This window comes from Siniperca chuatsi, linkage group LG7 (genome assembly GCF_020085105.1).
Source record: "Siniperca chuatsi isolate FFG_IHB_CAS linkage group LG7, ASM2008510v1, whole genome shotgun sequence".
Taxonomy (NCBI): domain Eukaryota; kingdom Metazoa; phylum Chordata; class Actinopteri; order Centrarchiformes; family Sinipercidae; genus Siniperca; species Siniperca chuatsi.
Window position 1 is genome coordinate 1,821,138 of NC_058048.1, and position 132,637 is coordinate 1,953,774.

Here is a 132,637-nt window from a genome sequence, read left to right on the forward strand (position 1 = left end):
CTAAATAATTAATTAACTTCAGGAACTGCTATAAAAAAACAGGGCATATATTGTCATAAAGAATCTAGGGCATGTGTTATCAATTAAAGTGAAATTTATTGAACTCAGGTATCAGCATCAGCTCTGATCTGCCTGTGTTGGTGTATCTTCCTCCTCGTGATAGGGAGGAGGTGGGGTGGCCATCATCTTGCTGGAGTTGGACACTGACTGAACTGATATGACAAAAAAACCCAACAGGGTGTATATTGTCATAAAGAATCTTTAGAGGGCATGGCATATGTTATCAATTAACAGTCTTTCAGACTGCTAGCTAGCAAGTATACGTTAGTTGAGTGCGGCACTCAACTTGGTCACGGCCAGCAGAGCTGGCCACTCTCCAGGCTGGAGTCTCCAGCTCTGCTAGCTAGGTTAACTAACAAAAAACATGGAAGAATAAACACCATTAATCTAATGCTAGCTGAAGTGATTCAAGTGTCTTCCCCATCGTTAAGGCTAACGTTAGACTAAAAAACAGCATTCAGACAGCTATTTACTGTTATACAACGGAATCGTCATATCTGCTCCACTTACCACTGTCTTGTTTTCTTTTTTCTTCATCCTCTTTTTTGTCTTTGTTTTTTTCACTTCCAGACAGATAACTCCTCTTCATTTTCCGTCATTGACTTTCAATTTAAACTTTGTGTATCATGCAAGTTTGATGGGACGGGAATGACATGGGGCCTCTTCAGGGAGGTTTCCTACTAAGATGTCATTGCAAAAAGTCCATTGTTTGTTTAAGGTAGAGGGGGTTGCGGTCACTGCAGTTACCACATTTTGAGACATTGCTATGGAGACATTGCGGCTTTGGTTATAGTAGTCAAGGCCACAGATGACTACGAGGAGTTGAGCAGCATACTCAGATAGGACCTGATCTTTCTGATGTTATTTATATAGTGCAAACAAACACGACTGAGCCACAGATGCAACATGTTCAGTAAAAATTAGTTGGTCATCAAGACTTTATTGGAGAGAGCAGGGCGGAGCTGAGACAATCTACCAGTGTCATTGCACGTATTTGATTGGCCATCTCAGCATCTTGCCGGATGATGTCTTGTGGCAGACTGGCAAAGGTTGAGCCAGGTTAAACTTTTTTTTGCCGAAGCCCTCTGCGTTGGGGCCCCCACTGTGCTAAAAGACTAGCCTCATTCAAATGAAAGAGAAGGCTGCATGTTTTCATGCAGTACATATTTTTGTATACTGTCCAGCCTGCTCTACATGTTCTCACATACAGTATATGTATAATATATATAAATGGGTGACAAATGAAAGAAAAAACCAACATGAAGTCTTAGTCTTAGTATGGAGTCAGGCCACCACGAGCCTCCAGGACAGCTTCAGTGCTCCGTGCCAAGTCTGTGGAGCACCAATTCTCCACAATATATTCCCTCATTTATATATACAACCTTTATTAATCAGGTAATCTCATTGAGATCAAGATCTCTTTTGCAAGAGATACCTGAGTACAGCAGATACAAAGAAAAACAAACATAGCCAGACATAACAAAAGGACATAAAGCATCAGTCACAGACGTCACAAAATAGATTTTAAGATGAAACTTTATATTATCATCATTTGGTCTTATGGAGATGGTGGTGGAGAGCGTTGTCTTACACGTTGGTCCAAAATCATCCATAGATGTGAAACTGGTTGAGATCTGGTGACTGTAAAGGCCGGAGCATTTTATTCACGTCATTTTCATACTCCCCAAACCATTCAGTTAGCCCTGGTGCACGAAAGCATCTGCATTTGATATGGTTTTCCTTTCATTTGTCCCCCGTCTTGTATATGGTATCAAGCTGACCGTATTGTTGAACCTTCTGTCTTTATTGCTGCGCAGAGCCTTGTAGCTCGTATTAAGGAGAACGTGGAGAAGCTGACGGAGGAACGAGACCAGCGCAGCAGCAGCGAGAATCGAGAGAAGGAGCAGAACAAACGTCTGCAGAGACAGATCCGCGACATCAAAGAGGAGATGGGTGAACTGGCCAAAAAGGAAGCCGAGGCTGGACGCAAAAAACACGAGCTGGTAAGGATGAAACAGACAGTAATGAGACAACTTACTAACAATTATCAATGAGCCTGCATAGCATCCATCAACAATAAATCAGTGTTCAAAAACACTGAACTGGTCAACCTTTGATCCCGGTCAGCTGACTCTTGTCTCATTAACAGGAAATGGACATTGAGAGCTTAGAGGCTGCTAATCAGAGCCTGCAGGCAGACCTCAAGCTGGCCTTCAAAAGAATCGGTGACCTCCAGGCAGCCATCGAGGACGAGATGGAGAGTGACGACAATGAAGACCTTATCAACAGGTACAAATTAACTTCTTGTTTTGGAGCTTCTTGAAGTTCCAGAAGGTGGAGGACTTAATATTAAACAGAGTATAAACAAAGATTAAGTTTGATAGCCAGAAATATTTGCATTGCCCAAGGAATAAGTCACTAGGCAGACACCATTTACATATGTAGAGTCCAATCTTCATTGTATTAAAGGGCACAAAAAAATAGCATAACTCATCATTTACTAGCTTTTTCAAGAGCGTTCAGCAGAATCTCACTGTCTTAGCAGATGGAGTTTGCTCAGTTGTCATGAAAATTGTTCAACTGTTAACTGACTGAAAATCAGGAAGATTTCCCTCTCTGTACATATTTGGAAAACATTCATATCATGGTTTGACAAAGCAATCTTGATTCAAGGTTCACTTACTACCTTTTTCTTGTGAAAACATTATGAAAATGTTGAACTGCTCATTTAAGTTGAGTTTTCAGCTGTCATGTAGCACACTGCCATGTGACCAATGACAATTTCAACAGTTCAGAGCCTTCCAGATATTGAATTTTCTGGTCATTTATTGTTGTTATTACATCTTTAATGCCCTTCCTCCTCAGCATCATGACTCACCTTATATAGACAGCAGTTATCCCAGCTAATGTCTGCTTCAACTCCACAGAGATAATAAGTAGAGGGGGTTACAGTGAGGGAGTGAGTTAGTTGCACTGAAATGATCATAGGGTTTATAATAAAGCATTCCAGAGGTAGTTCTTTTTTGACTCAGTCAGACTATATTATTCACACCCAGTAAAAAGTCCTGTACTCTAGCTGGGGCTCCTTGTAAGAAAATGTATACACTCTCTGAGATGCCTGCTGAGCCGTACAAATCTTTCAGTACAGTCCCACAAAGACCGGGTGAGAGATCTTCTCCCTACAGCAGCAGTAAACAGCTGTGTGAGTCCTTAGAATACGCTCTGTAATGCTTTGAGGTGGAATGCTGAGTCAGTGCCCCTAAAAACATGATGTGTATGGTACAGTTAGTTTGCCAAAGGGAAAAACAAATCCAGAATTATTGAGATATTTTTAAGCATTCACATTTTATGTATTATTTTTGTCTTGATTCTTATTTCATGTTTTTCTTTCCTATTGTCTTCTGTTGTTTTCTTTTTTGTTTGTCCCTCCACCCATCATCATCACGACCAGTTTGCAAGACATGGTGACAAAATATCAGAAAAGACAGAACAAAACGTGAGGAACTTGAACTTGTTTGTTTGTTTTTGTTGTGTTGTTTTGTTTTGTTTTGAACCACTGGAAATGATGCAGCATTCTACAGTCTTTGAACATTTAGTCGAGAATTTGATAGCGGAGAGAGAGAGAGAAACTCAAGTTTTTCTCTCTTAGTTTCGGTCCAGTTAGTCCATCACTTATGGCTGTCACACTGTGGAAAAGAGCTGATATTTAAAGGAAAAATCCCCCTGACAGAAAAATAGAAACGATATTTGGAATGCACCTGGCATTCTGGGCCAAGTTTGTTGATTGGTGATTTTTTTCTGATTCCTGTGATAATTTTCATCTATTTTAAGACATCAGCTTTTGGTGTCAGGCCCTCAGAATTAAAGAGCGGTGGCTCAGTTACAGATCCACACATGTTCAACAATTGCCTCATGGAAGAGGCAGAGATACAGTAAATCCAAGGGGGGATTTTACTTTGATGTGTGAAGGCTCGGGGATAATGCATCATCGACAGTGCAGAGAGATTCCCTCATAACATTTTACTCTACTCTTTATTGCATGCCCTCACATGCTGAGATGCATGAATAGCACTGACAATATGTTACTTGAGCCTCAGTATGAAAAAAGCCTCCCTCCTCAGATTCCCTGTATGGTTAAACACTTTGCAAAGCTTTGAAAGGCACAAGTGTCGTGATCTCTCTGGTCATACCCCTCGAGGCCGAGATCTTCCTCACAGTTCTCCTTTACCCGCTGAGGGGTATATCCAGCTGTGTTTACCGCCTTGCCTTGGTCTGAGGGCGTCATGTCGGATGCTGCTGTGTTGTGTTTGAACAGCAGTCAGCGATAAGTCAGCCTCTCGCTCCCCGGGCCCTCTTTATATTTCATCAGCCCACTCTAGGGCTGGATGTGACTGTGCTCGGCGGTGACTGCCCTCCTGACAGGAGAAAAAAAGGGTGTGTTTCTCGTCAATCTTTGACTTGCTCTTGTTTAATAATGCAGAACCCTCAAATGTCTTGCTCATAAGGCAAGTAGCACACATACAGTATTAACCTCTGGCTACCAGCCATTGCAGTCCTTTGCCAGTGTTTGGTTTTCCGATTGTTTAAAGGATTAGCTAGTCTGTCCTGGTGTTTGGATAAGACACAACATGCATTTCTATTTTCATTAAATATAGATTATGTAGCTATACATTTGAATAAATTATTTGAATACAGTATAGGTCTATTTCTACTAAGCTGTTCTAAAATACATAAAATCCTGAAAGGCATATATCTAATGCTGGAGCACTTTTCGCTTAAAATATCACAGAAGTTATATTTGGGGCGGGGGGGTTCTGCTACAGTGTTCTCTTTTGAGGACATATCAGTGCCCAAAAGGAAGAAAATTATATTTTATATTATTTGGTTTCATGACAACACCCCCTCTGTCTGTGCGTATTTCAGTCAGAATGCCATTGTTTCTCAAATTCATAGCATATGGCAAATCACTTAATTATAGAAAACACAGGCTTTTTGCTAATGTCTCCTTTTTATACAAACTTGGACACATACTATGGAGCACACAGTGGACACACTGAGCATGAGGCTTTTCATCTAGTTAACTAGCTTATTCACTTCAATTAAGTATTCCAGCAAGTAACACTGCAGCTAATGGAAGAAAATTTTATGGAGATAGAAGTATGGTGTCTGTTAACTTCTAATCAGCTTTAGCCAGCTAATATTGTTAGCATTAGCTTGCCAGCTAAAATGCTTTAGATACTGGTCCAATAGTTTACACTGTGAAGGTACAGCAGTATGCAATACATTATATGATACAGTATACATTATTAACATTATCTGCACTGGCTGGTGTAGTTTTATAAAGAAAGTTAGCTGAATAACTAAAATAGCTAAAAAGGCTGATTGTAGGTTAGTTTTCTATTTATTTTTACATGCCACTCTAATTATTAATAATTAGTTAGTTAATTATTTATAAACAAACATTTATCGATGTAATACGTTTTTAATATATTTTTGACTTGCCTAATAACTTTACTTTTATTGACTTTTGTCAGTTTCGGGGACGTGTGTCTTGTCTTGCACTGTAGCTTGTTGAATGAGCTAACAAAATCCACTAAGGGAAAACTGCAGTTCAGTTTGTAGGCTAGATAGCTAATTACATAGTCAGCTTTATTTGACTTGATTTGATTTATTCATGGCTCTACAAAACACACCAATCCAAAGGATAACATGTTAAAGTGAGCTTATTTCCAACATGGTCCCAAGATGTTAAAAGCTGGGCGCGAACCAGGTACCATAAATTCAAACAATAGAAAACCAAAATGACATGAATACAAACTAATTCAAAAAATAAATATTATATTATAAATATATATTAAAACAAAAGTAAAATTTAATTAATAGTATGTCACCTTACTTCATAAAAATCCCTAACCCAACCTCTAAAGGTCCCTTTTGTTTTTGCCAATTTGATATTTAATAGAAGGCTGTTCTACAAAACAGCACCAGTATAGAAAATGAGCTTCTGTAGCACAATAAACAGCTTAAAAATGTCCCTTTAAATGTCAACATTAGTTAGTTTAGATGCTAAATGTTGTGTGCAATTCATATCGCACTGAAGTCACTGCTCAGTGCAGTGGAAGTTTTGCAGCACAGAATAACAGCGTTACCTTTTCACATTTTCCAAGTGTATGCTTCTTGATGGTCTTGGAGAGGATGCATATGCCTGTCTGCGCTCCAAAGCCAAAGGGACTTCACGGGGTCAACAGTTTCATATATCGGAGGCAAAAACAGTAGCATCTATAAGACCCAGGGACACAGAGGAGCAAAGCTGAGCAGAGCAGAGCAGGAAAATCCATAGAGGCTAATGATGAATGTAATAGTGTGTAACAGAGATGTACAACCAATGGCGGCAGAATGTCACAGACAATTAATGTCTCCTCAGCACTGTGTTTGTTTGCTTCCTCCAGGCTATCGGCAGGGCTTAACTAATGGTATGGTGGTCAAGGACATAAATTGTGGTTGACACCATGTGTGAAGCGCTCAATTACATAGTGCCCAACATTGTGGTTTTGGCTATAGACCTGTGAGGTCTCTCTGTGTGCTTTGAATGTATCATGAAATTGTACACAGATATCAAAGTCTTGGAGAATAATGACAGTCAAAGTTTTTGACCTGGAGGATTATATATAATCTCGTCACGTCCTCTTGAATATTTTTGCATAGAGGTAGTTGTTGGAAACACTCACTGATTCACACTGTATTTAGATAAAATTTAAGAAATGTGTTAAAACTTACATGGTTTAATGGAAACAACTACTGAGATTAATGGGATGAAAGCAATACTAGAGACTGCACAAATTTTCGCCAAGATTGTCTCATTTTTAAACAAAAATGTACACCTTCAGATCTGTTTATTTGATTCTATAATCACATAAAAATTCTACACATAGGGCTTTATGACTGGAGTAGTGCCTGAAGCATGTATCTGTACTCAAACCTGTCTCCTAGAAATTCTGTTCATATACTACTAATTTGCAACAGCAAATACATTCTGAATGAAACATAATGCTGCCCTTATTACATTTTTTATTAACATAATATGGAACCATTTTTAATTAACATATCTGCAAAGTTGCTAAATGTTCATACTGAATATAGCTGCAAAACATTTACTTTCAACATATTTCTTTCTATTATATCTGGGCATAACAACTAAAGCTTGATGAATGTTTTCATGTTTATGTTGAGGCAAAGTGTTTTAGCAGCCTAAACTAAACCACATGCAATGGATGCAAATCCTGGTGTCACAGTCCTGCGCTTTGTACTCCCACCATCCAACTCGACCACCTCCGTATGACTTTTCTGTGGTACAAGAACGTAACACTTTGTGGACTATAAATAATTTTGCCAGTCCACGACATGACAACATAATCCAGGCAGAAATTACCTTCAGAAATTAGTTTCCTCTAAAATGTATTTGGCATAACCATTTCTACTAGAAAGAGTTTCTGTACCACAAGCTGAACAGTCATTTTTTAGTACTGCTGTAAGTTTCAGGAAACTCAGCAGTGTCACTAAGGTTACAAGGTGGAAAAATAACCCCTTAGCTGCACTTTATTTTCCCATTTCCATTTTCTCAAGGCAGGAGTTATTTAAAACGAGTGTTGCCAGTGAAGACAAAGGTTGAAAGACTAATTTAAGAGGGCTGTAGGGAAGAGTTGACTCAGGTTCTGCTAGAGTGTCCTCTCCCCTCATTGAGTGATGTTTACTCAGTCTTTTCTGACAAGTCCACATTGCCAAAGACAATAGCACTTGGCTGCTCTGTCATCATAACAGTAGGCAGCAGCAAATCCCCAAATTGTCTAATAGTCAAGGCATGTTCTGCAAAGCTAATTACAGCTTAAGAGTCTGTTGCCCCCGTCCGTCCTCCCATTCCTCCCTCCTCGCCTTTTGGCGTAAATGCAGTCCCAGCTTTACTGTTCAAGGTTATTGTATTCCAAAAGCAAGAAGGCTGTACATTTGGATCTCACTGGGAAAACCATTATGTGAAATCTCCCCTTTGACATCTAGGGAGCTTTTGTCTCTTGACTGCTAATGATGTTAATTATAGGTGGTACTGGGCTTTTCTGAGCTCTGTGTGCTGGAGAAAATAATGTTTTTCTCTCTCTTCCTTGAAAAGATGGGAAGCTTTCTGAAACAGATGCAGAGATGTTGAGCCACTCCTCTGATGTCTCTGTAGGACTATTAAGCTGTAACAACTTAATTTCACAGCGACACACATGCGCTGGGCTTTGATGGCACTTAATGAGTGTTGCGTTCTTTTCATCCGTGTCAAATTTTATGACAAGCCCTCTATTTTACTTCATGGCTCGCACTGGTTTGTGAACGTGTAATGATAATTGAGAGGAAAAGCAGTGCAGTGCCCAACTGTGTACCAAATCATTCTGTCAAAAACTGAAATTATGAGTGTATGCATAAGACTGTGTGTGTGCGCAGGACTGGTGATGAAAGTAATTACCAGATGAAAAGTAAATCCAGACATTTTCTGCCACTTTGCTGTGCTTTTTTTCAACATAGGTGGTGTTTTCATAGTTTTTGCCATCTTTCATTGTTAGTTGGGGTAACATTTATAGATCTAAAAACAAACAGAAGTGAACATTTTCTCACTCACTTTAAAACTGGTGAAAGTGGTTTTGGTCTAATCTTCATAAGGTATATGCAGGCATATCCTGATAAAGGTAGTTTAGACTGAAATGTATGAAATAATGAAAAGTATGAAATACACCAGCAAATATGTGAGACAGTGTGCAAGAGATTTTCCAATGCAAGAAGGTGAACTTTGCACTCTGAGTAAATTGGTTGTTCTGCTAAAGTTAGAACAACTTATGAACTGAGATAGTGGTACTCCAATAACACAAAAAATCTCAATACTATGGCCTCAGTTTACCATTTTATTCTCTTATGCCGATACATTTCAGCAAACAAGCCATCATCAGAACACCAATAGAGTAGTATCCTCAAACATAGATTGCACTATTACATAAATATTATTACATAAAATCCCATTCAAGTAACATCAGTTGAGTTTATCAGATTTCACACAGCTCCCTCTGGAGCCACAAAAGGCTTTATTCACATATGCAGTAGTACTCCCCAACACCTGTACAGACTTTAATGTGTAAAATTGGTCAAATTAGTTTGAGTATGGAGACTACAAATTTAAAACAGAAAGCCTGCATTACAATTTGTGGGCATAGATTTTGAAAGACCTGGGTATTTACCAGGCAGTGAAGGTCTAATAAAAGATGCTATTAATATGCATTTGAGCGAGTGTAGGATCCAGTGATTTTGGAGTATATACGTCTGCTTCTTTGATTTTGAACATTCTTTTCTAAATCTGTGTCTCACAACTTCCCACAAATTATGGAACTGAGATACTAAATCGTTGTAGCACCCCTTTACAGCAACATGAGTGATCAGTCAAACTGGCAGGTGCTGAACACATCGTCAATTGGGTAATTAGGTGTGTGTCTAGCAGAGTTGGTTCTTTCCCAGATCTCGGTAATAAATTTGGTGGGTAAAATCTTACCATACCTAACAGGAGTGATGGCAAAAACTGTGAAAATAAAAGCCAGCTTGTAAAAAAAAAAAAAAAGAAAGTTCCTATAATACAAGTGCTATCATTGGGTTTTGTTCCTGTCATGGTGCTACCTTTACTCTTGGAAGAGTAAAGGTAGAATTTTTGTTGGATGCCTCAGTACCAGCTAACTGCTGGACCATGATAGCACTGATCTAACAGGGACGACAGTGACAAGCCATGTGGTTTTTGAATCTATATAACCGCTATTGGGCATGTTTATGTGTTTACAGGGGCTCTTTGAGCTGACTGCATGTGCTGTCTTTCATTCATTTCAATTCCATTCAGTTTTATTTATATAGCGCCAATTCATAACAGAAGTTATCTCATTGCACTTTTTCTATAGAGCAGGTCTAGACCGTACTCTTCATTTGTTAACAAAGAGGTTGTGGCAGAAAATGATGTTGCAGCTGAGCCTAGAAAAGGAGGAGGAAGAGGAAAAACCAGCATACACAATCAGAAATGCCCGCGTTTCTGCAGCTGGGGCAACCGAAGGCATGCGTTGCTTTCATACCCCTAAGTGCAGTCCCTCTTTGGTTCCACACTAATACTTATAGCCTGTTCTTCATTCTCTGGTTCCACAGCTACAGAGGATTACAGAAATGTTTCTTCTGGTGTCGACTCTCGTTTCACACTAACATTACTTTTACCTTATTCTATTCTCTCTGAATGGCCATATCTGACTTTCTTTTCTCTATTCGTAACCTCCTTTGCCATCTCGTCTCTCCTCTCCTTCCCCCTAACATGTTTTCCTGTCTATGACTCCTCACCAGTCAGGGGGATTCAGACATAGACTCTGAGGTGGAGGATCGTGTGGACGGGGTGAAGTCCTGGTTGTCCAAAAGCAAAGGTTCCACCAAGAACCTATCAGATGACGGCAGCCTGAAGAGCTCCAGGTCAGTACAAAGGCAGCTGGTATTACTATCACTTCAGCAGCAGTTAGTAAGCAGTCTACCTAGACATTTGACTGCTTTTGGACTTCTGTCTGTCTGGATGAAATGGTTTACATGATCTGACCCAGAAGAAGTAAACCAGAGCAGAATACTTAAATGAAACTGAAATGAGGGGACTGCTATTACTTAAATGTATTTTCAAGCTGCTTTGTTTTTTCATGTGACCCACTCGGTAAAGAGGAGACTTTTCTTTCTTAAAACAAAACACCTCCTTGGTAGATTTATCGACATGCCCAATGGCCAGCTAGCATAGTCTACCTGAGCCACTCTCTGAGATTAATGAATGTGTTTGCCGGCTGACAGCTTCGATTACCCCAGATTTGTCTCCTTACCAGAAGATTTAACTTCACTCCCTGAGCCGAGCCACTCCCAATTTCAAAAACTTTTGGAGTATTTAAATCTCTCGTAGCAGCATGTCCCCATAGACATACACTGACTGATTCATTGAGCTAGCCAGCACCGCCCCTTGTAGTAGTAGCTTTCAAGTTCAAGTGACTTTAATTGCCCATTCGCACAGGTACACTTGTACAAGTACACTGGAAATCTTGCCCAATTCTGTCAGTCATTTAACAAAGAGGTGACCAGCAAAAGGAGGTGAAAAGGGAGACAAGAATATTATTTAAAGGTTTATCAAGTTTAACATGATTACTTAAACTTATATATGGTAAACATTTTAAATCAGAGTTTAGCCAAATGATGTTACTTAAATCTTCTGTAATGCTAACAGGGATACATTGTTTAGGATCAGTGTTAAACATACTGTACCTTAGTTCAACATGATGCTCATTAGAAAAAATATGGATTTTGAATAAAAGTCACATATTACTGTAAAAATTACTAGGTAATTTCCCATCAGAATACAAAGTTTTTGCTAGTAGTAATTGTGTTTCTATGAAAGTACATATAGTCTGTGTTTTTACTGAAACCCAACAGTTAAGGTTAGGGTTAACCTAACTCTCAACTCTCAGATTCAGATTTGATTTACTCTACTGTAGACCACACATCATGGTATGGAGTACAAACATCAGTCAGGCATACGCAATAGAAAAATTACTTCACGATTGCAACAAGTACCACATACTCTTTCTTCTTTCCAAATGTTTTGAATCAATTTTTAGTCCTTGTTAGTCCCTTGTCAGTTGTCCCTAGTTACACTCTCCTTAATCTGTCTTTCTTTTCATTGCTGTACTCTCATTTTGCAAAATTTCAGCTTTTACATTTCTCATCACATTTCTGTTTTTATTTGTCAAGTTTCGTTCATTGGTTTTTTATTCCTTCACTCACCTCCACTTGACCCAATATCTGTCATTTGCTCTGCCACTGTCTTCATTCCTTTGTACTTTCCGCTGTTGTTTCTTTCTTAGATTTGCTGTAAATGTAGATGCAAAGGAAGGGAGAGAATGGAAAGAGGGTAAGGAATGGAAAGAGGTAAATAAAGAGGGCAAAGAGGTAGAGCCCAGCAGGTCAATGTCAGTGATGAGCTCCCTCAGCTACAGAAAACGATCCAACCTTGATTCCATCGGTGGCAAAAGGGATGACTTCTTCAGTGCCCTCAAGGAGAATGCCGAATCAGAAGACGCTCTATCCTTCCATAAGTCTAAACCCAAAACCTCAGATCTTCAGGATGATACCTACTCAGTCAACTCCAGGAGGAAGTCCCAGGCAGGGGATGACATGAATGACAGAGAATCAGTCATCTCTCAGGCCTATTCAGATGCAAACAGCCGAGCCAGGAAAGGCATGGGCAGCCACTGGAATGACTTTGACAAAGAATCAATCATTTCATTAACTGCACAAAGTCGAGCCTCTACACGTCTTGGGTTAAGCCCAGAGAATGATGCCATCAGCTTAGGTCTGTCAAGCCCACTTGGACGCCGCCAAAGCACCTCACGCTTAGATGAGGGCAGAGGTGGACGGTCACTGTATTGCAGCAGTCCCAGTAGCCCTTGCTTTAGCAGATTGTCTGGGGGTCGCAGTCCTGGAAGTGTTAGCCGAGCTGATTCCCACATGTCGCTGGCACGCAGCTGCCATCTGAGCAAATTTGATGTTGTTATTGATGATGGTCAAAGTGTGGCCTTCACAGAGAGGTGGGCTTACAGTCCTCACTTGTCCACCGGCCGCAGTATCTCCATGCCACCACCACAAGCCAGATCATCAACTGCTGATAATGACCCAATTGATAACTTGGATATCAAGCCAGTCAGTCATCGCAACTACCTTGACCCTGACTTAGAGAAAGCCATCAATGAGGTGCTGAGTTTCAAGCCTATCAAATTCAAGCGCAGGAGCTTGGAAGACTCTGAGGGTGAAGAAGAAAAATCCAAGAATGATGAAGACACCAGCAAAGGTATCCATAATCGAGACAGTACTCGCCCTGCCAGCAGTCTTAGACGCTCTGCATCCGCCGTGGACTGCATGAGACCATCCCACAGCTGTAGCAGTCGCCATCACAGTAAGAGCAAAGGCAAGAGCAAGAAAAAGAAGAGAAGCCACAGTTCCGAGTCTGACAGCTCAGGAGATGACCATTGTCACAGGAGCAGCTCCAAGAGGAGGTCCAAGAAGTCAAAGAAAAAGTCCAAGAAGAGGGAGGAATCTTCATCTTCTTCCTCGTCTTCTTCGTCTTCAGATTCCGAGTCAAGCTCCGGGGCCTCCACCATTTCCTACCGAAGCTCCAGCAGTGTGAAGAGGGCCCCGGTTCGAAAGGTGTCCAGTCCAGAAGGGGAAGGAGAAGCTAGGCCACAGAGTGAGAGCCAGCCACATAACAAAAAGGATGATAAGAAGAGGAAGAAGAAGGTGGACAGCCTGATGATGAAGTACCTGTACCGGCCGGACAGTGACTGAGGCAGGCAGTAGGTGGTTGCTTGATGTGGACTTACCTTGAAGAGTGTTTTTGAAGCATGTGACCTAACCAATCAACCTTTTCACTGTTATCAATCAGCACATAAAATGTACTCCATTCAGTCTGACTGGTATTAGACTTTCACAGTTTAGAATTCTAATTTGTGGGTTGCATTGATGATGTGTCATCTTTGGCACGCTAACAATTTTTTATGTTACACTACACATTCTCAGTTTCAAGCCAAACAGTAGTGACCACAACCTCTGTGGCTGTCTTTTCACTAGTTTAATACTGTTAAGGCTTTCATTGAGGACTCTTTGGGAGCAGAAGAGACCTTTGGTGTTGCGAATTTTATCACACCAGGAAGTGTAGTTGGTGAAAAGGTACACTCAACATGGTCAGCATTTAATTACTCCCAAGACGTCACATTGATTTATAGCCCCAGAAAGATAATAATAACAGGAGTCAAATAAGAGAGGCCATAATAAATTTTTCCTTCCAGCCCCATAACTTCAGGCATAATTAGACCATGAGCATTGATTTACACCAATTAGCAAATTCATTTGAGATGCACAGTTGACAGTAAAACCCCCAATTTGCAATATTTAAGCAGTTTGAATGTTAAGTAATGTGAAAAGGCTGGGCTCTATGTAGACTGGCGTTCTTGTGTCAAGAGTTCATTAGGAATATTTGTGATGATGTTTAAAAAAGATTACTTGAATCATGTTTAGATATTGGTAACATTTGTTTCATTTTCAGTAGGTTTCTTGTTTTCTTCACGCCAATTCACTTGACAACTGTGACATTTTGAGAGGATGGAATCACATCTGCACAATGCTTTGTATTTGTTATTTGAATGGCATAGATATATAGTCCCTTAGTAACCATAATACCACGAAACAGTTTTGCATGGTAGCGTTACACTGCATGACATTTTGTGCTCACTAGATGCTAGAGGAAAGACTAACCTCACAACATGGCTAAATGTACAGCTACTCTGTAGTGGTTAAGAGAGCTCAACATATACTGTATCACAAGAACACACAAGCAAATAGACAAAATTCAAGCAAATGAAGAAAACCTTGTCACCACTTTGACAACACATGTCAAATTTAGAAAAAACACAGCAAATATATAAAACACAAGCAAACTGAGAAACATTCACATACAAACATCAGCAAATACAGAAACGCTGCAAGTAGTTCAAAAGTGATGTACAACACTAGTCTGGGAACCAGACAAATCTGCCGAGCTCATGTTTCATTTGCTCTGGCAGATTTCCACTCGTCCTGGATTCGGTCGGACCAATTATCTAATATGGGGTGAGTTTGATACGATGACTGACTGAGTAGATTTGAAGTCACACGTTACACGTTTCGCTTCTCTGATTGCTTGATACAGCGCAAGGCACCAGGCTCACGAAACTCAGTTTAAACTGTCAAACTAGGCAGTGCTGATCAAATATGAATCAAGATTCTGTTACTGCATTGTCTATTTCTATTTATGGGAAAAATATTAAAAATACAAACTCACAGGATGATAGGCAATCTTCTTAGCAACCTTCCAGGTATGAGAAAAGCAATGTCAGGTGAGTGTAAGTAACTAATGAAACCTTGATTTACTCAGGTCGAGAAAGGTATCTTACATTAAATTCAATATTTAAAATCAAAGATGGTGCAGGTTTTCTTCCTCACTCATCAACTGGAGTGCTGCTCAGCTGCAGTGTGCTTAGTGCTGTCACCGGTGGCTGGAAGATGTATTGCAGCAATTCTACAGATTAATACAGTAGTTTAAATCATATACATTATATCGGCCTTTCTCTGTCAGACTAAATCTTTTGTTACTTTACATCTGCCTGTCATTTTTTTCCCACCTGGTTGGTCAAGATTGCCTACCAACCAGTGAGTTTGTATTTTTAATATTTTTCCCATAACAAATTTTATGAACCCCTTTTGTTTTCTAAATGCAACGTGTTATCAAAATGATTATGATGATTTTTACATTTGCTTGTGTTTGTGTTACGTTGCAGTGCATTGAGCTCTCTTAGAAACCATACTATTCTCTGCTTACTGTTTTGATAATAACATCAGCTTCGTGTTGTTTCCTGCTCCAGCCCCCCTGGCCGAAGACGCTACTGCTTCGATATATCTGATGAAGAGGAGGAGGAGGAAGAAAAAGAAGGCGGGGCAACCCAGGGCGCCTACTACTCTCGATATAGATATGGCAGCCATATGAAAAACGATGGCAGCGAGGACAGGCCTTATGAGACCACATCATAGTACTCGCTGTCAGCATCCATCCTCTGAAACACGCCCTCATTCAACTGTGACAGTTTGTCTTGCATGCAAAGTTGACCCCAAAATGTGGTCAGTCTGACACAATAATACACTTAAACACTTACAACCCTACAGGAAAACACAGACATTCAAATACTGTAGATGTTCCTAACACTCAGTTAAGATTCCCATGGCAGATCCTCACAGGATTTGGTCATAGTTTGACAAACCACATGGTCTTTTTGACTCGGCACTCATCAGTCTAACCTCACTGCACACACCGCAGCTCCGTTATTAACAACATGACTCTGCTGGTTACATGCATGCAGTTGCTTGGCTTGAGTAGCCATCCTGTTTAACTCCCACCATGGTTGTAACTGAGCCAAAGAACTTGAGGTTGCGATGATAATAGATTACTTTGTTCTCTCTCTTTGTCTCTTCCTCTCTTCTTTACATATAGTACACCACAATATGTATTGCCATAGTACAATGTATTACCAAAAAGCCTTTGTTCAAGTATGTGTGCACACTGTTTTACTTATTGCCAATTAATGCTGAGTCCTGGGTAAAGTCCCCACCGTTTTTTCTTCTTCTTCTTTGCTTTTCGGGACAAGTGCCATTTGATTTAAGCGGGGTCCTCTACAGCTGGCTTCTCTGAAGCTGTGGCATTTCATGAACTGCAGCGCCATACACTGAAGACTCTCTCAACATCATCTGCTTGCTTTTTGTTTGCCTGAAAAGTTTTCTGCCTTTTCCTGGCAAATTATCTCTTCCTTAAAGAGGAAAAGTATTCCATCACTAACTGCCTGGCCATGAAAGGGAACCGTTTTTCTCCATTTGAATCATTAGGTTTTGATGTTTGAAGATTTGTTTTGCAGAGGCCTGCCATCAAGCAAATACACTTCAATGAGGTTTGAGCTTACCTATGTGAAATGCCTTGTCTTATTTTCATTTCGAGTACTTGCCAGAATTCTTTAGTGATGAAGAGACTGTGGCTTTGTCCTTGTGCTTGTTGTTCACATGCTGTCCGTGTTTTGTTTTAAGTTTGATGTGCTTTCCTTTTCCAAAGGGAATGTACTTAACTTTAGGCACCAGTTGTTGGTTTCTCACAAAGAGCATATGGTATCCTCAACCAGCATGTTAAAGGAAAAAGCTGGTGTCATTCTGTATTTTTCTTACTATCAACAAATCATGTGGAAAGACCAAAACCAACAATGTGTGTTGTCTTGACCTTTGGGAAGAGTATGTGTAACAAAATATTCTCAGCTCAAAGGGCCACTTTTTTTTTTTTTTTTTTTTGGAGCTTTCAACCACATCTCTCAGGGAATGGAGCTGGCTCAGGTGTCATCACAACTCTTAGTCCTAAACCTGTTGGTTCCTACTGAAGACATAAATCTTAAAAAAAAAAAAAAATGCTCACAACTATAGTTTGATTTAAAAAAAAAAAAAAAAAAAGGCTTTCCTAATTTGCAGTCCAGTTTAACAAACTGGGACTATGCTAATGCTATTCAATAATAACAGCTAGCTTGGTCGCTAACCGAACAATAAGATGATTCACAGTTTATTCAAAAAACGTACTTGTATCATCAATTCTTGATTCATAACTGTCTGAAAACCACTCCACTTTTGTGGAGCAGTTTATACTCCAGTAGAGCGGGGTTCTATAAAAGTGGATGGTGCAACACAGCTGATAGGACTAATTTGAACCAACACGTAATTTGTTTGAATTAATCTGAACACAACACACATAGTCTGTCCTAAAATATGTTGTGGAATTAACATTGTTCTGTTCATTCACTGTGCCTCCGCTGCCTGACTTAAGTGACAAGCTAACATTACTATGAGATAGTTGTACAAAGCCAGAAAATAGCCTGACCTATATATGATTTTTCCATTTATGGTGTCAAATCCAAATGCTTCTACACATTACTTCTCAGATGATTTGGTCATGATTATTTGCTCAGCATGGCTAACTAGCTTTCTCCTTTTTGCGCTAGCAAAAAGAACATTAGCCTAGTTACAGATAGGGCAACAGGGCATGCAATAGATCAGTGACAGTGCAAGGCACACCCTGTTGCACTTATACACTGAGAATTCATAATTCAAATAGATCATTACAGATTGAATATTCTTTTTTTTTCCCTTGTCCCACAAACTTAAAAAAGAAAGTGACAGGCCTATCAGCTAATAGGCTATGATAGTTTCTGCTTTGGATTCTCTGGCTCTCTGTCCCCTCAAACGTCGGCACTGTCAGGATGATTTGCTATTAGTCAATGGTGCCACTGATTGCAGTGATTCCTTTGAAATTGATATTCCCTTGGATTCATGTCTTTTCATGGGTTTTGATGGAAAAAAAGGAAAATCTAGAATATCACCAGCCTTTTCCTTTAAAGCTTCATTGGGTACTTTAACTGTAACTTCATTAATTGGACACACTACAGTTGTACCAATATGAATGTGAAAACATGTTCAGTGTCTTTAAGGCCTGTTTATTTATCAGGTTTTCTTTTTTGTAACCCAGTGATGCCTCTAAACAGCAAGAAAATAGGAACCTGCTTTTTAACGGTTGCTTAAGTGTTACATCACACCCTTTGGTCATCTGTCTGGTACTTACTGAGTATTTGTGGATGTTCTTCATTGTGGGAAATGTTGAGTGTGATTCTATTATACAGCACATGCTTTTTGTAGACTGTTGTCTTCATTTTTATTCTCTATGCAGTCAACACAAGTGTGGAAATGTGTTATTTGACCTTATTGACTCTGATCAAAGTGTCTTGCTTCAACAGAAAAAAACTAAAGAGCAGACATAATATTGCTGACTTCACACAGTATTTATATATAAATATGTGTATGATTCATGCTAGCTTTGAAAATAGTTCATGTTTATTTTCATTATTGAACAAATTGACCACTTGTTATAAATTTTGCATTACGGTTTAATATACTGTAAATAAATGATGGTGATGTTTTAGAATGTCTTGAAGACTGGATTTGTCTGAGTTGAAGTGTTTTGCGGCTGTGTGTCTTCAGTTTGCGTCTTTCCATTTACACTTAAATATGGACTTTTGATGTGCTTTTGTTCAAAGATTTCTAGAGGGCATGTAGATAAAATCCCCTTTGGTGTTTTCGTCTGCTTTGAGAAATGTCAACAGCAGCACTGACCTGTAGACATAGTAGAAAAGGTTTCAGTCGTAGTCATCTGGACACTGTTTTCAGAATCAAGACGTTTCGGCTCCCATCCAGAAGTCATGCTCAATACGATGGAACGAATGAGGGACTACACCGTCTTGTTTTGAAGAAATTTGGGCAATTGAGCATGACTTCTGGATGGGAGCTGAAACGTCTTGATTCTGAAAACAGTGTCCAGATGACTACGACTGAAACCTTTTCTACAATGGAACACTCCTGGACGAATGAGGGACTACACCGTATTGTAGACATAGCTTACACAACACAACCCTATCACCAGACAACGGCAGTACTGGATGATTCTGTAAAACCCTGGAATTTGTTCAGTGACAACATTTTTCTTTTCTTTTTTTCCCCATCTAATGCAAATGTTTTTCAAATTCTCACTTCCTACAGTATCTACACATGGTAGCTAAAGATGGTTAAGGCTAGAGAAGACTGTGTTTATGGCAAATAAACTATGGTTAAGGTATGATTAGGCAACTAAAACACTTGGTTATGGTTAGGGGAATACTGTGATTACCGTTGATAAAAAGGCAAACATAATACACAGGTCTGTGATGGAAGTGAACTTCCATCTCCTGCATGAAAGTCTGAAGTGCTTTACTTAATGTAAATCACTTACTGTTATTATGCCTTATAGTAGATTCACATTTCTTTGGCATGTATGCATGTATGGGGCCCATGCTATTTTTTTATCGCCCTCTATGGGTTATGTACTAGGCCTTAGGTGTTGGGTAGAACGCCACCCACAGCTGGCATATAATTCAGACTGATTATGTGTTTGTCAGACCCTGATGAAGACCAAGAGTCGATACGTGTTGGTATGTTTGATTGCCTTTATACTCTAAAAATAAATTTATAATTTTATTTTATCTGAAGACGGAGTGCCTTGGTTTTTTCCTTGGCTGTCTGCACCACTTCATATCAAGCAAGACTTCCTGGATCCTGATACTACTTTCACCTGCCCCACTGAAGAGCACCTGTCAGATCAGCCATCAGAGCCATGGAGTGCTTCCTTCTTCCATTGTAAACTGCTACACACCAATTCACAGTGCCAACCTCCACAGTTTTACTTTCCGCCTCTACATGCAGGACACTTTCCTCTTTCCTGCTTCAGTGAACATTAGCATTGGATGTAAATCATGAGGTGCAGAATCGTCAAATGTGGTTGTAATTCCTAGGATAACGGGCTGCTTTAACATTACCAAAATTATGCAAATTCCACGCAAAACCCCATGTATTCATGTTTTGCTTTGTCTGTTGTAAAAAAACAAACAAAAAACACTTATGTGATCATGGCAGTAATACCAGCGAGACAGAATATAGACATATCTGACTCTTGCCAACATGTGTCATTCACAACAGCAGCATGCCCTATGAAGACCTTCCCATTTACAGCCATCCAAATGCAGCAGGTACATGTTTCTTCCTCTAACTGGAGTGACACACATTTTCAAACAGCGATTAATAATCTCTGTTGAAGGCCATCAGAATCAGAATCAGAAATACTTTATTGATCCCAGAGAGGAAACTCTCTCGTTACAGCTGCTCACTGTCACGTCAATGCACACTTGAGAATAGAGAGAATAAAAGTACTAAGCAAATCAAAATATAATACACTATAATACAGCTGAGATAAATTAAGTACAAAGTGGATATAAGTATAAAAGCTAAAATAAGTGTAAGTACCAAGTGGATTTAGAGGTTGATAAGTATGTATGGTATAATACAATTTAATCATATAAGTAATAAGTAATAGTGCAATAATGAGTACTGTCATGTTCACTGTGAATCCTCAAACATCTAGTGTCAAGCAGTGCTTTCATAACACAAATATCTGCTGTGTGTGTCTGTACAGACTTTCATTAAATACTCAAAGTGTCATCGAAGGACGTCAGAGTGAAACCTAAGATGTAATCTTTCTTTGCTGATCAATAATCAATCTAATATTTTGATATGTGTGAGGAATGTGCTCTGCATTTTGTCCTTCATTCAACTTCTGACTTCAGAGAGTAGAGAATGTCTTTAATCCTCTAATCAGATTTTATGTCCATCAGAAGGACATTTTTACACTTAAAACTGCATCAGAAAGGTCCAGACCAGAAGGTCCTGGTCAAAAGGTAAATTTGTCATTCCTTCTGTCATCTCCTTGGAATATGACTTTCTTCATTTTTTGCTGCAGTTAGAGCTGAGTTCATTTGTCTTAACTGAGCTAATTTATTTCAAAATCAATTCTAAAATATGGCCGCAAGCGGTAGTTCCGGGGTTCAGGCCAACAAAGACCGTTAGAAGTTTAATGATTTTGATCTGGACCTGGGCAAATGTGGCCTACACATGAAAAAAAAAAAAAACAGACTATGAATCAGAAGTTGTTTTCGTCATTCTATTTGTGAAAATGTAAAACCTGATTCATGTTGTGCCACACACATTTTTTGCCCTTGTAGCGCCCCCTACTGGTCGATTTGAATGAAACTTTCAGGGCATGCTTCAGGTACTTCTGTGGACATATCCTGGAAGTTTTGTGATGATTGACCCAAAGGTTGTTGACTTGTCCATTTTTGTACAGAGCCACGCCCCTTTTGAAGTGCATATGATCTTACATAATCTACCTTTAAATTAATTTAGTAATACAAAAATATGGATGTAGCATCTCTGATGTCACCAAAAAACTTTTGGAGACACATTTTAGAAGCCTGGATTTGGGCGCACCTGCGGCTATCTTGCCAGTTAGAGGAGGCAGAAAATCCAAATTTGGTAAAATGGGAAGATGTCAGGGTGCCGCTGTGGAGGGGTGACCAAACAACAACCATGCCAACTGAGTGTCAACTGGCTTATGGCACAAAAAAACGGTATGTAAGAATCAGAATCCAGTTCAGTGCCAAGTAGGTTTACACATGCAAGGAATTTGTTTTGGTATATTGGTGCATAACAATAAACATAGTAAAACATAGTTGGCGACACTGGGTTGTCACACAGGGTGATGTAGGCGGGTGGGGCTGGGTTCTTTATGTAATACGCAACCATCTCCACTGTCTTAAGAGTGTTGAGCTCCAGGTTGTTCTGACTGCAACAGGTCACTAGATGGTCAAACCACCACTGCTCCGCCGGTCGGAGCTCTACCAATCAGAAATTTTCAGCGCAGCAAGCCCCACCCCGAAAGGCCCGGTACGTCTGTAAAGTACTATCTCCCGAGCAGGTACCTCTTGGGGGGTAAGAAATGCCCCCGGTACTTAATTTAGACCCTGGTCCCTGCAAAGGTTCCTAGTCCCTGGGGAAAGTTCCTGTGGTCGGAACGCAGCTTAAGTGTGCTTTGAATAAGGTTGGACCATTAATGCTAGCTATATGCCAATGGGCATAAAATTAAAATGTAATTGTAATTTATTTGTCTATTTATTTATTTAATGTAAGAAGTGGTATATATCAGTGCAATATAAAGCCGATGGCCAGAGGCATATCTACCAGTGAAACAACAGTGACTTACCGTTTTCATGTGGCACCCAGCAGCAACATACGAATAGTCTCAGCTGCATATACCAGTTAAGAATTGACATAAGCCACTGGGGAGTGGTATATGGCAGTAGAAGAGGTGTGACATACAATTTTCTTGAGGCCAGGCCTCTATTAGAAATAAATGAATCTACATGCACTGGCAACTTGCTAATGAATTCAAATAAATATTTAATTATTCTTCACACTTCTGTGTGCTGTTTTCTCTTCATGGGTCAAATACATTTTGCGGCTCCCTGCCTGCAGTGTAGTCCCACTGAAAAGCGAAAGCCAACAGGAAGCAACCTAAGGCAAGGTCAAATCATCTGTGGAGCTGGTAAGTTATAGTGAATTCTCCCTCACTGTGCTGTTCTATAGGGGAGCATCCCCAAACAGCAGGCGGGTGGCTGCTCAGCTTTACCTCTCATATGGCACCTGGCAGCTAAGTAGCTCATGATGTCAAAAAGGTACTGTGCTGCCTCAGCACTTCCAGGATAGGGAAATGGCAATTTCAGGCAATTCTCTCGGGTGTTAATGTCTTATATTTCACTTCTATGAAATGGAATGAAAAAACTCCACTCCCTTAAATAGCCACAGCCTTTCTCTGTTTGAATTAGTTTAAAAATGAAACATAAATGATTCCAATCCATCTTATTCCTCCTTGTCCTCTGGCCTGTTTTCCTAGAAATCCCTCACTGACTTGTGAAAGATTGCAGATTACTGTCTGCAACCTTTGTACCTTCTTAATCAAAACTACTTGAGGCCATTCAGTATTCATGAGCAGAATGATGGAAATTGGCCTTTCAGCCACTATAGCATATCTCTGCTGGCAGGGAGAGAGAGGTGAGAACAGACAGACTGAGATGATTGCAGGAGGGAGCAATAGTGGGAAGGTGAGCATACCTTTTCCCCACAGAGAGACGGTGACAAGAAGATGCTGTAAAAACATGCAATGCCTTCGATGTTTTCTCCTGGCTGCCTCTCAACTGAGCTCATTACCCTTCCAAATGTGTCTGCTGTTTCTCTCTTTCCCCTCGGGCTCCTTGGCTGACAGTCCATCTTGTTTTTTTGGCTGACTCGCAGTCATTGCCTCTGCCCTTGTGTCAAGCAAATGGCTGACAGCCCCTCTGAACTGTCATCTTCTTTGGAGGGCGAGCTGCTCGAAAGTGGTTCTTTTTCAACAACAGTGAAGAGACCATGGTGAAACAGCAAGACCTGGACACCTGAGGTCACTCCTTGCAGTCGGGCCGCACTTGGGGGTGGGGGGTGGTCTGTTTTCAGGGGATCTAAAAACATCTAGTGGTACTCCTGCTGCCTACCAGGAATTGGAAGGTTGTTGTAATTCCTCCTCCTACTGTGATTGAAAATTCTCCTTTCATTGTTTATGTGATGTATGGTGGGTTATTGAGTCTTTTCAACTATCAGTGCACCATTTAGTTCCAGTTGTATGGAAGCCAAAAGTGGCCATGGTTGCTATTCATTTTTATTTAGCTGAGTATTTCAAAATTACGACTAAAATATTGAGATACCAATCTTATTATTGTGATTAGAAGTTAATTATCTCATTATCTCAAGATGACAAGTTTTGACATAGGAAATATAACCATGAAGATTAAATAGTTTTTTTCCCCTTTTTAATTTAAATGTTAAATCTGACATCTTTGCCCTAAGAGAGTACACAACATACAGAACACGTTTAAAAGGTCAGTTCACCCAAATTACACAAAAATGTTCACATAATTTATCACGTCTACCTACTGGTGTCTGACCATACAGATCGTCTTAGTTTTATTTACTGAATTTGATATATCTGTTCTGCATTTTATAATAGACATTTGAAAAGCTGAACACTTACATGTATATTGGACAATAATACCAATGATAATTTATGACTAGTAATAATTTATCATGCAGCATGAACACAATTAGAAGAAAGTTGCTAGATTTGAAGAAAATTGGATAAAAGATATCTTGTTAAAATCAAAACTCAATTCAATTTTATTTATATAGCGCCAATTCATGACAGAAGTTACAGTATCTCATTGCGCTTTTCCTATAGAGCAGGTCTAGACCGTAGTCTTTATAATATTAATTGACTAAAACTACAAACGTATATTCAAATCAAGTACAATTATGGCACTGAATCTTATGTTATAGCAAACTTATCAAGGAGTCAAAGGTCTTTAGTTGCACAGTTGAGAACAGGAATGCTTCCTCTGGCCCTTGAGGTTGGCAGATTTAAGAAAAAAAAAAACATCCAGGAGGACAACAAGTTGTGTGAATTATGGGAATGAAGTTGAGAATGAATCACATTTTCTTCTGTATTGTCATTATAATGATGAGTTAAGAAGATCTATATTAAATGAAATGTCTGTTCAAAATCCAGAAATGTTTTGGTGCACTGACGATGATAGAATGGAATGGTTGTTTAATTTTAATGCTTATAAGTTGGCTACCTTTGTTTCTAAAGGAAAAAACGTCAGGATGGTTTATTTGGATTTTGGATTTTGGATTTTGACTTCACGTCATTTTGACTACATGTCAGGGGAGACCACAGTGAGGCAAAATCAAACCTCTCTCCTTTCATTTTTCATAATGTGTTCATAATGTTGGCTCTTCTTTCATTAATTTGCTAACCCTGTCAACCTCTCCAGGGCCCCTACTGGTCAACATGTCTCCTTAATTTCAAGTATTTATTACCAGTTGGTGATCTGTGAGCTCTTGGATTCATTGTTGCCTCTTGGGCACAGCTGGGCGTCTGTTGTACAGAGGTCCAGATCAGCTGAGACTCAGTAGCGTGCATACAGAGCCATATAATGTATGGTGTTGATCAGAAGGACAGGTGAAGCAGAGCCTGGAGGGCAGTGAAGGCTGACCTCATGTCAAGGCTCATCTCTGGGGTTTTGTAAAAGTGCTTGGAAAAGGCCTGTGAGCTACAGCTCTGCCCTCAGAAGGTCACCAGCAGCTCTCCACATCACACTGCGAAGTTATTTACACATCTAACCACTCAACAGTGTGCATTGTCTACAACTTTGCCTATATATCTTTAGTTGTGCTTAGAAACATTTTAACAGGATGTATAGAACATGGCCTTTTCCTGGTTTTCAAGGTACACTATACTGAAAAAAAATAATTAATAATAATAATTAATTAAATAGCCCTGTACTCATTTTTTAAAAAGGCTCAGTAATTTCCCTTAAACAGCTGGACAATGTGTAGTGTTCCTCGTGTTAGTCAAACAGGAAGAAATAATGCATTGGGTGGGGACAATATGAATCCACATTTGGTGCTCTATGTCTGGCAACAATCAAGCTCTATGGCACATTGGAATACGATATATCAGGCTTTGATACACACACAATGCTTTTATACAGTACATTCATTGTTGATTTGGCTCTTTCCACGAGATTTATTGACAATAAGAAAAATACAGAAGACTTGGCCTTGAATCTTAATGCTGTGTCCCGTAGTGAAGCCCTGTATTAAAATCTAGTTTGACGACCGTAATTAGTTTATATTGTGCTCACATGGTTCATATTCCTATGCCATGCATGGTAATGTATATTTCAAAGGTCGGCAGTACCACACAATAATTAACTGGTGACAAAAATAAAGGCAGAGATATTGTTCGCTGTGATATATTATCTAACTCAATTTTCAAATTTGAATTCTCTGCACGTTGATTTCTTATTCCACCCTGATGTGAACAGTAGTTGTTCCCTACAAGGTAGGAAAATGCATTCACATATCTAAAACACAATGGTTTGCACAATGTGCAGCATATGCAACAGTAAATGGTCTAAAAAAAGGCAGAAATTAAATTCCCCATCTTGGGGACACAAAATAAATCTGAGAAGATGGATAGAATAGTAAAGAAGGCAAAAAAAGACATTTGGCTACACACATTTTATTTTGGTTATTTTCTTTATGACTTTTCTCAAATCTTTGCTTTTTCTTTTTTCGTCTCCACCAACTTCTGAAAAAATACCTGCCTCTTTAGCTGCTAAATGCTCCATGTTCACCGTCTCTAACTTTGTATGCTGTTTGGTGCTGAGCAGGTAGTGTACGGTGGGTTTATCAGAGCTTTTACACTGAAAACAGCTGCCTGCTGCTTCTGGAAACAAGGTTGATGAGAGATTGCTGAGACTGAACCAAAAGTAAACTTGCAATCTAGATCTAATCTAATCAAAAAGCTCTGTGTAGCTGAAGTGAACTGCAGAGTTGGTGGTAATTCATTCTCTGTGGATTTATTCAGTACGAGGAACTCCTTACACATTACTCATGGTCATTTGATCCATTGTTAATATAGAAATATTGATTAGTGCAGCTTTAACATTTTCAGGTGTCTTCATTTTAAGGATTCAAAATCCATTAATATGGTCATTTTCGAAAGTGTGAACTGTTACTCGTGCAGGAAATAGCTTATTTTTATAATCCACAACAGCCAAAAATAAAGAAAAATATCAAGTCTAGTAACTCAATATGAATGCATTTTTGAAAATAATATGTATGTCCTTATGTTTAAATGAACCTTGAGTGTAGAACATGTATGAGTTTAGACTAATACACTTACACTAAATACACTAAAAATGTAAAGTTTAAAGCAATAATACCCTTGTTGGGTTTTTGCACTATAACCTTACATGGTCTGGTATACCCAGTAGCATATAGTGGCTAATGCTAGTAAAGTTTAGATATGCTGTGATTTTAAATCAGAAAAGTAGAAGTAGTAAACTCACCAATCTCAGCAGAAGACATCTTTGTTGTGTCCTGTTTGTAGTCCCAGTCAACTTGCTTTCAGTCAGGCTGTGTAAGGATTAGAAAATCTTCCAATTGCCATTTGTGGCCATGGTGGTTGCCATTAAGCAAAAATCACAGTCTTTTAATAAACTTTGCCCAAACTGCCAAAGTTTTTAAGTCACAAAAGAAAGCTTTCCTGCTTTGACACTGAAAGCGAGAGCAAGACAGGTTTTGTCATATTTTCTTGACCTCAGTTTTGACATGCAAATCATCTGTTTTCTTTTTGGCCCTACCCTTGACACCTTGAGGGCAATGAAACAAGCACAGTAAGTAAACACATTATCAACATGTTATCACCTTACAAATATGATGCGCGTGTTAGCCAAAAGTTGCCTATTCTTACATCCAGCAACATTAGTATTCATTAGCTGCTAAATGCTCCACTGTGTTCACCAGCTAGTTGTTAACTTTGTCTGTCTGCTGTTTGGTGCTGGGGTAGGGGTCTGGGAAATGAAAACAATGAGCCCTAAGATGCTAAAATGCTCCTTAGGGCTGAGGGGAACCACAGAGTTGGTGATAATTCTCTGTGGGTTCATCAGTACAAGCGACTCCTTTCACATTGCACACAGTGATATACTAGCTACGGATATACAGTATGAACTCTGGACTGGTACCATAATGCAATAGGTGGACTGGTTGCCATTACCAGTTCTGCACCTTAGAGAACTGACTAAGCTCCAAACCGGTGCATAACGCTTGTATCCAAAATATTGTTTATGTGCAGCAGAAAAAAAGTTGGCTTTTTTCAGAGCTTTGTGGGATTGTACAAGCTAGACATTGTTCTAGAGAGGTGTTTCAGTTGGCCCACCTTGATGATTATTGCTGGTTGAATATTTGCATTTGCATGTTTAATGTACTTCTAATTCTTGCAATGTGCATAATGGCCCTTTGCTATCCATCTGTAGTCACTTAGAGGCAAGGGAGCAAATGGCTCACTGATTTCTGCTGTTTCACTGCATAATTTTCCCATTCCCACTGATGGCCTTGGTTGGCATCCATTGTAATAGGCCGTCTGATTAGTGATTAAAATGTTTACCGGTACATGGGGAAATAGATCCAGGCAATGGGCCACCATAGTCTAAGCACGCAGCTGGTTTCACATAGACAAATGGCTCAACAGCTGATATCTTTTTAACCATGTACTTAGTTGGCAAAATGGTGAATGCTGGGAAAGCAGCGAGAAGGAGGTTTATTGATGCATGAAATCACACAAGCCAATAAGATTATAGCTTTTTTAAATTACCATTTGTCACAGATGGATGAATTTACAATTGCACAACAATGTTGGAATCTAGTCGTCGATGTTGGTTCTCTGGTCTAAATCAAGGCAGTATTAGTTTATTCCTAATTCATTACATAAGGTTCTTGTTGCTTTGGAGAACAACTAGACTTCCCAGGTTGTTTCTTCTTTCATTCAAATGCAAATCTGTATAACGTGGGTTAGATTTCATACAGCACTGCGGACTAAGCATACCATGGTGACCTGCGCAGTATTAAAACAATAGTGAGGAGGACAAGTACTACTTCATATACAAGCTTTGTAACTCCATGTGCAGCTGAGGTAGACTGCTCTCCGGTGACAGGAATCTTCATGCTGGTGTTCATGTTTCATCACTATTAAGGATAGGTGTCCACTTCAGTAATTAAGTACGTGTACATGAACACAAAAAAACAGAGAAATCAGATTATTTAGGCTATCAGACAAAGTATTTTCATGCACTGAGAGGGAAGGCTCTGTAGAAATAGCACAGCTTTTCTTATGCAAATGTGAAAAAATGTGTGTGAATATAGGGAATTTACAGGGTCAATGGCTCACTTTTGGAAACTGACTTATTTACACTTCTAGAAGCTACTTTGTATCAGTTTCAGCTTTAGTCAGACTTCAGTTTTAATTATTTTGAATACAAGTTGGCACTGCCACATGAAATGATCTCTGCTGCCCTGCTGTCATAGCGATTGTCATGCATATGTATACATGTTAAAAGTCGATAAGAAACCCAGTTATGTTTATATGTCATCAACCTTGAGGAAAATACATCATCAGTGACATCATACATCAGCAAATGTGTCGATGATGTGGTGATCACAAAGACAATAAAATCATTCCCCAACCAGAAAGGCTGGATCGATGGAGATGTGAGGACTCTACTCAGAGCCAAAAAGGTTACTTTTCGGTCAGGAGACAAGGAAGGATACGACACTGCCAGAGCAAGGCTGAAAGCTGGCATCAAGGAGGCAAAGCTGAGACGTCAGGAGAGATTGGAGAGAGACCTCAACACCCACAACACCAAAGATATGTGGCGGGTGATCAAAAACATCACAGGCTACAAAAGCAGGAGCGCCCCCATCATCTGTGAGGCCACGTCTCCAGTTGAGCACACACATTTAATGCTCGCTTTGACCGCCTCAACAAAGTGTCAGCTATAAAGTCTACTCTGCCTCCAGAGGACTGACCACTGTCAGTATCCACAGTGGATGTGAGAAGAATCCTGCTGAGAGTGAATCTGAGTAAAGCTGTTGGGCCTGATAACATTCCTGGCCGTGTACTAAGAACATGTGCCAATCAGCTAGTGGATGTCATTACTGACATTTTAACATATCACTGTCACAGGAGAGTGTTCCCACCTGCTTCAAGACAGCCACCATCATCCCTGTACCTAAAAAGTCTGCAGTGCTTAGTCTAAATGACTAGCGTCCTATGGCTCTTACCGCAATTCTGATGAAGTGCTTTGAGAAACTGGTTCTTCAGCACATAAAGAACAACATCCCAGCCAAGACAGCATGGAGACAGCCTGAACGCTCACTAGTTTGCTTTCAGAACCAACAGATCCACATAGGATGCCATCTCCACTGCCCTCCACGTCTTCACACACCTTGAGAACAACAACACTTATATCAGAATGTTGTTTGTTGATTTCAGCTCAGCATTCAACACAATCTCCCCCATGAAACTGATTGGAAAACTTAGGACTCTGGGCTTGAGTACCACACTCTGTAATTGGATATTGGAAGTCCTTACAAACAGACCCGAGACAGTTTGGATTGGCGGTCACACCTCCTCCACTCTAATGGTCAACATTGAAGCCACCCCAGGGCAGTGTGCTCAGTCCCCTCCTGTTAATGCTGTACACCCATGATTGAAGCCCCCGGCATGGAGACAACCATGTTGTGAAGTTTACAGATGACACCACCATCATCGGCTGGATTACACACAACGATGAGACTGCATATCTGGAGGATACTAAATGGTGCACAGAGAACAACCTACTGCTCAGCGTCAACAAAACCAAGGAGCTGATCGTTGATTTTAGGAAAAAGGAGGCAGACACACACCCCTGTCTACATCAGTGGAGCTGAGGTGGAGAAGGTGAATAGTTGTTATAGTGTACCGCGCTCCTGGTCCTTATTCTGAATTTTTATCTGAATTCTTTTTATTCTTTTATCATTTTTATCAAGTTTAGTCCTTAAAACAGATAAAGTATTTTATTGTAAGTGATTTCAATATTCATGTGAATGTTGAAAATGATAGCTTTAGTACTGCGTTTGTCTCATTATTAGATTCGATTGGCTTTTGTCAGAGTGTACATAAACCCACTCACTGTTTTAACCACACCCTCAACCTTGTTCTGGTATATGGCATTGAAATTGAACATTTAATAGTCTTTCCACAGAATCCTTCATTATCAGACCATTATTTAATAACTTTCGAGCTCGTATTACTGGACTACATGCCATTAGGCAAAAACTCCTACTCTAGATGTCTATCTGATAGTGTGGTAACTAAATTTAAGGAAGTGATCCCATCTGCATTTAATTCTATACTATGTCTTGATATAACAGAGGACTCCCATGCTAATGTCCGCCCCTCCCAAACCGACCAGTTGATAGTGCTGCAGGCCCACTGCGAATGACACTCGATTCTATCGGCCCTCTAAAAAAGATAATAAAACAAAGAAGGTTAGCTCCATGGTATAACCCCAAAAACACAAATTAAAGCAAACATCACGAAAACGTGAAAGGAAATGGCTTTCCAACAACCTAAAAGAATCTCGTTTAGTCTGGCAAGATAGTCTTAAAACTTATAGGAAAGCCCTCTGTAATGCCAGAGCAGCTTACTACTTACTCATCATTAATAGAGAAAAATCAAAAACAACCCCAGGTTTCACAGCTCTATTGAGCCATGTATTCCTATAGCCCTCAGTAGTAACGACTTCATGAGCTTCTTTAATAATAAAATTTTAACTATTAGAGAAAAAATTAATCACTACCTGCTCTCAACCAGTACTGATTTATCTTGAAACACAGGAACCTTAGAAACAACTGTAAAACCTGATATATATTTTAACTGCTTTGCTCCTATCGACCTTCTTCAACTAACCTTGACGATTAATTCATCTAAGCCATCAACCTGTCACTTCCCCCCCCCATTCCAAATAGGCTGCTTAAAGAAGTTTTACCCTTAGTTAGCACTTCTTTACTGGATATGATCAATCTCTCTTTATTAACAGGCTATGTACCGCAGTCCTTTAAAGTAGCTGTAATTAAGCCCACTCTTCATCCAGGGGTTTCAGCCAACTATAGACCTATATCTAACCTTCCCTTTTTCTCTAAGATCCTTGAGAAAGCAGTTGCTAATCAGTTGTGTGACTTTCTAAATAACAATAGTTTACTTAAGGATTTTCAGTCAGGATTTAGAGTGTATCACAGCACAGAGACAACACTGGTGAGAACTACAAATGACCTATTAATTGCATCACATAAATGAACTTGTCTCTATACTTGTCTTGTTAGATCTTAGTGCTGCATTCGTCACTATTGACCATCACATCCTAATACAGAGACTGGAACATTCAATTGGCATTAAAGGAACTGCACTAAGCTGGTTTAAATCCTATATATCAGATTGATCTCAGTTTGTAAATGTTAACGGTGAGTCCTCCGTGCAAGCCAAAGTTAGTCACGGAGTTCCACAAGGTTCTGTGCTTGGACTGATTCTATTCACCTTATATATGCTTCCTATAGGCAATATAATTAGGAAACACTCCATAAACTTTCATTGTTATGCGGATGATACCCAATTATATCTATCGATCAAACCAGATAAAACTAACTAGTTAGCTAAAGTTCAAGTATGACTTAAGGACATAAAAACCTGGATGACCTCCAATTTTCTGATGTTAAACTTGGCCCCAAACACCTCCGAGACACGTTATCTAAAGATATAGTTGCTCTAGAAGGCACTGCCCTGGTCTCCAGCACCACTGTAAGGAACCTTGGAGTTATCTTTTATCAGGATTTATCCTTAACTCCCACATGAAACAGACTTCAAGGACTGCCTTCTTTCACCTACGTAACATTGCAAAAATCAGGCACATCTTGTCTCAAAATGATCCCGAACAATTAGTCCATGCATTTGTTACTTCTAGGTTGAACTATTGCAATTCCTTATTATCAGGTTGACCAAATAAGTCCCTTAAGACTCTCCCGTTGATCCAGAATGCTGCTGCACGTGTACTGACAAGAACTAGGAAAAGACATCATATTTCTCCAATATTAGCTTCTCTGGACTGGCTCCTTGTAAAATCCAGAATAGAATTTAAAGTCTTTCTCCTCACCTACAAAGCTCTTAATGGTCAGGCACCATCATATCTTAAAGAGCTCGCAATACCTTATTACCCGACTAGAACACTGCACTCCCAGAATGCAGAGTTACTTGTGGTTCCTAGAGTCTCCAAAAGTAGAATGGGAGCCAGAGCCTTCAGTTATCAAGCTCCTCTCCTGTGGAATTAGATCCTAGTTCGGGTTCAGGAGGCAGACACCATCTCCACATTTATGAGTAGGCTTAAAACTTTCCTCTTTGATAAACTTGTAGTTAGGGCTGGCTTGGGTGAGTCCTGAACCATCCCTTAGTTATGCTGCTATAGGCCTAGACTACTAGGAGACTTCCCATGATGCACCTCTTTCCTCTCTCCTTCTCTCCCTCTCCATTTGTATGCATTTAATGGGATAACCATTACTGCATGTTACTAACTCGACATCTTCTCCCTCCCGTAGTTTTGTGCTTTCTCGTTTCTCTCGTCTCTCCTCCATCGCTTTCAGCAGGTATTTCTACCTCCAGAGCTGCAGAGACTGGATCTTTGGTTGTGAGCCACCTGCTGCCCCTGCTCGGCAACTGCTACTGCAGTTGTTGTTGTTGGCTCTGTTGTTATTATTGTCATTATTATTCCTATGACTGTCATTCCTATTATTATTAATGTATTAATATTAATATTCCCACTACCATTACATTATTGCTATTTTAAAATTCTAGGTGGTATTTGCATTGTGCTTCCCTTTCCTCTGCAAAATTCCTGTGCCAAATTCATATTAACTTTTACAGAGGAGCAATAGAAAGCATCCTGACTGGAAACATCACAAACTAGCATGGGATGAGCACGGCCCACGACCAGAGGACTCTGCAGAGGGTGATTAAAACCACTTAGATGTCATAGTTTGGGGTTTTGTCCTGTTTCCTTTTTTATTTTGTAGTGTTTTCCTCTCCTCATGTGTCTTGTGGGTTTACTTCCTGTCTTTGTTTGCTTTCCCTCCAGTTTAGAGTGTTGGCCCCACCTTAATTGATTGCACCTGTGTCTTGTTGTCTCACCTACCTTAATATATTTAGTCCGGGTCTTTTCCTTTGTTCATTGTCAGGTCGTTGTCCCTGTCATGTGCATTTTTGTTGTACTTTGTTCCGTGTCTAGCATCCCGGCATTTCTTACCTGTGAGCTCTGTTGTATTGATTCTTTGTTTCCTTGGACCTTGCCTGTATTGTGGACTCTTGAACTTTTGCCTGCTCCCTGTCGGATTTGTTTGCTTTGTTTGGACTTGCTCCCTGGTTTTGACCTCTGCCTGCCTGAGGCCCATGGTTGTTTCCCTGTCGGTGGTCGCACCATGTGAGGTGCCTGCGCTGAGCCCACAGGATACTAAAGAACAGTACCCCCCCAATTTTTTTTATTTTTTTTTTGAGAAGCATAAAGGGAACTACAACACAAAATCTCATTATACAACCCTGTGTTGTATCTTGTATATGTGGCCAAGTAATCTGCTTTCTCCACCATCTGGCTTCTGTAATCCCCTCTACACCAATTATTGAAACCAGCTTTCTCTTATACATGACGTTTGAAGGAATAGTTCGACATTTTGGGAAATATAGTTTCAGCATGTAACTCCCTGTAAAACCAGAACTTGTACTTGTTTGTGCAATGGAGTAAACAAATGAGATGTGTTCATTAGCAAAATTTAAACTTGCTGGTAGGCAGATTTATTTATATTTTTTTACTTTGGACAGAGCCAAGCTAGCTGTTTCACTGTGCTTCCAGTCTTTATGCTAAACTAAGCTAATCACCTCCTGGCTATAGCTTCATATTTAGTTTTGATCTTCTCATCTCACTCTCGGCAAAAAAAGTGAATGAACCTGTTTACCAAAATGTCAAACTATTCCTTTAAGAAATCAGATTCCTGTAGAAAGCCGACTGTAACCTATTTGCATGTACACACTGATTACACCATGTGGAATTGGCAACACACATTGACTACATAAAATGATAAAGCAGTAGACAAAACATGCAGTCATTGTGTGATCGTGTTTTTAGTGCTAAATTTCCATGACAATCTCAAATCAACAACTTGTTGATGGTCTGAGTATCTAGCCCCAGCTCTATAAAGCTGATTTGGTCTTTGCCTGGAAGCGCCTGATTCGGAAAGGTGACAGGTCCCAGGATGGCACTTCTCCCAGGCTGAGTTCACTCAAAAGCTTGCCAATGATTGGTCCAAACTTGAATCCGTGACCTGGAGAAGAGAAGTCAATATAGTGAGCAAAATACGTATGTAGGTCATCAAACCATGTCAGATGACTCAGTGTCCTAATGTGAGCAAATCCATGCCCTGCACCCTGTAGTTAGCCTATAAATAGCCTACATCTCTGGGCCTTTGTCTGAATCAGGTGATGGGTTCGAACCCCACATGAGTGAATACATAAAAGAAGAGCAAAACTGTTGCAATACCTGTCACTGAGCATCTATTCACTTTAGTGAACTGGGAACATGCTAAATTAAGGGAGATTTGTCCTTTCTCTGCGTAATGGCTTAATGTGCTCCAGCCCAGGAGTGAGATGAGAGAGTGTCTATTTTCAAAATCCAGCAGCCTGATTGTACTTGTTGCTAAGGTCTGAGAGGAAAATTGTGAATGTCAACAGGGCTTGAGGAATGTAGCACATTGCCATCTGATAAAGGTCTCAGAGCTCCCGTAGATTCTGCCTGCCTTTGAAGTCATAAAAGCTTGGCTCTGACAGTTTGGCCACATGAATTTTCATCTCGCCAGAGAAGGAGAATGGAAAACCTCAATAGATGGCCAAGCCCACAGAGTGACTTTGCAGCTATGGGAACCCCCCCCCAGTACTTGCTTTAAAGGACTTGTGTTGGGCTTTGATGACAAATGCACATAATGCAGGAGGGGGAGGAAGGAAACACATTTTTTTCTGTATTAGGGAGAAGCCCTGTGAACTTATGCAATATGGTTCTGAGCTTCTTTACTGCATCTGCAGAGAAGCTGGAGAATAAGTACAAACGGTACAGATAATTAACACTGACTAATCAACACAATAAGCAGAGCCTAAAGTTGTTCTCTGGAGACATGTGAGTATAGTGCTACATTGAAATCATGTAAGAGTTACCGTAATTACCAGTTTCTGACTTGTAAATGGCATTCATGTCATCATCCAAGTCAAAATTATGACTTGAAAACTGAGAGTTCCAATATATCTGACTTGGAGATAAAAGAGTAACTAAACCCCAAAGTTTTGGCTCAGGTGCCTCTACAATGGCAACTCAAAGAATGCCTCTAGAATGTGAAAAAAATATCAACATGGGCAGCGCTGGGAGAGGGCGCAATTGGATAGACCTACAACCAATCAGAGCAACAAAATGTATGATGTTACGTAGCCCTGAGTAATGGGGTGAGTACTTGGTGAGTTTTCAAGCAGGAAAAAAAGGTGGGTGGGTGGTGGTTGATGAAGAAAAGCTGCCACCATATATGTCCCCTGCCTCCAGATCAGCCAATATCAAAATGCAATTGTAATAGCCAGGTTTCAACCTATACAGGGCAGTCACTATGCATATTTATAGCACAATATGTAGAATTCAAATACTTTGCTCTAAAATTGTGGTTTGGTGTCATTATCAATTTGGACCTGAATCCATCAACAGCACTATTAAATGCCCATATACATTGTTTTTCAATATTATGGAAGTGCCGTTAAAAAAAACATAACAAACGAATAACATAACAAATGAATGCCTAACCCTAACCCTTGATCAGCTAAAATCTGTTATTTATAGCAAGTAAATACTAATTCAACAGATATAGATATTGGAGTATTTTTATTAGCCATGCAAGCAACAATACCAATGTAGGTCAGTCTACCAGTTTGGTCAAGATTGAAATATTTCAATTATTGGATGGATCCCCATGAAATTTAGTACAGACATTCATGGTCCGCAGAGGAATGATCACATAAACTTTGGTGATCTCTTGAGTTTTCATTTAGTGCTACAGTGAGATTAACATTTTTTGTTCAGTGTGAAATGCTATTAGATTAAATTTGGTACAGATATTTATGTTCCCCTCAGGAAGAACTGTAATAACGTCCATGATTTTTCATTTAGTATCATCATAACATCAATACTTTGCTGTGTGCCTAAATACTAATAAAACTAATGTCATTCCCATCAGCCTCAGCTGAATTTTGTGCTTAGTGCTAATTAGGAAATGTTAGCATGCTTACATACTAAACTAAGATGGTGAACATGATAAACATTATGCATGGTAAACATCAGCATGTTAGTTTTATTGCTGTGAGCAAGTAAGCATGTTGACTTTAGCATTTAGCTCAAAGCACTGTGCCTAACTTCAGCCTCACAGAGCCACTAGCATAGCTGTAGACTAGTCTTGTTTACCCTTTACACAACCAAGCCTGCTATCAATCATACAACTGTCTTGCATTGTATGATAATGTGAATGCTCGCAAGTTATTAACTTGTGAATCTTTCCCATCTCTATCTTCCATCTCACATGAAGTGAACATGGCATAAAGCCGCACCACACCAGGTTTCCCCACACTATTTTATTGCAGAGGTGGGTCACCACCTGCACTGAGTCACCATGATTATATGGCTTCTTTAGAGCAAGATATTTTCAAAACTTCTAGTCAAATTGCCATTAAATTCACAGAGGATGATCCTTAAAAATATTGGTGAATCCCTGGCTTGTCATCTAGGGCAAATGATTGCCATTACATTTTTTGAGCATGATCCTGCTCCCAAGGAGATTAACCTTTTCCTTTTTGGATCATCAAAAATGGAAAAGGTTAAGTCTCTCGTGCCTCTCGTATCCTGGCAGAAAATTGGGGCAGTGTATGCTGCTATGGCTATGCAGTAACCAAGTACAGAGATGCTGCACCATGTTGTCCTCAATACTCATCTAGTTTTAAATGTTTCTAATGGAGAAATTTGTTTCTAAAAGCTTCTGGGAAGAAATGAGGGCTTCCATGGAACAGAATGACCTTACTTTGCAAAATGTTGCACTTGTGCATTTGGTGTGAAAGCAGGGTCACAAACATGTTTAGCTTCTCTACTCATAAGGCTCTAAGAATAGCAAAATCATTAGTATAAATTTCATTTGTCCAACATTTTTGTATTGTCTGTCTTTAGACTTTTAGTCCCTTTATCCCAGCAAGCTCCTATAAAAGCAGAGAATTGTGAGGAGGATATTAATTAGATATAATTAGGTAAAGGACATGACTGCATTAAGAGATGGAAAAGTGCCAGGAGACACTGAAGGTAACTGTAGGAGAGGAGAGGTGGATCTGAGTTGGCCTTCTGGGTGCCTTCACCATGTTAATTAGAGAAGAACACAAGTGTAGACTCAAAGCACAAGCGCTTTCACCTTTCACAATGGACAAGAACATCTCATTAAAAGTCTGTCCCTAGAGTACATGGAAGTTTTGGTGTATCCAGTTAGACTCTGTGGATATCCTGCAGCTCTGAACACAGTTTGAGCACATGAGGATAGCTTTTTATACACTCTTATATCTTAAACACAATTTCCAACAACTATTTTTTAAAAATTTAACTTTAAACCAGTCCTTAGATTCAGTTAATAAAATGATTGCATTTCTGGTATTGTCTTGATTTGACTTTCATCAACACTGAAAGCTTGCAAGTAACTGTTGATGGTGGAGGATATTTGAAAAATAGGAAAAGGAAAAGTTATTTAAAACTAGGAGAAACTGTCCCTTAAAGTAACTAGGTACCACAGTTAGTTCTGACCTCTGATAGGCTGAGACATGGCTAGTATATATTCATTATGAGAACTATAGGTGTCTATCAGTTTAATCTCTGTGCATCCAGTACAGAGGCCAGGAACATTTTTGGTCTAGCTTTGCAAAAACCAAAGGAGCAAAAACACTGCCAGCCTAGCTCTGTAAAAAGTAAAATAGCTTTATAATTTTACATGTTTCTAACGTGTTTGCTTGCAAGCTAGTCACAAATCAGCTTATGACTCAGCAAAGATCAGATGTAGGCCAGAGCTCAAACCTGTCAACCCCACATGAGGAGACAGGAACTTCGAGATGATGCATTCAGTCACGGCATTCAGCAGTTGTTGGTCAACAGAAAAAAAAAGTAACTTAAAAAGTAACTGCTCCTAAAACCTCAATGATTGGATTTTACATTTCTGTTTGCAGACATGAATAAAAGAGTGCAAAGTGTAAATAGGATAGTTTTGGAGTCATTGGAAGGTGCATTTAGAAGTTTCTTCCCTTTGGTTTTTGTGCAAAGCTAAGATAATCATGTCCTAGAAATATCTTTCTACTGAACACATGGTGAAACTGATATCTCAGCTGACGCTGGTTAAGACAGCAAACAGCATATTCCCAAAATGTACGTTTTCTGGTTTACTTTAGCTACAATTAAACAAAAATAAAGTATTAACTACTTGTTAATTTGGGGAAAAATAAAATAATTAGTTACCTAGCTTACATGAACATGTAATTAAACAGATTAACCTACACATTCTTGTACATGTAATAGTGCCTGTTATTTTACTAAAGCAATCGTATGGATGATTACATAATTTTGACCTTTTTTCTGTTTTAAATATCATTAAATAATCTAGGATTCCAAACTTCAGTCATTCCCCTATCCCAGATACTGTAAGTCTTATTCCTAAAAAATGTCCAGCAGCCTTCAGTACCAATGGATGAGTCAGTCGGTCTCCCAGGTGTTTTAAACGTGATCAATATTTGTCTTTATCATTCTTTGTTGGACAGTTATCTGCTTGAACCATTGTAATGGAGAATGGAATTCATTACATCTGCAAAACCCAGCAAAGCAAAAGAGATAAGAAAGCAGTCTAATGCAGAGGTTTTCAAACTGTAAGATGCACCTCCCCAGGGAGTTGAAGGGGGGACGCAGAGGGAGAGACATGAGGCAAAGATACTGCGTGAGGTGAAAGGAGCATGCCATTGAGTTAGTTATTGTAGTTTGACCACTGATTTGGCCACTCACCAACATGATCAGCAGTTAGAGCTGCAGCACTGGCTGTGATGCACAGCTCATGGAGGTTTACTTTCAAACTGGTAGTGCTTGATTGCAACAATTTGCGTCAAAAGTCATAATCCCTCTTTGAGTCATAACTCAGTCAAATATGAACACACATGATGCCCATGTTTTATAATTCAGTGTAACTTACACTGCAGCCAAGGATCATCATTTCCATGTCCATCACAAATAATAGTCCATAAACACACTAAGAAAGCATAGAAAAAAGGAACTCTGTAAAACTCCAGAACTTGCTTGAGAATCATTAGATGGATATACTGCAAACAGGAACTGCTAATAGCCAATTCAGCATACTTTTAATAGTGCCAGTTTGCCAAAATGTAAATAAATATAAGCAAAAAAACAAACACAAAGGGGCTCAAGTTGTAGCCCACAGTGTTACTCACTGAATCCATGGCAACATTATATTACCTGTTAACATCCCCCAAATTATGCAAATTGAGCTTACAAAATTTAGATCATGATTATCCCCTAAATAGAAGTAACACAAAGAATAATATTAGGAGTGACAAAATCCATTACAGTTTTTTTTATTCGCTTTGGTACTATTTTCACAAGGTGTACATTTTCAAAACTCCAAAGTGATCACACTTGTAACGCAGCTAGTCATTCTTTCAAAACCTGATGGAACGCTTTCAGTCAGTTGCACATGTTTTCAGTCCACATAATCATTGTTTCAAACACAAGATTATTGTAATATGTAATGGGAACATTTGGTTTAATCACTGAAACACAACAGTATGATCTTCTTTCAGTTTAGTACTTTTAACAATCAGTTCATCCAACAGCAAACAATGCAAGATACATGTTTCAAATCGGCCTTAGAAGTGCTGAAATTAATATGCTACAGTACTATAAAAGACAGATTACACAGTTTCACATTAGGCAATACACTTACATTACTTAGTCACATAATCTATAATTTCCAAAATATCCATCCTATGTGTGATCAAGTGAAGGATCAATGAAGACATCCTCTACAATCATTTGGGCAAATTAGTTTTTATTTTTCAGATATAATTGTAACATAGGTATACTTTCTATTATGTAACTAAATGAGAACAAAACATAACATTTAGTGCACACATTACATTAATTTGGATCAAGCCTGTCTTGAGCATTTGGCCATAGATTCTCATCCACATCACAATGAATGTTTTCATTGTTCAAGCACCTTGGAAAAAACCTTTTGGCGTGACGAATCCATGACATTGGTCTACATTGATGTCATCACATGCATCATCCATGGCCTGAAGGAGGGTGGCATGCTCAAGGGGTTGGCGATCATAGACCTTCCACCTCCATGCTGAAAAAAATTCCTGAATAGGGTTGAGGAAAGGAGAGTATGGAGGCAGGTAGAGAGTCATGAATCGAGGATGGGGCTGAAACCATGCTTGAACTACCTCTGTGTGGCGAAAACTGACATTGTCCCACACAATTACATAGGTGACCCCTTCACCTTGACAGGCCGGCTCAATTTCATTGAGAAACTCAATAAGATGTGCAGCATTATAGGAGCCAAGTAATGGCCTACGTTCTACGACACCATCTTCAGAGATAGCTGCGCACATGGAGATGTTTCCTCCACCACATTTACCTGGTGCCTCTCAAAAGGTGGGCTACTGTTGGTAGGCTGATGGATGCCACATTGGCAAAGGTGTCATTGTTCTCCTCAATTGCCTGCTTTATTTCTGACAGCCATATATCATTCCTGGCCCTCACCATTTCCACCACTGCCAACTCTTGCTGGTCGGTCAGCACACGGCCACGGCCACCACTATGGGGTTTTCTGTCAATTCTAAGCATAGAACAGAGTATACTGTCAATAGATCATACTGTACAAATACTGTAACATGTCTGATGAATTTACATGCATTACAATTTACTGTGAATGTAATAGTATACATCCTCCACACTTACCGGTTTTCTTGGCGAAAGGTTCGGATGATAGAATTGACAGTTGATAATTTTAGATTTGGATCAACTAATCTGGCAGCTTCTGCCATAGTAAGGCCTCGGTTCACCACATGATCAACGATGAAGGTCCGGATTTCATTAGAGACAACAGTTCTGCCTCCCCCTCTCTCATGACCAACCCTTTGATGGGCCCCATGCCCACCTCTTTGACCTCTCTGTTGGTGCCCATGCCCACCTCTCTGACAGATCCCTTGTCCACGAGCTCTTCCTATTCCTTGCTGCAATTAGCAATAACGAGTAATCATCATGTGTGGTTCATTTATATGTTCGTACAAAAACACATTTTATGTCTGTAGTTCTCAAAATCGATATACTGTTTATTGCTGAAATGATATAATATGATGAATATATAGATTTACCAAACGGTTCAGTGATTAAGCATTAAGATCAGTCGGATTAAGTGTTGGTCAAATGTATTTATGCAAATTAGATGAGAAGCGTATCAAAAGTATTGTGAGCATTGCACTGTGAAAGACAATGACTTCATATAAAAGGTATCTCTTTGATGACACACTGATTAGGTGTGGTGAAAAAGTGATTGTGTAATTTTGTGCATGGTACTTTGTCAGTTGAACATGTGATAACATGTTTGAAAAAACAGACTTTTTGATGATCTGCTTTGAGTTTTGAGTTGAACAGTTGTGAGGTTTTGCCACATACTTGTGAAAATAGTACCAAAGCGAATAAAAAAAACTGTAATATGAACTTTTTCAACTTTTTCAACTTTTTTTTTTCATTACTAAGGCTCAGAATGTCTTATCAATGTGGTTTGTTGGGTCTCTGTAAATAATATTATAAAGAGTATGGTCTAGACCTGCTCTATAGGAAAAGTGCAATGAGATAACTTCTGTTATGAATTGGCGCTATATAAATAAAAGTGAATTGAATTGAAATTAGGTGCGTTTCCATCAACTGGTTTGGAGTGAATAAACTAGGCTACAGTGTAGTTTCGTCAGAAGTTGGCATAAGGCTACATTACGCATGGCTGTAAAATGGAGTAGAAGAAGTAGAGGTCGCAAACTGCAACCAAAACCAGTTGTTTGCCAACCACCAATAAACCTCAAAAGAAGAAGAGAGGAGAGCAAGAGGAATAATTTGGTCTCTTCATCAGTCCACACATGCCTGTTGTTACTATCAGCCATGTTTTCGCGCATTATGGGAATATCCGGGAAGACACAGACAGGGGAAACATTCTTCTTCTTCTTCTCTTGGAGCAGAAACAGCTGATCAGTCATGTGAGTTAAATGTTCGCTACATCAGAACTTATTGGGAAAAGGTGTTTCCATCTCCCATTAAGCGCATTAACTCTTTTTCGAAAAAGGCAAAAACCACCTCAAGTGAGTGTAAAAACTTTTTTTGCGAAATTGAAAGTTTTCAACCTTTTCTAATGCGATACTTCAAAATGTGCATAAAAATACATTGATGGAAACAAGACTACTGACACTCTCCTCTAGTCCTTCATATACAGATGTCTTCTGTGTTGAAAACCTGTAGACATATAGACAAAAAATTTTGGTCTCAATAGAGACATGTCACACTCACTATGCTGCTGCTCTGATCTTCTCTTTTTAACACAAATATTGATTTCACAAATATTCACAAATTATTTCCAATCGTGTCTACTTCGCTGTTTTTTTGTTCTGTGTTAACTTAACTCAGCACGAAATAACAGCAAAATAGAACCAACTGGAATTAGTGAATGAAAACAGTAGGACTCGTGTTAAAAAGAGAATGTGGGAGCAGCAGAGTGGTGACTATGACATGACTTTGTTGTTGTACTGATGCAATAAGTGCTGTCCTGAATATAAAGACAACAGGTAAACATGAATAAAAATAAAGGTCTCTCTTTAAAATAAAGCCTGTCTCAAATAAAGGTCTGGTTCTGTCTGGAACTGATGTTAACAGGTACTACTCTCCATTTCTTTGTTCCTCTTGTCTAATAAATCTTGATCTTGTTTCTTTAACCCACAGTGGTCACAAACATGTATCTCTGGAGCTTTTTATGTCTGGGCTACACGCATGTGCACATGCGAGCACATACACACACACTCTCCTCTGTGCTGCTCATCGAGCACTGGGCTGCTTTGCTCCATGCTCCTGATTCTTTGGCTGCTGCTGCTTTTGTGCTGGCACTTATCAGCACACATCTGGTGTACAAGGTGCCAGATACACTACTTTCTGCTCTCTGTCTTGTTGAGCTGTTGACATTTTCATTTTGATATCAACATTTTCTACTTGACTCCATCGGTTTCAGTACATAGACACTGTTTGTGGTGTTGTTTTCTTTTTAAGACCATCTTCATGGCATTTTGCCTTTAATAACTGATTATGAAGATAAGAGCGACATACAGTACATGTGTCAATAGTTCTTGAGTGGATCTGAACACAGAAATCCTTGTGTTTCTCTCATTTCTATGGTGCTCAGATGAACCCACCACCTTGGTTGAGACTGAAATAACTCAACAACTATTGAATTGATTGCCATGACATTTTGGACAGACATTCATGGTGCCCAGAGGATGAATTGCAATTACTAAATTCAAATCCTAATGATCAAGGCTGAAAAAAATTGTTTTCACTGTCTCTTATTAAATAAAAATTGGTGATATTTAAACACATCTTGCATTGCACTGTAGCTATTGTATTTTTTTTGTTCCTCCCTTTGATATGCACTCATATAATCACTGTAATGTATTAAAACTGATAGGAGGATATGCTTAAAAATACAGCATTAAGTTTATCTGAGTGTTGGAAATTGTGTGCATCTCTGACAAACCGTGAGTAGACCACTGGTTTTGGACTGAACGGAGCTTACATTGAATCTTTCACTGCATATTGATTGAATCTATTAAGCTAATGCTAATTTGCTGCTTGCTCCTGCTAATGTTAGTTTAGCTGCTTCTTTCTGATACCTGGGGTAGGCATTGGTGGCTGGCTGACTCTGCAAGAGAGGCATTTGGTCATAATAACTGGAAGACAAGGATGCGAACTTGGGCCCCCTGTTAACTGTTGGCAGTGGTGGTTTGCTTGGTGAAGCTGCCAGTGTTTGCTCTGGCAGCTGTGTTTGCTGTGGTTCTTCTCATATTCTCTTGGCATCTTGTATTTGTTCTTGTTGTCTGTCAACTCCACACCTGTATGCCTCAGTGGTTGCCATACTATGCTATTGTGTGAAGAGAAAGTCAATAAAGAAGACTTAACCGTATCTGAGCATCCTGTGTGTTCTTACTGACACCCCAAGGCGAACATCACTGTTGTCAACTCACACCTGTACAGTCCTAAGTGAAAACTTATGCTAAAACTATTCAGCTGTGATGCAGTGTCTTCATTATTGTTGTCAGAAATCTCTGTGTTTCTGTCTGCATTCTGTATCAACGTTTAGTGAATACGAAGCGGCAGCAATTTAATTAACATTCTCCACCACTTAACGTGTAGTTAAAATTTAGCTCAGTTTTACACTAAGCGGTTTCTCTTGATCAGTCAAGAGATACGGATACGTAAAGGGACTGAATGTAAGTTACAGAAACCAAAGGGTAATTATCTTTTTACATTTATTACACACAGAACTAACAACAGACAAACAACTAGACACACAAATGAGCGGATAAATGCAACCATGAGTAAAGATGAATACAGTGGTAAATAACTCATAAATGATAGAGGACCAGTGTAATCAGATAAGTGGATAATTTTGGCACTGACCAGTGAAAATCAGCAGGTATTTCTGCCTCCGGAGCTGCAGAGACTGGATCTGTGGTTGTGGGCCACCTGCTGCCCCCGTGTTCCTGCTCGACAACTGCTACTACAGTTGTTGTTATTGGCTCTGTTACTGATGCTGACATTATTTTTCCTATAGCTGTCATTCCTATTATTACTAATTTATTAATATCAATGCCCCTTGGAACCTAGCCGGTGCTCCACGGACTGTGTCGGTAGACTGCATGCCTGTCCCCTGCGAACTACACCTGTTCCACCCACTCTGGAAGAGTGCTCAGCGACCAATACTGGTGTACAAATAAAAACTGTTAAAACCAACTATGCGGCTCTCCACCTCGCTGTGTTCCGCTTTTGGGTCCTTAGATCGTTAACCATAACAGAAGAATCTGGCCAACATGAACCCAGTGGACACCAACCTGGAAGTAACTCTGTTCCATCAAGCATTAACCAGCCAGGGGATTTTGCTGGGGCAACATGAACAAGTCCTCCGGGCTCTCTCTGACAGCAATCAAGCCATGGTAACCCAGATCACACAACTCACTAACCAAGTGTCAAGACTCACTACTCAGCTCTCTTCTCCTGTCTCTTTGGCGCAACCTTCACCAGCAACTCCGGCAAATCCATCACCGATATCGCCTCCACCCCGGCATTCCTACGCCTCCAATCCGGATCCCTTCGGTGGAGATATAACGAGATGTTGGGGTTTTCTTCTGCAGTGCTCACTGGTATTCTGCCAGCGACCCTTGACGTTTCCTTCAGATCAATCCAAGGTACATTATATTGTGGGGTTACTCTTTGCAGGCTGGACTAATCCACCCTTCATCTTCTCCAGCAGGGGCAGGATTCTTCTTTGTGGCGAAAAAGGACAAGACACTATGCCCCTGAGTTGATTTTTGAGGTCTCAACCATACCACCATTAAGAACAAATAGGCTTTGCCGCTAATCAACTCTGCTTTTGAAACCCCTTCAGGGAGTCACCGTTTTCACCAAGCTGGACCTCCAGAACACCTACCACTTGGTCTGTATTCGGGAAGGGGATGAGTGGAAGATGACCTTTAACACCCCATTAGGACACTTTTAATACCTGGTCATGCCCTTCGGAATAACGAACGCTTCTACCCTCTGGGCCTCTAGAGAGGCCCAGCGGCACCAGCCGGCCCTCGGGAATGACCCTCCTAATCGTTTCTTTGTCCCTAACTCTGTTTGTTCCCAGGTGCTCCAGTGGGCACAAAATTCTCATTTTTCCTGTCACCCCGGCATGACCCGGGCTCTCTCCCTACTCAAGCATCACTTTTGGTGGAGGACTACGGAAGCGGATACTCGGGCCTTCGTGGCAGCCTGCTCCGTCTGCACTAGAGGAAAGTCGACTCACCAGCCACCAGCTGGCCTACTATGGCCACTTCCCATTCCCAGTTGCCCTTGGTCACACATTGCATTGGACTTTGTCACAGGGTTACCCCCATCTCAAGGTAACACCACTATCCTCACTATCATAGATCGTTTTTCTAAGGCTGTTAATTTTCTGGCATTAACCAAACTCCCCTCAGCACAAGAGATGGCGGATCTCCTAGTCCAACAGGTTTTCTGCCTCCTTGGAGCTACCATCAGCCTCTCCTCCGGATTTCATCCCCAGACCAACGGCCAGATGGAAAGAGCCAACCAGGACCTCAAGGCAGCGCTTCGATGTGTGGCAGCCACCAAACCTTCCTCCTGGAGCTCCCAACTTCCCTGTGTTGAGTATGCACACAATTCACTAACCAGGTCTGTCTCCTTTTGAGTCCTCATTAGGGTACCAGCCTCCACTGTTTCCATCACAAGAGAGTGAACTGGCAGTCACCTCCGTTCAACACCATTTTGACGTTGCCGTAAAGTCTGGAAGGAGACCCGGGCAGCACTTCTCTGGTCTGCGGAAAAGAACCGACACATCGCGGATTGTCACCAGATTCCAGCACCACCCTATAAACCAGGTCAGAAGGTTTGGCTTTCTTCCAAGAACATTCCGCTAAGAACTGAATCTAGGAAACTCTCCCCCCATTACATTGGTCCATTCATTATCGAACGCATCATTAATCCTTCTGCGGTCAGACTAAAACTACCCCACTCCATGACAGTCCACCCACTTTCCATGTATCCCAACTGAAACCAGTCTCCTCCGACACTCTGTGTTGATTGCAGCCACCGTGTGTTCCCTGATCTCTGCAATGCCGCTTCCCTGTTCTGCTTGGCACGCTACCCAAGCCAGCTGTTTTCCTGCTCTACCAGCCACGCTACCCAAGCCACATCCAGAAGCCCCACTCAGCGCTTACGCCCCTTGGAACCCAGCCGGTGCTCCACGGACTGTGTCGGTAGACTGCACGCCTGTCCCCAGCGAACTACACCTGTTCCGCCTACTCTGGAAGAGTGCTCAACGACCAATACTGGTGTGCAAATAAAAACTGTTAAAACCAACCATCCGGCTCTCCACCTCGCTGTGTTCCGCTTTCGGGTCCTTAGATCGTAACCCATAACACATATTACATCTGTTAGTATTAATACGCATACATATGTTACTATATATGCAAACATATACTTAACAGCAAAGGTGTGACATTTGACATTCCAATTTACATCTCCTTTCTGGATTTGCTCAGTTCCTGTATCAAAATCAGCATGTTGAAATAAAACTTCCTTCCTTTTTTCTACACCATTAATTAAACATGGTATATCAATCAATGTACATTTGACTCTGAATTGCAAAGTCGGTTTCTTTTGTTCTTTGTTGCCTTTATTGATGAAGTCCAGATATAATCCCGAGGGGGGATTAGTGAGGGTCATAAATTGGCTTACTGTCACTTAACTTTTATTGGCGTCCTCTCTGAGTCCTGGCAGGGGTTGTTTTATGACCCGAAAGGAGAGTAAGATAGGATGTTTGGGGAAAGTTTATCTTTGAATTCACACAGAGCTTGTTTATGAGTCAGAGGCAGACAATTTTCTGTGGAATAGTTAATCATTGTCATCATAATTCTACATTGTTCTAAATTAATTCTCATAGCTGGAAGGCTGCTGGTTTCAGCTTCTACTAATAGTTAGAGAAGTAAATGAACCTTAATTCCAATGCTGGCAAAAATCATTTTGACATGTGTACTTCCCAAAATATGTATAAACAGTAGTTATGTTTCGTTAGATGGCAAGTTGCTATGGTAAAAGTGGCATACTCCATCCTAACACACACATAGCTTGATCATAGATTTTCTTTGATTTGTTTTGAGTTGTTTTGTATTGTATTGTGTTGTACCTGAGAATCCTGCTCCAATCACAATGTTGCTGTAGGCGGGGTGGCAGTCCAGCACAAAATGACGGTCAGGTGTTAGCTGCAAAAACAACAAATAGTCCAAAATTAAAATGAAAGGGTCAAGATTGTAGGAGAAACTGATTCACTATGACCAAACTGTCAACTTTATACCTTGATTGCAAACCTGTTGGTTTGAAAAATATAATCTATTTAGGTTTGGATCTACAGGCTGAGTTTCGATCTCACAGATTCTGACTATTTGGCCCAATTTTCTGATTAAAGCAATGCAGCTTGTGCATATTTAGTCATGAGATCTGCAGCCTTATTTCCCCTGCCTCTTCATTCCACTATATGAAGATATGAATAGTGAACTGAGCATTTGCAGGTTGTCCTGGGAAACATTTGACAAGGAGACACATAAAGCCATGTGGCCTTTGGAGCTGTTCCTGTCAAAGTCTTTGTGGAAAATGTGTTTAAAAATGTGTTTGATTGGATGAAAGAGTATCGTAGAATACATAATGACTTCCCACAAAAGGACATTTTTCCCCACAACTATAGAAACACATGTAATGTAACTCTCTGTCATCTTTTAAGAATTGCTGGCAATGGAACAAAACATTTGCTGTTAAGTGAGAAAGGAGTGTGACTATCAGGATTTTCAGGGGCATTGGACAAGGTCACAGAAATTATGTTGTCCTACAGCTTCAGTGATCATGGAAAAACCAGCTTGCTGTGTTGCTGGAGGGCAGAGTGGTTGCACAACCCCCTCCACTCCTGCAACACACACACACACACACACACACACACACACACACACAGTTCTGCATAGCCTAAACAGAATCTAACACCTGAGAATGGCATTGGAGAGTAACATCCAGCAGTAAATTAAATAGACAGCCAGCAACTCATACACTTCATATAGTTTAACCACCCACTAATAAACTTGAACATATTATTAACTAAGATGGCTCCACGAGGCTGCAATGTCATTACAATAATACTATGTTGGACTGAACCAACAACATACAAATATTAAAGAGCCAAATGTATATTTTTAACAAAACCATTGAAGAATGCTTTACAAATCAATATATCTTCATACAAATGTGTGTGTGTGTGTGTGTGTGTGTGTATATATATAGCTGGCTCTTCATGCTTTGTTTGTGTGAATAAAACTGAGATTTGTATATTGTTGGAAAACTCTTGATAAGCTGTATCATAAATACAATTGTAATTATTTAAATAAGAACAAACCCTGTGTTCCCTTTACAATGAAAAGGGAGCAAGTTCACTTGTGTTCTCTCTTTGAGGGATTGTTGCTAAGCCTACAGTGCAACAAATAACCCAGGGGGCAACTTGTCAATTTAGTGGGATATTAACTAAGGCTCCGTCCACACTCATATGTTTTCACTTTAAAACAGCGTTTTAAAACGAAAATGATCTCTGTACACACAAGCGTTTTAGCACTGTTTCAGAAATAAGCTCTGTCCATATTAAATGGTAAATGGACTGCATTTATATAGCGCCTTTGTAGTCTTCCGACCACTCAAAGCGCTTTACACTACATGTCAGCATTCACTGATTCTCACAGACATTCATACACTGATGGCAGAAGCTGCCATGCAAGGTGCCAACTGCTCATCAAAAAGAATAACTAATGCACATTCACACACACAGACAGCACAGCCCTCGGGAGCAATTTGGAACACTTCAGCATGCTTGGGGTAGCCAGGGATTAACTATGGCTATCAGAATTATCACAGATAATCATAAATAACTTTAATGAATAAAGTCACTCTTCTTAAAGAAGAGAAATAATAGCCAATTAATTGAATGAGTCTTATAAAATACACTAAACTATTCACTCACTCTTGTGCAACATTAAAGAAGCCAGCATAATTATACACAAGATTTTATTAGAAGATAAACAAAGCAAAAACACACTATGTGGAGTCTAAATCTAAATACTAAACTGTGGAACAAAGGGTGTGTGTGTGTGTGTGTGTGTGTGTGTCTGGTCTGGGTGCGCGCCAAAAGGTATATGTGTATGTTTCTTTGTTCTGCCTCTGTGTGTCTCGAGTGCACAAGCATGATCCCATATGGTTAGAAACAAAGGAACATGTGAAGCGGGAGCTTTAAAGTTTCTCTCCGCTGTGTCTGTGGTTGTGTTCAAGTCAAATTAAGATAATAATGCCAAGTTAAAAAGTGTTAGTTAGCATGCAAAGACTGTCTGTGTGGAGCATAACATAACTAACATCAACTTAGCGTGTGGCTACCAAATTAACCTAACAGATAAACATGTCACAACAAAAAAACCTCAGAAAAACCAGGAGGAGAGAGTTCAGGTGGGTGTCTGCTAGTGAGCAGGCCACACTGAGAGGAAAACAGACCTGGTGACATCCAGGTCACAGGTCAGACTGGCCAATGCTGCGTTCAATGGTTCTCAGGATTGTGGGACAGAAGAGAATGCAGTCTCCTAACAAAAGTTCAGTTAACAATCACCCAAATGAATGAATTCATCTGTGGAGTCCCAACACACACATCAAATTTACTTTAAAAAATGAACAGTTACAAATCAAGTTTTACTACATAATGGATCAAGAAATTCAGTCAACACATGTCTCACTCATTTCCCTTTAGTGTCTGTTCTCACATTAGTAGCTCTGCTGGGTGGCTGGAAGTCCCTGTTGTACTGGAGAACAGCATTTATGCTTTGTTAATTTACAGTTTCTTTGTGAACTTCACAATATTTGTGCAGAAAAAAACAAGCATAGATAACAAAAGAAAGGTCCTCCATGTTTATGTCCATCGCCCACCTCAAAGCTGCAAGCCGTGCCTTCAAATGTCTGAATGAACGGTCGATCACCATGCGTGCCTTGCAAAGTGATAGCCCGTAATACTGCTCCTGTGGGGTAACTCTGCCATTGGGGTATTCCTTCATGAGGTATGGCATCAGGGGATAAGTTGTATCACCCAATAGAAACACAGAAAAAGCATCTTCGCTCTCCACCAATTCTTTAGGGCAGGAAGGAATTGTCCCATCTTTTAGGTTGAATAATAATAACTTGCCTCCTGTGCATGTAGGCAGTAGTAGCATTATAAAATGCAGAATTAAACTGCACAACAGCTGCTAGCATAAACAACAGGGTCAGCAACGCCTGTAATTTGTTATCCATGTTAAATTAACCGCTGGTAGCATGGATGTATAATAAGACCATGGCTAGTAGTCGAGGCAATCAACAAGTGAACGTGGGTGTCTGCGTCATCGTTTTCAGGAGTCTCCGTTTCCGCCCGTCCAGACTAAAATGCAATCCCGGAGTTTTCAAAATGAAATGGGGTCAGCAGTGTTTTCAAAACTCTCTGTTAGAGGGGTTTGAAAATGCCGAAGTAGAGTGGATGCTAGACACAAATGCAGCAAAAGTTATGCCGTTTAAAACAAAAATGTATTAGTGTGGATGTAGCCTAAGACTAAAGATTGCAGTTGATCTGTTTTGCATAAAGTATTGCAAAATGCTGGGACATGACGTGATACGCATCTCTGGAAAGTAATGGAGGAAAAAAGAAGTGAATTCTGCTGTTGAACTTGGAATATTGTTGAAGAGAAGACACTTTCGGAACTTCGATCCTGTTTTCTTCTTGTAACAAGACAGCTATACGTGAGGACATAGTTAAAATAGCCTGATGTAGTCAGCTCAACAAAAAGAGTAGTGATTGAATTAAAAAGGCCTACTAGTTATAAAAAATATAAGAGATTTTTGGTAGTTCTTGGTAGTCATCAAGAGTCCATTTATCATATCATTTTAATGTTACATGGTGTTGTTTTACACTTAAATACATACATACATACATACAAACAAAATAGTTAAGTCACTGAAATTGTAAATATATTATTATAAAAAATATTATCATTGATGGTTTTCACCATTTAAAGAGTAACTTAAAACCAGTCTCAAAGGCAGTGTTTACCTGACCTATCAGATTGAAAGTTTCAAGTCTGCTGCACCTGTAACCAAACCCAATAGTGATGTCACAGTGTACTGACACACCTTAGAGTACACTTCTACATTTGTAGCAAGGTGAGAAATTAAACAACTGAGGGTCAGCAAGATTTTCAGATATTATGTTGTTATTTAAAATGAAACTGCAAATATGTAATTGTAAAAATGTTACTTATGCTTTTATTTCAAACTAGAGCTGCACCTAACCATAATTTTTTTAATTGATTAATCTAACAATTATTTCTTCAATTAGTTGATTAATCTAACGACTAATTTATCGATTATTCTAAAGATATTTTTTTATTATTTGATTAACAATTAATTTACCCAAAATAATGAACAAAAACTTGGCTCATTAATATTTCAATATTTTATTCAATCATTTTCTCTTAAAAACCAACAAATGTAACAAGAAACAAAGTATGTACTGCAGGGCATTATTCTGCAACAAAAAATATATTTGTCTATTGAAAATGTTTAAATATTTTATAATATTTGAAAGAATAATATATTACCCTATTCTATTCTATTACCCTAGGTTATTTATTATGTTACCATTTTAATTCTACTTAAATCACCACCGTTTTAATCTGTTCACCTTGCTTTTCACTTCAGTTCTCTTTTCCCCCCACACACACGCACATGCACACACCTACACCTCTGGTCTCTGCACACTGGCTTGCTCTGCCTGCCTTTTTCTGTTTCTTTCTCCCCCCTACGTGTCTGCACTGTTGACTTTCTTCGTCAGCACTATGTTTTATAAAGATGCCTGAAAAACACAACTTCCGTTTTTAGGATTTCCATTTTCACAACAGTAGGTGAGCTGCGTGTGGAGGAGGCTTGTTGTTAATGAAGCTTATACCCTTAATAAATGTATCATTAATAGGTGTGGCCAGTGACCCATTTGTTGAATTTTCTGATATTTCATGATGAAACAGATATCATCAAATTCCTTTTCCTTCTGAAGCTTAAATCTCAACACTTTGATGGATTAGGATGACCATTATGAACACTGGCGTGGAGTGTTGATACTAACCGTATACATGCAGCTCTCCACCACAGCAGGTTCAGGGACCAGGCCAGGTAAACAGCGGGCGATGTAGCGCTGGAGGATGTCAATATCAGACCTGTCTGTCTGCTTGTCTCTCTGGTCTGGGTCTGTCTCACTGCCCATATGGTAGCATATCTGCACACAGCATGACATCATCAATATTATTTCCATATGAAACACTCAAAGCTTGGCAACCCTGCATACTTTAAAGGAATAGGAGCAGCAGTTTTGGGGAAATACATTAAAATTATTAGGTGGAACCACTTTAAGTCTACACAACAAACACTGATGCTCTTTTTCTTGGTAATCAGCCGAGTGTCTATAATGTGCAAATTAGCTTTTGGAATTAACCTGAACTCAGGTAGAATGAAGGAACAAGGAACTGGATACGTGAAGTGACTGAAAGTTACAGAAAACAAAGGCAACAACTTTATATTTAAAAAATTTATTATTAACACTACTAACAAATAAAGACACAACAATGACGCAATAAAACACTAACTTTACATACAATGACGCTACAGTGAAGAAATATAAATGCAGAAATAAAGTTTAGCAGGGAAAGTAGGCTATGCAACAGAATAAACCAAATGAGAGGAGTGACTGTCACTGGAAGCAGCAGGTGTACAAGCGGTGGTAAATTTATTAATCAAATAGTGATAGAGAGGCCAATTGTAATTCATGAATTCACCCGGTTAGCAAAGAAGAAGCATGTAACTTGCTTGTCCGTGCTGGCAGCTGGGGAGTCGCTGTGGTGCCGTCAGGAGAAGACAGTGTTGCAGCTGCAGGGATCAAGATTAGTAAAAAATTTAAGTTGGTTTGGCAACGCAGAGACAGAATGGGACACCTTGCACCGGTAACAAAGAAGAACCACCGTTGCATTCTGGTGAAGGTCTTTTTATACAGAAAGTTTTGTAAGGAAGTCCACAGATACATCTGACAAATCAGTGGACGTATTAAATAACTGTACCTTGTTACTAAATAACTACCATGAAGAAAGATCTTGTCTTGTGATGCCCAGGGGATTACAATGATGTCAAACATCATCTGTTTATCTCTCTCTTAAAAGTAGTAATAGCATTGTGGTGTTTTATGAGCACATGTTTCTTTGAAAAGAGTTTCTTTGTTTGAAACAGGGGAGAGGAGAGGCAATCAGAAGGGAGGGGGGTTTGACTGTCTGGGGGAGTGTCCCAGGTTGTGAGGGATGAGTGGCTGTGCAGTTATGTGTTTAGACACACATTTTAATCTGGCAGTTCAATCCTTGGTTCTGTTGTGCCACCAGTGATGTTGGGCCAATTATTATTCTTTCAATCCCAATTTAAGTAATATTCCGCTCTTCTGTATGGAGTTTCATGTAGGTTGAGAGAAAGAAGTAAAATACCAGGCACACCAGGGCTTCAGCTCCCCTGCCGTTAGGGAGGCCTGGGTAATCTCAAACATGATCCCCCAGGGCCATTAGCAGTTAGCTGTTAATCCTGTCCCATCTTCTGCCTTTGATTGCTTTGATTGTCTTAAATGTAAACACCAGTCTTGGTTTGGTAGCTGTGGGAAAGGAACTAGAGTCCTTGGTTTGGAGTCGAGGTTATGGCAGGCACCCCCTTAGCATATCCTACATGCATATCCTACATGCATATATTGGTATTTATTGAATTTCTATAGTTTTGTGTTTTTGCATGCCTATGTTTACTTATTGCATACATTCTGTATTTATTTATTAATTTGTATGCACGTAGTATATACATACATGTACAATATAGTTTGTGCTAGTGAAGCTGATTTATTATTTGGATTTGGAATTAGTATCCAAATGCAAAATGTAGCCTGTAGAATTTGAATCCACAGATGCGGCACTGAATGGGGTTATTTAGAAATTAATCAGGTAATGTTTAATGTAAAGCTAAATAATAAGGCAGAAAATTATGTTTCACCCAACGTCTATGTTACTTATTTAGGCTCCTATTGCATGCTTGAAAGGAGTGTCTGTCATACACGCACTCCAAACTTCCAAAGCTGCTTTTGTGTGCTGCTCCTGTCAGCCAGGTCTGACACATACAGTGTCACTAGAGGCACAGCGAGGAGGCTGAGAGATTAAAAGAGCTGCAGTTTTTTTTCTACAGGATTTTCTGCTTTAGAAAACTTTCTGACAGGTCCATGCAGCAAAAAAAGAAAACAAAACAACAACAACCCAAAAACAACAAAACTGCTTCATTTGGGGATTTTTTTTCAAACTATGTTAAATGGTCCAAACATTGGACATACAGTAGCTCTGGTGATTCTGTCTCTGAGTGAATAATGCGACGTGGCATCACCATCTGTCCCCCCCTTTCTTCTATGCATGTGGTCTGCTATTAGGCTGTGAGCTCCTGCTGGCCCACCATAATGCCCAAAATAGAGATGTGCTATCAGATGACATCAAACCCAGCAATACTCCCACAACTAATCTGATGTTGAGGTAGGACAAATCAAATTTTACAGTTGACTTTGCAGCAGTGTTTTTGTTTCAAAGTAGACAGTAATTTTACCATATTGGCAATGGGGTTCTCAACATTCCACCCAAATTTGCACAAATCCTTTAATTTAATCCTTCAATCAGTATATAATTAAGGTATAATAGGTGTGAGAGTCATCTCTGTGTGAGCAGGGTTAAATAAACTAATAATACATATTTTTGACAATAATTATCATTAACTGTATAACATCTGTGTAAATTAGTATTAATTCTAATTAACAAATAATACATAAACATGAAAATACCACAAATTGAAATATATTGTATAAAATGCAATGCAGATAAAATCCCCCTTAGAAGTTTTCATATTTGAATGTTGGCTTTTTTCAACAGAAAAACACCCTTAATGTCAAAGTGAAAACAGATATCTACAAAAGTATTCTAAATTAATTGCATGGAAAAAATACAAATCACTGTATCAAGTTTTTCTCTAACGAAAACCTTATGCTGCAAGAAACATGCAACTTGAGAGAAGATTTATTTTCCAGCAAGACAATGACTCCAAGCAGGAATGGCTTTAAAACAACAATGTTAATGTCCCTGAGGGGCCAAGGTCGGAGTCATTCTCAATCCAATCGTAATTTGTGGCTGGACTTGAAAAATGCTGTTCACTCACAATCCCCATACAACCTGACAGAGTTTGAATAGCTCTGTAAAGAGGAATGGGGAGAAATTGCACAAAGGCTGATAGAGACCTACCACACAGACTCAAGGCTGTAATTGCTGCCAAAGGTGCATCTAGTAAATACTGTCTTGGAGGGGGTGAGTATTTACTCTCACTTTGATCAAGAGAAAAAGACCCTTTAATGTAAGTGTCACAGAAGCCAATTTAATTAAGAATGTGAACAAGACACCTAGAAATATGACAATACAACAAATAGACATGGCATTCAATAACTGGAGGAAAAAATCAGTGAGGTGTCATAATTATTAATTAGGCTTTTGTAATAACAAGAAAATGTATGAAAATTGTAAGTCATAACTAAAAGAAAATTATTCATTTTTTTTTAGTAAGCGCAATATGCTTTTTTAAATGATCCCTATGGAAGCGTATAGGGGACTATATTAAAATGATATGTAAACTTGGAAATGAAAATGTAATTTCACAATAGCATTATAATTTTCCACATACTGTATGCATGTGTTGTTTGAGTAAAAATGAAAATGAAAATACAATAATCCAATTTTCATTTTCACTTACTTGTATGGGTGTTCTATGAAAAATAAAAATGGAAAAGCTGTTTGACATTTAATTTTCAAAGTTGTACATCGCCACAATGTTATATTATAAAATGCCAATTCAAATTTGAAAAGACAATATAAACAATGTAACCTGATTTTCCATTTATGCAAGCAATATGTAAGTCAAAATGAAAATGAAATTTTCTAACAATTTGAAAATGAAAACTGCATATGACTTTTCATTTTCAAAGACTTAACCTGCTGTACAGTGGGCAATATTCAAATGCAATAAGCAAAACAGCGCCCCCAATTTATTGCATTTACATTTACATGTCACTACACTCTTTTCAGGTCAACATGAAAGCGAAAATGAAATCTGTTAGTCCTCTCATCATTTTGCGTTCCTTCGCAATACTTTTGTGTTACCTCGCAATACTTTTCTTCTTCCATTCCTTCTAAACCATATATCTATTTGGAATGGAATGTAGTGTGGAGATTTTCAAGTTAATGCATTTAGCATTGTTTATGGACACCTCACCATCAAATAGAACATTATCAAACTTCTGGGTAGAAGCTGTATGTATAAAGAACATCAGTTATTGTTCCACACTTATAGCAACAGGTCTTCTATACCAAAACCTGTTTCAGCATTGAAGGTTACTATAATTTGTTTTGTGCAAAGAACAGAGGACCCTGTGCAGCAACGTAAAAAGCTTTCCAACTTGTGCTGGTCTGCATTCCTGATGTATCTCTGCAAGTGGTTCAATGCTGTCTGCTCTTTTTGTGACAGAACCACAGACTATGTTTGCAGCATTTTAGTCATCTTCTTGTTTGTTGCTTTTTTTGACTCATACAAATACAGCACATTAGCTTTATGAGGTAGATTCAACTGCACATCTGTAATTCTGCCTCTGGAGACATCTCCTTTTCCTCAGTGAAACCCCTCTGGTGTACACTACTGTACTGAGTACAATAACTATTCAGGAATTACAGTGTCCTATAGATTACAGTACTGCTTTCTTCTGGAGAGACCTCTTGATCTAAGGATTTGTTTAATTTTACTTTCACTAATTACATAACCATGCATGCCTATTGAGCAGTAGTACTATATCAGCATATTAATGCCCAGTCCAAAGTAAAATTCAATGAGCTGATATACTGTTGCGTTGCGCTAGGAGCAGCTGAGTGTAAATAAACATATGGCTCTAAAGTATTGTGAGAGAGTGCAAAATGTATTGCGAGAGAATGCAAAACATTTGCAAGGGAATGCAAAAGTAGTCCTCAAAAAAATTCTCGCCGTGACCTTTAGAGGGCTCCGTAACATCCTCACGCTGAGTAATTATAAGCCAATGCTAGCTAGGCCTGGGTAAAGGTAGTAGCTTTCTAACAACCTAAGCTAACGTTAGCAAAGTACCTTAGCTAAAGTTAGCTAAGTTTACTGCTGGTTGCTGACTAATTTACAATGCTAGTGACGACAGCGATGGCAATCAATTTATTCATTGTGCATATGAAAGAATGGGAGCGAGATGAAGCTTGGGAGATGTCTCAATAAAGGCATGTTGCAACACAACGATACATATCATCCACCCACCGATATATGATATGTTTTGTTTTCCATTTTTTTCATTAGCATTTTGTATTGGCTTCAGCACGTGCTTCAGTGCTGTAAATGAGTAGGAGCATCAGTTTTTCACAGAAAATATACAGGACATCCATGCATCAAGGTTTTGCTGTCATTGGTGTTGATGAAACCGTCCATGACATCCCACATGCCACAGAGCCACCAGCTCACAGGTAAAATGTAACTCAACATCTCAACTTGTTCTTTTTTTAATTCACCACAACACATTCATTCATTCATTCAAGGAGAAACTGATTGATTTACTGTTTACAAACTGTTATATTTACCTCAGCATATCCACATTTTTCATTTGACATGGTTTTAGTGGCATGATCAAGTAGGTAAGATAGTCTAACAGTTGTTGTAGAATACGAGACCCTTGTGTCATATAGAAAATTGAGAAAACCACTGACATGATAAGCAAGCACACTGTAGCACTGCTGTGTTGTGCTTGCTGAGTCTGTACCAGTCAGTGGTTATGCTAGAAGTATTTGTCATAATGCTTTACAACACTGGCCACAGATGGAGTTAATTGTATTGAGTACATTTTAAACAGTTGGAGCTTTTTAAAGTGTCACAACCGCTGTGAAGGTGCTGATCCTGCGATGGCGGGAGCTGTCCACGGCACTCAGTATTTGACTCCTCCTCATTATTCATTGTTGCAGAGTGCAGGATTTCATTATCAAAATTATTGTAAAAAGCCCACTTGCCCACTCAGCTCAGACTGTTATATAACCTTAACACATTTTTAAATCGGTTTCTCAACCAAATATTTCATCAATTGTCAATACACATTCATTAATAGGACTACAGTATCTGTTTTCTTACAGCACGTTTATTTTCAAAACTATTTTCAATATAATAAGGGTGGCCAGCCCTGACAGTCTCTCCTGTGCCATGGTGCTTCTCAGATATGTTTTAATTAGTTTCAGTTTTGAGCATGGACACGGGAAGTAGGGGTGCTGAGGGAGCTGCAGCACCCCCTAAAACCAGGCATTATAAAAACCATCAATTGATTAAAAAGTGTGATGCAGACTTGCAGAGAGAGAGAGAGAGAGAGAGAGAGAGAGAGAGAGAGAGAGAGAGAGACAGATAGAGAGCTCATGTGGGCGAGCGAGAGAGAGGCAGCATGTGAATATGGACAGAAGTGTCGACATGATATAAAAACTTTCTTTAATCATGAAGCCTAATTCTGTGGTTTATTAGTGAAGTGTATGAACTACACTGAAGACTGGAGTCTCTGTTAACAGTAGACAAATCGATCCGTGTTATATCTGCTTGTCTCCTCTATGAAACGTTTGTATCCTCACTGCACTGCATTATTAGAAACTATGATGAACTGGTTGTGGGTCACATCTGTCACCTGTGTCCAGCGCTCTCCCTCTTCGTCTCCTTGCAGTTCTCATGCATAAGTTCCGTGTTGTTGACTGTGTAGTTGCTGTGGCTGCTTTGACATACAGATGGTGTTCAAGTTTGCTGTCTGCTTTAGTGTAAAACATTCTCAAATTATTGTAAATTGTTGTTAATAACTATTAGATATGTTATCATTGCCATTAATATTAATAATACAAAAAAACATGAATATCGCGCACCATTTAGTATGACGTCATTATAGACTGACCTTCTCTCAGCACCCCCAACTGTGACTGACTTCCTGCATCCCTGGTTTTGAGAAGGGCGCTTGCGAAAGTCACAGGTAGAGTAAGAAATAGTTTAATAGCTGTGGCTATATCAGGCAGACTTGGTAATATGGAGTGGTGCGTAATGAATACAGGCAGGGGGGTGGTCCGTTTGGATTGCAGAAGTCGGGGGCTGCAGAGTTATACTTTATGGGCCAGCATAATACCTATTTTCATTGTGGTTCACCTGGAAGATGTGGTGTTTTGTTGGTTGAAATGATTTGCTACAACAAACTAGAACAGGGGTCACCAGCCTTTTTGAGACTGAGCGCTACTTGAAGGGTAGAGAGTAATATGGAGGGCTACTTCCATTCATTTCGTCATTCACTGTGTTATTTTATTTTTCTTGTTGTGAAGCACTTTGTACTTTGTTTTGATAAGTGCTCTATAAATAAAGTTTTATTATTATTATTATTATTACTTGTTTGATATAGTGTAATCTTCCCGAGTAATATAAATTTGCTCAGTTCACACTTAAATAATGAATATTATGCATTTATTAGGCTATATACTGTATATTAGGAGACTGTCTTTATCAAACAGATATATATATATAGTATATTTAAACATGCAAGTTTCAACATTTGAAAATCAAACAGTATCACAATTGTCAGATTTTTGTACAATAATATTAGAGTTTAAAGTTCCAAAACTCATTTTTTGATGTTTCAAAAGAAAACATCTGTAAACACCGAATTGGTCTGTAAAGGTCTTTAAGTGGGAAGCTTAGCATTGCATACTGTTCACAAGTGCACTGCAATGAAGGGTAGAATTTGACACTGCAACTCTGATTGAGTCTTCTAGATGTGCATCAGTAAGGCGTGTTCTGTCTTTGTTCTTGATAAGGTTCATACCAGAAAAGGCTGATTCCCACAGATAGGATGAACCAAAAAAACAGGCAACTTTCTTAGCTGCTGTGCATACACCTTTATACTTTCTGGGTCCTCAAAGCACCAAAAATGTGGTGAACCCTGGTGGGCTTTGAGGTGAATGTTACTTTGCAATGTTAGAATTTCCATCTCTACCTCACCAGCAACCAAGTTGAATGCTGCACTTGTTGCTCAGCAATACATGTCATGTCCACTTACATGAAAGGATTTGAAATTAATGACACACATGTCTCCAGCTTGTCAAAGTCACAGAACCTGTCTTTAAACTCGTGCCCAAGTCTATTTATGAGTTGAGAGTACTTTAATGCAGCCCTGTCCAAGGCCCCAGATGTAGAAACATTGTCATTCAGCACTGACTGCACAGAAGGGAAAGTGCAGCAATTTCTTTCTCTGTAAATGCACAGAGAAAATGTTCATCTTGTGCATGCCTTAAGGACATAAAAACATGGATGACCTGCAACTTTCTGATGTTAAACTCTGACAAAACTGAAGTTATTGTACTCGGCCCCAAACACATCAGAGAAACATTATCTAAAGATATAGTTGCTCTAGATGGCATTGCCTTGGTCTCCAGCACCACCGTAAGGAACCTCGGAGTTATCTTTGATCGGGATTTATCTTTTAACTCCCAGATGAAACAAACTTCAAGGACTGCCTTCTTTCACCTACATAACATTGCAAAAATCAGGCACATCCTGTCTCAAAATGATGCCGAAAAACTAGTCCATGCATTTGTTACTTCTAGGCTGGACTATTGCAATTCTTTATTATCAGGGTGCCGAATAAGTCCCTTCAACTGGAGACTCTTCAGTTGATCCAGAATGCTGCGGCATGTGTACTGACAAGAACTAGAAAAAGAGATCATATTTCTCCAATATTAGCTTCTCTGCACTGGCTTCCTGTAAAATCTCCTCACCTACAAAGCTCTTAAGGTCAGGCACCATTACCTCACTAGAACACTGTGCTGGGTTATTTGTGGTTCCTAAAGTCTCCAAAAGTAGAATGGGAGCCAGAGCCTTCAGTTATCAAGGTCCCTCTTCTGTGGAATCAGGTCCCAGTTTGGGTTTGGGAGGCAGACACCATCTCCACATTTAAGAGTAGGTTTAAGACTTTCCTTTTTGATAAAGCTTATAGTTAGGGCTGGCTTGGGTGAGTCCTGAACCATCCCTTAGTTATGCTGCTATAGACCTAGGAGACTGCTGGGAGACTTCCCATGATGCACTTTTTTCCTCTCTCCTCCTCTCCCTCTCCATCTGTATGCACTTTTATCCCATTACTGCATGTTACTACCTCAACATCTTCTCTCTCCCGTAGTTCTGTGCTTTCTCGTCTCTCTCCTCTCTCCTTCTGTCGCTTTCAGCAGGTATTTCTACATCAGGAGCTGCAGAGTCTGGATCTGTGTTTTTGGGCCACCTGCTGCCCCCGTGTTCCTGCTCAACAACTGCTACTACAGTTGTTGTTATTGGCCTTGTTACTATTATTGTCATTATTATTCCAATGACTATCATTCCTATTATTATTACTTTATTAATATTAATATTACCACTACCATTACATTACCAATACATTACATTGTAGAAAGGGTTTCAGTCGTAGTCATTTTGACACTGTTTTCAGAATCAAGATGTTTCGGCTCCCATCTGGAAGTCATTCTCAATAGTGAAAATGGTCTGAGAACTCAGAAATTTAAACCCTTTAAACCAGTCTTCCTGAGTGTCTGCTGTTTACCCTACCTAGTTTGGTAAGACTCCTCCATGAGGGCAGGGCCTAAGCAACACAGAGTAGTTTAAATTTCTGAGTTCTCAGACCATTTTCACTATTCATTTCACTTTTTCACCGGCTTAGTGAAACAAGATTGCTGTTTGCCCAAAGCTGCCTTTAACCCACAGGCCTTTTCTACCTGTAATGAGCTATCTGGCGTGTAGGCAGCATTGAAAGTCTTGTGGCATGTATTGAGGTGCTTCTCTATGTTGTGCCGATTTGCTGTTGCCACAGTCTTCCCACAATTATACAACAAATAGTTCTGACCAAGAAATCTGATTGGTCAACTAGACATTTAGAATGTGCTCAAATCAGCATGACAGCACACTGTGCTCATCACTATTACTCCACCAGGTACGTTCCTCCCTTGTTTGCAGTAAACCAGAATGCAAACAGTTTTGTGACTGCATTGAAATGTTGTTTTTGAGAGGTTAAATGCCAACAAACATAGATTGAAGCAGAATATTTTATTAGATAAAAACATGTTGTGAATTTTGGAAATGATTACATCTGTCTTTTTTTCAATAATTTTTGACTTTTGAACTTTACAACGTTCTGGAGTTACTGGAAATGTTTGGATCACATGGAAACTGTTCAGCCTTGATGTTACGCTCTGGCATCCTCCATCAGCTGTGCCGGTGAGTTGGTGACACGGCTCTACTAGTTTAAAAATATATATGAAGCTTGTGGACGTAGTAGCTAAATCTGTCCATGGAAACAGTATTTTTTTCAGCAGATATCTTAGTTACAACAAGATTAATCTACCAAGGCAGTTTTGTGTTTAGATGTGTGGTAGCTCAACTTGCTGGAGTAGTAAATTAGGTTTCATTACATAGAATTCTAAAGATCTGAATGATTGTTTTGCAGTTATTAATCAGATCCCATGTGTTTCCAGGGAAAGGCAGATAATACTCGCAAAAAGTTTTTTATTTCGAGAGCAAATTGCCCCACAATATGAATACATTATTATTATATCTTTTATTTTGTTGATAACTGTTGTATAATCACAATACCTCTCGTGTAATATTGCTTAAATGAGACATGGTCCGTGTATGTACTGGCAGTTAATTTTTTTCGTTTGAAACCAAAAATGGAAAAATGTTTTTCCTTTATTGTTGTCAGAATCAAAAAATGAAAAACAAGAAAACCAAATTCAAATAACGTTCCAATTTGGGGTTTTGCAAAGTCCTTTTTTCGTTTTTCTTTTCAAAGGAAGACATGAAGACAAGCAAGACAGGTGACCCGGAAGTAAAAGTAAATATATCAAAATAAAAGCCAAGAGGATAGAATGGACATTCTATAAAAGTGTAAAATTATGCAAGCACAGGATAGCGGGTAACGTTAGAAGATAAATAATAAATGCAAAAATAAATGCATAAGTAGGCCTGCATAGGCTACATCAATAAAGATCTTTTTTGTTTTGTTCTTTTCATTTAGACATGAAATAGCCTCTCTTTTATCCAAAAAGTGTGTGATATATTATTTAGTTGCGTAGAGTGAATTAAAAGACTAATTAATTATATGTGGAAATAGCCTGTGTAGTCCTTCCCAAAAAGTGTTGTTTAAAGTGACCAGCAGAGATACCCAGTGCTACCAAATTATTGTTCAGTGTTTCACATAGCCTATTAATTGTCACAGCCTGTCATGTCCTCACCAGCCCGTAATCACCTACTCCTGCCCTCAATCAGCCCCAATCACACTCAGTGTAAAACCACTCCACTCTTCACACTCAGTGTCCGACCTCGTTCGTGTTTAGGACTCCATGCACCAGACTATTCCAGTGTCTCTCCAGTTCTCCGTGGTCTCTCCAGTTCCCCGTGTGTTCTCCAGTCCTCCATGTCGTCGCCGGTCCTCCATGGCTTCTCCATTCCTCCTTTGTCTCTCCAGTCTCCTGTGGCTTCCCTCCGGTGACTTCCCCAGAGCCACTCTACCTATCTCCACACTCTCCACTTCTGGCTGTCGTCTGAATAAAGATATTCCCTTCCATCTCGGTGTCCCCTGCCTGTTATTCCGTGACAGAAGGTCGGACCCAAAACCGCGAAGATGGCAGCCAGTGTTTCCGACGACCCTTTCCTCCACCTGAGTGGTCTGGCCAAGCGTTACCTCCTCAGCCTCCCTTCACCTCCTCTAGCAGCTGGCGAGTTGGTACAGCCTGGGATCTTCTCGGGCTCTGAGGGTGACTGCGAGGAGTTTCTGACGAGGTGCTGCCTGGTTTTCCTCCTGTGACTGAGTGGTCTCGGGTGGCCTTCGTGGTGCTCTGGCTGGCCGGCCCGGCGCTGTACTGGGCGGGATCCCTGGCGGCACGGGAAGAGGTGGTTCTCCACTCTCTGGGCCAGTTCTTGGCGCTGTTCGGCCAGGAGTTTGGCCCACCAAACATGTGGTCGTCAACCCATCCCCAACCCGTTTGCTCACCTGCCTCCAGTTCCGAGGCCCAGCCGCCGCTGCCTGCCTCCAGTTCCGAGGCCCAGCCTTCGCCTACCAGTGCGGTAGGTAGTCCACGCAGGGGAATGAGTTTGCAGGCTTTGGAGAAGCGGTCTACCGCTACGAGGATACAGGTGAAACCATCCGATTTGGGTAAATATGTGACGAAATCGACTCCGACGTGGGACCATGGCCGTCGTGGAATGGGAAGTGGTACCAGTTTGCCGGTGGCAAGTTGACGTGGGGTTCGGACGATGGCACAGACTGAGCATCCATCGAGGAGGCTCTCCGTGGCGTTGGGATAGCACTGCTCCCGCACCGGTGGTGGAGGCGTCCACTTTGACAAAGAAAGGGAGGTCCGGATTTGGGATGGGTGAGAACGGGAACAGTGCAGAAGGCATCTTTTAGGGCTTAGAACGCGGCTCGAGCTTCGGGGCTCCAGAACAGTGACTTGGGCTTGCGACGTAGCAGGGAGGTGAGAGGAGAAGACATGAAACTGAAGTTCTTGATGAATCAACGGTAGAAGTTTGCGAAACCGATGAAACGTTGGAGTTCCTTGACTGTCTGAGGGAGAGGCCAGTTTTGGATGGCGTGGATCTTCCCCTAGTCCATTTTAATACCCTTTGAATTTCGCTGGACTCCCATCTGACTTCAGGAGAGTGATGAGTGAGCCATGGGCATCCCAGGATGATGTCCTGGGATGCCCATGGTGGGTCCCTCCAGTACCAGGAAGGAGATTTGTTCACTGTGCAGACATCCCACGCGTAGTGTGACGGGCGGTGATTGAAATTGGACTCTTCCACGTCCCAGCGGTTTTCCCTGGATGGTTTCGATTTTCAACTCTGCATGACGTTGAAATGGTAATTCTAGGCGTTTCAGTAATGACGGAGTTGCTGGAGGAACCTGAGGCAAGGAGGGCACGTACTGCAACAACATAACGTGGGGTGAGTAGTTGGACCTCGAGAAGGGTTAATTTAGAAATGGCAGGATAACTGGGGATGGTACTCACCGCAGGACGTGGAGGACGGGTTGGACATGCTCTAATCTGGTGTCCCGAGCCCCACAATACAAGCATGGGTAAGACGGCGTGCACGGTCTTGGGGTGAAAGATGGCTGGTGTCTAGTTGCATGGGTTCTGGTACTGGAGGACAGGCCTATTTCCTCTGGAAGACATGTTCTCAGTAACTGAGCGATTTTCACGGTTTTCTGCATAAAGTTCTCTAATCCAATGCTGTTGTCATAGATGACCATCTTTGTGCAGAGTTGGGAATTTAAACCTTGGCGGTGAGCAGTTATCAGGGCGGTCTCATTCCAACCGCTAGAGGCCGCTAGAGTGCGGAACTGCAGGGTGTTGTCACTCGCCCAAGAACTGTCTTGCCTAAGGACACTTCAACATGTGGGCTGGGGGAAGCCGGGATCGAACCACTGCCCTGCCGACTGGTGGACGACCCACTATACACTATACTACTATACTACTAAGCCATCACCCCATTACGTTTTCAAATTTGAATTAACATTTGAATACTGTCCACAAAATTAAATGTCAAACAGGTTTTCCATTTCATTTTAATATGGTCACAGAACACCCATAGGCCTACGAGTATGTGGAAATGAAAATGAAAATTGGATGATTGCATTTTAATTTTAATTTTTATTCAAATAACACATACATATGTGGAAAATGATAATTCTATTGTGGAGTTACACTTTCATTTCCAAGTTTACATTATCGTCAATGAATGGCTCTGCATGCACAATAGCAGGACGCTGGAACCTGATTAGAATGCAGCCATCATCACTATTATTATTAACACCTGTGCTTTTTTTCACTAAAATGTCAAAATGTCTGTAGTGAACATTACATTTTAGACTACTGCTGCCTCTTGTGTCTAAATTCTTCCATAGTTTTCATTTTGTAGTTTTATTTAGTTTTTTACCTATCATCATTTTAGAATCTTGAACCTTTATTAATAGATGGAGTTAAAGTGAGCCTGTAACTTTTCTTATCAGCAACCAATATGATAGTTACAGGATAATGGCACAATAAATAGTAGTTTGCAAGAATTTTGGTGAATCAATTGCTTTAATGTCATCATTAACTAAGAGTGAGTGAAAGCAGGAAACAACAAACATGTCTTCTAGCAAGTAGAACTATTTGTTCTACTTGCTATAAGTTATGTTCTGTTTTATCACTTACTGAGATAAAACCACTGAATTTTTTACGTGACATTCTAAAACAGTGTAACAGCACAACAAGACTCCCAAGTTAGTGAACTGACTCAGTAAGTTACAGAGCAATATCAAGCTAACACTAGCTAACTGGTCATATCCTATAATCCCATAATGATTAAGTCTGCAGCAGCCCTGAATGTAGTGAATTGAGCATGGGTACTTTTAATTGCTTATAAATTCAGCTTCAACAAGGGTCACTTTGATTATAAAGTATATAAAAATGTATACTTACATTTGAAATATTACTATGAATATTTGAGGTATCTGTACTGAATCTAGAGTTTCTCTTCTGTAAAGTCACACTGAAGGGGCCTGTACTGTGACATACCTTCACCAGGCCTGGGTACTCATTGGATGGGAGGCCGTAGATGTGTTCTTTGGACTCCACACCCTCAGTCAGCAAGAAGCAGGGAAAATGCTGCTTCACATCGTATGATCCGTGAACCTTCTCTTTCCAGTAGCACACGTTGATCTTCACCACCTGTAGTAGTGAAACCAGGAAAACCATTAGTACAAGCCAAGTCCCCAGAGATCTGGCTGTCAGTAAAGACCTAATGATTGACCATAGTATATATCGTGCATTAGCTTTGATTAGCTTTGATGCACAAAACTTCTTGATTCAAATTCAGAAGGTTTCCCAAGCACTCGCTACTGTCATACAACCTACTACTCCAACACGTCCTCCAAACAAAAAACAAAACATGTCTTCAAATAAGTCAAATGATACATGAGCCTTACTGTTTACATATGACCATTACAAAAATGACTCAAATTACCTTCTTCTGATGGTCATGGTCTTCTATGGTTGAAGGGTAGATTCACAATTTTTCAAGTCTGTCTTAAAACAATAGTCAGGTGTCCATATGCTTGCTGTAAAAAATCCTCTTGTTCATACTGGCCATTAAAATTAAAAACATAATTTCTAGGGAGAACAGCCCAAGACAGTATATTTCCAAAGTCATGGTGTCTTAACAATATATTTAAATGTTGTGAACACAAATGATTGAAATAATGTTCTTCTACCATTAAAGGATAGGTTCACATTTTTTTCAAGTCTGTTACATGCCCATTTATTCATTAACTCATTATTAACTGTAATTGTTCCTCCCATCCATACTGGCTGCAAAAACAATTACTTCCTAATGTGCTTCCAATGTAAGTGAATAAAATACAGTCCTCAATCTGTGCAAAAAAAATCCAAACTTTATCTGCAATGGAATAAGGCTTCAGCAGTCTGAGTTAGACAAATCAAGTGGATATGTTCTAGTTTAAGTCTTTTTAGTATGAAATTATCTCTTTGTGTTATGTTGAAAAAATGTGAACCTATCCTTTTGGTTAGGTTTAGGCACAAAAGATCCCAATGAGGTTTTGCAATTCTAATAAAGTAATGCGACTTCTGCCTTTGCTCCTGACAGAATCATAATTCATATGGCCACTAGATGTCCTTATCAGAGACAAAAGTCAACTTTTGCCTTTTTTAGACATTTGAACTAATGACAAATGCTGTAGATAGAACAGTCCCTACTCACCTCTGTCATCACAGTGAAGTCACATTTTAAGTTTAATTACCCAAGCCAACAAGTGCTCTATGTGCTCTACACAGTTTTTACTCTCCCTATTGACCAAAGTTTAGTTCAACGCTCTGTGATGGTAACATTGTTATAGATGTAATCAGTTATCAGTTTATGATAAATATGATTTTTTTAAAAACTAGGTAATGCTTTACTATTGAATATCTTACTTTCATTTTATGGTCAGACCATACCTATCCAGAGCTACTCTGCATATACCACACAGTGATATACGCAGAGCAGCTGATTGGTTGTGCTGACAAGTTGTTGGATTTTTTTTGTATAAATGAAAGCAGTTTCTTTTCTGACTGAGACTAGGCTATCTGTTTGGATTTTTCATCCAACTGAATGCACACATTTTGGATTTTTAGAAAATACTGTGAATTAATGAGTTGAATAAGAGCCATAGTGTAGGCAGGCTGTGCCATGCAAAGATAAAATATATACAAACATATATACAAAAATTCAACTAACATGCAAAATCACATTACAAGTTTTCACCCAGATTGGAATAAAAATAATCTGCTGTACCAACGAGCAGATGTCAAAGCAGCACACATTTATTTTTTACTATTTACTACTATTTTACTAACTTTACTTTCGAAAGAGCCATACCAGTTGTGCTAAAAATGTGAAATTTGTCCTGAGGGTGGCATTACATGAAAAGCAATGACACCAGTAACATCAACAGTTGATCTGTTATTTGAAAACTGGCAATTTGCCTGTTTGATTAGAGATGGCCTGTGTACACCGTTGACAATTTGGCCTGATTGTGGTACAAAGGAGAGGCTCCTGGAGTGTCCAAAATACAAAATGGAAATACGATCATAGGTTTTCCATATGCCTTCTCATTTGCCTAAGAATTGTCCACTGAGGTATTTGAATGTTCATACATTAATTATGTATTTAGTGTACAACTGATCAATACTACACTTGCTCTCTGCAAGAAACCCCAAACTTGAAAAAATACACACTGGCACAAAATTAGCAGCTTGATATCAGCAATAAAACCCCATACTTGTTAAACCTTAAAACACAAACATATATAACATCACTTACTCCATCCTACTCAGCAGTTTGTTTCTGTCTAATGGAAGTGCAATTACAAAAGTAGCTCTGTGGTGGTGAAGTGAGAATTAGGATTTAATGAAATGTACACATTGTTGTACAAAATGATGTACATCTGAGGGTGGCAATGATAAGGACACATTGTTCAGGAGCTTTTAATGTAATGAACTAACTGGCCATGCACTTATTCCCAGGGACCAAAAAAGTTCAGACAGAAGCGAGTCAATGAGCTCAGAGCCTGTGCTTTTCTACCAGTTCATTCAGGCATGGCATTCCCCAGGCCCCCAGCCTGCTGCAAGCCTGAATAATCCAATTCCAATATCAACTCCAATTCTCCACTCTAACAGCTGTCTGCTTGTTTTCCCATTACTTTCTCTTTTCAGGCTGTGTGGCATATTGCAAGACTGCCTTGCTGACTAAGGCCTCTAAGCTGTTTAAATATGGAGGAGTAATGCTTTTGTTTCTGTGGCATCTTCAGGTGGGCATTTAAAGGGTAGGCAGGGTAATATTCCAGTGGTGAAAAGAGAGTGGAGAGTGGCTGATAACATATAGTGCAGGGTCTAATTTGAAATGTGTGGCTGATTCTACTGTTTATCTGAGGCCTGATTTATAAACAATGCATACGAATAAAACATGTATACACAATTTTCAACACATTAATTGATATTTAGAGAAACAGATCACCTCACACATACCTAAGACCACGCATACACATGGTTTTCCAGATCAAGTTGAATGTGATATAGTGAAATGGAAATTAAATGTATGTGAATGATGGATATGGTGTGATATTATTTAGTTTGTTAACTAATATTCCACTTAAATCCACCCCTGAGTACATTTAAAGTAGAATATTGCATAAAAACACAGCTGTATGAACATTACTGCAATACCTGTAGTGGCAACTGTAAGGCAGTGTGGGCCAGCAGTCTATTAGTCCAGGGTCCAGCGGTGATCACCACATTCTTGGCTTGATAAACACCAGCAGAGGTTGACAGTGTCACAACAGGGCCAGGCTTGATTTCTGTTACCTTCTCTTTGTCTCTAATGACCCCACCCAACTTCTGAAACTGCCCCTGGGAAAAGAGAACGTGTTAATGTAAATACTTCACTGGTATAACTTTTGAACCTATGTTACTAAATGCTTTCAAATATATGACATTATGGAGCCCCCTAAAGGTCACGGCAGGATTTTTTTTGAGGACTTCTTGAAATATGTTTTGTGTTATCTTGCAATATATTTTGTGTTATCTTACAATATGTTTTGCGTTCTCTTGCAATAATTTGCGTTCTCTTGCAATACATTTTGCATTCTCTCGCAATACTTCTTCTTCCATTCCTTCTGAGCCATATGTCTATTTCCGCTCAGCTGCTCCCAGCCCAGCAGACAGCATTGAACCATTTGCAAAGATACATCAGGAATGCAGACCAACACAAGTTGGAAAGCTTTTTGCGTTGTTCTGTTCTTTGCACAAAACAAATGAAAGTAACCTTCAATGTTGAAACAGGTTTTGGTAGACCTGTTGCTATAAGTGTGGCGCAATAATTGATGTTCCTTATACATACAGCTCCTACCCAGAAGTTTGATAATGTTAACTTGAACTCTGATAACTTCTTTGCAATGGACAACATATAAGGTGAGGTGTCCATAAACAATGCTAAATACATTAACTTGAAAATCTCCACACTACCTTCCATTCCAAATAGATATATGGCTCAGAAGGAATGGAAGAAGAAAAGTATTGCGAGGTAACGCAAAATTTATTGCGAAGGAACGCAAAACATATTGCGAGGGAATGCTCCTAAATAGTGGAATAATGGAATAGTCCTCAAAACCATTCTCGCCATGACCTGTAGGCTGGCTCCATATGACATGGACTGATCAGTAATGGCTGCTAAAAAGGTGTTTGCCATATTTATTCAAATAATGCAATTAAAATATATGAAACAAATTAAAACATAAAATGCAAATACCCTAAAGTTAAATTGGTACTATAATCTAAATTTATACTTTATTTTACAACTCGCCTTTTCATCTCACCAAAATAAGTAGACAAGATGCAAATGTTACATGTGTCAGTACTGATAAATACATTAGATTATGATGTATTTACCAAAACTTAAAAAAGTACTCTTTTTTCACTCAGTTCTTTTCTGAATATTTGGATGTTTCAGGCTATAAAACAATAACAGTGGAGTATTACATATGATTTTCCACAGTTATAAAGTGACAAGAAATATTTGTGGTGTTTAATTGCTAAAAATTAAGAACACATACAGAAAGTTTATTTTCTTCATTACCGTAAAACATAATAGAACTACAGTAAATTGATTAATTTTGACTTAAACATCAATGGTAAAATTAACTAGAATTAAGTTATTATTTTTTATTCCTAATTATATTAATACAATCAGAAGTATAATGCAATTGCTCTAGAGAGTGCAAATTTCAGAATGAATGCTGCATTAGGCAATTTTACAGGTTGATAGCTACAAACAGCAACAAGAAGCTCAAAATACTGTCAGCTAATATCAGTAAAATACACAAAACATGCTCCTGCTATTCATCTTTGTCAGATGAGTGGTACTTTACGTGCTACAATACTAAGGGAGCAAGGATCTTAGTGTATTTACATACACTTAAATAACTGGCTTACAGTCAACTGTAGTAATCTGATTTCTTGTAATCGGGTTAGGGGATTAGAGAAACCTGATTTCCCCAGAGAGAGACATGACCATGTACATGACTGCAAGTGGCAGTAAACAAAGTGGATGATTCATATTAGGGTCATGAGGAACAGACACCTACCTACCTACCTACTGGTCAACTGCAGAAGCCAATGGAAGAATAGCTGATGCTAGATCTCCAATAGTGGCACCCCCTTCATTGCCACCAAGGATGTGGCCACACCCCTGGTAGAATGACAGATGACATCTGAGAGGGCAGGTTTACCTGTTGCCTCATAAGCCTGTTTGATTGTCTCATCAACCCCATGGGAGAGGCTTTGTTTAGACAGTGCATGTCCCTTGTTTTTTCCACTGTAGCAGACAAATAACTGCTCTGAGCGCCTGAAACTCTGTGTTGCCTCAATGTACAGCTGCATTGCCTGGAGTGGACACCACAAACTGGACCTTTCCTCCACCTTGGATCTAAATGGGGGCGGATGGTATGCCTCCAGTTCTATGGCTTATTAATATGGCTGGGGCACAAGACCTTTGGTAGGAAAGAGATATTTGGCCACAGTGTCACCCCAGAACTGTCTGCCTTCCACTGAAGACACATAGGACTAGAGTTGCAAAATTCCCAGGAATATTCAAGGTGGAAACTTTCCACAGGAATTAATTGGAATTTGTGGGAATTAATGGGAAATAACGGGAATAACATTTATAACATAATAAGATAATAAATTATTAGCACATGCTGTATTTACCATTTTATATGCAGATAGAAACAAACCTTTTGCCATATCATAAGCAGACATAATTGTAAACCCTTTTAATAGAAATTAAAAAATCAACAATTTAGTTGAATTGAACTTTAATTAAATTAGTTGAATCATTTAACATTGTACTGAACTTTCATTGAACAACAACAACAAAAAAAACATTTCCCATGACCCCCCTCCAAAAAAGACTTCTATCCAAAAAATAAATTTCCTCTCAGGCGTCTATATCCTCTCCATGGACTTCCTCGATGTCAGTCCCTTCCACCAGGTGGCTGATGAGATATGTTGGCATAACTGCCATATTCCATCTCCTTTGAGTCTCTCAAGATGGCGCCGCGGATGCCTGCCTCTGTGTTTTGGTGCATGTTATTTTGTCTTGTTTTTTTCATAAATTCAGTTTTCTGCTGTGACACTCAGAGCTCTTTTACCAGAGAAGAGCTCATGAACATTAGGGGAACTACACGAGGGGACTTATTTCTGTCTCTTCTGCTGTCATCAGTGGAATTATTGGACATTCTAGTCAAAGGTGCTCTCACTTTTGCTCGTGCAGTGAAATGCTGGAGGAGAGGGAAACGTGCCGGTATGCTTGTGCGCCTCCATCGGCACCGACTTGCACAATGTTACCGGAAATATTTCTCTCCAACGTGCGCTCACTGTGCAATAAATTGCTAGCTACTGGTGAGGAAAAACAGAAGCTTTTATTCATCTTCTGTTTTATGCTTTACGGAAACATGGCTGTGTGGATCAATACCGGACTCTGCGCTGCAGCTGGCAGGCTTCCGACTCTTCAGAGCGGATCACAACACAGAACTTTCTGGCAAAATGAAAGGTGGAGGTATCTGTTTTTACATCAACAGTGGCTGACATCAACGATGTGACAGTGATTCAACAGCACTGCTCACCTGATCTGGAATATTTATTCATAAACTGTAAACCTTTCTACTCCCCCCATGAATTTGTTTAATTCATTCTGGTCTGTGTTTACATTCCACTGCAGGCCAACGTGCAGGACGCACAATGCATGCTCGGTGACAAAATACTGTGTGTGAAGCAGACAAACCCGGACACCTTAGTTAGTGTCCTTGGTGACTTTAACAAGGGAAATCTCAGCCATGAACTCCCAAATACAGACAGTTTATTAAATGCCCGACCAGAGAGGAGAATATTCTGGATCACTGTTACACAACAATCAACAGTGCCTATCTGGCCATTCCCCACACTGCATGGGGACACTCTCACCATGTCATGACTAGTGAAGCTATGGAGGACCTTCGGGCGTGCTTGGACTGTACTAACTGGGATGTTTTCAGGACTGCTACCAACAGTCTGGATGAGTTCACAGAGGCTGTGACGTCCTACATCAGCTTCTGTGAGGACTGCTGTGTACCATCACGCACCAGAGTGAGTTATAATAATGACAAACCCTGGTTCACAGCTAAACTCAGACAGCTAAGTTTGGAAAAGGAGGAAGTATTCAGGAGTGGAGACAGGGATAGGTTTAGGGAGTCAAAGTACAGGTTTAGCAAGGCAGTGAGAGAAGTAAAACAACTGTACTCTGAGAAACTCCAACACCAATTCTCAGTCAACGACTCTGCTTCTGCCTGGAGGGGGCTCAGACAGATCACCAACAACAAACCAAAAGCTCCCTACTCCATTACCGACTTGCACCTGGCCAATGAACAATGAGTTCTACTGTCACTTTGAGAGACAATGGGATAGTCCTGACACCATCCCCCGTGATTCCATCCACCAGCTCCAGTCTCCGGTGTTCACGGACATCTTTAACACCTCACTGGAGACATGCCATTTGCCAGCCTGCTTCAAATCTTCGAGCATCATCCCCAAAAAAACAAGAACCACAGGACTTAATGACTACAGCCCCATCGCCCTGATCTCTGTGGTAATTAAGCCTTTTGATCGCCTTGTGTTGTCCCACCTCAAATCCATCATAGACCCATCCTGGACCCCTTACAGAGCCAACAGGACTGTAGATGATGCAGTAAACATGGCCCTCCACTTCATCCTCCAGCACCTGGAGTTCTCAGGAACCTACATCAGGATCCTCTTTATGGATTTCAGCTCCACCTTCAACACTATCACACTATATGCTGCAGGACAAGCTCTCCCAGCTGAGTGTGCCTGTCTCCACCTGCAGGTGGATCACAGAATTCATGTCCGACAGGAGGCAGCACGTGAGGCTGGGAAATTTCTGACTCCCGGACCATCAGCACCGGTTCCCCCCAAGGCTGTGATCTTTGCCCTCTATTCTTCTCCCTGTACACCAACAGCTGCACCTCCAGTCACCAGTCCATCAAGCTCTTGAAGTTTGCGGATGACACCACCCTCATTGGGCTCATCTCTGGTGGGGATGAGTCCGCCTACAGGTGGGAGATTGACCACCTGGTGACCTGGTGCAGTCAGAACAACCTGGAGCTCAACACTCTCAAGACAGATCATTCGCTCTGCCGAGAAGGTGATTGGCTGCAATCTACCTTCCCTCCAGGACCTGTATGCCTCCAGGACCCTGAGGCGTGCAGGGAAGATTGTGGCTGACCCCTCCCACCCTGGACACAAACTGTTTTGTATATTATAAAACTCACCTTTAAACTACATTTAGTCAAGTTTTAGAATCTTTAGAACCAGTTGCACCACAATCATCGTCACTCAGAAATATTCTCATAATCTCCAACATATGATAACTATGATAGGACTGTTCCATCAGTGAGACCAATCACAACATGAAAAATGATTGTTTATTGATCAGTGTCTTATGTGTCTTCATACAGATTTGTTTTATTAACAGTGAGCAGGTTCACAGAGTCAGTCAAGTTACCTCTCATTCTGCAATGGAAAAGAGTTTCCCTCATCTCAAACTCAGAGTTTTCACTAAAGCCGCTTTCTGAAACTGGGATGTTTGGATATAGAAGTTGTTTTTATTACTTCTTGGTTGTTGTTTGTTGGTCCACATTTGAGCCACGTGATTCTGCAGGAGAACCCATCCAAATGGGTTTAATTTGTTAAATGCCTACAACGCATCCGCGACAAAGTTCCGTGTGGGTTCAGTTCAAGAAACATTCGCATTACCGTCTCCCTTTTAACACAGAGGCCATGTTTCTGCTTTAAAGTCAGCTAGCTGTCTGCCCGTGCTCTGATAGCCTGATGTTAAAGAGTAGACTAGCTGCCCCGTCTCCTCAGTCCTAATTTTTTCACAATGTTTTTGTGTTTTGTTTTGTGAAATGTTGTTGTGTTTTGTGAAATGTTGTTTTCTAAAATGTGTTTTGTGTTTTCTGAAATGTGTTTTGTGAAATGTTTTGTAAAATGTTTTTGTTTTCTGAAATTTTGTTGTGTTGACAGGCAGGGGACACAGAGATAAACAAGAATGCACCTTATTGGGATACAGCCAGAGAGAGTGGGTATGGAGAGAGAGAAGTGTTGAGGAAGGGAACCGCTGGAGAGGAAGATCGCTGGAGAGGAAGATCGCTGGGGTTAGATTGCCAAGTGGCATGCAGAGTCCTACGTGTGAACATGGTCGGACACATACTGAAGTGAGTGGAGTGCTTATGTACTGGCTGTGATTGGGACTAATGGAGAACAGGAGTGTAACTGGGAGCAGGTGTGGGTGATTACAGGCTGGTGAGGCCTGGTATATCTGTGACAGTACCCCCCCCTCCACGGCCATCTCCTGAGGGCTGAACCCCCCCCCCGGCGTGGTGGCCGTCTTCCACCATGGGCTGATCCGGGTGATGGGTCGGAGCCTGGGCAGGTGTGGAGCCAGGAGGCCTCGGGCGGATGACCAGGAGCTTGGACCAGGGTGGAGCTGGGGACCTCGGGCGGACGACCAGGAGCTTGGACCCGGGTGGAGCTGGGGACTTCGGGCTGCCGACCAGGAGCTTGGACCCGGGTGGAGCTGGGGACCTCGGGCTGACGACCAGGAGCTTGGACCCGGGTGGAGCTGGGGACCTCGGGCTGACGACCAGGATGGCGAAGGCTGACGACCTCGGGCGGACGACCTCGGGCGGACGACCAGGGCGGCGAAGGCTGGGACCCTTTCGAGGCAGACGGCGAAGGCTGGGTACCTCGGGCGGATGGCGGCGAAGGCAGGTCATCACTGGAGGAGGACGGCGGCGACGGCGAAGGCAGGTCATCACTGGAGGAGGACAGCGGCGACGGCGAAGGCAGGTCATCACTGGAGGATTACAGCGGCGACGGCTGAGACCCTCTGGAGGCCGGCTGGGGCGAGCTGGCGGCGGCTGGGCCTCGGAACTGGAGGCTGGCGGCGGCTGGGCCTCGGAACTGGGGGCCGGCGGCTGGGCCTCAGGGAGCTGCTGCCCTCCCGCAGGATGTGATGGTTGCTGCTACCCCGCAGGGACTGGAGGAGGCTGCTGCGGCCATGGAACTGGGACTGGAGGAGGCTGGCAGCTGGGAGACGGAGCGGGTGAGCCGCTGGGGAGTGGCGAAGTCGAGCAGCTGGGAGGCGAGACTTCGGTGCGGACAGGCAGTGGGCTGGCCGTCAGAAGATTGTTCGGCAGAGACGTGGGATGCGGGCTGGTTGACGACCCAGTAACCGGTGAGCCAAACTCCTCCCAGAGGAGTGTCAAGAACTGAGCCAAAGAGTTGAGTGCTGTTATGTCTCGTGCCTCTAGGGATATCGCCCAACTCAGCGCCGGGCCTACCAGCCAGAGGGCTACGAAGACAACCCTGGACAGCTCAGTCGGGAAAAGGGATGGATCGGTGTAGCAAACCAGGTAACACCTTACCAGAAACTCCTCGCATTGCTCTGGTTCGCCTGCAAAGTGGTTTGGTAGTGGTGGTTTGCCTTTCAGCGATGGATGGATGAGGAGGTATTGTTGTACCAGCTCCTCCAGGTCCAGGATGGGCCCCTCCAAGCTCGGGGCTGCCTGCTGATTACTGACAGGAGGAGCTGGCTGCTGTGGTTCGACGGAGGTGGATGGTTTTGTGGCGCTGGTGCTGGAGACAGCGAGGGAACTGGTGGCTCGCTGGGCGGTGGAGCCGGTGTATCTTTCTGTATCGGTCCGACCATCTGTTACGGTACAGACAGGCAGGGGACGCAGAGATGAACAAGAGTGCACTTTATTGGGATACAGCCAGAGAGAGGGTGGGTATGGAGAGAGAGAAGCGTTGAGGAAGGGAACCGCTGGAGAGGAAGATCGCTGGAGAGGGCGATCGCTGGAGAGGACGATCGCTGGGGTTAGAATTTCAAAGTTGGTTTCTTTTGTTCCTTGTTCCCTTTATTGATGAAGTCCAGATATCATCCCGAGGGGAGATTAGTGAAGGTCATAAATTGGCTTACTGCCACTTAACTTTTATTGGCGTCCTCTCTGAGTCCTAGCAGGGGGTTGTTTTATGACCCGAAAGGAGAGTAAGATGGGTGTTTTGGGGAAGTCTATCTTTGAATTCTCACAGGGCTTGTTTATGAGTCAGAGGCAGGCTGTTTAGGAGAGGGCAATCAGTTTTCTGTGGAATAGTTAAATTGTTCATCATCATAATCCTACAACTGCAACCAGACAAACAAGTGGCTAATCAGTCAGGCTAATCCATCCTGCTGCTAGCCTGTTCACCTGAATTGCAAGTAAAGCCAGGTAAACCAAGCGCGAACTTTGTCTGGCCACAGAATGCGATTGGAACCTCCAGCAATATCTTAGCATCTAGCTATAAGACCAACTGTAGGCTCCAAGCTAGCTGATTGTCTTTAAAGTAACTTACTAACCACTGCATGTGACTAGAACTTTGAGCAACCAGAGGAATTAAATAGCACAAACAACTGTTTAAGACAGTCAGTGTAAGACTGGTGAGTGAGCCAGTGTAAAAACCATAAAAAGGTGAGTATTTGAATGAAAGATGCACAGACACAAACTTTACTCAGATCATGCGTGTTATGACTGAAGGGAGGAAGTGCAGTGTCCCTTAATATAGCTCAACAGCTCTACACTCCCCCTGCTGGAGCCCTCTGGTAACTACAACAACTATCAAAATAATATACTATGAATACAAACACCAGTACAGTGTCACAATGTGTACAATTCTCCTGCTGAATACAGAACTGAAATAACAAGCATCAGTAGACTGTGTTGAAATATTACCACAGAAAATGTACATTGAACCGCAATCTATAATAATATTATAAAGAGTATGGTCTAGACCTGCTCTATAGGAAAAGTGCAATGAGATAACTTCTGTTATGAATTGGCGCTATCTAAATAAAATTTAATTGAATTGAATCTAATATGCCTATTCTATTGCACAGCACTGGCATTAGCGGCTCAGCTTTGAATCACTAGTAAAGTGAAGCATAATACTTAATATAAAGAAATACAGAAATGTACAAAATATACTATAACTTCGCTTACTTTTCATATACTGGTAACACATTGCAACTTATAATTTAGAACATACAACACTAACACTATACTGACTCAGTAGCACAGACATTTCAGCAACATAAATACAGAATAGCCTACACACTACAACAGTACAATACTACAAAAGTTTTTCCACGGCTACGAAGTACCACTATTCCATAGATGACGGTGCGGTTAGCATTGCAAAGGGCTAATGTGGCTAGCTTACTCGTCGTCAGGTAATTAACTTCATTACTTAACACTATGCAAGCATACTGTATTACAATTAGTCTCCTGAGCACATATACACATTCACCTAACACACAGCGAAACATTAACACTTATTATGAGGGACTCATACCTTAAAAGGGGGGTAACTGAATGAAAGATGCATGGACACAAACTTCCCTCAGATCATGTGTATTATGACTGAAGGGAGGAAGTGGTGTCCATTAACATAAGTCAACAGCTCTATGCCCCCTGCTGGAGCCCTCTGGTAACTACAACTTCTAAACTAATCTTACTACTGCTGGTGTTAGAATGACATAAAACATAAAAAAACACAATAATACTGTACTCTAACTGCTGCAACTGAGGGTAAACATCGTAATCATAAAATCTGCTATAACATGAAAATGTTCAAATATCAGAATGCCATCAACTGTTACTCTACTGCTTGATCTGACTTGATGATAATGCACATAATTCTGTCCGTCACACCAGCACATAAGACAAGGATGCTCGAAAACCTTCAGATAGGAAAGAAAGGAAAGAAAGGAGAGGTAGGATGACTTGTCAACCACAGCCTTAGAGGGCAAAAAATTGCTCTCTGACCATAAAGTCACAGGCAGGATGAAAACACCAATCAACACAGAATGGGCTTATCTCTCCTGGACCTGCAAGCAAAATATAGAACCAAAATACAGATCTATGGAACAATTAACCAGCGGAGAACCCCAGACTAACAGCGAGAAGATCAAAGAGGCCAATGTAGAGGCCATAGCACAGAGACAGCACTGGTGAAAATTACAAATGACCTATTAATTGCATCAGACAATGGACTTTGGTCTCTGTACTTTTCTTGTTAGATCTTAGTGCTGCGTTCGACACCATTGACCATCACATCCTATTACAGAGACTGGAACATGTAATTGGCATTAAAGGAGCCGCACAAAGCTGGTTTAAATCCTATCTATCGGATCAATCTCAGTTTGTACATGTTAACGGTGAGTCCTCCATGCACGCCAAAATTAGTCACGGAGTTCCACAAGGTTCTGTGCTTGGGTCTATTCTATTCACCTTATATATGCTTCCTCTAGGCAACATTATTAGGAAACACTCCATAAACTTTCATTGCTATGCAGATGATACCCAATTATATCTATCGATCAAGCCAGATGAAACTGACCAGTTAACTAAACTTCAAGCATGCCGTAAGGACATAAACACGACCTCTTTGGATGACCTGCAACTTTCTGATGTTAAACTCAGACAAAAGTGAAGTTATTGTACTAAGTCCCAAACACCTCTGAGACACATTATCTAAAGATATAGTTATTCTAGGTGTCATTGTCCTGGCCTCCAGCAACACCATAAGGAACCTCGGAGTTATCTTTGATCAGGATTTATCCTTTATCTCCCACATGAAACAAACTTCAAGGACTGCCTTTTTTCACCTACATAACATTGCAAAAATCAGGCACATCCTGTCTCAAAATGATGCCGAAAAATTAGTGCATGCATTTGTTTCTTCTAGGTTGGACTATTGCAATTCCTTATTCTCCGGCTGCAGTCCCTTAAGGCTCTCCAGTTGATCCAGAATGCTGCGCCACGTGTACTGACAAGAACTAGGAAAAGACATCATATTTCTCCAATATTAGCTTCTCTGCACTGGCTCCCTGTAAAATCCAGAATAGAATTTAAAATCCCTTTCCTCACCTACAAAGCTCTTAATGGCCTGGCACCATCGTATCTTAAAGATCTCATAATACCATATTATCTGACTAGAACACTGCGCTCCCAGAATGCAGGATTACTTGTGGTTCCTAGAGTCTCCAAAAGTAGAATGGGAGCCAGAGCCTTCAGTTATCAAGCTCCTCTCCTGTGGAATCAGATCCCCAGTTTGGGTTCGGGAGGCAGACACCATCTCCACATTTAAGAGTAGGCTTAAGACTTTCCTCTTTGATAAAGCTTATAGTTAGGGCTGATTTGGGTGAGTCCTGAACCATCCCTTAGTTATGCTACTATAGGCCTAGGAGACTGCCGGGAGACTTCCCATAATGCACCTCTTTCCTCTCTCCTTCTCTCCCTATCTGTATGCATTTTTATCCCATTACTGCATGTTACTACCTCAACATCTTCTCTCTCCCGTAGTTTTGTGCTTTCTCGTTGCTCTCCTCTCTCCTTCTGTCGCTTTCAGCAGGTATTTCTGCCTCCGGAGTTGCAGAGATTGGATCTGTGTTTGTGGGCCACCTGCTGCCCCCGTGTTCCTGCTGGACAACTGCTACTACAGTTGTTGTTATTGGCTCTGTTACTAATACTGACATTATTTTTCTATAGCTGTCATTCCTATTATTATTATTATTAATTTATAAATTTTAACACTACACTTACTATTCTACTATTTATTGTGCCACCCCCCCAAAACCTCTCTCTCTCTCTCTCTCTCTCTCTCTCTCTCAAAACAGTCTGGTTCTGTCCAAGGTTTCTGCCTCTTAAAGGAAGTTTTTTCTTGCCACTGTCGCCAAAGTCTTGCTCATGGTGGGATTTGTTGGGTCTCTGTAAATAATATTATAAAGAGTACAGTCTAGACCTGCTCTATAGGAAAAGTGCAATGAGATGAATTGGCGCTATATAAATAAAATTGAATTAAATTGAATTTAGGCTACCATGTGGTATTTTTGGCTGGGACACATAGGTAGCCTACACGTCACACACATGACTTTGTTTATATAAGATCTCACCCTGTGCAGAGTGCAAAGAGACATATCCACTTTGTTTACTGCCACTGGCAGCCAGAAAGGGATGAAACAGAACAACACTTCTCACTCATATTTGCCCAAAACTGCTATGATAATTCTGTCAATACAGATTCCAAAGCTATTTAATGTTTTTAGCCAATGTCTGTCCATAACTTTACTCCAGACTGAAATTCCTCAACAAATATTGGATGGCGTGCCATTTACATTTTGTACAGACATTCATGGTCCCCAGAGGATGAAGCCTAATGACTTTGGTGATCCTGACTTTCCTCTAGCACCACCAGAAGATTGACATTTGCCCCAAAGATACATCGTAATAACTTTGGTGATCTCCTGAGTTTTCATCTAGCGCCATCATCAGGCCAATTTGTCCAGAAGTTGATTTGTAACTAAATACTTGCTTAAGTAATGACATTTCCATGAAATTCATGATGATTAGTAAATGTTACCATGCTAACACGCTAAACTAAGATGGTGAAAATGAATGAATCGAACATTATATCTGTTTAACATCAGTGTGTTAACATTGTTATTGTGAGCATGCTACCATGCTGACTTTAGCATTTAGCCAAAGCACCACTGTGCCAAGTATAGTAAGGCCTCACACAGCTAGCATGGCTATAGACTCTTTTTGGTATTCTGTTGTGCTACTTTTTGATACTTTTTTTCTGATCCCACTGATGTTCTGTCAGTAGTTCATAGTGAAATCAATGAATGCACTGATTTAGCCTCTTAAGTTTACCCATAAGTGAATTGGGCTTTTGTGTCACAATACAATGCACAATTTAGCCAGCCCACATCACTGCAGTGACTTCATCAAGAATGTTGAGGTGTGGTGATCAAACAGTTTAGGGCCCCAAACAGACCTGAGCAGGCTCTGCATACAGTCATGAAGGAAAATCAGCAAAGTTGGTTTTCAAAAAGAGAGAGAAAAAGAAGACATTGAGAAATGTGCCACTAACGTAACAAGACAGATCAATTAGGACATATATTAAGACATAATATTAAAGGCAAGAGGCTATCAAAGAGCCATGGCATGAAAATGCACAAAGCAATAATCTACTGATCTATTTGGCATCTATCACTAGAAGCATTCATTTATAATTGACTGCTGCTTCACAAAAAAGTAGCTGAACAATCTGTCCAGTCAATTGAAAATGGCACCTCACTGACATAACAAAGCAGTGTTTTGTGCTTAACCTGGCAGCCATGGATGAGTCTGTGTCTCTGCCATTGACAGAGTCCAGTAATGTGAATTTATTGCTGAAAGATATTGCTGGTGTGAGCAATTATTAGATTAAAACAATGGGTATGAAATGTTAAATTATCCACATCTTGATATTTAGCTCCCGATGGTCAGGCCAGCACCTTGTATGGTATCTCGATGCCATTGGTGTGTGTGTGAATGGGTGAGTGAGAGGCAAAATTGTGCTATATAAATACAGCCATTTACTATTTTACCATTTAAATTTGTATAGTACAGATTTTTTAAAAATCAAAACATGGGTTTCTGCCATGAAATCTGGAACAGACATGTCGACTTATTTTCAATTTATGAATAGCATACTGGCAAATTTTCTATTAATGCATTAAATAATGCTGGTAAATTCCTACAAAATGCATCTGAAAGGGCCATGCCTTTTTAGCATGTGAGGGATGTTTGCACTGTGAGCACTTTCATATTAACCAAGGAGAGAAAGACCTTGAAAATCTTTGAAATCTTTGAAAAACTTAAGATACGGATCGTTTGAGGTGAATTAACTTTATAGACCTTCATGATTAGTTTTGATTAGACTTCAGTCACAGTAATGCATGAAGTTATATAGGCAATTTAAAGGAAAATTACAATTTATTACAACTTGGATTTTATTTTTGTTGCTCTGTCTATTTCTGTCAGTTGGTGACATTGTACTCACCAAAGCAATGGCTGAGTTTTCAGAACACTGCAATATTACTAAAAAAAGTCTGACAGGGCAAGAAATACGAGCAGTCAGATGATCAGACAGGTTGGAAACAAGCCCACAGTTTATCCAGATCATCTAAACCACTTTATTTGGTTGTAAAACTTGGAGTGAGTACACCTGAAATGTTGGTAATGATCCCTCAGTGCACTGGAAAAATGTACACTGCACTTAAACGTATCGCACAATAAGTTGAAGCAGGACATAGGTCTGTAAACTGTGGTGAATGTTTACAACAGACAGTTTGACTAATAGTTATACCATTCACCTTCATCACACCTGGGATACAGATCTATAGATAGATATATTTGAAGAAATTATTGGGTTTAAGGCATTTTTTGACAAATAAACCTTTTTATTCATTTGCCCAGCATCTCTGCACAACATCTCCAAGTACAGCAGCTGTTGCCATGTACACTTGGTACATGTTAGTCTGAAGGTATGTTCAGAAGCACTGGGTGAGGTTGGCAAAGGATTTGCACAGCTGGCCAACAGCCCAGTGTTCTCCAGGTGTGTGGGCTCCATTGATGGCTGCCATGTCTGCATCAAGACAGGCAGTATGTGATGGGAAGGGCCTCTTCATCAACACCTTTGTGGGGTATCCTGGCTCCATCCATGACACCAGAGTCCTCAAGAACAGCAGGATCTACAGAGAGGCTCTCTATGCTCCCCCGGATGAGACTAAAGTAACTTCCTAATACATCAATAATATATATTTTATAAAGAGTAAGGTCTAGACATGCTCTATAGGAAAAGTGCAATGAAATAACTTCTGTTATGAATTAGTGCTATATAAATACGATTGAATTAAATTGAATCAATATTCATCAATAACGTAGAAAAGGTTTCAGTCGTAGTCATCTGGACACTGTTTTCAGAATCAAGACGTTTCGGCTCCCATCCGGAAGTCATTCTCAATGTGAAAAAATTGGACGGGAACTGGAAATTTAAACTACTCTGAGTTACATAAGCCCTGCCCTCAGGAAGGAATCTGCCTGAGTATCTGTTAATAGCTAGTTTCACCTGAAACTGACCTAATAGTTTCAAGATGGCCCAGTAATCAGTAATCAGGCCTATTGTTCTCTGGCTGCATCTACTTCATCACTGCTAAGTGCCTGATTAGCATGTGATAGGCGTGACCAAGGTGATAATACACTCTGATAGACTTTGGGCAGATTAAATCTCAGACCACCATTTCTGTTCAAAGAGGGGTTCTCTTTCTTCACAAAAATGGCTTCCTTGACGTCCCGTTCAAACCAACTCTTCTCTCTACTAAGAATCTTCACCTCGCTGTCTTCAAATGTGTGGTTTGTAGCTTTTAAATGCAAATGCACGGCGCTCTGTAATCCTGAGTTAGCGTGTCGTCTGTGCTGATAAAGTCTTCTGTGAAGTGGCTGTTTGGTTTCGCCTATGTACCATTCTTTGCAGTTTTCCTCACTGCACTGAATGGAGTAGACAACATTGCTCTGTTTCTGTGTGGGTAACCTGTCCTTAGGGTGAACGAGTTTCTGTCTTAAAGTGTTGCCTGGTTTAAAGAAGACAGGAACATCGTGCTGTCTAAAGATCCTTTGTAGTTTTTCAGACAGTCCAGACACATAAGGAATGGAGACACCGTTCCTTCTTGGTTCAGTTACACTTTTGTCCTGTTTTTTGGCTCTTTTAACTTTGTTGATAGCCCAAGTAGGATAACCACAGGCTGAGAGTGCATTCTGGACATGCCTTTCCTCTTTCTTCTTACCCTCTGAGCCTGTGGGCACTTCTTTGGCTCTGTGCTGTAATGTGTATGAAACTCGTTCACCCTAAGGACAGGTTACCCACACAGAAACAGAGCAATGTTGTCTACTCCATTCAGTGCAGTGAGGAAAACTGCAAAGAACGGTACATAGGCGAAACCAAACAGCCACTTCACAGAAGACTTTATCAGCACAGACGACACGCTAACTCAGGATTACAGAGCGCGTGCATTTGCATTTAAAAGCTACAAACCACACATTTGAAGACAGCGAGGTGAAGATTCTTAGTAGAGAGAAGAGTTGGTTTGAACGGGCGTCAAGGAAGCCATTTTTGTGAAGAAAGAGAACCCTCTTTGAACAGAAATGGTGGTCTGAGATTTAATCTGCCCAAAGTCTATCAGAGTGTATTATCACCTTGGTCACGCCTATCACATGCTAATCAGGCACTTAGCAGTGATGAAGTAGATGCAGCCAGAGAACAATAGGCCTGATTACTGATTACTGGGCCATCTTGAAACTATTAGGTCAGTTTCAGGTGAAACTAGCTATTAACAGATACTCAGGCAGATTCCTTCCTGAGGGCAGGGCTTATGTAACTCAGAGTAGTTTAAATTTCCAGTTCCCGTCCAATTTTTTCACATTGAGAATGACTTCCGGATGGGAGCCGAAACGTCTTGATTCTGAAAACAGTGTCCAGATGACTACGACTGAAACCTTTTCTACGATAGAACACTCCTGGACGAATGAGGGACTACACCGTCTTATTCATCAATAACTATAAATATATTATTTTTTGGTTTCCCACTCTCTGCAAGTCTACTTTATTGTGGGTGATGGTGGCTACCCCTGCTTTGAAAGATCTGTGGTCATCACCCCATATACAGAACCACTGCAAGGAAGGGTGCAGAGCCACTTCAACCACCATCATGCTAAAGCCTGTTACATTACAGACTGGGCCTTTCGCATGCTAAAGGCGTGTTGAAGATTGCTATTCTTCAGGGCTCTGGAGGTTGACTACACCTTTGTCCCTTCAGTCATCACAGCCTGTGCAGTGCTGCACAACATTTGCCTCACAGTGAGAGACGTCCTTGAGGCCATCAAGGATGTCAGGGACATTAGTGTGGTTCCACCACGTCCAGTGAGGGGGGAACGAGGCGGACATGGCCAGCGAAACCAACTGGCAGGGCAGCTCGTTGTTGCATGTGTGCAGCCAGTTGAGTTACAAGAACATGATTATTTGTAGACCTTGGGGACATGAAGGCCTGGGACACGGGACATCACACTTTATGATAAGCTGTGTGCCTCGAAGCCCTTTTGTTTTACTCATGTATATTCCTAAACTGTCTTTAAATTTGAGTTGTGCCACACTCCGGTCCTTTGAACATTACTGTCAGAAAGAGAAGAGATTTCCTGTACACAAAACTAAAAGACAATTATAATGGTATGTGCTGCCCAATACTTAATGTAGAAGGGCACAAAGGTTAAAATACAATGTAACCTGAGTAATTGCTATACAACACACCCTACTTTGTGTTTGGTATACCTTTTTAGTGCAGGCCAGTAACCGCTGCTTCAGTCTCCGCTCCTGAACCATCGCTGCTTCCCCTGAGCCGCTGAGAACGGCGACAAAGTCACCACTCAGGAGAACTACACCCCTTCCCACTGAAACTACATATATTCATATAAAGAGTGACTTTGTCATTAAACTTTTCCATTTGTGTTCTGCATCTGTGGGTTTGAAGATCGTACATTAAGACAAAAGCAGTATGTCTTGTGCACATTTGTCTAGGTTTCAAACCAACCACTCTTAGGCCAACAGTGAGAACTAGTACACCATCCCTTAATATTCCTAGAGGACAATGCCATTGCAAAAGAGAGTGAAACAATTGCTGGAAGACTTTCCCTTTTTGCTTTAGTACATGTCCAGCACCTGTCTACATTAACATTCAGATGACACCCACACAAGGGATCACCATTTCCTTGGTAGGGTCAAACCTTTTACCATTTAAGTACTCTTTTGTAGAGTATGGTAACACAAAATTGCTTAAATAACAAGGTAGTGTAAAAGATGTTAACTGCACCTGCCTGATATCACATGTTGCCTACATCCAAGTTCTACAGTTTTAGACCCAGAATATCAAGAACACAGATTCAAGACTGTTTTCCACAACTTAAGAATTTAATTATTTAACTGTGAAATATATAACATAAAATAAAAAAAAAAATAAAAATAATGAACTCTTCCACTAATTCCTCAAATAAATCCAAAAATCTTTTGGTATTCTGATGCCCAGCCCGGACCTTTTTGTCCTCCATCTCCAGCTTAAGAAGGTCCCCCCTAACAGACCCCTTGGAGGTGCGTCTTCTTTTGGGTGGGGGACTGGCAGAAATGGAGGGCTCATCATCCGCCTGTGTGGTGGTGCCGCTACTTGTACCAGGCTGTGCAGACTCCTCTTCCTCCTCACATGCCTGGCCACAAGTAGCGGCTCCAGCTCCAGGAGATAATGAGCCACTACCACTGGAGGCCACATCAGCCACAGGCTCATGGCTTTCCCTTACATAAGAGTCCATCAGGACTGGGAGCTCAATAGAGGGCCGCCACCCTTTGGCCTCATACATCACGGAAAACCATGACCAAGTGGCTGCCGTTGCCTCCCCCTCGTCTGTCCCTGTACCTGTCGGTGGACTTTTGAGCTCCTGGAAGATATCAAACAAGGGATTTATCAGTGCGATGTAGACACACTGAAACCACTAGAATGAGATGTATTATGTAAAACAACAAAAGTCACAAATGCTTATGGAAGGGCGCTGAGCTCATAAAAAATACAAAATCTTCAAAAATGTCCTCTTCAACTTGTGGTGGTATGTGTCCCCTGCATGTCCATCATCCTTATGATTTCACTGTGGAGCACAAAACATGCAAGCTTATTGCATCCCTGTTATGACCCCAGACACATGATATTTATGTTCAATATTAGTAAAAGGGTATCTCCTGTTATTACAGTAAAGTGAATATGCCTGAACATATTCAACTGTGGAACTTTATTATCCAAAGTCAGTCTGTTATTAGCAAGGTTTATTGTAACATCTGGCATTTGACTCATGTGAGTGACACATGCAAAGTGAGGGGAAGAGTGTGATCACTTACAATAAGCAAGATAATAATCAGCAAACACTATATTTAGTAGGTTTATGGACAATGGTGATAGTGCAACGTTGCATTGATTATCACATGCTGGTGAGAAAGCAGACGTTAAGCAAACTAACCCCTAGGCATTTTTGGCTGTTTGCCTCTTGACTGTGAAGGAGGTGGTCATTTTCTGACCTGAGCTTAATTAGCTGGGCTGTGTCATCGTCTTTCCCTGTTAAATGAGACATATTTCAGACCTGTCAGAAAATTGCAGCCTACAAGCCATGAAACACATTATTTCACTCACATAACATGCAGAACATTTCATGATAGGCCAATGTGTATAGTTTATATCCGTGACCATTTGGTTCTTGAAATGAACAGCTCAAGACAACATTTGGCAGCCACGTGAATGTTTGTAATGATATTACCGTCGTAACGTAACCATTTCTAACACGAGGTCCAACAAATAACGGAATGTATACGTATAGTATGTACGATCAAATATGTTACAAACAAGAGTGTTAGTGAGATTTATGACAGAACAAAACAGTTGTGGATGAAATAAACTTAATTGAAACATGACAAATCATCTTCTTGCATTAAATATTGACCTTTGGAGTCCTTAATGTAGCCATGTCTGAATTACTGCGATTTACTGAGATTCATGCAAAGATGAAGATAACAGGCACTTACACTTTTACTGCTTCTCTGCCATCTTGTTCAAATGTGCCAGATGTGGGGACGGAGTATTTATACATCATGGTGTTCAGGTGAAAGACTTCCGTGAAGTCTGCTATCCTTGCTCATCGCTCCTCAGAGATCCCTCCTCGCTCCTCGGTGCACAAATAAGAGACTTGGGACGGCCTTCAAGATGGTGGACCAGAACGACTTCCTGCTCAAGTGAGGATCGAGGAACGAGGAAATGACACCAGACATGGGATGCACCCCATGATTGGCCTTGACTCATCAGTTCCTGAAGCTAACATACCTAATTCTTGAACAACAGTCTCTGTACTGTACCTGTACAGTCTTGAGTGCACGGTCAGCATACAGAACTCCAGCAGTTATGTCCACCACAGCTCCATCTCCCTCAGCCAGGTTGACATGGGGTATGTGCTGGCTGAAGTTGTCACGGGTCAGGATCACCACAGGAACCTTGTTCCTCTGCAGAGTGTTCTTAAACAGCTGGTAACTCTGACTGTTCTCTGGTCCCATCACCAGGAGTCTTGTTTGTCTGAGAGGGGAGATCAGTGGAGATCAAGGTGGCATCTTGGTAAGAAATGGTCAAGACACAGGACTTTACAAATCATCAACTGTGTAACATTGTTAGTACTGGTGTAAAAGGTTAAATCCAGGGGGACACACTAGCATCATTACGACAGCCAAACAGGGCAAGGAATACAAGAGGTCAACATCACACAGGTCTGATACAAAAGTGTAGGCACAGCCAAAATATTAGTAAAATCATCAATGCTTTAAACTGTATGCATGTACAAATATGGTACATATGGTAGATCAGAGTTGAACAAGGAAGTCAGTCTGAAAAATTTAATAGACATTTACAACAGACAGATGGGTAATAATTTTAATATTTACCTTTGTTTTCTCTTCCAAATATGTTTGGTAAAATTCTTGTGACAATTAGACCACTCATCTTCCTGCCCTGATCCCCTCCAAACTACCATGTCATCAGAACAGAGTACATACACAAAAAGAAACACAGAAAGTACCTAACAAGACCATGTATCCAGGGCTGCATTAACCTGCTAGGGGGGCCCAAAAATAAGCTCTGGGCCCCTAGTCTGCCCCCCAAGTAAATTTTGTAATAATTTGATTAAATATTAAAGTTATTGAGTTTGAGTTGGCCTTGGCCACAGTATGCGTGACAAAATAATTTCAATAATAATAATGTAATGGTAGTGGTAATATTAATATAGTAAAAATAATAGGAATGATAGTCATAGGAATAATAATAATGACAATAATAGTAACAAGGCCAACAACTGTAGTAGCAGTTGTTGAGCAGGAACACAGGGGCAGCAAGTGGCCCACAACCAAAGATCCAGTCTCTGCAGCTCTGGAGGTAGAAATACCTGCTGAAAGCGACAGAAGGAGAGACGAGAGAAACGAGAAAGCACAAAACCACGGGAGAGAGAAGATGTCGAGTTAGTAACATGCATTAATGGGATAAAGATGCACACAGATGGAGAGGAGGAGAGAGGAGCACAGTGCACCATGGGAAGTCTCCCAGCAGTTTAGGTCTATAGCAGCATAACTAAGGGAAGGTTCAGGACTCCCCCAAGCCAGCCTAAAGAAGAAAGTCTTAAGCCTACTCTTAAATGTGGAGATGGTGTCCCAAACCCAGACTGGGACCTGATTCCACAGGAGAGGAGATTGATAGCTGAACGCTCTGGCTCCCATTCTACTTTTGGACTACTTTAGGAACCACAAGTAACCCTGCATTCTGGGAGTGCAGTGTTCTAGTTAGGTAATAACGTATTATGAGCTCTTTAAGATACGATGGTTCAAGAGCTTTGTAGGTGAGGAGAAAGATTTTAAATTCTATTCTGGATTTTACAGGGAGCCAGTGCAGAGAAGCTAATATTGGAGAAATATGATCTCTTTTCCTAGTTCTTGTCAGTATACGTGCCGCAGCATTCTGGATCAAATGGAGAGTCTTAAGGGACTTATTCGGGCAGCCTGATAATATGGAATTGCAATAGTCCAACCCAGAAGTAACAAATGCATGGACTATTTTTTCGGCATCATTTTGATACAGGCCTGATTTTTGCAACGTTGCGTAGGTGAAAGAAGGCAGTCCTTGAAGTTTGTTTCATGTGGGAGTTAAAGGATAAATCCTGATCAAAGATAACTCTGAGGTTCCTTATTGTGGTGCTGGATACCAGGGCAATGCCACCTAGAATAACTATATCTTTACATAATGTGTCTTGGAGGTGTTTGGGGCCAAGTACAATAACGTCAGTTTTATCAGAGTTTTACATCAGAAAATTGCTGGTCACCAGGTGTTTATGTCCTTAAGGCATGCTTGTTTTTGCAAGTTTAGTTAACTGGTTAGTTTCATCTGGCTTGATTGATAGATATAATTGGGTATCATCTGCATAACAATGAAAGTTTATGGAGTGTTTCCTAATAATATTGCCTAAAGGAAGCATATATAAAAGGTGAATAGAATCAGTCCAAGCACAGAACCTTGTGGAACTCTGTGACTAACTTTGGCGTGCATGGAGGACTCATCGTTAACAAGTACAAACTGAGATTGATCTGATAGATAGGATTTAAACCAGCTTAGTGTAGCTCTTTTAATGCCAATTGCCAGTACAGAGAACTGTACATCATCTGATGCAATAAAAATGTAATTTGTAAGTCTAAATCCTGGCTGAAAATCCTCAAATAAACTATTGTTATTTAGAAAGTCAAACAACTGATCGGCGACTGCTTTCTCAAGGATCATAGAGTGAAAGGGAAGGTTAGATATAGGTCCATAGTTGGCTGAAACCCCTGGATCAAGAGTGGGGTTTTTAATAAGAGGTTTATTACAGCTACTTCAGCTACTTCCGTGAGCCACTCAGAGATGGCCTCCCTCAGCCCAGGCAATGTCGAAAATCTTGCTTCTACCCGAAATCTGTTTGCCTCTCTGTGGGACTTGTCTCTTATTTCATCCCATATGTCCTTGAGGCACATCAAGTCATGGACCAACTGGTCCACTTCCTTGGAAAAGTCTTCTGGGTCCATGTTCGGTTGGATCATTCTGTTGTATGTGGGGTGCAGTATGAGGACCCAAATGCAGAAGACCAGGACTACAGTATTTATTGGGTGATGTAGCTTAGGGGCAGGTACAGGCAGACAGACCGGCAGGCAGACAGGCAACAAACAGGTAACAGGCAGGTCGGCAGATACAGGTCCGGTTAAAGGAAAACGGGTTACCGGCTGGCAGTGGTAGAAACAAGGAAATGAGTCCAACAAGGCTAAACAAATCTGACAGGGAGCAGGCAAAGTTCAAAGTCCAGAATCCAGACACGGTCCAAGGGAGACAAAGAATCCATACAAAATAACTCATGGTAAGAAATGCCGGGAAACTGGACACGGGAACAAGGCACAACGAAAATGCACATGACAGGGACAACAACCTGACAATGAACAAAGGAAAAGACCCGAACTAAATACCCAAAGGGAGGTGAGACAGTGAGACACAGGTGCAAACAATCAAGGAGGGGCCAACAATCAAAACTGGAGGGAAAGCAAACAAAGACAGGAAGTAAAACCACAAGACACACAAGGGGAGGAGAATACTACAAAATAAACAGGAAATATGACGAAACCTCAAACTATAACAACTTCGACATCGATCGAACTGCCGACCTTCCGATTGGTAGACGACCTGCTGTACCACCAAGGTGTGTGTGTGTGTGTGTGTATGTGTGTGTGTTGCACAAGAGTGAATCATTTGCCAACCTCTTCTATGTTGAACTCCAGATCCTTCAACCTACTAGCTATTGGTGATAATTCTAGTTAAAGTTATTAATTTAATTATTAATCTGAGTTCCAAATTGATAGTTTAGTATATTATATGATAATTTTTCTTCTTTAAGAACAGTGGTGCCCCCAAGGACTTTATTAATTAAAGTTATTATTTATGATTATTGTTGATAAAATTGTATTGATTGCACCTACACAATTTGGTTCCCCTTTAACCATTGTAAATCCCAACAGAAGTTTTGGAAAGTGAATGGAGATTATTATTAGGAATTATTAATCCCCTGAAGTAATTTAGCTATCATACCTATGTTGATGGAAGATCCTAATTTTTATCTACATTTTCTAATTGTTCCTATTAAGCTAAAGCATCAAACCCCAATTTCACAGAAAAGTATCTGTTGTTTCACCTGAGTTTGGCTGAGCAGGGCAGGCATTGCCCTGGAGGGAAGAGGAGAGGAGAAGCAATGAGTGCTCGAGTGCTGCAACTTGATGTCGCAACTTCTTTAATCTGGTATCAGTAATTTAAGTTTGCTAATAAAGTTTCTTTCTTTAAGAGTTAAGTCTTTAAGTCTCTTTTGCTCCATCTCTCGATCTCTCTCTATTCCTCCTTCTCTGCACCACGTGATTGGTGCGTAAGGCCCAGGGTTTCTTCTTTCCTAACCTTGTCGTATTAGATCTCAGAAATGGCATAGTCTTTTAGCAGACTTATTTCTTTCAGAATTGATGGATATCAGCATTTTCCCAACATGTTCTGTGTACCTCTGGTCCTTCCTTTCCCTCACAAACCCCCAGGCCCCTTCCCATGCATCCTTGAAAAAACTATTAAACTTGACAAAGGACAGTGAGGTGCTGGTATCATGGAAGAAAAAACAAGCTTCTCCTCCGAGACAGCATCTCAAATATTCAGGGTGAGTTAATATGGTTCAGTGTTCAGAGTATGGATGACATACACTTTACTGTCACTTTAGTAATATTGCACAGATATTCATTTCTTTCTTTTAGCTATCTCCTCTCTTAATCTACATCTCAACATCTCTCTAATTCTGTCTAATTTAGTAGATAAAGTCAGTGTGGACTGATAACCCTCTCAGGCATCAATTTTGTCAACCGGAAGCAAAGAAGAAATGCTGTTAATTTGTTCACTCATCATCGCCCTCTTGCTTTTATTTGCGTTGACAGTGTTTTCCTTCAAAAGTTAGTACAGGCATGCATTATTTCAAGGCAAAACCTCCCTCACTTAGTGCCAGGGGGTCTGGGGAGGTTGGGCGTGGCTTGAGACCCTATTTTACGCCAGACTTACATAAACTTCTAGACTAAGCCATTTCATTACTTGTATTCCCTTTAATGTTGCCTGTGTTTAATCTTGCCTTCTGTATTTTTGATTTGCTCTATCAAGTGAATATAGAAAATTTGTCCACAATTATAATCAGATTACTTAAAGATTAGACAATTTTACATACAGTATAAACAACAATATTAAATGATAACCCCTAAACAGTGTAACAACACCACAATGTGCATTTAGCACACTTGTGTATTTGGGCTAGCAAATAATCTCTTAATGAGGTTTTCTTCCCACGGCCACAGCATCCCATGTTTTGAACTAATAGTTTTTTTGAAATATTAGCACTAATAGTTAGCTAGCTAGTAGCTTTGATTTTAGCTACATGACTAGGACATGCTGTTTTAACATTTATTTAACCTACTGTAGCTAGCTACTCCTTCATATTTTACCCCTTTCACACAGATGACCCACGAACAAATGCCACATAACCAACTAGTTAAGTTGTGTGCCACCGAACTACTTAGACAGCTGAGTTTTAGGCTGATAGCTAGTTAACTAGATGGCTATTCAGTCCAGCTAATTTGGTTGTAAGGGCAGCTAGCTAACTAATTTATGTTAACAAGCTGAATCATTATGTGCAGCTAGCTAGGGAAAATGGGCAGCTAGCTAAAATAAAGGGATAGCTAGTTACAGTAAGTCAAATAATGAGTGGCTTGCCATAATATAACACCCTTTAAACTGTCCTGTTATGCAGAATGAACTGACTTGTTGGTGAATATTATATCACAGCATATTGTAGCGTGCCAACCAGTGGCTCAGTTGTACAGAAGCACTCTACTATCCAAGAGGCTCTCATTTTAAGCATGCACTATATGTACCAAGGGGCCCGGATGTTACACTTGATGTATGCATCGAGAAGCCTGGGGAACCTAGTAGTCAACTCACACTGCAAGCACCCAGGGGCCTGGGGACCCTAGTGCTCAGTTCATGCTTTAAGCACCGAGGGGCCCAGGAACCCTCACCCTGTAGCTGCCTAGGGGCCCAGGGGCCCTAGTGGTCAGCTCACATTTTAAACACCAAGGGGTCTGGGGGTCCTCAAATTGGGGTCGGGGGGCATTAGTGATTAGCTCACTCTATAAGCAACCAGGGGCCTCGTGGTCAGCTTGCGCTGTGCGCACTGTGGGCACTGACATTCAACTTCCTTCGGAAGTCTTGGGCCATGCACGGCCTGAAGCTTGGAGGCCCCCTAGCAGTCCGAGGCCCCGGAGCACTGGCCCCACAAGCCAAGTTGATAATCCAGCCTTGGGTGGAGAATACAATATTAACACATAAATAACTTTGGATACATTTAGATAAGGTTGAGTGCAACAATAGCATGTAACAAATCTATGTTCAAGTCAGTGTTGTGAGACTGTCCATGTGATGTCAGGGCAGATGGTTGGGTCAGCCTTTAGTCTTTACCTAACATTAATCAAATAGATTTATTTGCCTAAGCTTTGCCTGGTTTCTTGCCCTGGCCATTAGTTCTATCAATAACAATAACCTATTTTGTTGTTTAGGTATGAGGAGTTGTTGTAAGATGCCAGTTGCAATTTCTTAGTGTATTTACTGTAGAATCTAAACTAATACTTTGTCATGCTGATGTTACGACACCAGTCAGATTAATCCTTGACAGATTTGTTCAGGCAAAGTTCCACAGTGCCATTTCCAAATAACAGCAAGACTATTGTGTATTATCATACACACCGTTTCCTTATAATTAGTGTTACCAGATCTCAGCATTTAACTTGATGAATACTGGTAGGAATGATGGGCAAAACTATGAAACTAAGACCCCAGTTGTAATAAATGGGAATTAACCTTTAAAAGGATCTAAACAGTGACATTTGACTGGACATCATATGAACAGTGGACAGTAACACAGCAGATCACAGCAGATCCAGTGTGAAGTTATTGAGTCCCAGACTGAGAGGTTGTGAAACACAGAGTCTAATTCAGTAATCTGCCTGATAGATAACTGACTCGCCCTTTGCCAGCAGTGTTTTCTAAAGGCTGCTCCGACATCTGTCAGCAGCCATAAGGCACAGACATACCCAGCTAAAGGCTTCAGCCATTCATCAGAAAATTTTATAACTATGCCTCCCTGTGTGTTTGTGTGTTTACGAGTGTGTGACGGAGGAAGGAGTGTATGTAGGATCGTAATTATGACACTTCATCTAGTCCAACCTGTCAAACTGGGTGATTGGTAGCACAGCTGGTGGATGTGCACACATGTTGTCATGTAGGTGGAGAAAACAAAAAGGTTGGTGGTTAGATTTTAGCTTTGCTCCAGCCCTTTTTCGATGGCTCCATCTGTCCCAGAGGCACCAACAGAAGTGGGAGGCATTACTCACATCAGCCTTGCCCGGACATTTGTCATCAAGATGCAGACATTTTTTTGCCAGCCCAAGGGCACAGGTGGCCTTCAGATGTGGACCCATCAGTCATGAGCTGTGGACGGGTGCACAGGGAATGGGGAGGCGTACTGTGTTTGTGGGCATGGCTTGGTACCCTGAACTATTACCCTGAGACTTGAATAATGAAGCAATGTTATTCAGCTCTCTGGTACTGAGAACAAACAGGGCTGCTCAGAGGTAATATGAACAGGAAACTTAAAGTGCTGCTGAAAGGTTGCTCACAGTTTGATGCCACTGTCATATTTATAAACACACAAATTCCTTCTCGCTGTGCAAGTGAAAATCAGAGGTTTAGCAAGATGAAAAAAGCCCCTGTTCCACATTGAAAGGCATGGGAGCTGTCAAGGGGTGATTCAGTGACGCCGGAGGTAATGAGAAAGTCATGCATTTATGGCTCCCGTAGATTGAGTTGCTGCTCTTGTGCGAACATAGCACATGTGACAAATCTCTGTGTTCTGGCAAAGCTTTTGTTATGTTCCATTTAATGGTTTTCTCTCTCTGTGATTCTGCTGACTGCTTACCTGTAAAGTTTGACACCTGCCTCCCTCTCCAGCTTAGCCCATAGCTCGTAGCACTCCTCCATCATGTGGGTGTAGAAGTCCTGCTCGTAGGCCTTGCGGATAATGCGGGTCTGGCCATGGGAGCTCCCTCGGGTGTGGGGCAGGACGAACTGGAAGAGATGAACATACTATCACTTGGTTCAAATTAAATAATTTGGGAATAACATACACCAAAAGATCAAAAGTACGTGGGCAGCCAAACATTTTACCCGTATAATTGAACATGTGATTCCAAAACCATGGGCATTAATTTGCTGCTGCATTAATTTGCTCCACTCTTCTGGGAAGGCTTACCACCAGAGAGCATTACCCCAGATGTCCACCGGATGCAACTACGGTTGGGTCACAGTTTTGTCATGTCTCCATTGCATTTCTAATGTCTACTGGAAGCGTTCCAGAAGCAGAGCATCTTTAAGTAGTCTGTTTTTTTCAGCAGTGACATTTCTAATACTGATACTAAATACAAGTTTGCAGTTTATTGGTGATCTATTTGGTAACATACTTTGTGGCTGTATTTTACTTATTTTAATAACTGTACTACAGCATGCACTGATCTTTATTTTGTATCAGTATTTCTTGAATAGTGTTCCGTAGCAGAAGGAAAACTGTGGCACTTTTTCTCCTGCTTCAGACTACAGTGAAGTGACAGAAACAAACAAGAAAAAGTAGTTTTGCTGCACATAAAGACAAAGTTAATAACAAATGAAATGCATCAATAAATATTCATTTTCAATATTCAATACATTTGACATTTACTGTATAAGAGAATTTGACGCTTCAGAGATGCAAGTTGTTCTGGCAAAAATAGACCCAATATGTAAAGAAGAAGAAAAGATGCACAAGCGAGATTCTGTGCTCACGCATTCTATGGATATCTACACATTGGGTGGAATGGCAGCGGATAATTTGCGGCAGCCAGAAAACGATGTCCAATGGACATTTGGGGTTAGTGAGGTTGGCCACTGATGTGGGGCAATGAGGCCTGGCTCACAGTCGGTGTTCCAGTTCATCCTTAAGGTGTTGGATGGGGTTGAGGTCAGGGCTCTGTGCAGGCCAGTCAAGTTCTTCCATGGCAAACTGAAAAAACATTTCTTTATGGACCTGGCTTTGTGCATGGCAACATTGAAATGTTGAACCAGGAAAGGGTCAAATACAAACTGTTGACACAAAGTTGGAAGCACATAGTTGTCTAAAATATCATTGTATGCTGTTGTGTAATCAGAAGTACGAGGGTCTAGCCCAAACCGGGTAAAACAGACCCAGACCAAAATTAAACAAAGGTGTGTGGATAGGGGTGTCTGCATACTTTTGACCATATAGTGCATGATTTAAAAAAGAAGCTTAAACAATGAAATAAGAGACGAAAAAGGACAAAGACCAGCAGAAGCAGTGCACTAAAACTCACCAGCACCAGTACCCTGCCAGCTAACATCACAATATCCAACAAGAAAAGAGACATAGACACACACACAGCTGTACTAAACACAAACCACACACTCAGAAAAGATAGATAAAGGTAGATAAATGTGATGATTTGATGTGTGAGATCAAATGTAACTCCATTATTTTAATTGTGAAACTTAGACCAGTGTTAGCAGACCTGGGACTTATACTATGAAGCAAGTTACAACATACCCCGGATCTCTTTTCGTTATCTGGCTTCACTAACCCTAACAACCGCAGCCAGGTTATCAACTCAGTAAGTTAACCCAGAGTTTCCCAATCTAGCCATGAGTGTGTTCACTTAAAAGGGGCAGTGTATGCAACATATGACCAATCGCAAACATGGTCTACTGGCAGCATGGCGGCATATTTTACAAATGAAGAGCAAACTATAATATTAGACAAATACAAAGAAGTTAAACTCATAATCCAGATGAAAGCACAGCTGTAGCTGCCAAATGTAGGAAGGACAGCTGGCAAAAAATCTCAGACTGTGTGAATGCTCAAATTAATGAATAGGTTTATAATATCACTGCCCCATTATTAGGGCATGACATCTCACTATAATTACATTTATAACAATAATAAAGATTATTTGTATAGCACTTATCAAAACCAGCATTACAAAGTACTTTACACTTTAACACAATAATAAAATACACAGTAATGTATACAGTAATGTATACACAGTAATGTATGAATGGGCCAAGTGCGCATGCGCCAACGTGTATGCTGCCTGTTGCTGTTGCTCCGTCTCGTCTTCTTACTTTTCCAACTTTTAGCTTTCCTTTTTCTTATAAAACTTGAGTAACTTTTGTGTAAGTGTAATTTAAACTTCGCTCTTTACGAAAATGAGAGTAGAGAGTGTTTTGGCATTTTTTTTCGCCATGAAACTGTCATAGTTCTCCTCGTGTGTCTTGTGGGGTTACTTCCTGTTTTGACCGGTGCCTGCCTGAGGCCCGTGGTCGTTCCCTGCTGGTGGTCGCGGCCACCATGTTCTCTCTGCTGTTTTGAAAGCTGCCTCCCTGTTCTGTCTGCCACGCTACACAAGCCAAGCCAGAACCTACACCCACCGTCTCCGTCCTCTTTGTTCAGTCAGTTCTCCACGGACTGTGACTACAAGTGTTGTTACTGGCTACAGCGGACTACACCGGACTCGCCGCTCTGGAAGAGCGCTTATCAACCTGTCATTGCTTGCTGTATTATAATTAAGAACTGTCAACTACTATCCAGTTTCCCCCTTTCCTGTGTTCTGCATTTGGGTCCTTAGACTGTGCTACATAACAGAATGACCTGACCATAAATATGGACCCAGCAGACACCATGTCTGACGAGCTGGACGAACTAGTCTTGGACCTTTGGAGCTTGCAGGAGTGTTGGAAGACAGCCAGCAGTGAACAGTCCAGGCAGACAGCCATAGCTGGTGCACATTTTGCAGTGTCCTCCAAGCCCTGCTGAGGGACTCTGTTGCTTCAGGCCCATCAGCAGACCAGCCTGGTTCCCAGTCAGCAGCCCGGCAGCCTCCAGTTCCTGCCCCGCGGTGGCCTCTAGTTCCTGGACTCTCTGTTGGATCGCAGCAGCCCCCTGGACTCCCTGCTGGATCGCAGCAGCCTCACAGATCTCCTGTTGCCGCTGGATTGCAACCACCTCCTTCCCCGGTTGGATCGCAGCAGCACTAATCCCTTGTCGCAGCTGGATCGCAGCAGCACCAATCCCTTGTTGCCGCTGGATTGCAGCAGCACCAATCCCTTTTTGCCACTGGATCGCAGCAGCAGCAGAACAGATCTACAGTCGCCGCTGGATCGCAACCGCCTCCTTTCCCGGTTGGATCGCCGCAGCAGCCATCTCTAGTTGCCACTGGATCACAGCCGCCTCCTGCCCCGGTTGGATCGCAGCCATCTCTAGTCGCCACTGGATCGCAGCCACCTCCTGCCCTGGGTTGGATTGCAGCACCAGCCACCTCTAGTTGCCACTAGATCGCAGCCACCTTCTGCCCCGGTTGGATCGCAGCACACCACTGAACTCTCTGCTGGGTCGAAGCAGCAGTAGGACCCAACTCCGGTCACTGCTGGGTCGCAGCAGAGGCAGCAGCACCCTCCTTTTCTACCTGAGCGGCAGGCTCCGGGTTCCCTAGCATTACTGGTTCTGCCAGCTCCTCTACCAGTCTCCCCGTCGCTGGCTTCCTGTCCTGCTGTTCTGTTGCCGGGCCCCAGATGGCGAGGGAGAGAAGGAGAGAGGAAAGAGGCGCATCATGGGAAGTCTCCCAGCAGTCTAGGCCTATAGCAGCATAACTAAGGGATGGTTCAGGGCTCACCCAAGCCAACCTTGACTATAAGCTTTATCAAAGAGGAAAGTCTTAAGCCTACTCTTAAATGTGGAGATGGTGTCTGCCTCCCGAACCCAAACTGGGATGTGATTCCACAGGAGAGGAGCTTGATAACTGAAGGCTCTGGCTCCCATTCTACTTTTGGAGACTTTAGGAACCAAAGTAACCCTGCATTCTGGGAGCGCAGTGTTATAGTCGGATAATAAGGTATTATGAGATCTTTAAGATACGATGGTGCCAGACCATTAAGAGCTTTGTAGGTGAGGAGAAGGATTTTAAATTCTATTCTGGATTTACAGGGAGCCAGTGCAGAGAAGCTAATATTGGAGAAATATGATCTCTTTTCCTAGTTCTTGTCAGTATACGTGCCACAGTATTCTGGATTAACTGGAGAGTCTTAAGGGACTTATTCGGGCAGCTGGGTAATAAGGAATTGCAATAGTCCAACCTAGTAACAAATGCATGCACACATTTTTTGGCACCATTTTGAGACAAGATGTGCCTGATATTTGCAATGTTATGTAGGTGAAAAAAGGCAGTCCTTGAAGTTTGTTTTATGTGGGAGTTAAAAGATCAAAGGTAACTCCGAGGTTCCTTAAGGTGCTTCTGGAGGCCAGGGCAATGCCATCTAGATTAAGTATGTGTCTTGGAGGTATTTGGGGCGAAGTACAATAACTTCAGTTTTGTCAGAGTTTAACATCAGAAAGTTGCAGGTCATCCAGATCTTTTTGTCCTTAAGGCATGCCTGAAGTTTAGTGAACTGGTTAGTTTCATCTGGCTTGATCGATAGATATAATTGGGTATCATCTGCATAGCAATGACATTTTATGGAGTGTTTCCTTATAATACTGCCTATAGGAAGCATATACTGTATAAGGTAAATAAAAGTGGTCCAAGCACAGAACCTTGTGGAACTCCGTGACTAACTTTGGCTTGCACAGAGGACTCACCGCTAACATGTACAAACTGAGATCGATCTGATAGAGATAAACGAGCTTAGTGCGGTTCCTTTAATGCCAATTTCATGTTCCAGTCTCAGTAATAGGATGTGATGGTCAATGGTGTCGAACGCAGCACTAAGATTTAACAAGACAAGTACAGAGACCAAGTCCATTGTCTGATGCAATTAAAAGGTCTTTTGTAATTTTCACCAGTGCTGTCTCTGTGCTATGATGCACTCTAAACCCTGACTGAAAATCCTCAAAAAATTATATAAACTATTGTTATTTAGAAAATCACACAACTGATTGACGACTGCTTTCTCAAGGATCTTAGAAAGAAAGGGAAGGTTAGATATAGGTCTATAGTTGGCTAAAACCCCATGATCAAGAGTGGGCTTTTTAAGAATCAGTTTAATTACAGCTACTTTAAAGGATTGTTGTACATAGCCTGTTAATAAAGACAGATTGATCATATCCAGTAAAGAAGTGATAATTAAGGGTAAAACGTCTTTAAGCAGCCTAGTTGGAATGGGGTCTAAGAGACAGGTTGATGGCTTAGATGAATTAATCGTCGAAGTCAGCTGAAGAAGGTTGACAGGAGCAAAGCAACCAAAACACACAATAGGCTCTACAGCTGTTTCCAAGGTTCCTGTGGAGGTTCCTGTTTCTTGTTCCATGAGTTGTTGCCAGACCTGTCTTGTCACTTTCCACATTTTTTTAAGAAACTTTTTCCAGCTGCATCCATCCAAGAGTATTGCACAATGTTATTTAAGTGTAATGCTGGCATTTTTTAATATAAGTAGTAGGGATTTTATCATGTTTGTAATGAGAACACACTCCAAAATGGTATGTATATAAAAATGGGGGCTATTTTGTGCAAAATTGTCTATTAATGACAAGTTGTTGAAGCAGTTTAACACATCAACAGGGCTGGATTATTAACATGACTAGAGTAAAGCAGGAAATTATGGGCCCTAGACCCTAAGTGGCCCAAAGGCTTCAGATTCACTGTGTTGTTGTTCACTAGTTTGTTTTAATTTATTAATTACAAATTTGTTTGTTTATGCACCAGCAAAGCATATTGTAACTGGAAATGACAGGGGCCTTAAAACAGCACCTGCATTATTACATAATCTTGAGGAACCTTCTTGTAGAGGGCTCCTGAGTTAAAATAATTTCAGTTAAAATTATTCCAGTTTATGCTTACAGTTTGTGCTTACAGGAGCAGGGATCGGTGTCTTGCTCAAGGACACTACTCTCTGGAAGAGCCAGGATCGAACCAGGAACTTTCCAATGACTAGACAACCATTTTACCTCCTGAGTCATGCCATCCCTAGTGCCTTCTGAAATACTGCAACAGAACCTCCAGTCCGCTCGGCTATCCAAGCCGAGTTGCTCCCTGGAATTACTTTCATCTCTCTTTCCTCTCTACTAACCCACACATCTTTGCACATACATTTACATGCTTACACACATCTCAAACAGCCCAGATAACGCGATAGCTTAGCCAGTTAAGCTGCATGTTATCTTGAGCACAAATAGAGCCTGTCCTCCCTTTCTGTCTCTGTCCCTTGGTTTGAAATTCACAGGTCTGCCCGCCATTTAGGCTGTGTGTGACGACCACCCCCTTGTGACCACGTGGTCACGTCATATTTCTCGCACCCCCTTCTCTATTGTCCCACACGCACACACACACACACACACACACACACACACACAAACATATTCTATATGCTTGCTGATTGTTGTAGGCTTATTGTGTTAAGATTAGACTGTAGTGGTTGTTGGCTGAAGTTATTGATTGTTAATCAGTGCTAAGGTTAAATAAACGCTATCGTGTCTTTTAAAGAGCAGTTGCCTATAGTTATTGTGTATAGGTGTTATGATAATGGCTGATTGCGACGATCAGTGCTCGGCCCTCACCCTTCATTGTCCATTGTTAATGTAAGACAATACTTTAATTATCAACATTTTTAGATGGACAGCCACCTTTGAGACTGTTCACGTTTGGTTACTGGTCCCTGATCCCAGGGTGGTGCCCCATAATTATTAATCTATATGAATAGTTTTGATAATATTAATAATTGTATTAATATTCATAAATATATTTGATATTTCTGCTAAATACCAAACCTGCCATACCTGAATCCCAACATTATCTTTGGGAAGATAATATTCTGCACAAGTTGCCGAGCATATTCAATACTCAATACTTGTGTTGTGGACTGTGCCTGTGGGTACTAGTGGATTGTTTATTTAACAATTTAGCACATTGTTTGGTTTTAAGATCTCATTTAAGCTATTATTCTTGAAAGGATGAAAGTCACCTCATTTAAGCACCCTGCAAAGAAGAGCAAGATGGTAAATGGACTGTACTTATATAGCGCCTTTCTACTCTTTCTGACTACTCAAAGCGCTTTAACTACATATCACATTCACCCCATTCACACACTGATGGCAGGTGCCAACTGCTCATCATTTGAAAGAAACTAATCATTCACACAAAAAGAAACTAATCATTCACACACACTCACAATTTGAGCAATTTGGGGTTCAGTGTCTTACCCAAGGACACTTGACACTTTGACATGTGGGCTAGGGGAAGCTGGGTTCGAACCGACCTTCTGATTGGTGGACGACCCGCTCTACCACTAAGCCACAGTCGGCCCCCGCTACACCTAGCTACAGCATTGGCGAGATGCCAACTTGCAACCAAAGAGGCTCAACAGACTGGCCTGGCAATGCCAGTCAACCCAGGGACCACAGCTAGGAGCACCAACCTCATTACCCTGGACAGCTATCGAGCGCCTCCCTCTGCTCGCTCGTTAGACACAGAAGCCCCATCCTCCAGCAGAGCACCACAGTCCACCACTACAGCAACACTTTGCGCTTTGGTAGGACAGAGTCTCCACGTTGAAGGGGGGAAGAACCCTATGAAGCCTTGTGTAGCTTCGGTCCATCACTGGTCAGTGAACCATATCGATCCTGCAGCTTGTGCCAGCGTGTCGCCCAAACTCCATCCCCGCTACGCAGGGAACGAAGCTGCTCTCACCGCTATGGCGACCTGAGCGACTATGGAGCATCGGGTGACTCGGACAGGCCATGCCCTCCTGGAGAACAAGGCCTGCGTACCAGACAGCTTGAGTCCCTGTCCAGGGACGTGGAGCGGTTCGATCTGAACAACCGAGTTGAACATTGACGACTATCTCAGAGATCGATACTCTGGACTGTGCCAAGTCCTGCGGGATGAATATTCGCTGTACACAGACCAAGCCTCCGCCACCCTCGGTGCCTTTGACATCGTGCAGAAAAGGCACAAGCCTCCAAGGGAGTACTTCAGATGGCTGAGAGCTGCATACTTCCAGGGACGCAATGCCCCAGGTTTGGAGGAAGAACAGCACTTCAAGTCCTTATTCCTGCATAACCTTCACAAGGACGTGCAGTATGACATCACCATGAAGTATAAGAAGGAAAAGGCACGGTTTGACCGGAACCGGAGGCAAGACAACGTGCATAAGGAAAGCATGCACCTGACAGAGGCAGTGAAGCAGTTTGAAACATCCTGCCATCTATTCGCAAAGTTGGATCCGTCAAAGGGACCGGACATTGACCCCCCATCAGCATGACTAGACCAGGGGAACGCTCCGTCGATGGTTAAAGTCTACTTCGTCGGTTGGGGTAGAGAGTCCAGGGAACCAATGGCCCTTCCTGAGATCACCACTCCAGACGCCCCACGGCCTCCTTTCTTGAACTTTCTGGGTGATCTTGTACGCAAGGGCAACATATTTACACCTTGGTAGTGGTAGGGGGTTGTATCAGCACCCTCGCCCTACTTGATTCCGGTTCTGAGATCAGCCTGTGTACCAGCACTTTTGCAGAGATGGCTAGAGCCATGCTCGACCTTGGAAAGCCGTTACAAGTTGAGACTTGTAACATAAACATCACCAGTTGCACACAGGACAAGTCACCCACCATTAAGGGTGTGAGGGTTGACATAACCCTCCAGGAGATGACACTGGTGCATTCATTTATATCTGCACCTTGGACACAGAACTGCTACTCATCAGTCAGGACCTCCTGGCTCCAGATGCGCTCTTGGCTATCTGGTCCGAAATTTTGGGTGTCAACCAAGAATGGTATGACAAGATCTGCCAACACACATTTCCTCCTGCTTTCGCACAGCGGAGCAACAGCCTTCTTTATGCAGAGTCACCACAGACCCTCCTTAAGGCAGTTGGAGTGTGTGCCCTCTCAATACAGGTCGGGAGGAAACGGGTCACGTACTTACGTACTTACACGTAGTCCCTCATCTCCAACCCCCATTCTTTTTAGGGACTTGTTAGGCTCGGCACCCAACTGGGCAAAGTCAACCAAGTTTTGTGGGCCCAAGCAAGCGCCGAAGTCTCTATTCTGAATACTGAACCAGAACACATAAAATCTGGGCAAACCATTTCTCAGGCATGTCAGGTTGCTAGCGAGGCCGATGTGACTATACCCCCTTGGACAGCAGGTGCCCCCATCCGCCTCGTAATCCTTATGGGATAGAAGATGCCTGTCTCACAAGCATTCTTCCAAACCCTGCCCCGCTTCTGGGAACTCAAACTGGCAGTCTGTGGCATGCCCCTGATTGAGTTGGACCATCGTTCAACATACTTACTGGTGCAGAATCTGGCGTATGCCCCAGTCCAGTTGTCAGTTCGACAACCATTGGGGGTACTGATCGACAGTTCATTCCATGACTTCGAACTAGCGAGCCCAGTCTTTGGAAACTGCCTCCATTCTTGACCAGGAACAACAACCTGGATAACATTCTTTTCACTTTCCCGACCAAAATGATCACCTTTGCCTGCCACGAAACGCTCCAGGAGGAAGCTATCTGTGGAAGGGCCTAAGTGGTGAAGGTGACATTGTCATGTACTCCCTCGTGACCCAACCAGCAATACACTTGGAACCGCTGCCCATTCGGGTATTTGAACTCCCCAGCTGAGTTCAACATCTTCCTCCACAAGGCAATGAGCGATGCCGCTGCCTGCAGTAACCTCATTTACGTGGATGACATTCTGATGAGAAGTCAGACTTTCTTTCTTGGCACAAAAGCACGACACAGACAAGCGGGTCATCGCCTTTGCAAGTCGACCTCTGAACAGCGTTGAGAAGTTCTCAGACTGCGAAAAAGCTCTTCTTGCCACCATCTGGGCACAAGATGGCTTTAGGGCAGGGCCTGGTTGAGTGCCAACACTGTGATTCAGACTGAGGCACCCATTTGACCTCCAGCGTCTTGACCAACTTATGTGACATCTTGGGAGTGGAAGTAAAATTCCACATCCTGTATCACCCTCAGTCACCCGGCATGCTCCTCAACCTATAAGTCACCAGCCTATCTGGTCTCCCTGAACCTTGTTGAGCAGATCCATAAATCAGCTACTACCACAGCCTTCACAAGTACATCTGTATCTATCTATCTATCTATATATATATATATATATATATATATATATATATATATATATATATATATATATATATATATATATATATTGATGATATTGTCCTCCATCACCTCAGCTCCTCAGAGATTGAGATTATGGATGCATTCAGAGGTCACTATCTCATGATTGACGACTCCCTTTAAGAGCAACTTCTAGCTGAAGAAACCAAATTGGTGTAGTTCAGTCTCAAACCGACTGGGCTCACAACCACATTTGCTAATCACATAAGCAGGTTGGCACCTTATCAGGAACACCCAATCAGTGTAATCGCCCTCGGGTTCCTCCTTAGTGGCTGGATCATTACGGCAATTATGCACAGATCAGCAACCAACCCACAGACTAGCCGCAATCCTGCAAAGGAGCAGGGCTAACTAACCGCTAACCACCTTTCCTCTGCTCTTCCCTTTTCTTCCTCTTTCAAGTTCTACTTTTATGATCCGATGCTTCCATCGTGACTCAGAGCATTTAAGGACTGTGTGCGGTTAATGATTTGTCTGATTGGAATGCTGAATTATATATGCCATGTATGATGTAGTCTAGTTAGTTAGAAGTCTGCCCAGACTTAGCCTCTAGACACTAATGCCTAAGGAACGCAAGGACGATGTAACTCTATGTTTCCCCTCCACACAGACTGTTCGGCCTTAGTGTTGCTCTGAAGGCTGTGATCAGAATCCCACCCTCCAGACCAAAGGGGGGATGTTGGGCCTCGCCTAGCCTCACCATGTGTGAGGGCCAAAAGACAGGCCTACTCGGAAAGGTCAAAGATTTCACTAAGAGACTTGACTGAGAAACAAAGAACAGACAGTAGAAAGCGCCGAGCTGACACAACCATTAATTCACACCTAGATGTAATATTGAGACGAAATCTTGCTTGAAGCCAACGCGAGATCTTAGATGGATCAAAACACTGGATTCCCATTGGACATGACACGCAACATGGTGAATAAAATCTTGGCGCATGGCTATGACGACACCAACTCTGTAAAGCCTGGCGCCCCACACTGCCCGTTGTCTTTCCACAGTAAACTCTGTTTACGACAGAAGGCACATCACATCTTTCTCCACAGTAACTCCAGTTACCACAAGGAGACGCTTTTCACCTGAACTTTAATTTCCCAGGCAGAGTCTTACCTCCCTGGACGATAAACCGAACCTGATCATTAGATCCTGATATTTTACTCCCCATAACGATCCCATACCTGCAGAAGGAGGAGACACGGACTGACCGTTCCCTTCACGGAGAGCAAGTTGATCACTACTGAGCCCCTCTCCCTACCAACATAAGCTGCTTTTTTCCTTTTGCTGCCTTAGTCAGTGTCTGAGCCTGAGAAAAACTCCACCGACCAAATCCAAGAACGAACTGATGCATCAATTGCTAGCTAAGAGTGACTTCAAGTAAGAGGCTTGTGTCTGGGTAAAGATAGATTTTATAACTGTGTTATTTCATCTAAGTTTAAATGTGAATTGTGTTTGCTTATTTTGGAAAGTGACGGCCGCTGCGTCCAAATTGCTGTGTGTTTTTCTTTGTGTTTAGTACGTTCCATTTTGAATCTGTACTACGCCGTTGGGCCGTTTAACTGTGTTAGCTAACTTTATCAGACTAAGGTCCAGTAACACGGCTGTTGGATGAAAGTCTGCTGCCGGTGTGATAAAGGGACAACTATTATGCTCTGTGTGCTTTCCTCTCTCTTTCTTTGCCACTAATCACACCGAAATCACACCTTTACACGTACATTTACACGCTTACACACATCTTAAATGGCCCAGATAACGTGGTAACTTAGCCAGCATGTTATCTTGAGGACAAATAGAGCCTGTCCTCCCTTTTTGGCTCTGTCCCTTGGTTTGCGATTCGCGGCTCTGTGTGTGACGACCACCCATGTGGTCACGTCGTCTTCCTCTGCCACCTTTATGACTGTTCTTCACATTTGGTTATTGGTCCCTGATCCCAGGGTAGTACCCCATAATTATTAATCTATATTAATAATGTTGATAATATAAATAATTTCATTAATATTCATAAATATCTGATATTTCTACTGAAAACCAAACCTGCCCTACCTGAATCCCAACAGTGTCCTTGATAATTCAACAATAGACCTACGATAGGTCAGTGTTAAAAGCAATCATTTTTATGATTTCTTCTTCAAGTTTTTTTGTCCTATTCTTTTCTATTGCCTGCGTCCACATCACATGACAGTTTCTTTTGTGAAAACCAAATGGAAAATGCAGTATTTTAAAATAGTTCCTGTATTAAAATGCATTTTGATAACATTTCTAGCGAGAAATGTGCATTTTATTTTCATAATCTTTGTTCAGTGAATGTACAGTATTGTTCAAAATAATAGCAGTACAATGTGACTAACCAGAATAATCAAGGTTTTTAGTATATTTTTTATTGCTACGTGGCAAACAAGTTACCAGTAGGTTCAGTAGATTCTCAGAAAACAAACAAGACCCAGCATTCATGATATGCACGCTCTTAAGGCTGTGCAATTGGGGTATTAGTTGAAAGGGGTGTGTTCAAAAAAATAGCAGTGTCTACCTTTGACTGTACAAACTCAAAACTATTTTGTACAAAAAAAATTTTTCTGGGATTTAGCAATCCTGTGAATCACTAAACTAATATTTAGTTGTATGACCACAGTTTTTAAAACTGCTTGACATCTGTGTGGCATGGAGTCAACCAACTTGTGGCACCTCTCAGCTGTTATTCCACTCCATGATTCTTTAACAACATTCCACAATTCATTCACATTTCTTGGTTTTGCTTCAGAAACAGCATTTTTGATATCACCCCACAAGTTCTCAATTGGATTAAGGTCTGGAGATTGGGCTGGCCACTCCATAACATTAATTTTGTTGGTTTGGAACCAAGACTTTGCCCGTTTACTAGTGTGTTTTGGGTCATTGTCTTGTTGAAACAACCATTTCAAGGGCATGTCCTCTTCAGCATAGGGCAACATGACCTCTTCAAGTATTTTAACATATGCAAACTGATCCATGATCCCTGGTATGCGATAAATAGGCCCAACACCATAGTAGGAGAAACATGCCCATATCATGATGCTTGCACCTCCATGCTTCACTGTCTTCACTGTGTACTGTGGCTTGAATTCAGAGTTTGGGGTCGTCTCACAAACTGCCTGTGGCCCTTGGACCCAAAAAGAACTATTTTGCTCTCATCAGTCCACAAAATGTTCCTCCATTTCTCTTTAGGCCAGTTGATGTGTTCTTTGGCAAATTGTAACCTCTTCTGCACATGCCTTTTTTTTAATAGAGGGACTTTGCGGGGGATTCTTGAAAATAGATTAGCTTCACACAGACGTCTTCTAACTGTCACAGTACTTACAGGTAACTCCAGACTGTCTTTGATCATCCTGGAGGTGATCATTGGCTGAGCCTTTGCCATTCTGGTTATTCTTCTATCCATTTTGATGGTTGTCTTCCGTTTTCTTCCACGTCTCTCTGGTTTTGCTCTCCATTTTAAGGCATTGGAGATCATTTTAGCTGAACAGCCTATCATTTTTTGCACCTCTTTATAGGTTTTCCCTCTCCAATCAACTTTTTAATCAAAGTACGCTGTTCTTCTGAACAATGTCTTGAACGACCCATTTTCCTCAGCTTTCAAATGCATGTTCAACAAGTGTTGGCTTCATCCTTAAATAGGGGCCACCTGATTCACACCTGTTTCTTCACAAAATTGATGACCTCAGTGATTGAATGCCACACTGCTATTTTTTTGAACACACCCCTTTCAACTAATTCAACTAATACCCCAATTGCACAGCCTTAAGAGCGTGCATATCATGAATGCTGGGTCTCATTTGTTTTCTGAGAATCTACTGAACCTACTGGTAACTTGTTTGCCACGTAGCAATAAAAAATATACTAAAAACCTTGATTATTCTGGTTAGTCACATTGTACTGCTATTATTTTGAACAATACTGTATATGATCCTTAGTATTTGTTAGTTATTACGAAGATTCTGTCTGCTGTCAGTGGGCTTCACTCCATTTCAAATTGCTGCCGGTTGGCTGTAACCTGAATCCAAATGCCACTTTCTCTGTTGAGAAAAGACTTTTTTATAGCGTGCGATTGTACACTGTGAAGTTGCTCATTTAATTTTATATTACCAAGAACATGTGGCTAAGGATATTTAATTATGAAGACACCTTTCTTAAGAAGGGGTTATCAAACTGGACTTTACCATTCACATCCCTCATTTAATCCCTGAACTTGTCACGTTCATATATATCAAACTGGACTTTATATTGTGCATTGCATTCAACCTCCACTGTTACATAATTTAATTATTTATGCACTTCACATTTAAGTTTTGCTTTTGTCACCTTCATGTATTTCATACACTTAATTTATTTGTCTATAGCACAGTCCATATTTCCTTTGTACAGTCAATATTTAATTTCAAGTTTTATATCCCATTTCAATACTATTTCTGTCACAGATACGCCAGGCTCTACAACCTACTAATCATCCACACCTGTCACACCTATCACACTGCTGCTCCCCATTAGCTCCCAATCACAGCCTGTATAAAGCCCTGCACTCACCTCAGTCTGGGTCCGACCTCGTTTGTGACTAGGACTCTCCATGCTACTCGGCATTACGCCTATTCTCCCTTCTCCAGCGATCTCTGGTTTCCAGCGATCTCCTGTCTCCAGCGAATCTTCCCTCCTACGGACTTCCCTATCTACAAACCAGTACTCTCGGGCTGTCCTCCAATAAAGAACATTCTATATCCATCTCGGTGTCCCCTGCCTGTCTGTTCCATAACAGAAGGTCGGACCACCCGAAAGGATGACAGCCCTGAACCCCGATGGCCCCTTCCCAGACCTGGAGGATATGGTCCAACAATATCTCCTCACCCATCCTTCATCACCTCTGGCTTATAGTGAGATGACCCAACTAGAGACCTTCTCAGACTCGGCAGAGGACTGCGAGGAATTTTTGGTGCGGTGTTGCCTGGTCTTGAAGCTGTATCCACACCTGTATCCCACCGAACGATCCAAGGTGGTCTTCTTGGTTCTCTAGCTAGTCGGCCTGGCACTTTGCTAGGCAGGATCCCTATGGTCACGAGATGAGGCCGTCCTCAACTGTTTTGGCAGGTTCGCAACACTCCTCAGGAGGTTTGACCCTCTAGTCGTCAATTCGTCAGCCAGTCCTCAGCCCGCACCTCTACCGACCAGTCTTCAGTCTACCAACCCACTATTACCACTATCTAAAATATATATATATGTGTGTGTGTGTGTGTGTGTATATGCATGGTGGTGGTAGTAGTAGTAGTAGTAGTAGTATATTCAAAGTGTTTTCTGAAACTACACCTGCGATGTGGCACACTGTCAGGCTGATTATGACTGTAAATTCATTGTACATTAAATACTTAAGTAATTTAAACGTTTCCCACCAGACTTCAGGTTTAGCGGTGACTAAGGATCATGGGTAATGTAGCTTAGCCTTCCAGTATCCAAAACTGACAAAAACGCTATTTCTCAGAATCAAACTAACTTTAACCTATCTTATTGTTGAATTGTCAAGGACACTTTCGTGTTTTAGTTTTGAGAAATGTGGGTCCTCGGTTCTCCAATGGGACTAATGCTCACAGCATCTTATAGCGCTGCGGTCAGGTTAATATTGGAGTTAATGGATGGCCGGAGCAGTTCCTCTGATGGTCTAATATTGCTGCGGATGGTTTTACATTGGAGTTAATTGAAAGCCCTGTGCACGCCAAGGGGTGTGAAAAAACGTCGGTATTTGACGACTTGGGAATGAGGTTGCAACCGCAAGCACGTGTTAACAGAATGCCATGTTTGGCTACACAAGAAGCCAAGCAGGAGTAGATAGCTGCCAGCTGTACAAATAATGCCAGCTGCTGCCTGCAGCTCAGTGAAGAGCAGCAGCCAGATAAGACTTTCACAGGTCACACTACTTATGTATTTGACGTAAATTTCAGTAAAGTGGTAGACGGTAACTAAGTATATTTACTTAATTACTGTACTTAAGTACAATTTCGAGGTACTTGACTTGAGTAATTCCATTTTATGTCATTCATGTCTCATTCCCACTACAACCAAAGTTCTCTATTTGCACTATAGCTTATACTACTCATTATGCTGATATTGCACATACTGTACATATTTATACATATTCTGTATGCATATATGTGTGTGTGTGCACCTAACTGTATATTTTCCTAAATATTATTCAGTTTTCCTTTTTATTCCTCCCTTAGTGCTAATTTTACTTACTTATACTTTGATTTATATTTCCTATTTTTATTATCTTCTAACTTAAATATTTGAATATTTGTTCATACATTTCTGTGTGTATGTAGCGTGGATAGGGCTACAACTGTATTTCATGGTGCAAACCTGTATTGTATAATGACAATAAAGCTGAACCCTCAACCTTGGCCCCTTTACTTTTGGTGCTTTAAGTATATTTTAATGCTAATACTTTTGTACTTTTACTTAAGTAAATTTTTGAATGCAGGACTTTCACTTGTAACTATTTATACACTGTGGTATTGCTACTTTTACTTAAGTAGCCTAAATGATCTATGTACTTCTTCCACCACTGGTAAAGGCACTTTTGAGTAGGATATTAAATCTACTATCTCTGACAAAGATAATGATTTTTTTATTTCATGCATGCACTATTGGTCATATAGGCCACATAGCCTACACTACGTCTGAATACTTAGGTCTCTTCTGCAGTCTCTTAGCAGTGCTTGTTAATAACAAATCTTATGGAACACATTTTTTGTGTGACTCACCTGCTCCAGCAGAAGAGTCTTCTTGTTCGTTTTTTGCCAGCTGATAGGCCGTGAAGGAGCCCTGGACACCTGCCCCGATCACTATGCAGTCATACTCTACTTTAGTCGACATTTTCGCTATGTGTAGGACTACTGCACGGCATGCAGATTAACTTCTTTTCAATATGCTGAAAGAGTCACCCATTAAAAGTGGAGGAAGAATGGACAAACATTTGGCTATTTGTACCCTGAGTGTTGCCTGCTAGGGGCGCAGACTATGTGCCAAACCAAACAAACTTCATCAATTAAATGCCTCTGTTTGAGGTCAGATTATACATGGTTATGGTCAAGATTAGGGACATGTGTTGAGTCTGGTCTGGGTCTGCGCCAGTTTTAGAAAATGGGATTTGTAAGGAGCATGACAACACACAAGTGCCTGACAGTCTTACCATATGGCAAAAGCACACCACTAGTTCCGCCGACATAGTGTATCATCAGTGGTAGGGTCCCTCCAGTTACATCTGGCCATTTCCAGCACTGCTTATATAACCATGAATAGCCTACTCAGTACAGAGGTCACTCTGCAGCCTCTGTAACAGAGCGCTCCCTGCCAACTGGAGGTTTGTAAAGCTACACTGACATCTAGATAATAAACTTCCAGGCTAAAAAGTAATATTATCTATACTATAACCACTATCAGCAGACAAACTGTATGACACTTTGTGTCTGACAATCTCTCTCACCCTCACTCATATCCTTAGAATATGAGTGAGGGGGTGGGGGGTTTGAACGTTTTTTGAAATACTGATGATTAAAGGGGCACTGCAGCGATTTTACACATGAAGTCAAGATTACTTGTTACGACAAGTACTACTCTACCTGTGAAAACAGTTGTAGATAGCTTATGTTGCTCTGAAAGGATTCTTCCAAAGCCTGAAAAAAAAAAAAAAAACTGGTGATCTGGTCATCAGGGTTATCTCAGTTTGAGCATCATACTTAAAACTTTTTAACAGAGCATCATGGGAAGTATAGGATCCAGCATTTTTGGAGCCTGAAAGTCAGGATATCTCGACCTCTGCTGCTTCGATTGTGACCTTTTTTTTCTATTTGTCTCTTGTGAGTCAACTTTATGGAAGTGCACTAAATATCTTGAGTATCTCTTTAAACACCACATATATGCCATGATAATTTTGTGCTATAGGCCAACAGCATTAAAAACACATTTCTTCCCCATTTGTAAGATAATTGAATATTTGTTGGCAGAATTCTTGGGGCTTGGGCATGGTTCTACTTTCAATGACAATGTTTTTGAATGTTCATTGGTAATGTTGTATCATTAAATGATTTAAGCAAACAAACAAAGTAGTAATTAGTTTTTAACTTTTTAATAGGTTAGTTGTTGACTGGTTAACAAGTAAGGTTAATTTTATGCTAAGGAGTTAGATGGTGGGAGATAAACTCAGTCATGATAATAGGTCATTATTATAACTGTTCACCAGCAAGGACCACACCATCAACAGATGCGTTTAAATTATTTATTAATGAAAATTAGAAAATTAAAGATTATGAGCGAAGCTTGGAATAGCTGCAGCTATTATGGGGTAGATTTCAAAGAAAGCAGAGGACACGACCTGGCATTCACTTGCAATCTCTGGGGCCATTCTACTGCGAACCATCATAGAAACCCCCAAACCCGACAGGAGCAGGGTCAGTGTGATGATGATGATGATGATGATGATAATAATAATAATAATAATAATAATAATAATAATAATAATAATAAGTCACAGCCTGTCATGTCCTCACCAGCCCGTAATCACCCACACCTGCTCCTAATTACACTCCTGCCCTCAATCAGCCCCAATCACACCCAGTATAAAACCACTCCACTCTCCACACTCAGTGTCCGACCTCGTTTGTGTTTAGGACTCAATGCACCAGACTATTCCAGGATCTATTGAATCTGTTCTCAGCTATTTCCCCCGTTTGCAGTCCTTTCCCCTGTTTTCCTGTGTTACTCCCGTCTCAAGTCTTCCGTGGCTTCACCAGTCTTCCCTGGCTTCACCAGTCTCCTGTGGATTCCCTCCGGTGACTTCCCCAGATCCACTCGACCTATCTCCACACTCTCCACTTCTGGCTGTCGTCAAAATAAAGATATTCCCATCCATCTCGGTGTCCTCTGCCTGTTATCCCGTGACATAATAATAATGATAATGATAATGATGATAATGATAATGATAATAATAATAATAATAATAATAATAATAATAATTAAAAAAAACTTTATTAATAGAGCACAACAAAGTACAAAGTGCTTCACAACAAGAGAAATAAAATACCACAGCGAATGATGAAATATAAAGAAATAAAATACATAAAATACACAAAAGCAATAAAATAAACAGCCAGTTCAGGTAAAATCAGGATATGCTTTCCGATTAAAAATGTGTTTTGAGAAGAGACTTAAACGAAGACACTGACTCAGACAACCTAATTTCTTCGGGCAAGTTGTTCCAGAGCCTCTGGGCCCTGATAGCAAAAGCTCTGTCCCCCTTAGTTGTAATCCTGGACTCAGGTACAGACAGGAGACCCCTGCCTGAAGATCTCAAACTACGTGAAGGTTCATAAGGGATTACAAAGGTCTAAAATATAGTCTGGAGCCAGGCCATGAAGAGCCTTAAAAGTAATCAACAAGATCTTAAAATCAATCCTAAAACAAACAGGGAGCCAATGTAAAGCGGCTAAAACAGGTGTGATGAGGTCGTACCTCTTGGTCCTGGTTAAAAGCCTAGCAGCTGAGTTTTGTACAGTCTGCAGTCGTGTCAAAGTTTTTTGATTGAGACAAGTGAACAGGCTGTTACAATAATCAAGGCATGAGGAGATAAAAGCATGTACAACAGTTTGTGCATCACTAAGATTTAAAATAGATCGGATTTTTGCAATGTTTCTGAGGTGATAAAAATATGTTTGGACAAGCTTAGTGATATGTTGCTCAAAACATAAATTGCTATCAAACAAGACACCAAAATTTCTTACAACAGGCTTGACAGGAGCGCCACAGGAAGTCATTCCTGCCTGTGGCCATCAAACTCTTTAACTCCTCTCTCTAAGTGTTACATGACCCTAAGTCATTAAACTGGACATTGATCATTAACATCACTACAATACTTGAAATAATTGTGCAATATTCTGTGTTTAATACTGCTGTGCAACTTACTCTTTTCAGTTTAAAATTACCTATTTATTGATATTTATTCATACTTCTATTACTGCTGTGCAATATCCACCATCTCATAATCATCTTAATAAGCTACACTTAACTTGACAGTTCATGCACTATCACTTACTACTTATATTATTACATTGTATTATTATACCGTACATACTTATCATCAACCGGTAAAACCACTTTGTATTTTATACTTATTTTAATTTTATATTATATCGACTTGTTACTTAATTTATCTTACCTGTATTATATTCTGATTTGCTTAGAACTTCTATCCCTGTGTGCACTGATGTGATAGTGAGCTGCTGTAACAAGAGTTTCCCCTCGGGGATCAATAAAGTATTTCTGATTCTGATATGTTGTGACAGGTTACCAGTAGATGGCAGTATTTGTTTAGTGATGTGTTCGGGCCCAATAACAAGGATTTCAGTTTTATTTGAGTTGAGCTGAAGAAAATTTATCGACATACAATTTTTTTGTCAGAAAGGCAGTCCTGCAGAGAACTCAGAGTATTAAGGTCAGTGGGCTTGACAGGGAGGTACAAGTGAGTGTCATCCGCATAACAATGAAAAGAAATACCATTTCTGCGGATGACATCACCCAAGGGAAGCATGTATAAGGAGAACAGTATTGGTCCCAGAATTGAACCTTGAGGCACACCGTACTTGATGTGGGAAAAGGATGACATGAAGTTATTAATGCTGACACAGAATTTCCTATTGGACAGATAAGCTTTCCTTTTTCTTCCAAACTTGAGTAACTTGAGTAACTTGTGTGTAAGTATAATTTAAACTACGCTCTTTACGAAAATGAGAGTAGAAAGTGTTTTAGTACTTTTTTTCGCCATGGTACTTCTTCTCCTGCTACTCGGTCAGGGCACCGCTGCAGATCCGCTGCTTGGCCGCATTGTTTACACCAGGGAACAGCTGATCACGCTGAAGTCGAGTGGCATGGCGCCCAGGACAACCAATGTCCCCACTGAGATCTGGAGGAGGACACACCGAGGATGCAGAGGTGGAAGAGGGTAGAGAGAGGGGTGCAGACAAAAGAGACTTAAGAACAAGAGATTTAAGCTGTGTCTACCTTCTCTCGTAATGGGCAACGTGAGATCGCTGGCTAATAAAATGGACGAGCTAACAGCGTTAGCCCGGAGTCAGAGTGTAGTTTGATGTGCTTCTCAGAGACATGGCTACACCAGGATATCCCGGATCATAACGTTTCTTGACGGCTTTCAGACTGTTCAGGCAGACAGGGATCCCACAGGGAGCAGTAAGCGGAAAGGCGGCGTGCTTGCTGTTCTGGTTAACAACAGATGGTGTAACCCTTTTCACGTTACTATCAAGCAGAGTATCTGTAGCCCAGACATTGAACTGTTAGCTGTGGGACTCCGGCCATATTATCTGCCACATGAATTCTCACATGCCATTGTTGTGGCTGTTTACATCCCCCCCTCTGCGAACTCAGCATCGGCGTGCAACTCCATTCACACTGCCATAGCACAACTCCAGACTCAACACCCGAGTGCACTCATATTAATCTCGGGTGACTTCAACCATGTCAGTGTTTCAACAACACTGACTAATTTCACCCAGTATGTGAGTTGTCCTACTAGAGAGGAGCGAACACTAGACCTGCTGTATGCCAACGTTAAGGACGCATACAGCCCTTCTCACCTCCTCCCCTTGGGTATGTCAGACCACAACCTGGTTCACCTCAAACCCTGCTATGTGCCTCTGATTAAAAGGCAGCCTGCGACCACAAGGACAGTGAGGAGATGGTCAGAGGATGCCTATGAGACACTGCAGGAATGTTTTGAAGTGACAAACTGGGATGCACTCTGTGAGCCTCATGGAGAGGACATTGATGGGATCACTGAGTGCATCACTGGCTACATTAACTTCTGTGTGGACTGCAGTGTCTCAACTAAGGTGGTCCATTGTTATCCAAATAACATCGTGGGTAACAAAGGGCATCAAAGACATCCTGAATGTCAAGAGGAGGGCCATTAATAATGGTAATAGGGAGGAGGTGAGGGCAACCCAGGATGACCTGAAGGTGAAGATCAGGGAGGCCTGGAGTAGGAGGCAGGAGGAAGCTGGAGTTGAAACACAAGCAGAACAACATGAGAGAGGTCTGGAGCGGTATGAAGGGCATCACTGGCTTCAGACCGACTGGCAGCAGAGGAGTTGAAGGCAACTTGGACAGGGCCAACGAACTTAATTTGTTCTTTAACAGATTCGACACACGGGCTCCTGCTCATCCCCCCTCTAACTCAGCTGCTGTCGGCCCTCAGACTCCTCTGTATCATTATCATCAACCGGTAAACCCACTTTACACTCCACACTTATTTTATACTTATACCCACTTGGTACTTAATTTATTTTCTGAAATGTATTATAGTGTATTATATTTTTTGCTTAGTACTTCTATTCCTGTGTGCACTTACGTGATGGTCAGCTGCTGTAACAAAAGAGTTTCCCCCGGGGATCAATAAAGTATTTCTGATTCTGATTTCTTTGTCAATCCTTGATTGTCACCTAAAGGCGACTGTGCATCCAATACAACAACCAATTGTATCCTTGATAAATAATCCACAAGCAAACTGAGTCTAGTGTGTCTTTTTCATAGCTTAGTAGGCATTCTGTCATTCTATATGGATATGTGTCTCTCAAGGTTAAACCACCTACAACCAGGATGGTTGATCAGACCTACTTCATCCTGTTGTTCCAAAGTGGTTCTGTCTGGATTGGTGATTTAAAATGTATGAGTAAATATAAAAACATGTTATTAAGGTTAATGTAGTCTCCGCTACTGGATGATATGTAAAACGCCAATGGTTCTGTGTCTGTTATTGCTGAGAGTGGCGGGATCTCAAATGTAATTTTTTTGTAAATATGTTAATAATATGAAAGGACCATGATCAGATATCACTGATTGATGATTTGGATAGAGACACGTAATGTGGCTTGTCGAACTGAGGAATGGGGTATATACCTGCTATATAAATGCTGCATAAGAGGTTGTCACCAACAATCTCGTAGTCGATAATGTCTGAATACACATATACAACATATTATAACATCTGCCATGAATATCGGCCGGATGTGGAGCATAATGTTCGAGGTAGTGCCGTTCATCAGGAGTCGAAACTGCCACACCTGGTTTGAACCCTAAAATATGAGCCAGCTTACTGTTACATGTAACCGCTATGTTTGGGTCACCTAAAACAGCAACACAGTTTCTGATATCATTGTATTGTAATTACAGGGTTTTAATTCCTCCATTTTGGTTAACCACCGCATTAAATTCAGACCGAATTTTTTGTATGTTATAGAAATCCTGTGACAAAGAAATAACTTCCTTCCTTTGTGTTTTAAAGTCGATACACAGCAACATGAGCTTTTGTAATGGTATACCAACTGTGTGGATATTGTATCTCAAATATGAGGTTAATAGGCTTAACAAGTTTTGTTCGAGAATTCCATATTTTGTTTTGAGGGTACACAGATAAAGATGGATTGCTAGGCAAGTGTCACAAAAAAGCCAACACTACTCATACTCAGTTTATTAATTCGTCCTCACACCTATCCAGTATGACACAGAATGGTCATTATTTAGTTCCGGTCTCACATGTCTTTTTCTGAAATCCAAGAATCAAACCTATCAGGCCAACCCAACCATTTCACCAGAACAATGGTTCTACGTCCCACTTTTTGTCTGTTACGAATCTTTTCAATCACACATCAAACACTTTGTTTTCGTATCAATAATTATTTTTTGCAGCACTTTCACTTTCAAAATCCCTGCAATATTTCCCCAACACTTGACAGTCTTTTAATTTATAAAGAGGAGGGTTGCGTGGTATACCCTCTGTTATAATAAAATGTTCATCTGTAAATGTTTGTTCATAACCTTTTCCAAAAATTCCACGAAGCTTTGACATTCTCACTTTGTTGCCAATATTACATTTTAAAAATATAGATAGTTCAGGCTTTCCTTTGTACAAGTTGTTGTTGTTCTCTCGTTTTCCTTATTGACTTGAGCAAGTGTTATTTTGATCTATGGTAGGAGTGATTATAAGCATACACAATGTGTTTAAATTATGTAATGGCATCAATTGACAGCTGTTAGATATCTACACATATGCATTTTTAGGGTCATATTAAAATGCTCTACCATGTTAGCTTTTGTCTCATAGATGTTGAAAAATGTTTAATTTTGTATGAATCCAGTAGCGATTTGAATTGTTAATTGTAAAATTGCTTTCCAGCTGTTTTTCAGGCACATGTTCCTCACTTAAAATATCTCCAGAACGTTTAGTGACAGCCTCACCACTCTTAGACATGAGACATCGGATCCAGGCATATTTGGAAAACACGTCAAAACACGTCAACAGGTACTGGACGCCGTCATTTTTCTTTGAATATTCAGTCATGTCCACTAAATCCGCTTGAAATTGTTTATCTATACCATAAACAAGAACTCTGTTTCTTGGAAAATGCTTAGCTGTCATGGTTTTGGGTTTGTGTTCAGTCATTTCCTATTTTGTTTTGAAATAGTCTCCTTCCCTCATGTGTCTTTTAGTTTTGCTTCTAAAATATAGTCTGGAGCCAGGCCATGAAGAGCCTTAAAAGTAGTCAACAAGATCTTAAAATCAATCCTAAAACAAACAGGGAGCCAATGTAAAGCGGCTAAAACAGGTGTGATGAGGTCGTACCTCTTGGTCCTGGTTAAAAGCCTAGCAGCTGAGTTTTGTACAGTCTGCAGTCGTGTCAAAGTTTTTTGATTGAGACAAGTGAACAGGCTGTTACAATAATCAAGGCATGAGGAGATAAAAGCATGTACAACAGTTTGTGCATCACTAAGATTTAAAATAGATCGGATTTTTGCAATGTTTCTGAGGTGATAAAAATATGTTTGGACAAGCTTAGTGATATGTTGCTCAAAACATAAATTGCTATCAAACAAGACACCAAAATTTCTTACAACAGGCTTGACAGGAGCGCCACAGGAAGTCATTCCTGCCTGTGGCCATCAAACTCTTTAACTCCTCTCTCTAAGTGTTACATGACCCTAAGTCATTAAACTGGACATTGATCATTAACATCACTACAATACTTGAAATAATTGTGCAATATTCTGTGTTTAATACTGCTGTGCAACTTACTCTTTTCAGTTTAAAATTACCTATTTATTGATATTTATTCATACTTCTATTACTGCTGTGCAATATCCACCATCTCATAATCATCTTAATAAGCTACACTTAACTTGACAGTTCATGCACTATCACTTACTACTTATATTATTACATTGTATTATTATACCGTACATACTTATCATCAACCGGTAAATCCACTTTGTATTTTATACTTATTTTAATTTTATATTATATCGACTTGGTACTTAATTTATCTTACCTGTATTATATTCTGATTTGCTTAGAACTTCTATCCCTGTGTGCACTGATGTGATAGTGAGCTGCTGTAACAAGAGTTTCCCCTCGGGGATCAATAAAGTATTTCTGATTCTGATATGTTGTGACAGGTTACCAGTAGATGGCAGTATTTGTTTAGTGATGTGTTCGGGCCCAATAACAAGGATTTCAGTTTTATTTGAGTTGAGCTGAAGAAAATTTATCGACATACAATTTTTTTGTCAGAAAGGCAGTCCTGCAGAGAACTCAGAGTATTAAGGTCAGTGGGCTTGACAGGGAGGTACAAGTGAGTGTCATCCGCATAACAATGAAAAGAAATACCATTTCTGCGGATGACATCACCCAAGGGAAGCATGTATAAGGAGAACAGTATTGGTCCCAGAATTGAACCTTGAGGCACACCACCGCTTGATGTGGGAAAAGGATGACATGAAGTTATTAATGCTGACACAGAATTTCCTATTGGACAGATAAGCTTTCCTTTTTCTTCCAAACTTGAGTAACTTGAGTAACTTGTGTGTAAGTATAATTTAAACTACGCTCTTTACGAAAATGAGAGTAGAAAGTGTTTTAGTACTTTTTTTCGCCATGGTACTTCTTCTCCTGCTACTCGGTCAGGGCACCGCTGCAGATCCGCTGCTTGGCCGCATTGTTTACACCAGGGAACAGCTGATCACGCTGAAGTCGAGTGGCATGGCGCCCAGGACAACCAATGTCCCCACTGAGATCTGGAGGAGGACACACCGAGGATGCAGAGGTGGAAGAGGGTAGAGAGAGGGGTGCAGACAAAAGAGACTTAAGAACAAGAGATTTAAGCTGTGTCTACCTTCTCTCGTAATGGGCAACGTGAGATCGCTGGCTAATAAAATGGACGAGCTAACAGCGTTAGCCCGGAGTCAGAGTGTAGTTTGATGTGCTTCTCAGAGACATGGCTACACCAGGATATCCCGGATCATAACGTTTCTTGACGGCTTTCAGACTGTTCAGGCAGACAGGGATCCCACAGGGAGCAGTAAGCGGAAAGGCGGCGTGCTTGCTGTTCTGGTTAACAACAGATGGTGTAACCCTTTTCACGTTACTATCAAGCAGAGTATCTGTAGCCCAGACATTGAACTGTTAGCTGTGGGACTCCGGCCATATTATCTGCCACATGAATTCTCACATGCCATTGTTGTGGCTGTTTACATCCCCCCCTCTGCGAACTCAGCATCGGCGTGCAACTCCATTCACACTGCCATAGCACAACTCCAGACTCAACACCCGAGTGCACTCATATTAATCTCGGGTGACTTCAACCATGTCAGTGTTTCAACAACACTGACTAATTTCACCCAGTATGTGAGTTGTCCTACTAGAGAGGAGCGAACACTAGACCTGCTGTATGCCAACGTTAAGGACGCATACAGCCCTTCTCACCTCCTCCCCTTGGGTATGTCAGACCACAACCTGGTTCACCTCAAACCCTGCTATGTGCCTCTGATTAAAAGGCAGCCTGCGACCACAAGGACAGTGAGGAGATGGTCAGAGGATGCCTATGAGACACTGCAGGAATGTTTTGAAGTGACAAACTGGGATGCACTCTGTGAGCCTCATGGAGAGGACATTGATGGGATCACTGAGTGCATCACTGGCTACATTAACTTCTGTGTGGACTGCAGTGTCTCAACTAAGGTGGTCCATTGTTATCCAAATAACATCGTGGGTAACAAAGGGCATCAAAGACATCCTGAATGTCAAGAGGAGGGCCATTAATAATGGTAATAGGGAGGAGGTGAGGGCAACCCAGGATGACCTGAAGGTGAAGATCAGGGAGGCCTGGAGTAGGAGGCAGGAGGAAGCTGGAGTTGAAACACAAGCAGAACAACATGAGAGAGGTCTGGAGCGGTATGAAGGGCATCACTGGCTTCAGACCGACTGGCAGCAGAGGAGTTGAAGGCAACTTGGACAGGGCCAACGAACTTAATTTGTTCTTTAACAGATTCGACACACGGGCTCCTGCTCATCCCCCTCTAACTCAGCTGCTGTCGGCCCTCAGACTCCTCTGTATCATTATCATCAACCGGTAAACCCACTTTACACTCCACACTTATTTTATACTTATACCCACTTGGTACTTAATTTATTTTCTGAAATGTATTATAGTGTATTATATTTTTGCTTAGTACTTCTATTCCTGTGTGCACTTACGTGATGGTCAGCTGCTGTAACAAAAGAGTTTCCCCCGGGGATCAATAAAGTATTTCTGATTCTGATTTCTTTGTCAATCCTTGATTGTCACCTAAAGGCGACTGTGCATCCAATACAACAACCAATTGTATCCTTGATAAATAATCCACAAGCAAACTGAGTCTAGTGTGTCTTTTTCATAGCTTAGTAGGCATTCTGTCATTCTATATGGATATGTGTCTCTCAAGGTTAAACCACCTACAACCAGGATGGTTGATCAGACCTACTTCATCCTGTTGTTCCAAAGTGGTTCTGTCTGGATTGGTGATTTAAAATGTATGAGTAAATATAAAAACATGTTATTAAGGTTAATGTAGTCTCCGCTACTGGATGATATGTAAAACGCCAATGGTTCTGTGTCTGTTATTGCTGAGAGTGGCGGGATCTCAAATGTAATTTTTTTGTAAATATGTTAATAATATGAAAGGACCATGATCAGATATCACTGATTGATGATTTGGATAGAGACACGTAATGTGGCTTGTCGAACTGAGGAATGGGGTATATACCTGCTATATAAATGCTGCATAAGAGGTTGTCACCAACAATCTCGTAGTCGATAATGTCTGAATACACATATACAACATATTATAACATCTGCCATGAATATCGGCCGGATGTGGAGCATAATGTTCGAGGTAGTGCCGTTCATCAGGAGTCGAAACTGCCACACCTGGTTTGAACCCTAAAATATGAGCCAGCTTACTGTTACATGTAACCGCTATGTTTGGGTCACCTAAAACAGCAACACAGTTTCTGATATCATTGTATTGTAATTACAGGGTTTTAATTCCTCCATTTTGGTTAACCACCGCATTAAATTCAGACCGAATTTTTTGTATGTTATAGAAATCCTGTGACAAAGAAATAACTTCCTTCCTTTGTGTTTTAAAGTCGATACACAGCAACATGAGCTTTTGTAATGGTATACCAACTGTGTGGATATTGTATCTCAAATATGAGGTTAATAGGCTTAACAAGTTTTGTTCGAGAATTCCATATTTTGTTTTGAGGGTACACAGATAAAGATGGATTGCTAGGCAAGTGTCACAAAAAGCCAACACTACTCATACTCAGTTTATTAATTCGTCCTCACACCTATCCAGTATGACACAGAATGGTCATTATTTAGTTCGGTCTCACATGTCTTTTTCTGAAATCCAAGAATCAAACCTATCAGGCCAACCCAACCATTTCACCAGAACAATGGTTCTACGTCCCACTTTTTGTCTGTTACGAATCTTTTCAATCACACATCAAACACTTTGTTTTCGTATCAATAATTATTTTTTGCAGCACTTTCACTTTCAAAATCCCTGCAATATTTCCCCAACACTTGACAGTCTTTTAATTTATAAAGAGGAGGGTTGCGTGGTATACCCTCTGTTATAATAAAATGTTCATCTGTAAATGTTTGTTCATAACCTTTTCCAAAAATTCCACGAAGCTTTGACATTCTCACTTTGTTGCCAATATTACATTTTAAAAATATAGATAGTTCAGGCTTTCCTTTGTACAAGTTGTTGTTGTTCTCTCGTTTTCCTTATTGACTTGAGCAAGTGTTATTTTGATCTATGGTAGGAGTGATTATAAGCATACACAATGTGTTTAAATTATGTAATGGCATCAATTGACAGCTGTTAGATATCTACACATATGCATTTTTAGGGTCATATTAAAATGCTCTACCATGTTAGCTTTTGTCTCATAGATGTTGAAAAATGTTTAATTTTGTATGAATCCAGTAGCGATTTGAATTGTTAATTGTAAAATTGCTTTCCAGCTGTTTTTCAGGCACATGTTCCTCACTTAAAATATCTCCAGAACGTTTAGTGACAGCCTCACCACTCTTAGACATGAGACATCGGATCCAGGCATATTTGGAAAACACGTCAAAACACGTCAACAGGTACTGGACGCCGTCATTTTTCTTTGAATATTCAGTCATGTCCACTAAATCCGCTTGAAATTGTTTATCTATACCATAAACAAGAACTCTGTTTCTTGGAAAATGCTTAGCTGTCATGGTTTTGGGTTTGTGTTCAGTCATTTCCTATTTTGTTTTGAAATAGTCTCCTTCCCTCATGTGTCTTTTAGTTTTGCTTCCTGTCTTTGATTGCTTTGATTGTTTTCAGCTGTCTTGATCAGTTTCACCTGTGTCATGTTGTCACCCCTAGCTGTGTGTATTTAAGTCTGTGTCTTCATTATTCTGTGTCAGATTGTTGTATTTGTGTTAAGCTTCCTGACTAGTTCTTTGTGCTTTTGGATTTGTGCTGTTTCTTGTGACATTACATTTTGGGCTTTGCCGGCTCCGTTTTGCCTCTTTTGGACTGCTTACCTGGTTGTGGCCACTGCCTGCCTGTATCCTGAGTAAGCCTTGTACGTTTAATTAAAAATTGTTGAACTGAACCTGCTCAGCCTGCTGTCTGCGTTTAGGTCCTCTCCCTCTTTCCCAGCTTGACACTTAAATGTAACATTAGCAGCATTTGCATGAAGTGTATAAGCATCTTGTTTAATTAACTAGTCTTTTACTTCGTCCCTCTATGGGGGTACTGTCTTTTGTAGCAGAGCAAAGTTTGTTAGTATCTCCAAAAGCACCAGGGTTGGAAGGGTTATGAGACACTTTGTCAAACACTATCTATCGCAGCTCCTCTGACAAAAATGGATACAGTCAAGTATTGTTTCTTTTTATCCATTTTGTTGGAAAAACAGAACACATGATGCATGCAAAACAGGAAGTCATGTGGTAGACAACTTCATTTGTATGAAAAATATATTTTTCTTACCTATTCTTTTTAACATTAACAAACATTTTTACTGTAACAAGTTAACATTCAAATTATCTACAAAAATGTTTCACATTGGGTTTTTTTTCTCTACAGTGATTGTTGCCAGAGATGAACAGCGTCGGTAATGACGGTAATCATTTGTAATTTCTCAAATTCCAGTTAATCTCTGTTCAATGTTGGATTTTGGTAGTAAGTCAGTGAGTGTTGCTTCAACAATGACAAATCTCAGGTTCTGTACAAATATCTGGAGCAGTAGCTTAAACGGCCATTAATGTTTTCAAGAAAATCTTTGTACATATCTTTTCACGAATGTGTGCAAAACTAGTAACTGGCTTGGGTGATTAATGTGACAACCTCAACAATCCTCATTCAATTTTTTTGAGATGATATTTTCAATGCGGTAGAGACTGTGACAGGTCTTTCGTAAGTTAAGCAATTTCGAACTTATGAGGTTTCTCCTTAAATTCATCAGTGCTGATTCCTACAGCATTCTCTTCTGCTTCTTGTGTTAGGAATGTGAGATTTTAAGACATTAGTTATCTGTGTCGAACAGTTAAGTTGAAATTAACATGGCTGTAACAACCGTGCCTCACTGGGTCCGTCTGGTACCACAAGCACAAACACATCTTACTTCAAGAGACAAAACAATAACGCAGCCAGTAGACAGCGAGCTGTTAAAAATAATTAGCAAAAGGGGCGCAATACAATCCATAACTTCCAATAAAAACCTAGTTGGGATTTTGTCCAGAGGGCTGGAGGATACTTTCATAAGAGACATGTCTGCAAGTTCAGGCAGAGTTAACAGCAGAAAAATTGCTCAAAGTATTCCTTAGCGGGATATCAGGAAACACATTGCCAGGAGAATTGAACAGTGTACAGAATTTTGAGGCACTACGCTCATGGACGCGTGTGTACTTAGAGTGGGATAGTACTAGCAGCCTGTAATTCACAGTTAAACAATGCATAGGTGATCGGATACAAACATGTCCCTGGTTTCCACAGATGGAGTTTTCAGGTAGGAGTAAAGGAGTAAAGACTATGTCTAAGGTGCGGCCACGGGAAAGAGTTTGGTCAGACACATGTTGTTGTAAGTTAAAAGAGTTAGTGATATTTAAAAAAATCACCTCTAAGGACATTAGAGGAGTCATCAACATGATTATTAAAATCACCACAAAGAACAATAATTTAATACAAGAATGGATAAAAACTCAGGGAGTTCAAACAAGAAGGAGCCAGCAGGTTTAGGGGGGCGATAAATGATAGGAAACATGACCGGGAGGGGGCCACCAAGTTTAAACATGAGTACTTCAAAGGAGGAAAAAACATTCTAAGCTACACTTAAAATGCTTAGCCGACAGCATGCGACTACCTGACTTGTTTGGTTGAAGACCGTGTAAACAAGGAAGAACGATCCCAGAAGTTTAAAATTTTGGATAAAACAAACGTCATGGGTGCTGCAGACAGACTGGAGCCAGGTATGAAGGCTGAGGATCCTGCTAAAATGGCCAATTCCACGACCCAGTGTAGGAATTGGACCCGAAATGAAAGCATGCTTTCCGGTGCTGTTGAGCAGGTCAAAGAGGTGAATGAAGTCTGCTTTCATCAGCTCAGATTGCTGACGGGCGGTGTCATTGGTGCCGACATGGACTATGATTTTTGTGATAGTCGTCGGGAGTGCAGCCAGATGTTGGGGGTCATAGCTCTGGGAAAGCAGTGTGTGACCGCATTAACAAAGTGGATATTCCTTACTATGGAATCTCCAACTATCCGCATAGTTGGGGGGATGAGAGGAGGCAGAGTCGATGATTTAGAAGGAAGACCAGAGTTAAGTATGGAAGGAACTTGGTGCTGTGAGAGCTGTGGAGGAAAGCTGGGCACTGGCATCCTGGTGCTGAATGCTCCATCTGATGAGAACTGCAGGGACTGGGAGATGGAAGATCATGGCATCCTGGTGCCAGAAGCCCTGGCTAGAACAAGCTTCAGCAGTTGCAGTAAGTGCCAGGGGGCATCCCAGTGCCCTAACCTAACCCTAACCCTCGCCGTAACCCGATGGGGATAGTGAGACGAAGTCCATATTCGAGATAAGGTGAGTGGTTAATGGTAATGGTTGTATAGGGCCTTTATAGTCTTTCCGACTACTCAAAGCGCTTCACACTACATATCACATTCACCCCATTCACACACATTCATACCCTGATGACAGGTGCCAACTGCTCATAAGAAGAAAGACTCACACACCGAAGGCACAGCCCTCTGGAGCAATTTGGGGTTTGCCCAAGGACACTTCAACATGTGTGCTGGGGGAAGCGCTGACTGTCCAATTGATGGAGACTAAGCCAAGCCACAGGGTGGATGGATGAAGTTGCTCATAAGGTGAAGTAGTGGCGTTAACTCACTTTTCTTAGTGTGCTCGAGGCAATGTTGTGTGATGCCGGTTCTGGCGCAGAATACGAGAGTGAAAGATGGGTTAGGTGGGTATTTAAGGGAATGCAGAAAGTGGCGTGATTGAGGTGCAGTTTTGCTCCTGAAACTCTGCTAAATAGCTCCAATAAAACAATGGAAATACTTGTTACTTTGCCTGTTAATTCATATATTCATTTGATGTTATTGTTGTTTCTCTTACAGACCACAAACACATGTATAATATAATGTCTGTTAACCTGGGAATCCTCTCTGACCTGATTCTCATATCCATATCTGCTGTCCAACTTAACTGTGGACTTTAAGCTTCGAAGCACTCTCAC

At 40.9% G+C, this 132,637-nt stretch overlaps 2 protein-coding genes across 13 annotated transcripts in view; one reads left to right on the plus strand and one right to left on the minus strand.

Moving 5' to 3' along the window:
* myo18ab (myosin XVIIIAb) overlaps positions 1–18,718 on the plus strand; it is a 245,579-nt gene extending 226,861 nt beyond the window's left edge. For 3 of the 12 annotated variants that reach the window (XM_044202303.1, XM_044202301.1, XM_044202304.1), the window contains 6 exons: positions 1,878–2,063; positions 2,210–2,349; positions 3,512–3,556; positions 10,453–10,575; positions 11,997–13,481; positions 14,748–14,793. In XM_044202303.1, coding sequence (XP_044058238.1) covers positions 1,878–2,063; positions 2,210–2,349; positions 3,512–3,556; positions 10,453–10,575; positions 11,997–13,473 — 1,971 coding nt within the window. In that variant the 3' untranslated portion in view covers positions 13,474–13,481; positions 14,748–14,793. Of the gene's footprint in view, positions 1–1,877; positions 2,064–2,209; positions 2,350–3,511; positions 3,557–10,452; positions 10,576–11,996; positions 13,482–14,747; positions 14,794–15,584 lie in introns of those variants that run through there. The other 9 variants (XM_044202309.1, XM_044202306.1, XM_044202313.1 and 6 more) reach the window with 7 other exon arrangements.
* Positions 18,719–34,155: 15,437 nt separating this feature from the next.
* Positions 34,156–116,414, minus strand: pipox (pipecolic acid oxidase). The gene is given in 9 exon segments (XM_044202314.1): positions 34,156–35,052; positions 48,847–48,922; positions 53,878–54,027; positions 68,516–68,668; positions 71,720–71,902; positions 91,460–91,673; positions 99,199–99,347; positions 116,234–116,254; positions 116,256–116,414. Coding segments are annotated over 9 exon segments (1,167 nt in total). The 5' UTR covers positions 116,346–116,414; the 3' UTR covers positions 34,156–34,921.
* Positions 116,415–132,637: the final 16,223 nt, after the last annotated feature.